Consider the following 144179-nt stretch of genomic DNA (forward strand, 5'->3'; position numbering starts at 1 on the left):
TAAAATACACTCTAATGACATTAGAAACCAATCTCTAACAAAATAATAATAATAATAATAAACAATAAAAAACTTAACAAGTCTAGACCTGTTTTTTTTTTTTTTTTTTTTTGGCAAGTCTGAAAAAGAAAACCACCCTCATTGAGCTCGATTCTCTAAGATGAACCAATTAACACCAAGATCGGTCTTTTTATGTTTGGAATATAGTTTGTCAAACCATTTATCTTTCCTTTCTCTTTTCCGATGACTTTATATCCCATCTCTCAACACTTGATGACTGAAACATTAGAAAATAAAGTTTAGGGTTGGAACATAAAATCATAAAAAAAAAGGACTAAATATATATAAATCAAAACTTCAAAGAACAAATTAAAGATTTCCATGCTTTTGGATTAGTGGAAATGAAAAATAGCTATGTTTTTTTGTGTTAGTTTTTGTTCTTGTTATTTTTATTATTATTTTTAGCTATAATCTAAAATTATATTCTATAATATTGATCTTTAATTTAACATTAGGATATTCTCCAACACTTCACATTATGAGATCATGGAAAGAAAAACAAATCCAAACACATAAAATACGTAGCAAAGAGAACATACTCTTACTGCTAAAACAATATACAAAATATATTGTTTTTTAGTATATTTGCAAATATGACTTGCTATATGAAAGTGGTTATAAGTTAGTGGTTATAAGTTATCGCAAAGAAGGTGTAGTAACTAACAATGTTATTAGACTCTATCTAGCCTAAAGGATCAATCAAAGACATGGCTTGGGCTGGGTTTTTAAAAAAATCAAGTAAGAATTGACCCGATTAAACCCATGCGACCCAAGAGTCCAACTCATGACTTAGTTAACCTAGTTAAAACCTGATTTAACTTTTTTTTAAAAAAAAAAAAAAACATTTTTAAAATGACATTGTTTTAACTTTTTTACAAAATAGAACATCATTTTTACTAATTCAAGTTAACTCACCCAACCTAAAACTCGGGCCTTAAACTGAGTTTAATAACTTTGTTAAAGAGAACTAATAAAGGTTCATTTGTGGATGTCGATATTATGGTTTGATAGTGGTTTTTAGAAGGATTTGATGGTTCGTGGATATAGGTAGATATGGGTAGACGAGGACGAGTTGTGTCCATAGATTAAGGTAGAGATGAGCAGTGAAGAAGGGTGGGTATAAATTGAGTGAGATAAAGATGGACGACAATAAAGAGGAGTGGTAGTTATATAGTGAGGTGGATATGGATTTAATAGGAAATTAATGTTTATTTCTTGATTTGAAGATAGATGTTGTTAAAGGGTAAGATGTGCATAAGGTGTACAATAATAGCAAATTATACAAACAAGGCCAAAGAAAGATGGCTCCCATATCGATAGTGGCAAAAATTGACAAGCAGTTTGCAAGACAGTTTATATAACAACGAATTCATGTTGACCTCAACATTGGCATAATTAATGGGCTATCAAAGCTAAACACAAACATGTTAGTGTTTACAATATAGGTATTTCAGTTACAACAGAATATTAGGTGGTTATAAAGGTTATGAGCATAACTAGTTATAGGAGAACATGGTCAGATCATAGAAGTATGGTTGGACAAACATGGGGCATGACTGGAAATGCTTTTGATACCACTAGGTTTCATTGAGAATTAGAGGCAAATTGCCCAATTAATGTTGGAAATGGAAGGAAGGTTTCCTTTGTAACTTCCACATAGTAACTCTATAAATAAGTTGTAATATTTTGTTATGTATCATGCAAGATTAATGCAAGTTTTGTGCATAACACACACATAAATTTGTGTATATTCTTTTGTTAAGAGTGAATAAAAGGTTGGGAAAGAGTTTTTATAAATATATTTATGCATTTTTTTTTCTTTCTACTTGTATGTTTCTACTATTTTATGACTTATAAGAGTGGGATAAATCTATTGGGTATGGTAAACATTTAGTTGTAGGCAAACATGAGTGAAAAGGTTATGGAAAAGTTGAGTCTAATGAGACTAGGCTACTACATAGAGGATGGGATTTTAAGAGAGAAATATATCCATGTGACAAGTGGCATCAGAGCGTACAACATTTTAGGAAAAATAATGAGTTATTTTGTACAAATTATTTTAGAAAAGCTTGCAAAGCTTGGTGGCTTGACTTCATATAATAACAACTATAGAGATAATTTGTGAGAAACTAACACACCTTGCAAATTTAATAGTATCAATCAAAAAGGATGAAGATCACTCTATTAACAACGGGTTAAAAAAAGCCATCGATAGCATTGAAAGAGCTAAAAGTTTGTACATCGATCTAGTATTATAATGGAGTCAAAGGTTATAATTTATAGAGGAATCTATTGTTATCTTAAGAAAAGCAATGGCAAATACTTCTGTTAGGGCAATCACTTTTAATCCCAAAGTTCTTGAACCAAAATCATTTGATAGAGTAAGGAGTTCTAAGAAGTTAGATAACTTTTCATGAGATATAGAACAATTCTTCAGCATGACCAAGGTCAGTTTAAATGAGCAAGTAAACATCTTGGTGATGTATCATATGGGTGACACAAAGTTATGGTAGTGAACAATGTCTAAGGAAAATTTGAGTGTTGGATGACCCAATGTTAATACATAAAAGTGTCTGAAACATGAATTGAAAGAATAATTATGCATAATAACGCTTCCTGGAGTGCAAGAAGATTTAAAAAATTTAAAGCATGATAGGTTAGTGTGGGAATATGTAAAGAAATTTAGTCATTCGATTCTGAATATAAATTATATATCTGAGGATGATAAATTGTTTAATTTTCTATAAGGACTCCAATCATGAGAACAAATAGAGTTGAAAAGAAAGAAAGTTTCTGACTTATCATCTATAATTATTGTCGTTAATGGACTAATAGATTTTATTGTAGAGGTCAACAAGGGGAATGTTGGAAATTCTAGAGTTTTTTCTAAACCTTAGAAGAAGAAGAAAAAGAAATTTGGTGGAAAAAGGATAGAGATCACGCGCTCCATCTATCTCCTGTCGAACCACTTCGCTGGTCAAAATGGGTCACATTTAGATATCTTTTGGCTACTCCCTCCATTTATGGCCCAGTTGTAACCTTTAAACCCCTCTCTCTTTTGACTTTCTAACAAAAAAAGATCTTTTTCTCAAACCTTTCCATCCACCAAGTGGAAGGAAAAAGGTAAGGGTTCAAAACCAAATTTGCACTACTTTACTTGTAAAGAAAATCACTTTTTAAAGGATTTTCCAAAGAAGGGACAACTCGACACTATCTCAAATAGAGGATGGTGTTGAAGAAACAACATATGCAAATCTAATATTTGTGTTGAGTTGCTAAGTTGAGGGATTTAGTAAAGGATTCAGCCTCATCGAGGGGGATTTGGTTTTGCCTTGGACAAGGCAGAATTGGGAGATTTTTATGCATCTTGGTAAAACGAACATAACTTTGTGAAGAAAACATAATTAGTTGTTATACGATGGACAAGTAAACAACAACGTTGTCTTATTTGCATACTTATAAGTTACATGTCGAGTTTGGAGAGTTGGGTGAATTTATAGGGGTTCATTTGATTTTTAAAAAAATCTTTGTATGGTGTTATTTATAAAGAAAAGGATAGGATCTTAGAATATTTATGGTAAGTGTCTAAATTTAATGAAGTAGACTTATGGTTGAATGGGTTGGCATGTTGAATTGCCAAGAGAATGAGCATTGTTTATGTGTAACCTGGGGAAGTTGCATATGAATTTCTGGAGACAAGGCAGTATGTGACAATGTTACAGCTTTATCTTTGTCCATAAGAGATCATAGGTTTGGTCTCAATAGTTTGGGATGGTATTAAAGTATTTTTGGTTTGACTCTATTGGGAAATAAATAGGACCTAAGAAAAGCATAGTTATAGCTTGCTTTGAAAATAATTTGACGATGTTATTGTCAAAGTTTTTGCTCATCATAAAATCAAGAGGTTGTAAGGAGACAAGGTGTTTCAAAAGATGACATAAATTTGTGACAATGGATAAACATGGTGCAGAGATAATTCATGCCTGGTCCGAGAAAGACTTTCAATTATTTTGATAAAGGAGGTTTGTTAAGGGTCAAGTATACATGAGGAGCACAACAACAAGAAGTTTTCCAAACAAGGCAAGAGATGTTGGTAGTTATATTGACAATGGTAAGAATTGACAGGTAGTTTGTACAACAGTTTGAGCAGTAATAGGTTCATACCATCACAAAAGTGGGTATGGATGATGTGTTGTCCAAGATGGGTAGAAAACACAACAGTTTTGGCAATATAGGTATGGAAGTTATGCAATACTGTTGCGAGTGGCAATTATGATAGAATGGTGAGTGGTTATAGCAATTATGAGCATAACTAGCTATAGGAGAACATGGTTGGACATACATAAAGCATGGTTGGAAATGCTTTTGATGCCACTAAGTTTATGGGGATACGGGGGAAACTGCTCACAAGCTTTCTAAAAAAAAAGACCATTATGTATATAGGAGAGTATCAAAGCAAACTACCCCATGTAATGCTAGAAATAAAGGAAAAGGTTTCTTTTGCAACTTCTATGTAAAAGCTCTATAGATAAAATGCAATGCTCTATTGTGTAGCATGTAAACTTAATACAAGTTTTGTGCATAGTACACATGCATATTTGTGTATATTTCTATGTTAAAAGTTAATAAAAGATTAGAAAATAGTTTCTGCAAATTTGTTTGTGCACTTTGTTTCCTTTCTACTTATAAGTTTTTGCATGCTTACGACTTGTGAGAGTAGAGAAAATTTATTGTGTGGGGGGGATTTAGTTGTAGGTAAACACGAGAAAAAAAAGTTAAGGAAATGATAAATAAGTTGGGATTAGATTGTTGTATAAATGCTAGAATTTCAAGAGAGAAATCCATCCATGTGAAGTGGAGATGATTTAACGGTGATGTTTTTTTTATCTCAAGATAGACATGATAATTATGAATGAGACTAAGGTATTTAATGAGAGGTTTTTTTTTTATTCAAGAATAAGAAGTGCCTTCTAATTAACTTGTGTAATGATAAAATAAATAGATGATTTTAATGTTGCATCCTTTAATATATTTTAATGTGTTCAGAGATTTTTTAAAATGAAATTTAGGTTTCTAGCCCGAATATTTAACCTATAATGTCAATAAATGAAGCATGCTAGAGTGAGATTTAAAAACTAAATAAATAAATGTTAGAAAATTAAAAAAAGGGGCCTCTCTCTCTCTCTCTCTCTCTCTCTCTCATCAAATCATTTTCAATTAGTTTTATTTTATTTATTTTAATATCATTAGAAATGAATAATGTAGAAAATAAAATATGAGAAAATTGTATTGATGGATAAAAATATTCTTATGTATATAAAAAATATATATATAAATTGTTCAGGTAAAATCCAAAAAAAAAAAAGCAGGTTTTCAAATGGGTAATTGATACTACTCTATCTAACTCAAAACTCAACCCATCAATTTTCACTTGACTTCTCAGCCTTCTCTATCAATGACAGTCCATAAACTCCTTTTTACTCTGTTCTTATGTTACTTTTAAAGTGTCTTTTGTATTGGGATCAAAACATTGTTTGCCAAAAAAATATAAATAGTTCAAGTAAAAAAAAAAAAAAAAAAAAAAAAAAAAAAAAAAAGTTTCAAATGGGTAATTGATACTACTCCACCTAACTCAAAACTTGACCCACCAGTTCTCACTTGATTTCTCAATTTTCCCTACCAATGATAGTCCATGGAATCCTCTCTACTCTATTCTTAGGTTATTTTTAGAATGTTTGGCATTGCGGTTAAATATTATATGTTAAAAAATTTAAATTATTTTTCTTATTTTTAGATTGTTTTTATGTACTGATATTAAAAATAATTTAAAAAAAATTTAAAAAAATCATAACTTTAATGTTGAACATGCTTAGGCCTGTTTGGGAGTGGTTGCGGTTGCTTTTCAAAGTGTTTTTCATTTCAAAATGCATCAAAATGATATTTTTTTTATTTTTTTTCAAAAATATACCAAAAAATTTTAATTTTAAAAAAAAAACATGAGTTGACTTGTATTTCCAAACGTTAATGTGATCAACTGCACGGTTAGCACGCTATCAAACAACCTTCGGTCCTCTAACTACACTTCTACCAGGCCACCAGCTCACCATATGCTCCTCGGGTAAAGGTTCAATTTCATAAAGTGAATCTGTCTTGGTTTTGATTTGTGTATAGAAGTTTTTATACTAGATTCAATTCAAATGTTTTGATTTTGATTTTTCGGATCTAGTATATTATTAATGCCACAACTATGATTAAACAAGGTAATCAAAATTTAATGATTTCTGAACGTAATGATGAAAGTTGAAACTTCCTTCCAATGTGAGTTAGCAATATGCTGCTGGCATGTAAATTTCTTGCGGCCAAGTTCTGTGATTTTAGGTGCTAGTTTTCCTTTAAAATAAATTAAGAAAAATGAGAAGATACTAATAAAAAATTGACAATTCTAACAACTTTTTTAAAAAATAAATAATCATTTTTCTATGAAATTAAAACCAGTAAAAGATAATGCAAATCCTCTTATTTAAGAGTTAGGAAAAATAAATAAATAAAGTGTATCATAGACAGAAGCATCTCCATTGCCTAACAAACCAACCAAACCTAATCCATAAGGATCCAACGGTCTGAATTAAGACTACACTGATTTTTTTATCAAAAATCGATATCACAAGGACGACCTCTAGCATCATTAAGCCCTTAAATTGACAAGACATATTCATTATTGAAGAGATGGTGACTAGTTAATCTTAAAAATACACACCCTTGGAGCCCAGTACTAGTTTCCTGGAAAAAGCTTCCAGCATCACCACTCGAGTGAATGCCAAAGTTGAGAATTGTGCTTTATGTAGATTAAATCTATCGCAAGCCTCCAAGGAACCAGATCCCCTCGACAAAAATAAATAAATAAATAAATAAAGCACCCTTAAAATATTTCCAGCATTCAGCTGACCATTCACTGAATATTGTAACATTAACGTGTAGAGATAAAGAAAATGAAAAAAGGTGGGATCATGCTTCGCTCTTATCCTGCTAAAATTTGTGGATACTTCCCCACCCGCTAAACAAGAATTATATATATATATATATAATATATATATATATATATATATGCTAAAGAAGTGCGTGGTCTGGAGGCTTATTTTGTCAGCCATACTGCTTCTGTTGCCAAGAGGAAGGAAATTCACTCACGAGCATAGAATAGTGCATGGATTACAAGGCATGTTTTAGCCTGACCTTTTATAAAAGCTACAAGCCACTGCAATTGTCGCCACCGCTCCAACTACAGCAACTGCTGCAAGAACATCACTTTGCTCCAGTGATCCTATCCACCTTGATAGTTTATCCAGCCCACACTTTCCATGCCCTTCAATGTTCTCCACCAGTTTCTTTTCTTTAATTGTCTCCGAGCTTCCATCTCTGCAGCATGAAACGCCATTAGCACCCTGGCAACAGCTAGCCACATTGTCCTTAGCAGCCTCAGCGCTGTTTTCTTCATGCTTATTGCTCTTGGTCTTATCTTTTCCTTTTCGAAGCTTTTGTTCCCCAATTCTCTCGCCTTCTTCAGCTGATAACCCCATTTGGCCCCTGCATTTCAATTTAAAATTTTATGTTCTATCTTGTACTAATCATGCTCAAGATGTCAGTGAAACAATCAAATTTAGATATAAATAACAAAAAAGAAATATGAATTTCCAGTGAATTGCATGTGACAAGTCAAGATTTCATGCAAAAAGACAAGAGGAACTAAATTCACTAGCTCAAAGGAAGTTTAGCCAACACATTGTGCAGCAGAAAGTTAAGGAAGCAGGTAACCAATAAATGCAATATACACCCTTTCAATCAAAGCCACGTGCAACGAACCACATTACATTTATCACTTTTAATGCCTTAGTCTATTTTCACAACATGACAGGAATAAAAAGCTTTAAAATACAGCTTAAAATTATAGGGAATGATTTCCAGAGAATCGATATCAGGAAGAAAGAAAAAAGATAAAAGAAAATGGATTTTGATTTGATTCAGAGAGGTAAGAACATGCTCTTAAAACCACTTCATCAACTAATGTCTGATAAGAAAGCTAAGGTGTCAACTAATTGTCTATTAATGAACAATTAAGGCCAGGAAACAATGGCCAACAATTTAGATTAAGAGCTGCGAGCACTCACATTGTAAAGTAATCATTGACTTTAGAAACAAAAGACATCTATTTAAAAAGGTTTATAATATGGAACCTGATTAGTTTTAGTAAATAATGGGGTTAATGACAAGTGTGATCCCTGTACTATATTAGTTTTGATTAATTGGATCCCTCTACTGCTACATTGATGCATTGAGTCCATCCTAACTATTCCATTTACATTTGGTGCTCTCCGTTTGAGACACTGTTACTAATGAATGGCTGATATATTGGATAGTTGACATGTGTCCCGGTTGATTCATTTTGACCTAATCTACATTTTCTAATAAAATGAATACAATAATAATAATAATTTTCAAAAACAATTTTACAGTTAAAAAAGGAAGAGTAATAAAAAAAAAAAAAAGATTAAAATTTAATAGTAAATCTCATTCTAAATAGAAAAAAACAAATTTGAAACTTTACAAATAAAAATAAAAAACAGTTACATGAGAATTAAAACCTGATCGCAATTTAAGAACTTGTTTTTTATCATAAAAAGAAAAGGAGCAAATCACGTTGAGAAGCTAGTAAAATGGGGTGGAGAAACTAAAAATCTAAACAACAAATAAGTTAAATGCTTAATAAAATACTGATTTATTAGATTAAAATAGTTGAATTTAACACCTGGATTAAATGGAAAATAGACAAACATGGAGCAATGCAAACCAAGTTAAATAAACATGCAGGTTATTCATTTTCCTTCTAATCAAACACAAAAACAAGAAAACATCAACAATCCAAAGATTTACAGGGGACAACCTTTTTCTACAAAATCTTGTTAGCATGCCAAAGAAGGATAAGATCATTGAGTTCTACACCTACACCAACAATAACAGCAGCAGCAGCTACGTTTTTTCAAGCAAGAACAAGCATATTGAGTTTGTTCCCTCAACAAAGCCATTTTCGCCATGATCTCTCCTTCCATATAAAACCATGTCTCATTTCTTTCCCAGTCTAGTTTCCCATTCCTAGAGTACACATAGCCCTCCTGTCATCTAAATTCTTAACCCAAAACCAAAACCAAAAGTCACCATAAGCATTTAAAGTCAGTGTTCAAACATTATCTACACCTGCATGTCTCTTAGATTTCTAAGTTCAGCTATAAAAATCTTAAATTAAAACAACAAATTAACAATCAAGTACCTATCAAATGTATAAACATTATAATTCATTTCATGTATCTTCACTTTTCCAAAATCAACTCATACACCAGAGATAGAGTTCGCTGAGGTCAAAGGGGGTTCAAAATCGAATGAGACGAAGTCTTCAAGCCCATCAATGGTACGACTAAGGAAATTGATTCAGTAGCTTTTTTGAAAAAATATATATTTTCCTTGGTTAATTTTACTATTTCCTATTTTTATTTTCCTATTCAGTATCATTATCCTTTTCTAGTTTTTTCTTTATAATGGGTAGTAATAGCTTTTTAACCTTTTAACAAGTGAGACATAGATAATAAAAATTGAATATTTTAGTTGTCTCCCAAAGTTATAGTGTCTCTTGGTCTTTGAGGGATTTGACTTGTAACAAAGTCTGTTATCCTTCACTCCCTTCTATGTCAAAAATGGCAGCCATGGCCAATGTTGATGGATGGTGATTGGTGCGAGGATTTGGGTCAACTGAAAAAGGTAAAAATATTCAGCTTTAGGTTTAGTGGTAGAGAAGTTGAGCAGGAACTTTATCTGTGATGGGGATTCTAATCTCAAATGGGTTTGGTTAACTAATATGGTAGGGCATTTAATCTCAATTACTTTTACTGTTTCTTAATTTTAAAATTGTTTTGAAAACTGGATATTTATGTTCATGTCAAAATTTCTTTTTTGAAAACGAATGTTGAATAAAAAGGGGGTATTATAACACCTCTGCCATTCCTAGGTAATGGCATCTTAAATGGAGGGCTCCAATAGTAAATGGAAAAGACAGTAGAGGGACTTAATGCATCAAATTGGTAGTGCAGGGACTTGCTTAATCAAACTAACATAGTATAGGGACCACGCATGTAATTAACCCATAAATAGTGAACACATTGACAGCACCTAGAAAGAAAATAGAGATCAACAATACAAGTATAATGCCAGAAGACAAACCTCCAAATTCGTTCTATAACTATTCCCTTCTCAATATGCTGATCCAATATTTCAGGCACATCTTCAGGAGTAACATAGCCATACCTGTAAGATTCGAGCATTTTAGATATCCTTCAAACTGCACCATGACAAGTCAAGAAGAAACAAGGCAAAAAATTACCAATGACCCATGGTTTTTCCCTCTGAATTCGGACTATAGATTATCAGGTTCCCAGCATATTTATGCCCCCCAACATGAGAACAGGCACTAACAAAAATTTTGTCCTTCAACCCTCGAGACTCAATTCCCTCTTTGAGCTTTTCAATAAGAACTGGTCCACAAACACCACATCTCTTATCACGACTACCATGAGCGCACACAAATACATGTGTACCTGTCAACACCTCCTGCACCCCGGAGGCCCATGGTTTGCCGCTCACGAGTACATCATCAACAAAACCATCGACATCAGAGGCCTTCAAATCCCTTTGATATGAGAAATACAAAATCTTGAAATCAACAAATTTAACATCTAAAGATATAGCAACTTATAATCTTTTCTTATATGATGTTACTTTTCGAGCAAGCATCAGAATCACACCAAGCTAAAAACAAAAACAAAATAAGGCAACATCATCTCAAATACCATTGGTTTTTTGCTAAATTGAGAGTATCAATAATAACTCACTTAAAGCAATAATTTCAGCAAACCAAAACGAGAGCATAACTCAGAAAAGCCTAATCAAATTCCCAGAATTCAAAATAAAAAATTAAGTCATCAAATCTTGTTGGTAAGCCAGCATGCACACAACACAGCTGGAACTCAAGTCTCCAACAAATAGACCAGCGAATCTTTGAAATTCACTGGTGATTCATCATTTCAGCTCATTCTCAGACTAAACACTGAAACATCATTGGATTTTCAAGACAAGTTCTTTCCCCACAATGGAAATATCAAGACATACCCTACTTACTTAATTTTCTATCATTTCTTTTGATCATTTAACAAGAAAACTAGTAACAATCATAGCTGTGATGCTCATAAACTATCACATATCACATAAATCTATCATAATCAGAATTAATCCCAAAAAAAAAGTCAACTCCAGAAGAAGCAGACTGCAAAGTCTTCTACAATAATAAACTTTAAAAAACCTGTAATAACATATCAATCTCAATCTCCATAAAAATTAAATTCTCAAGAGAAATGAAAAGAACATTGACTTACTTGTATTTAATCATGTCAGGAAATATCAAAACATCTCCGTTCTCAAACTCGGTTCCTTCTCCTCCTTCGCAGATCGTCACCTTCGTCTATCAATCAAAATTATTAATAAATAATTAAAAAAAAAAAAACTCTTTAAAAGAAGATGAACTTACCTTGACAGTGATGTCGTCTTTACGAGTTTTCAAAGCGGTGGAGACGAGTTTCGGTAGATCATCTTCCTCAACATGAGGTAGCCACGCATCAGGGTTCTTGAAGCAAAGGAACACGTGTCTGTCATAAGGACCAACAGTTCCAGCGAGGTTGGACTTGTACATCTCCGATCGATTGAACCCGTAATTGGCGTCAGCGTCCTCGGTCGCCGTTGTGGAAACATTCTCCGTCTTCTCCATCGAAAATTGAAAGACACGTCGTCGTGGTCTCTCGGTTGTTTTTGGAGTCAGAGAGTGAAAAGAGAGAGGTTTTGCTGGTGGAGGTGAAGAGAAATCGAGGGTGAAGGATATGAGAGAGCGGGCAGGGTGCGCAATGCGCATATAGGAATGGAGAGGGTGGTTGGTTTTGTTTTAATTTTAATTTTAATTTTAATTTGTCGATGATGACTGGGTAGTGAGGACGAGATTTAGGGCGCGGCGCGGGAGGAGCATGAAGAGCACGCTCGAAGAGAGATAGAGGAAAGATTCAATGTGGACAAATGTATGGGGTTCATTGTTACTTGGCTAATGATAATTGGCCAGTTACAAAAGCAATAGTGCTTTACGTGCTCAAATGAGCTTATTGTATCCTAGTTATAAAATATATAATTGTAAGAAAAAACCGTGCCTAATTCAATCCGGTTGTTTTTTTTAAATGTTTTTTTTATATTAAAATAATATTTTTTTTTATTTTTAAAAAAATTATTTTTAAAATCAGCATATCAAAACAATCCAAAACACATAAATAATTAATTTTAACAAAGATAAAATTAAATTTTTAGAAACGCGATTTACATCGTATTCCCAAACAGTGTAAAATGGTAGCTTCGTGGTTAAAATTTTAAAAAGAATTAGTTTTCAAAAATCATTTTATATTGTGATGTGTTTAATAAATGCTTAGTTAAAATTATAATTGAAAATACTTTTTATAAAATAATAAGTTATAATAATTAGTTTAAAAGGTTAGTTGATGTTAATGATGCATGTTAAATTACCATAAAAAACAATTAATTTATGTATTAATTTGCATTGCATTTAAAACATATATTTACATAAGATAAATTAAAAAGAAGGAAACTTATTATTTATTGTATTTAAATATATATTATCATAAGATAAACTAAAAATAGAATGTGATTGATTTACAAAGGATGAGATATATTTTGTAATGTAAGATAGAATGTGTTATGATTTTAAAATGTTAATTATTTTAAGCTTCAGCTAAATAGTTTTAAAATTTGTTAAGTGAAGTGTGTGTGTGTGTTATGTTCAAAGCTTGGGGTCTCATGTTTAAGTCATTTATTTTATATTCCAATTTCTAATATTTGAGAAGAGAAAGAAAGTCATTAAAAAAAACTAAAAGAAAAGGTGTTCAACCAATCATAATTTGACTACCAAAAAAGTAAATCTTGTTATTAATAAATTTATTTTGGAGAAAAAGGTTCGATGAAGATAGTTTTTTCCTTTAAATATGTTGTGAAAATTATATCGAGACCCGTGAATGTTTTTGATATGGTTAGATTTTGGTATTTTAGAGTAATTATTAGCTTTTTTAGGATTTAAAATGGGTTTTTTGAGGTTTCTATTGTGTTTTTAAATTAAAAAAAAATTGAAATGTTGAGTTATTGGGATTCCAAAGATCGGATCGACCAACTAGAAAATGACACATCATTCACCCATCCAGTCTACATGCTGTCTACTTGATATAAAAAATTAGGTCATCCATAAATTAAAAAAAGAAAAAAGGAAAAAAAAAAAGAAGCATGTGGATGCATTTTAGGTCCCTTAAAGTCTTGAACTTCTTTCTTAGGGTGTGCGTGGCCTTTTACATAGATATCCTTTAATTGTATTTTTATTAATTTTTATACAAGATCTCTTTAAATTAATTTATTAAAATAATATTTAAATATTTTTCCAATTATGTCATTATTTTTAAAAAAACATTATAACTTTTTTTTATAATGATATTATCAATTATTTTATGAATAACTATATATTAATCTGATATGTAAATTTTTTAAAATAATTTGAATATTAATATTGAATGAGAATAATGTGTGTGTGTTACTTTTGTTATTGTATATTTTTTCTATATTTTTTTTAATTTATTGTTCTCATATCTTTTTATATAGATGCCTATAAATAATCAATACATGATTTTTAAAATTCTTTAACTAAAACTGGCTTGATGACCGTAATAAATTTTGATTACAAATAAATAAAAAAGGTAATTTTTTCGAAATAAAAAATAAATACATGAATAGAAAATTTAGGATTTTGATTACAAATATAAGTTTATTTTCCTTTTTATTGCAAATCATTATAGTTTCTATAAAAAGTTTATTTTCTTATTGTTTTTATTTTTATTCAATGAACTACATCACTAATAAAAAAATTATTTTCAAAATAAAAAAAAATAAAATCATTTGGGTTATCATTCATAGATAATTAAAAAAAAAAAACATTCATTCTCTATGAATGATTTATATTATTGTATAATTAAATAAAAATAGATAATGTTTATATAAATATTATTTAAAAATATAATATTTTAATTAAACCACAGGTCATGTGAGGAATTTTAAAATGCCCTGAAAAGTCATAATCGGTCCTCTTGCATGTAGAGACATGATTCATGTGAAAGGAAGGAGAATAGTTTGTGACATACCTAATAATTTATCATAAATGAGAATATTCATGGGAGTCTATGAACAGTATATTCATAAATGAAGTCTATAATAAGTTAAAACAAAAAACATTAAAAATATGAGAAAATTCTCAAAATACTTGATTTTATTTTTTTATATCTTCATTTGTTACAAAACTATTACAACTTTTTATAGAAAACCTTAATAATATTGAATAAAAAAATATTAGCTAAGGAAAATATCTATTTTTCTATACTGATTCACATAGGACAGGCCTAATTACAGGAAAAGGCCCATGGCTTCCTACCGAAAGCAACCTTCTCTTCAAGAACACAGATGAAACAGTAACATCCTCCACAAAGTCAACCTTCTCTTCAAGAACACAGATGAAACAGCAACATCCTCCACAAAGTCAACCTTCTCTTCAAGAACACAGATGAAACAGTAACATCCTCCACAAAGTAGCTTTCCATACTGATTCACAATGATCATTCTCAAGAAAATGAAAAACAAAAGATTCACAATGGCCTGTTCTTTGGTTACAATCCCTTTCTTCTTCCCAGGTATCCTGAGTTCAGAATGAAACAATGCAGAGACAATGCTCTGTCCAGTATTTCTGGATATTGAACCAGCTTCATAGCGACCGAGTTAAAGAAGCACAGGTTTGACAGAAGAGAAAGATAAAGCATTTTCATTCCTCATTCGACTGCACTTGCATTTCCTCAAGAGTTATTTACCGTGCCAGGACTCAATGGGCAGCAGTTACATGTATCATCAAGGGAACAGTGGATTTGTATCCCCTTACAATGGAAAAGGGAACAATGGATTTGTATACCCTTACAATGGAAAATGAACCATCGAGGAAAAATACTAAGATGTGGTGATGGAAACTGGTCCGATGAGAGAAACCAATCACAAAACCTAAAAGAAATCTATCTCTAAATAATTACCAGAAGGCTTCACATCAACACCCGGCACATTCACATCTGTGGGGGGCTTTGGAGAATCAGCTCTCATTAGAAACTCCATTATTGCTTGTTTTGGCACCTCCGGAGGATTTGTACAACGAATGAGTGCCCAATTGATGCTCTGAAAGAATGGATGCTGTTTTATTTCAGTGGCTCCCCGTCTGTAAGCAAGACGATGCTGCGGCTCCTTCACGAGTAAACCTCTGATCAAGTCCCTAGCTGCAAAGCTCACAGTAGGTGATTCTGGAAATCTTAATGGCTGGCCAACCACATTAAATAGTGTAGCTCGATTTCCTGCTCCCTTGAAAGGAGTTTTACCAAACAAAAGCTCATAGAGAAATATCCCAAATGTCCACCAATCTACAGCACTTCCATGGCCCTCACCTTTAATTATTTCAGGGGCCAAGTACTCATGCGTACCCACAAAAGACATTGAACGAGCATTTGTGGGTTCGGCAATGAGCTCAGGCAGAGGGTTTACTTGATGATTCATCTCATTCTTAGACTTGCTCTTTTTACCTTTCTTGGCCTTGGTTGAGAAGAAGCGTGGTCCAAAGCACGCTGGCTGGATGCAATCTGGTTGTATTACACAAGTTGGCTCAATGCAGGCAGGCTGCACACAATATGCCGAATTCTTCGACTCTGAGCTGGAGTTCGATGATTTTACCAGAGTAGGGCAGACAGCACATCTTAGAGAGAGATCAAAATCTGAAAGCATTATATGCCCATCTTCCCTCACCAAAACATTCTCTGGTTTGAGGTCTCTGTAAATGATCCCAAGCATGTGCAAGTATTCCAAAGCAAGGAGCACTTCTGCAACATAAAACCTGCATAAAGTAATGGCATTCAAAGAATGGCATCACAATAATCAACACCAAAGTTTGTCAGGACGAATAGAGTTGTAACAAATGGTATCATAACTCATCACTTTTTTGGGTGATGCATCTGCAGAAAATTCACACATACAAAATATCTCATGAAATTTCCTGGAAAATCCTTGTTTTCTTTTTGTTAGATTATTGGTCCAGGACACCTTCAAACCAGTATGAACTACACAATTCAGGGTACAAAAACTCAACTTTTTCTGGAAAATATATGCGTATAACATCCTTACTAAATTTAGTCAATTAAGACACCAGAAAAAATTAAGCGACATTATACATGAGATTACAAATACAAAACTTGATGCAGAAGGCAAAAGGAAAAAGGAAAAAAAAAAAAGGAAATAAGAAAATTCATGCTTGATTGAAATCATCACAATGGAGGTCTGGGAAAGCAGATTCCAGATTGGTGCCAAAGATGTCCCCGGGAATCAAAGCATGCAATTACAAACTCATGCGAACAACCAAACGAGTTCATAAAAAATCATTGCTCAATTTCACAGCATGGCAAGCTTACTCGATGCAGGTTTTGTCAAGTCCATGAAAAAGAGCCCTGACTAGAAATTTCACAGGGTTCTCGATGATCCCTCAAAGACACCAAAAACTTACAGTTATAAGCTATATATATTTAATTTCAGTATTTATAAAGCATACAGATGGTTAAGGATTACCAATATATAAATACGAAAGCATGAAAAAATAAGATAAAATTCCTAACCTGGCAGCATGCTCTGGAAAGTACTTCCCAGGTTGGCGTTGCCTCAGTGCATGCAAGTCCCCGCCAGGGCAGAACTCCATTAACAAGCAAGAGAACTTCTCTGTTTCAAAATGTGAATATAGCGTGGGTAGAAATGGATGATCCAGAGATTGAAGGATCTCTCGTTCAGTCTGAGCCCTTAAAAGCTTTTTCCGTGCAGCTAGAGCTGCTTTATCCATAACTTTCATTGCAAAACAAGTTCTAGTACCACTCAACTCTGATAGATAAACACTGCCTATATCTCCACATCCTAGTCTCTTCAACAATTTAAAGTGATTGAACCCCAATGTTCCCGAATGAGATCTGACAGCTTGAATTGCTTCCCATCTTACATCATTTGCCTTGTGGGGCTTGTATAATGCACTGCTTAAACTACTGGAACTGCTTTCATCACTAATATCACTATCAGTACTGCCTCTATAGAGGCTCATTTTCCTGCTCTCGTTATCGTAGGAGTTGCTTACTTCACCACTTTCAACAGACTTCTCAACAATGCTTGCTTCTTCACTTACTTCTGTGTTGGTGAAACTCTGTTTGGCCTCTGCATAGAGAGTGGCAGTATAGATGCTGTTTGAAGGACTTGGACAGAAGCTTACAGCTGATTGAGATACCATGTGATTGTTAAGCTGCCCAGCATCTGCTTCGGATGGGCCTGAGACAATACTTTCAGATTCAAGTGAGCCACTGGAATAAGAGCTCTTTGGATCATCCGTGGGATGTTTGATGCAGGAATTGTTCTCCGCTGTTGAAACCTTATTCCCAGGAGAAGATTCTGCTGATTGACTAACAACTTCAGGCGAGCTTGCAAACTCCGATTTGCCCTTATGAGGACTAAAGAAATATTTTGCCGTGCTAAGAAATTCTTCATGGCGGATACCATCACGCGCTGTTTTGTAGGAATTTTTCGGATAGATTACAGAACCATTCGAATGGTGGACAGTCTTGATGACATGATTGGATGAACTTGCATAGCATGCACCGGAAGAAGCCCCTTCATGTCTAGACTGTTTCAGAGTTGGAGGCCGAGAAGGGCGAGACATGACAGATGTGGAAAGCGGGTGGCTGCCTACTTTAGATGCTGAATTCTGAGTCTGTGATGAAGATTCAATCCCATTGACAAACGACTCCATGAAAAATCTCGACAACAGCAATGTTCTGAGATGTAGCTATGAACGGTAAGCAAGCCATTAAACGACAGAATCTTGGAATTAAATTGCTTTTATATCTAAAATATGCTATGCTATGCTATTACAGGTGCTACAAAGACAAAAACAACATAGTATTGCAAATTCAAACAAGAAAATAACACAATTGATTCACGCAATCTCCGCAGAAAATCACAATTAAAGAAACTCCAAATATAACGGGAAAAACAAAGATGCGATAAAGGTGGCCCGTGAATGAAGATATTTTACCGTTATCCACAGTCAAATGAATGTCAAAATCAACCCTTGAAAGCAGTAAGATATCTAAATCCCATTAAGAAAATAAAAGGAAAAGAAAAAAGACAGCAACTTTACATTGTTTTCTTCAATCAAAAACCGTCCTAAGCAATTTGCTCAAGAACCCAGATGGCAAAAATCAAGAAGCCAAATGTTTGACACCAACACAAGCAAATTGGCTAGTTCAAGCAAAGTTAAGTTGTTTCTTTAAAAAGCAAAATAACATAACATGAATTGAGGGACCAAAACAGTCAAGAAAAAGAAAGTGAAAGAGTATAAACCTGATTAAAGAAGAGAGAAGGCAATGCAGAGACAGCAATCTTGCATGACTGTTACAACCAAAACACACACACAAGGACCCCAAAAGGCCAAAAACAGGTCACAAGGAAAGAAAGTAAATTAACTTTGTTATTTGTGTGTGTGTATGTGAGTGAGTGCCTTTCTGTTTCACTGAAGAATACTTCAGAATTGAGATCCGATCCAAACAAGAGAGAGAGAGAGAGATTGAACAATGATAAATGATTGCTTCCTTTTTTTTATTTTTTTTTCTTTTTTGTTGTCGAGAGCTGTTTCTGTTAATGTTTTCGTCGTTTAATGGAGGAGTGAAAGAGGGAGGGAAGGGATTAAAGGTTTTAAAGAGCCAAGGAAACAAAGCCTAAAAGAAAGATGCGCTTTGCGTATTGTTAGTGTCTTTCTTTCAAGAAAGACTCTTTCTCTTTTATCTACGTCCTTTATTGTTCTTGTTTTTGTAAATTGGAGGCCTCCTTCCTCTTGTTGACCGGAAGCGCGGTTGTCATAAAAAAAATTAAAAAAAAAAACAAAAAACAAAAAAAGAGTATATTTTACTAAAAAAAGAATTAAATGTTTTTTTTTAGTTTTTTTTATGATTTTAATATTCTAATATCAAAAATTAAAAAAAAATCTATAAGAAACTTATATAATACATTTTAAAAAAAAATATTAGCGTGTTTGAGAATGTAGTTGTGGTTACTTTTCAAAGTATTTTTACTCATAAATGTGTTAAAATAATATTTTTTTATTTTTAAAAATTATTTTTAACATCAGCGCATTAAAATAATTTAAAAAACACCCAAAAAATATTTATTTAAAATAAAAAATAAAAATAAAATTTAATTTTTTTTCAAAAACACTTTTAAAACGATAAAACAAACAGGGCCTAAATCTTACTAATTAAGCTTGTTTGATATTACAATACATGGTATTTTTTATAAAAAAATTTATACCAGACATCAAAATAATTAAAAAATATAAAAAATATATTAATTTAATATTTTTTTTAAAATAAATATCCTTTTAAAATATACACAAATATAATTAAAAAACTCATCCTCAAACATTACACCTAGTGTGGATGCAAATTGGGACACATCACATCACTCATTATGCATGGGGTGTCTCTATCACTTATTGCTATTAACTATAATCTACCTTGTTGTTTTTCTTTTTTAATGATTAACATTATTGGTTTTTGTCCTCGGCTTTTATTTTCCTTCTTTTATTGTTATTTATTTATTTTTATATGCATGTTAAGGTTAAGAGGATACGGGGAAAGCTATGTTTACTTGTTTTTGTGTCTCCTAACTCATAACTCCATGTAATGATTATTAGGTGACATGACAAAGAGTAATTTCATTTTTTTTAAGCATATAAGTTTTATTTTACTTTATTTTTCCTCAATTTTTTATCGTATTTAATAGGTATATTAAAAAATATAACGAGTAAAAATATTTATTTATTACTGTGTTGTTGTTATTGCCCTTTAATTTTTTTATTTTGTAAATATATTTTTGTTATTAATATTTTTTATATATATAAAAGAAAGAATTTGAGAACTTCCCCTTCTAACGAGTAGAGTATTTTATCTATTAAAAACCTTGTGATGGTTTATTAAGCAAATATCTCTTCTTTTTCTTCATGAGTAAAGGTATTCCTTTTAAAAATAAAAATCTATTATTATTGTTATATCATTGAACTTTATATATATATATATATATATATATATATATATATATATATATATATATTATAAGCCTTTTGCATGATTTTATTTGTCAAAGTCAAACAATCTTAAGCAAATCATATATACATTAAAAAACATGCGAGACCTATTTGATTGGCAATTTTCCACAATCGCGTAGAGTAGAGAAAATCTGAAGTTTATATACTTGCATGCTAAAAACTAAAAAATTGGTGTATTTGAAGTGTGATTCTCCTTTTAGTATGTTGGTTAAACATTTATATGCGTTTAGAAACAGACCCAACCATGTTTTTTTTTTTTAATTTAAAATTATGTTAAAAATTTTATTTTTTTATATTTTTTTAATTCTTTTGATATTCTAATCTTAAAAATAAATTTTTAAAATAAAAAAATATTATTTTAATATATTTTAGCATGAAAAATACTTTAAAAAATAACTGTAACTACATTTTCAAACATGTCTAAATATAGACATTGGTAAATGTTTATTCAAATCAAATCATCAATTTTTTTAAATATTTTTATTTAAATATATTAAAATAATAATTTTTATGTATTTTTTTATAGTTTTAATATATTAAAATGAAAAAAATAAATATTTTTAATTAAAAAAATATTTTTAAAAATTACGATGCACCGTATTATCAGACAGCCACCACCTGGAGTAAAATTCTTCACTCCCTCGTATGTACTTTTTATCGGCAACATTAACATTTTGGTTTCGTATTTCTATGTGAAATGATTTATTGCTGATAGTAAAACAATTCCTTTTTTTCTTTTAATTAACACTAATCACATGGGCTTGAGTAACCGCACCCATGTCATTAAAGAGGGAGGCCTCACATGCGCGCACGTGGACCCCCAACAAAAGCACGTGGCCGGCTGTCATTCCCCTGGCGCATGGCAATCCAATGCGCCCGCGCTTGAGGGCACAACTCCCTCCCAATCACTAATCTTCGGGGCCCATCTTTCTAACTACTAATCTCCTAAGGGATAAAACTGTCTTTTACCCGCGGTGCCTACCCCAACACCTACTAATTTTTAATCAGACAGGTGGGACCCGAACGCCACGCTGACGGGTCCCACCACCAGCCATGAGGGTCTTTTTGGGGAATTGCGGGGCAGACGGTGGGCACCCGGTGGTTGCGTAGGGTCCCTGCCGCGTGTTTAACACCAAAACATTGTTTGTTTAAAATTTAAATTTATTTTTTATATATATTTTTAAATGATTTAAATATATTAATGTTAAAAATAAATTTTTTAAAAAAATATTATTTTAATAAAAAACATTTTAAACCACAACCTTTAACCGGAATCCCGAATATATAACTTAACGGTGAGATTAAGAGATTGTGATGCGTGATGACGTGATTGAGCAGTTTCCACCGTTGATGATAGGAGATAAATTTGAAAGGGTTTAGATTTAGACACGTATAAAAAATGATTAGATGGATACGGAGACAAGGTCTCAATAGTTGTGGGGGCCAGTGTCATAAGCATGTTTGAAACAATGATTTTAAGAGTGCAAAGCACCGCATCATTCTCCTTTTTAAGCCATCAATCATGCTGTAGCACACTACCGAATCCTTTCCTCATGTCCACACATACTTTCTGCCCTAATCCTCTCCTTTCCCATGTTCTGTGATCCTCTATCATCTGTAATTTTTTATTTCATACGGCAAAACCTAGGAATATTTTTTTGAGGAAAAACAATTAATTTCAATTAGCATAAACTGTTTAGCATGTTCTTGAGCCCGGTTCAAATTTTAAAACAATCAACCCGGAGTTAACCCAATAACTCACTTCATAACCTAGTTAAAATCAAAATTGAAATGGAATCATTCAGATTTTTTTAAAAAATAATATATTTGATTAATCTGGGTTAATAACCTTCCCTCTTGACTTGAGCCTTCCACCCGGTCAACCAGGGTTGATTTTGATGCAATAAAGCAATATATATATATATATTGAGTTTGCTCAACAGCAAGTATGCAGATTGCAGAGACTTCAAGATTTTAACAATGATGACCAGAGACAGGAGGACTCTATAAATCTGCTAGAGGAGGACACTGAAGCTCAAGAATCTTCACGAGACAGATGATTGAGAAACTAGAACATGATAGAGGCATTACCGTGTTTAAGATTGAATTTAATGTGTTCATAAAAAATTATCAAGATTGTTCTAGCAAGTTTTCTAAATACAAGTTCAAGATGTATCTCCCTGTCGACAAAACATCAAGTCTCTTCTCGCTAGGCTCGTACTTTCCCTTCCGCAGCTGGTATCGATGTGTCACAGCTGAAATGGTATATGCCTGTCCTTCAATGGTCACGCTTTCTCCGCATTGCAGGTTCTGCTACACCAGGAACAACGTAAATGAACACAAGAAAGAAAACTTTGACACATCAAATTCATCTGATTCTATCCCTGAGGTCGAATAATGACACTAACATGCGACAGGATGGCTACAGACAGACAGATCACTGGAGTTAAGTTTCTGTTTTAGTGTACACAGACCAAAAGGAAATGTCTGCATTTTGGTTTCTTCTATTAGAAATCATATAGGTACGTTTGACATTTACGGCTCATTGTTTCATAACCTGGCCCCATACCGTAACCATCAGTCTTTTCCCGGTTCAGAGGACATACAGAACAAGGGATTTATCCCAATACAAGTAGTTAAAATCAGCGAGGAGAGAACAACAAGTCTTCAGTGATTGAAAAACCAGTACCCTTCAAACAATAATGTGATCTGCAAACAATAATGTCTGTGAGCTTTTTCCCCAGCCTCATCCAACATGCTGTAATGTCTTCAGTTATAAAGACATGTCCTTATGGGGAGCCCCCATTTGTGGAACAGATGATTCCTGGACAGCGTATAAAAATCATAAAAGCTGATCTTTCTTCCTCTTCGTTTTCCTTTAAAAGTAGCTCTTGTATTGGCAAGCAGGTAAAGCGAATCTCAGGGATTTGTACCTTTATCTATGTTGCGACCTCCAACTTTTCTTTGCTCTAGCTTTCCATATATATATCCATTCAAACTTGATGTTGGGTTCTCTTTATCTTTTTTCTTCTATGAAAGACCTAACATAGCCTTTTCGTTTGTAGTGCCATTATAAGGTCATAATCTCGGAGATTTCTGACTATAATTTGATTGCGAGCAAGTAGCGTCAGGGAGCTGGACAGGAGTGAGGACCCCAGGATAAACATCAGAACCTCTTGCCCCCGTTTAATCAACACCAAACCTTCCTCCATGGGACGGATTAGGCAAGAAACCCAGACAGGAAATACCACAAAAACATCATATAATAATAATTCTCAACTGTATTGCATTTGCCTCTATTTTATCAAGTCACGAGAAACCCAGATAGGAAATACCACAAAAACATCATATAATAATAATTCTCAACTGTATTGCATTTGCCTCTATTTTATCAAGTCGCGAGAAACCCAGATAGGAAATACCACAAAAACATCATGTAATAATAATTCTCAACTGTATTGCATTTTCCTCTATTTTATCAAGTCACGAGAAACCCAGATAGGAAATACCATAAAAAAACCAGAAGATAACAGAAACAAAGGGGAAAAAAAACATACAGTGGGAAAGCAACGAATTCCGAGGTTCTTTGGAGGAGGTGTGATTTCAATGACCTTATAAGGGTAGGAATGATCTCTGTCCCTTTCTTTCTTTCTGCATGTTACATGAAGTGCTGGTGTCTGCTGCCAAAATTTAATTAAAGAGTAATTGTTGAAAAATGATGATACATGGGAAAACGTGAATGGATCAAACAAACAAAAAATGAAAAGGAAAACCTCTGTGAATTGGTGATTAAGGTCAGACCTTCTGATATGCACCTAGGTTCCATGACACCATTGCCATTCTTCTGCTCTCTCTCTCTCTCTCTCTCTTTCTCTGCGTTTAGTTTCTTTCTTTTGTTTGTCTGTGATTCAGACTCTCAGGAGTAGATGGAGTGGAAGAAGGTAAGCCAGTAAAATATAAAGATCATTTCATTTTAAAAGAAGAGAAAAGGTAAGCCATTAAAAATATAAAGATCTTTCTTCATTTTGGGAAGGAATTTTTAACTTGAATCCTACTATCCTAGCATATAATTTGTTTTTTTTTTTAAAAAAAAATTAAATTAATTTGCATATAATTTTTTTTCAAATTTCACAAGGTGCGGTTTTTTCAATATTTTCATCAGTTTCAGTGTTTCTTATATTTCTTATAGATTATTTCTATTTTCTATGATTTTTTTAAGTTTTTTATTTTTATGTATTGAAAGATTAATTTTTCTTTATGCAGTCGAAGAGTAGTTTGGATTAAAGGGGTAAGAAAACATGAGAGAAAACACAAACATACGAGGGCATATAGCAGCGAGAATTCTTAATTCTCTCAATCTATACAAGAGTAGATGAATACAATATCCCTTTTTTGAAGATAAATCACAAAGATTCTCTTAAGGTATTTTTATTAAAATTATATTTAATTATTCATAACTAACAAAGCAATTAACTTAATTATAAAATATGTGGCAATATTTTATAATAAATTAAAATTATCTATTTAATAGCTCATAAACACTTACTTGTTACAAATAAATAATATTTATTTTCTCTTCGAAGATAACATTATATTTTATAAATGATAATAGTACAATAACTAGCCGCGTAACTGTGCCATGCTGTGGAATATTTTTTTTTCCTTTAAAAATAATGTTAAGGTAGCTCAGACATGTTTTTTTTAAAAAAAAAAATATGACTTGAATTATAGATTAGACCGAGTTAAATAAGTTGATTTTATTTTTAATTAATTAATAAAAAATATATGTAATGATAACAAGTGGATCAAATTAAAAGAAAAAAAATGATAACAATAACCTAGGGAAAAAAATATTTTTGTAAACGGGGACAAATAATATAGCTCAATTATCATCCCATTCAATATAGAAGAACAAAATTAAATAGATAAAAAAAAAGATAAAAAAAATTGTTAAAGTCAATTTGAGCTACCATGATAAAGTTGTAACTCGAAAAATAAAAAGTAAACTAACATAAGTTAACTCATCAAATTCGCAACCAAAATCATGAGATCGAGATAATTTGGTAGGGAAAAAAATGTAACAAATCACAAAGATAAAAAAACAAAATAAGAAGAAATAATGATGTCAAACCATATTAAATTTCCAAACTCGTGACTTGGTGCATTAAACTAGAAATATCATATCTGAAAAAGCCATGAAAATCAATTCATAACTAATTAAATGTTTAAGTATTAAATTGAAAAAAGAATATCAATTATACAAAATGATCTAAAACAAAGAAAAAATAATAATTGAAAGAATGAGGATTAAAGTTGAAATACAAAATAAACTTTATTTTTTATTAAAGGTTTGGATTAAAAAAAAGAAATTAATTAAACAAAAGGACAAAAAAATCAATCAAAAGAATGAGGATCAAATTTTAAATAAAATATAAATAACTTTTTTATTGAATGGTGAAATTGAGTAGAAAAATCAATTCAACTAAATGCAAAAAAAATAAAATTAAGGACCAAATTGGAAGAAAATAATATATAGCAAATAGAGATAGAAGGATGAAATTAAAAATAAATAAAACTTCTTTAAAGAACCAAGAATAAAAATTAGATATCAAAAGAATAAAGAATGAAATTAAAATACTAGCGACAAAGAGGGTTAAACAGTAATTTTCAGGGGGAGAAAATAAGAAGGAAAAAAAGGTCTACTAGCAACAAATTGAACCACCAAAATTGACACACGTCGCTCTACTAGAAAGAGAACACGAAGGAGTTTTTAATGACATGACAAAAGGGTATTTTTGAACACAGGAGGCACTACACGCATTGGTAAAGGGGATGTCCTCTCATGTACTGCAAATTGTGCCACATGCGCCTAACCTTTTTGTTATATATATATATATCTAAGCTGACTTGATAATAAGAAAAAAAATATATAAAAAGACAAAAGGTCCATTGACTCTAGTTTCAAATTTATTGCTTTTAAGCATATTTTAGTCATTTCATCATGCTTTTTAGTTTTTTTTTTTTTATTTTCTTATGTTTTATTAAATATTAAATTGTTCCTCAGCTAACACTATAATAATGAAAAAACATGTGAAAATATAAAAATACCCTTTGACACCAATTTAATTTTTTTTTCTTTAAATGGTATTTTAGTAATTTTACTGTGCAATTCAAATGAAAAAAAAAAAACTTATTTATCTCCGGTCAATCTAGTAAAGACAAATGAGCCATATAAAAACACTTAAATGCCCTTATAAGCTAGTGTTAAATATTTTTAGGTTGAGTAAAATCATTATTACATTGTTTTTGTGAACATTACAAATGAATCTGAATGAATAGTATTTTTCAAAAGGGGTTTAACTCCTCGGCTAACATTATTAATTTATTTTTGTCTTGTCTTTTTTTTTTTTTTAATTTTGGTCCCTTGATTTTAATTTTTTTGTATTTGTTCCTATAACATTGTGTTTATTTAGGATTATGCTAGGTGGTTGGTTTTGGCTACCAAGGCTAGGGGATCGTGCAATATAAAGAAAAAACATCTTAGCTTGGTTGATGCTTAATTTGTTGATTTTAAATAAAATTGTATCAATTTAAAACAATTAAGTTTATAGAGACAAAATTTGAAGATTGGAAAATGTTAAGCTCCCTTTTTCTTATTGGCATTGGGCTGAATTGGACGAGCGATGAAAAATGTTTATCATATTTTTTTTTATGACTCAATTTTTTTTTTCAATTTAATTCTTTTACATTGATTTTTTTTTTTTTTTGTATTGGAATTGAGGGTTTGTTTCGATAGCCTATATATGGGGATCTTGTGATGTTAAGGAAAAAAATTTAGCATTAAGTTAATGCTTAGTTTTGCAAAATAAAACTCAATTGGATTGATCTAACATAATTAAGGCTCGAGGGATCAAATTTGAAAACAAAACAAGGTCAGGGATGAAATAAAAAGGGCAGGGAAAGAATGGCTAACGCGTGCAATATATGTGCCAACTAATAAGGAGGGACACCACGCCTTAGAGGCACATAGGCCTTTCTCTGACTACCAAATAGGTTGTTTCAGGGTTGCTTTTGAATAAGCTTGGAGAGGAAAATCGTATATAAAAAGTGTGTCAATGTTGGTGTTGTGTTTCTATTGATATTTTTCTTCTCCTCTCTTTTTTCTCTCTCATTCACTTAGTTTTCTACCTTGTTTTGTTAATTTTATTCTACATTAATTTTGTTTATCATTCTTTAAATAGTGATTTTCTTATTTTGTGACCTTTCTAGAATTGTTTTTTTTTTTTTTTAAATCACCCTTCGTAATGCTTATTTGTTTTCTATGGGTTAATCTCGATCTTAAGATCCAAGTTATAAGTTTAAAAGGTTAGCCCGAGTTTGAAAGGTTATTTTATTTTTTGGTTTCATCTATCAACAATTGGTTAGTTTAGAATTGACTTTTGTTTTGTTTTTTGTTGTTGTTTTTGTTTGGTTTCTATATGGTTATCCTGGTTGTATGCCTTGAATCGTGAGTTTTATAGGTTAATTTGGGTTAACTTCGGTCTTTTTTTTGTTGAATTTGTTTTTTTTCCCTTCAACTTGGGCCGGTTGAGAATTAGGCTTCAAAATATTTTTCAATTTGATTTGTATATGGTTATCTCATTCTCATTACCCAGGTCACGGATCTAATAAATTTACCCGGATTAACACAAGTTGTCATTTTTTATTCTTTTTTAAAATTAAATATATTTCTTTTTATTTTCATCATTTGATATTATGTCAGTTTGAAATTGGGTTGCTTAAGGATTGAGTTTTATAATTTTTTTTTATTTTCTTTTTATAGGAAAATCTCTTTGTCATGAACTATGTCACGAGTTTGGAAAATTAACTCGGGTTGATTTGGGTGGTTCCTTTTTTGAGTTTTTTTTTAATTTCATCTTTTAACTTTGAGTTTTTCTTTATTTTTTTCTTGATTTGTTTTTAATTTTATCTTTTAATATTTTATTGATTATGAATTAGGATTTATAATTTGTTTTGATTTAGTTTCTATAGGGTCATGAGCTCAAACAAACCTTCTGGCATTTAATTGGTCCTCAATTTTGTGAGCTTCTATTTTTGTTATTGTTTAATATAATAAAAAATAGTTTCAAAAAACAAAATAAAGTTTTACAGTTTAAACTTGGATCGACTCAAGTTGCTTTTTCATCATTTTTTTCAGGTTGAATTTTTTTTTTTTCAATTTTTTTTTTCAATATTGGGTTGGCTGAGAATTAAGTTTCATAATCTTTTTTTTTTTATAGTTTTTTTTCTATGTGGTTATCTTGTTCTGATTCTGTAGGTTGTGGGTCTTGTAGGTTTACTTGATTTGACTTAAATTGTTTTTTTTAATCATATATTTTTTCATTTCTCTTTTGATATTTGTGGATCGCGAATTGAGTTTATAATTTGATTCAATTTATTTTCTAAAAAATTATTATTATTTCATGATTTAAGTTGAGAGCTTTACAAGTTAGTTGATATTAATTTGGGTTGATTTAATATTTTTAAAAAATATATATCATTAACTTAATAGCTAAAAAATATATAGTCCAATATGCATCGAGTTTTATGTTCGTTCGTGATTCTTTTGTTTTGCTTTAAGAAAACATGTTTATGATGGCTTCATTTGTTTTTCATACATTTAAAAATAATAATTTAATTTATGTATAATGTAGACCAAGTATAAAGTTACTCAAGCTTTTCTAAGTATAATTTTGAGAGACTTTATCCTATTTTTTGAAGGTTTTTTTTTTAACACGATAAAAAAAGAAGAAGAAGAAGAAAATGGAGTACGGTATAAACCCATGCACCTTGTCCGCCATCATTAGATAAATGTATTTTTAAGAATTTATTGTATTGACGGTGGATGCACCTTTAAAAATACCCAGAAAAAAATATTTAATCTTAATTAACACATAAATTAGCTTTAAAAAATACTTAATTAAAAAAATAAATTTCATACTTTTTAAAATAAAAAGCATCTTTAAAACACATTAAAAAAAACCACCGTGTTAAATTTCAATTATTTAATATGCTGATTAACGCAAGGATGCAATAAATATTCTCCTACATAAATTTGCAACAAAATGGATGTTAGATTTTTTCTAAAAAATAAAAATAAAATCATAAAACAAAATGGGCTATTTCCTCAAAGAAATTAGAGGGTCAGGACTCAGGACCACACCAGAGATACATACTAGCTTGAACTGGATAAGAGAACTGGATAAGCTATCTGTTGAACAGAAACAGAAAATAGCCATGGCGAAAGCAGTAGTAGTTTAGCCTCGTCCAATGACTACTCTCACTCTTTCCCCTTCTCTCCCCTGCCCACCCTCCAAAAAACACCTCCCCTTAAGATTCATAGCCCATGCTTCCACACAACTCTCCCCAGCCTCTCTGAAACAGCAACTCTCCCACCAAAAAACCGGAGTCATTGTTATCGGAGCCGGCCTTGCAGGTCTAGCTACCGCAACCAGGCTAAACTCTCAAAACATCCCCTTCCTCCTGCTTGAGGCTTCTGACGCTGTTGGTGGCCGAGTTAGGACTGACGTTGTTGATGGTTTCCTCCTCGACCGAGGCTTCCAAATCTTCATCACTGCATATCCCGAGGCCCAAAGACTTCTTGACTATCAAGCACTGGACCTACGGAAATTCTACTCAGGTGCCCGCATCTACTTTGATGGCCGGTTCCATACGGTGGCTGATCCTTTATGCCACTTTTTCGATTCTGTCAAGTCCTTAACCAACCCCATAGGATCCGTGATCGACAAATTGCTTATCGCGTTGACAAGGATTCAGGTCCTGAGTAAATCGGATGATGAAATCATGCGTGCTGATGAGGTTCCTACTATTGATCTCCTAAAGAAAATTGGGTTTTCGGATTCGATAGTGGAACGCTTTTTCCAGCCTTTCTTTGGTGGCATATTTTTTGATAAAGAGCTCGGAACTACTTCAAGATTGTTCGACTTTATATTCAAGTGTCTCGCTCTCGGCAACAATACCCTTCCTGCCAAAGGAATCGGAGCCATTCCAAATCAATTAGCATCCAAGTTGCCAGCTGATTCCATCTTGTTGAATACAAGAGTTGTTTCTGTTGGTCTAGACAAGGATCAAAACACACCAATGCCCTTTGTTAGACTGGAAAATGGAGATATTCTACAAAGCGAGCTTGGAGTGATTGTGGCTGTTGATGAACCACACGTTAACGAGCTCTTGGCAGAAATTAACAGTATCGAGCCAGTTCAAAGTAAAAAACCTGCTCGCAGTACGGTCTGTTTGTATTTATCGGCAGACAGGGATGATATACCTGTTCGAGACCCAGTTCTGTTCCTTAATGGTTCGGGCAAAGGCATTGTAAATAACATGTTCTTTGCGACCAATGTAGCTCCATCCTATGGTCCACCTGGGAAGGCGTTGGTATCAGTGACTCTGATAGGGTTGTTCGATGATAGATCCGATCATGATCTAGTGGATGAGGTTATTTCGGAGCTATCAGGTTGGTTTGGAGGCTCGATGGTCGGGTCATGGAAGCACTTGAGAACGTATAGGATCAGATATGCACAACCAAATCAATGCCCTCCTACTGATTTGATGAAAAACCCTCAAATTGGGTCAGGTCTCTACTTGTGTGGCGATCACTTGACCTCTGCTACCTTTGATGGAGCATTAGCTTCCGGAAGAAAAGCTGCAGAAGCTTTGTTAAGAGATAGGGCATTCATTAAGGTTTAATTTGTTCATTTTAATTTTCATCTCTGGGAATCGTTGAGCCTTGATGGTACTGGAATTAATTTCTAATAAAATCGAAGGACATTTTCCTTCGATCATAGAGTTGAATCAGAGAAAAGTAGCAGCACAAATTACTTTATTCAGTTTTGAACTGTTACACCAGGAATAAGCATCTGACGAGAGCAGATGAGTGCATCCAGAAATCATTGGAGACAAGCCAAGCCATTGTATTCAATGAGTCATTAGGGCAAGATTTGGTAAAGAAAACGTAGGGAAAAACAAATCCTTCAATGAGATGATGAAGTGGCCTGTTAATGAAAAAGGGCGGAACTGATAAGAAAACAAATATGGTTAGGAAAGGAAAAGTGCAACATCTTTAGGTTTAGGTGTTCTTTCAAGTTTAAATATCAGAGAGAGGGTACATGCTTCTTCACAATTTATAACTTATGGATGTCCATTATAACATAAATGAACAAAATATAAAGTCAGTTTCTTAGATTCCTAGTACAGGTAAACAAGATGCGAAAAATAGATGAATTGGACATCTGGTGGAAAAATACGAAGCCCCTTCCTAACAAAGTAAAACAATCTAGAGGTCAGGCTAATGCAATTGAAAATAACCTCATTGCCCACCAGTGTTCCGAAAAAAATTTCATTTTAGAAGCCTCCTATCTCCCATAAGGATGATACCTACCACTCCCAGCACCACCATATCCCACTCTGCTTCCATACATGGAACCTCCACCATTACCTCCATAGCCACCTCCAAGGCCAGTGTCATAGCTACTTCCATAGCCACTGCCAGAACCACCACCAGCACCACTGCCACCACCATATCCGCCATAATTCTCACCAGGGCCACCATAACCCCCACCACCTAAATCATAACCCCTGCTGTACAGTCCTCCATAACGACCAGCATATCCCAAGGAGGGCTCTCCCCTATAAGCACCGATACCCCCAACTCCGTATCCTCCATAGCCACCAAATTCACCTCCACCATATCCACTATAAGCACCAGCTCTACTTCCGTAGGCCCCTCCAGACCTATAACCACTACCAATGCTACCAAATCCACTGCCTCCAAATCCACCATAAGCATCATCAAACCCACCGCGAAATGCAGGCCTTGAATCATTATAACGCTTTGATGGAGGTGGAGGCGGGTTTGCCTTCTTTGGCTCGGCCTTCTTGATTTCCACCTTCAAGAGAGCATGACAAGTTGGAGAAACAATAGATAATGCATAAAAATCATAAGATCCAATTACTGGAGGCTATGTAAATTAATTATTGCTACACAATGGAAGAAAATGATTTCCTCAACTTTTACTTCCCAGTTCCCGTCCCCAATCCTACCACAAAACTGAACTAGTTATTCGTATACAATCCAATTACACCTACATAACAGCATGTTGAGAAAAAAAGACATCTTTCAACAAGAAAAATAAAATTGCTGACCAAAATATCTTGTCTGGTAAGATAAGAAAACTTACAAGGCACAATTGATTAGAGGCACCGCTATTTTTATCTAGCATCTGCCAGTTTTTCCAGCTTTAGATAAAATGTTTGTGTACTGAAGGGTTCTAGATGATGTTATAAATGTTTCATCCCATTTTCACATGGATGCAGAAGGCTTTCTAATTCTCAATTGAGTAAATTTGCATGCACACATGGAGGTATCAACTATAATGGCAAGAAATAATGATACCAGATATCCATGCTAGCGACGCTTATACTGGTTTTCACAACTGAAAATTTTAAAGAGATCAAGTAAAACCTAACCATAACTGCCCCTTTTAAAGTTGTGTCAACTTTTAATGGTTGCATGCTTTTTTTAAGAATGATGTTAGAGATGCTGGCATTTTAGCTAAACTATTACTAAGCAATTTGTCATTGTCAATGGTCAAATGTTAATTCATTAAAAATGTCATTATCTCTAGCTTTACCCTTTCTTACATATATCTCAAATTGAATCTAGTTGGCCTATAACAATGTACAAGTGGAAGCTCATTGAAAGTAGAACTCCACCAATTCTCCTTCAACTAGGGATTTTATATGGTTTTGGTTGATCAGAAAATGGTTTAAATTCTCGGTAAATACCACATACAATCCTTGTGCAAAATAACAAGCAATGATTATATTAACTATCATGTACGCTAAGATTTGGACATTCTTCAAAGTTTTCTATTCATATTGCTGTGACAAACCCATGGATTCCCTAGTATACTGTGTCCTCGAGTAAGTTTAAGGGGCAGTTCAAGCATTTATAGATATGGATATAGTCTTTAAAAACCCATGAAAAGGGGATGATAAATCAAAATTGATATCAGTTGGTATCTGCCAACCTGAGTTCCAGCCAGCTCGAGTTTATTTCCCCTGGCCAACAGATCATCAACTGCCTGCTCTGTATCAAATGTAATAAATCCAAACCCACGAGAACGATTGGTGGAGTGGTCCCGCATGATCTGATGTTCTGTAACTTCTCCGAATTGTGTAAAGAATTCATTGAACTCATCTGTCCATTACAATAGATAATCAAATGCCCAAACAGTCAAACAATGGCCATTGTAATGGCAGGTAACCATATACAACTGCTTAGATTACCTTCAGTCACAACCGCAGGTATTCCACCAACAAAAATCTTCCTGGTCCTAAAATCCTTAGACCCAACCGCTCCCTTTGGTATTGTTCGCTTGATTTCAACCTAAAGAGTCCAAAAACCACAAGTATCAATAAACCAAACCAAGTCATCAAGTTGCATTTATTGAATTTTCGAAAAATAAAAAGATAAAAGATGGTTTTTCAGCAGTTAAATCCAACATCAGCACCACAGCAAAACCTACTTGTTTGCCATTGATAATATGAGTATCCTGAATGACTTGATCAACAACAGATGGATCTGCATAGGTCACAAAGCCAAATCCACGGGGCTGCCCTGTTTTCCGGTCCTTCATTATCACGGAATCCGTAATTTCACCATATTTACCAAAATGCTTAATGAATTGTGCTGCATTAACAAACATAACCAAAACAACAAGCAATTAAAAAAAAATCAGAATACGGAAGCAAAAAAGACTCCATTAGCAGATTGTCAAGTAACAAAGAAACTAACCAGTAGTTGTCTCTCTTGCTAAACCTCCAATGAAAATTTTTCTGCAACACATGTTGAGTGAAAATCAAACAAACTTCACAACTAAAGGTTTTCCAAAAGGATCATATATAATAGGCACCAAATTCCTAGGTCTAGCAATGGTAGAGAAAGGATTTTTCTTCTTCTTTCGATTCTTGTTACCAATTCATAAAAAAACATCAAGAAAATAAGAAATCACTACACCAATAAGGCTTAATTATTCAGCCAAACCCTACTAGTTTGCCATTAATGATATGAGGTTATATATATATATAAGGGCCTTCTCAATGAAAAGGAAGCAATTAAATAAGAGAAAACCCACCAATACTTTAGAGCAATTGAACTAAGAAAGGAAACCAATTCCCTGTTTGGTTCCCGTGAAAGGCAGATAGAGAATATAAAATTAAAACAACTTAACAAAGAATCCCAAATTTCCTATCTTTCAAATCCCATATACCCAAGAACTAAATAAAGTCCTGAATTACAGTGTTATCAAGCTAAAACTTGAGCGTGTAGAGATTACTTTAAAATTTTCTCAGGAAACAAGCAGATTACCCGGGGCTAGCTCCATCTCCAGAGAGAGGTTGAGGCTTGTCATCTTTTGGGATGTGGGTGGATTTAACGTCGTTAGGTTCACCTTCGTGAATGGGTTCGTTGTGGTGTGGGTCCATTGCTGCTTCAAGCTTCAACAATGGCTTCTCTTCTTGTTTTATTATTTTTTCCCCCAAAAAACAGGCAAAGAAGAAGAAGAAATGCAAGAAAGGAAGCCCTAGATGGATGGGTGGATTGGGTTTATTGTTTCAGACTTGAGTATTATTTTATTCTTATCTTTTACCGTTCAAAGGCCTTGATGACTTTTATTACCATTTTTTTTTCTTTGTGAGAGAACAAGATAGTTTTTCCACGCAATTTTTATATTTTAAAAATATAAAAACTTATTTTAAAATTATTATAAAAATATATTTATTTTATGTTTATATTCTTATATATCTAAGATTAAAAAAAAAAAAAAAAAAAAGGGAGATATGTTTATTGAAAATAGTGTTTAATTCATATCCTACAACAAAAGAGATGAAAATGGTAAACTTTGGTTGAAGAAACAAATATTTCAGATAATTTTTTAGTGAAGTTTTATATTTTTAAAGTAAAATATACAGAGAGAAAATGTTCTCTATAAATATTTTATTTTATTTTAAAAATATTCTTCTAAAAAAAATTTTAATTTTAAAATTATTCAATTAAAACTTATAAAAATAAAATAATTTATTATCATGATTTTAAAACTCGACATGTAACAAGATTTGAATTACAAGTTAAGAGGATCAACAAAAAAAAATCAATAAGATTTTTTACCAAGTCTTATCTCGGATTAATTGAGTTGCAGGTTGACCAGGTTTTTGACGTGATCAAATTGGTAAAGTTTTTTCTCCATTTAGTGGACAAATTCAAGTTTTATAATTAAAATTATTATACTATTTTTAATTTCAACACTCAATATAAACTAAATTAAATAAAAAAAATTATCTAATTATTTTTAAAATATATAAATTTGGCATTAATATATATTAAAAATAAAATAATTTTTTTATATATATTTTTATATCTTATACAAATAAGGTATATAAACCGTCATTATATCTTGTACATTAACACCAAAAACAATTTTGTCTTCATTTTATGTTTTGTCTTGTTTTATGGGTTCTTCTTGTTTTTATTTTTTATGATAAGGACAATAATCAAATATTATTCTAGATATAAAAAGAAATCAAGTACAAAGGATCATAGAAGCAGGACGATGAAAGTTTGCTAAAAAAGAAAATATAGATCGATGAAGATCCCTTTTTCCAGAAGTGACGTAGCTTCTGTTAATCCTTAATAATCTTCTGTTAGACCTAACAAAGAGATCACAATTCACCCACCAGGCCACATGAATGTCCAAATAGTGAAATTGTCTTGATTATTCTTCAACAAGTTTAAGGTTGTTATCGGGAAAAGATTTTTATTTAAAAATATATTAAAATAATTTTAATTTTTTTTTTCAGATATTAACATATCAAAAAAACATCCAAAAGTACTTGGGCCTTGTTATTTTACTAAAACATAGTTCTTGATTTTGAAAAATAGTTTTTAAGAAAAATAAATAATTTTTTTGATGTTTGGTAGTATCGTAAAAAATAAGTTGGAAAATATTTTTTAATGTTTAGTTATCTCACAAAAAATAAGATGAAAAATAATTTATTAATATTTTTTTAAGTTTATTAAAAGAACGAGGAACAAATTTTATAGATAAAAAAGATGGAGGAAGAAATTGAAAAAATATCTAATTTGATAAATTAATTTAAATAAAATAAATAACAATCAAAATAATAAAAATCAAATCTAACAGATAAAAAAATTTAAAAAGATGATGAAATTTAAAAAAAAAATTTCATAAATTATTTCAAATAAAATAAATAGCAATCAAAAGAATGAAGTTCAAATGTGATCGATAAAAATTTTTTAATTAAGTGAAGGATAAGAGAAAAGTAAATAACAACTAAAATAATAAGGATCAAAATTGATACAACAATCAAATTAAATGAAATTATAATGGATGAAATTAAAAAAAAAAATTCAAAATAAAATATATAAAAATTAAAAGATTGATAACTAAATTTGATATAATCAATAAATAAAAAAATATTTTTTTATTTTTTACAATTATTAGAAAGTGTTTTTCATTTAAAAATAAATATTTTTAGAAACTAAACTAAATCTTTTTATTATTATAAAATATTTTTTGTTGATCAATTCTAAGTGGCTAAGGACACTAAATGACATGAAAAGGATAGAAAAGCCAGCAACCACTCCATGAAAAGGATATGTAGAGATAGAATTGAAGCATAGAAGAGAGATGATGGGTTAGTCAAGTTAGAGCGTACGCTAACAAAAGTTCATCCTGTTTTCTCTATCACTGTTACAGCCATGTTTAAAACTTCAAATTGTGCTCTTCTAGCTTGGTATTCCAGAATGGTCCAAGTAGTATCCCTTTCTTCCACACAAGAAGCATTCCTGAATTCAAAAATGATCACGTGATCTTATCCAGCTTGTTAGTTCGAAGTTTGGATTAAGTGAATCTTGCTATTTAAGTATCGTTTGTTTTATATTATGTTAGCAGTTTTTTTTTAAAGTGTTTTATAATTTAAAATATATTAAAATAATTATATTTTTTATTTTTTTAAAATTTATTTTTAACACCAATCTATAAATTAATTTAATAACATACTAGATCCTGCTTCGTTAGAGGTTTGTAACAAATAAAAGGAAATAAAAATAAAAAAATAAATTGTAAGTTTATGCCAAAAATAATAAAGGCAAGACAGTTTTAGGTTGGACCTCCCTCCAATTATTTTCAATTTGAAATTTGTACTTCCTTTAATTTTATTAATTTTATCTTTTTTTAAAATTAATGTAAATATCTGAGTCAATTTTTGCACATATTGATTAATCTCACAAGTCTTAAAATTAATGATTATATAAACCTCCAGTAATTCTAAGATTTATGAGATTTAAACTGATAATTTCTAAAAAACAAATTTAGAATCTAACCAATTAAGTTTCGCTCTAAAATTTTATATATTTTATCTTAATTACGTGTGTGAGCGAGGATAATAAAAGGGTTTCACTTTGTGTGATGGTTGAGAGATGGGATGTTGCTGGTTTCCAATGCTTTCTTTCCTCGTTGCACATCCTTTTAGGTGACTTCTTAGTGGCAGTTTGTGAGTCAGCTATCCCTTTTAACCATTATTTTTAGTTGTTTTATTTGATTTTTATTTTTATTTTAAAAAAACTAGTTTTTAGATATCCAAATAATTTAAAATTATAAAAAATCAATTTAAATTCAAAATCTTATGCAACATCAAACACACACTTTTAAGAGACGTTTAGAATTATAATACCAGCTGTTTTTTTAAATATTTTTTATTAAAAAATATATCAAAATAATATTTTTATTATTATTATTTAAAATTAAAATTTATATTAGCACAATAAAATATCTAAAAACATCAAAAATTAATTAATTTAAAATATAAAAAATTAATTTAAAAAATACTTTTAAAACACAATTTAATATTGCTATGGTTTTTAGGCAAAGCTCTTTTAGCTGCTCTTGATCTAAAAGTAGTATTTGGTTAAAAATATATATATTTATATATATAAAAAGCTTAATAAATAATCATACAAAAGCAAAAACTTGGAAAATTATTTAGAAAAAAACCATGTCTGAACATGACCACATCGTGGATATGCGACAACAATACAGGAGCAGAAGACGTAGCATTGCACAAATACAACAATCTCACCTAAGCTGTGGATCTTGGCAAAAACATATTCATCATCTAGCTTGATCCCATTACCAAAATTGCGATACAATTTCCCAACAGGTAAACAATACCTAACAAGATTTTGATCAACAAATTCCCTGATCCGAATCACCAGAACACACAGGGAGAGAGAGAGGAGTCTAGTAAGTATTCTGTGGATGAGACCTCCTCCTAACATCTCGCTTGTAGTAGGGAGTTTCATCTATTGTCTTCCTTACATAATCTACAAATGGCTGAGGTGTTCGAGGCGACTGTTCAGTCAAGGCAGGACTGCCGCGAGCAGGTGTCTGTGGTGCTGCGCTAGGTGGAGTGGCAGGGGTGGTGGAGGGCACATGTCCGCTGGATATCTCAGAGATAAGCAAGGAACAGCCTAGATAAATTACACAAAGGATCACACATCCAGCTACTAGAAGCCCAATGAAGGTTGCAAAGCTAGTTTTTGCCCCCGTTTTTGCATCAGGTTCATATGTAACGTGTATTTCCATTCTCTGCCCTGTATACAGAAAAACAAGATTACATCATCTTAGCAGCTAAAGACAACCTCCTCTTTTGTGGGTATTCAAAGGCTATGGAGGCTCACCATTGGCTGGGAGAGTGATGGTGATTCTATCTTTCAATCTTTTGGCTCTCAGCACTTGGACCTGGAGATATTGAAACCAGCTAGAATCAACCATTATAATGAACAGTCAAAAAGATTATACACGCTTTTGTGCTCCCCAAATCATTTGAAATCAGTTCATTCTATTCTTCATGGCTTTGAAACATGTCCGAAACTATTCCACAGTTTGGGCACAATCCATTGGAATCTTGGATGATGCAAAGCCTATTTCATTTGCAACTGATAAATACTCACGTACTGAAGCAAAGAAAAAACAGCTCACCTCATATTTTGCACGGCCACCTATCCCGAAATCTTCCTTGTGGACGAGAGCGATCTTCATTGAATCCCGATCAAGCCAGTGGATTTCAACATCTACAATGAGAGAACCAATTTCATCTTTGCAATAAATTTTATTGTGTCAGGTGGACAGTTGAGATGTAATTTAGTTATTCACAAAATCTTAACACATCTACTGCAGCACCACTCCTTTTAACGCTCCAAAATCCTATGTAAGCCGGAAAGAAGCAAACCAGATGGCAGTAATCATATAGCTAATAGCTCAGAAAAGATTCTGTGACCATTTTAGACTTGGGAAAGTGAGGTTGGAGGTGATGACACCTTTGAATGGCACTGTAACTTGGACTGCTGCCAAACATGTGGCAAGTTTGGTGTAAATATTTTATAATCAAACCACTTATACAGCAAGGCAATTATCAGCATATGCTTGCATGAACACCTACTAAAAGGGAATACCATTGGATTACAAGGTATAGAAAGAGACTACCGCCCAACTGAAAGAAGGGTTGATTTTTAGTTCCAAAAGAAAGTGATAGGTTGGGTTTGTGAGCAGTGAGATGGCACTCTATCATCAACTTGGACCATAATAAAAGAAAATCCTAATTAAGACAAGGCTGAGAGAGAAACAGAGGAAGAAGGCTTTTATTTACCTGTATTTCCCAAGATGGTTATAGTAGTCTTGTTGGAATCTGGTGTCAGGTTCAGTTGCATTGAACTCTGTAATGAAAACATTGACAGCATGTACACATTTTATGTATTGTTTTGAAATCATATATATGACCTGATTTTGAGGGATTATATTTTATGGAAGAAAGATTCTCCACTGGTGAAATGCCTAACAAAATCAAGCTTAGTTAAATCTAGAGAAAGAAAGTCTTGTTATAATAGAAATACAAGTAAATGGAACTTAACAAGTGTTGATGATCAGACCTAGCACTATTGCAAACACACCCGGTGAAGAGGAAAAAATACACCCATTGTTTCCCAAATAAACAAATTGCAGATTGCTGTCATTCCCTTCAAGTAGCAAAAAATGTTCAACTAAGACATCAGATCAATTACCTTGTCCATTTCCAGTATTGAAAACCCTCCAATAAAAATTGCTGATGCAGATCCAGAGACATGGCTAGCTTCTCTGAGTGATACGTTTATAGAAATAGATACATACGGTCTCATGTCCTTCAACCTGGGTACAGAATGCACCAAGTGCTCTGGTGAATATGGGAAGAACAGGCAATAGGAATTCCCAGATTCAAGATCCATCCATGGCTTTGCATACCTTCAGTAAATAGAGTGAGCAAATCAAAAGTTGCAAATATCTGTTTATAAGATGAACATAACAAGAAGAGTCAGACACATACCCCACAAAAGGAGGATCAACCTTGCAGTCATATGATACTCCCTTACCGTTTCCGAGAGTTTCAAGCTTGTTGTAAGTATCACTGTTCCAATACAGCACAAATATTAATGCCAACGTCCAGTGGGCTTAAGCAACCCAATATTTATGTGCAAACCAATTATGGAGGCTAAAAAGCAAAAAAAACAAATGTTATTGTAGCTGCAGATGCAAATTAAATTGATTGGTTTTAATGACCAGAGTACGCTGTTAGGATCCCATTTTCTTTATTCCTAAAAAGAAGCTAGAGCAACAGAATATAACAATAGTTTGATTTAAAGAACTTTCTAATAGATTTTATACGATTGCTGACAGTGAAGGTTCACTAATATCACACAATCTAAAAAGCATGTTCCAGAATCTAAATTTTGTCATGAACTACATTCGAACAACAAAATATAATCCAGAAAAAAGTCAAATCAATTACTTACAATCTGTCAGATTTGTAGAGGGATCTGTGATGGTTCTATTTGGAGTTCGTATTAGAGATGTGACCATCAACCGTGGTTTAAATGCATTAAATTTCACAAAACAACATGCATAGCAAATGCATTATCAAAGATTCAAGATGAGAACTAATTCAAAATATTTAAATATCAATTTAAATTCTAAAGCAGTCACTTGAAAAAAAAGAGCAATAATATATCAACTTCAATATAAGATACTCTCGATTACAAACCTTAAGCTCAAAGGGAAGCTATATCCTTTTGCTGGGTAAGGAATGTTTGTTAGGATCTCTTTTGGGGCATGAATAGAAACAATATTTCCTGATAGCACTGTAATTTCTGTTTGCAATTTCATGCTTGGACATTCGAAAAATACTGTTCATAAACAAGAAGTTCCAATTATGAAAAATCATAGCTGTCACATTAAGCAAAACTACAGATTTAACATTATGAAGAGCTATTTCCTTCCATACCATGGGTTGAACCTATTCCACATGCTTCAATTTCTCCAGATCGCGTGTCTACAGAAACAACTCTTTCATCAGCACTATGCCAGAAGCCAGAAACTTGATCATTAATGCCTACCACAGAAAGAAATCGTTAATTTATCACCAAGAGGAGTAAATGATGAAAAGAAGTTTTGCCCTCAAACATAACCATAGATACTTGGAAATGCATTTTCAGAAGGAAAAAAAAAGAAGGAAAATCCAGAGAATGGACTGTAGGCTCACCTATTACACTGAGGTTAAGAGAACTCCCGTGTTGAAGGACAGGGTTTTGGGGATATATGTGAGCACCAACTGAAACCTGACAAATAAAAGATTCAGGTGACTCTACTGCAACAGTAAATCTTGAATAGAGTGGTCACCAGAAATGATAATGGTCCGAAGCTGAGCTAGCTGCTCCAAGGAGTGTATTCACAAAACATTAATTTTTCATCTCCAAATTTGTGGCTGATGTAGGTCCCATAAGGTCATAAGACGCAAAACTAATTATCACCTTTAAGAAAATGCTCCTTTTCACATTAAAAAAAGGGGGGAAAGAGGGGAAGTTTTTTTGCATTAACATATCGTGCTTCACAGAAGAAAGATGAAGGAAAATAGACTGATTCTTTTTTCACAGAAGAATACTTCAGAAAAATCTGTAAAAATAAGCAAGCTATCATGGAAAAGCAAGCGCTTAATGCAAATTCTTTCTCCGTTCCCCAATAAAGACAACAATTTTCAATATTTGATGAATGAAAATAGAACAGCCACAGCTAGATAGCAACCAATTACTTATAGAGTGGAGATGGTTCTGGAGTTGAAAAGGCAGCAAATAGTTACCAGTATATAGTCAAACTTTTGTGTATTACTGTTCATTGATACTCGCACCAGAGCTCTACCAGTTTGCATTGCCTTCAACCAGAAATTAATACAAGAATTGTCATACATAAGGCACTGGCAGGCAGAAATTTAACAGATGCCAAAAGAACGCACATGAAGAGAAAGAATGGTAATCCTACAAGCTTATGGAGTTTGAATGATGAAGAGCATTAATTAACAATTGAAAGCAATAAAAGTCCTAAAAGCCATATTTAGCCCTTGCAGATTGTTGATAGCATAGGAGCAATTAACAATTAACATATATGTTAACTTCGTCAACAGACCTTCAGATGGATAGTCCCATTGCCATTTCTTGTAATTACAACAGAGACAATTTCATGATAGTTGGTTTCAGCACGATAGGAAGTGACATCATATGCTTCATAAAAGGGATTCCCTGGTGAAGAAAAATTACAAGATAAGAAGTTTATATGTAAAATGTTGTCAGTAAAATGTGAGATGTATAATTTGGTCATCAATACCTGAAGCATCAAAATAGCTTATTGGAAGATCAAGGTTGGCACCAATAGCAAGATAAATTACATGGAAAGGGGGGTCCCTATTCATTATTCTTATTTGAGCCACCTAATGAAAATGCCCAGTTTCAACCAGTGTCAGAAACATAGATGCCAAGGTCTTCATATATAAAATGAAAAGTAACTGCAATGCTGAAACAAAGCAATAAACATGGAAGGATTCACCATTCACATTCCATATTTTGCCAACACAACAGAGTCCCGGGACAAAAATTGCTAGCAGCATGTTAAAATTCTCAAAGTCACATTGATCACTGTTAGCAATGCACAAGGATGCATTATAAGAGGTGTTTATTTCTAGTCTGGGTTTCTGTCAAGTACTAAGGAAATATTCAAGACAACTTGATTCTCTCAGCCGCATTGCTGTATCGTGCAAAGTTGTTATACAAATCCAACATCTATGACTGTTTAGTCTACAAAAAGCTACCACTGCTAGAAAATGGTAAGACGATGTTCTCAACAAAGCACCAAAATCATGTTATATGACCTGCCACTTCATTTAATGGTGAAAATTTAGAATACTAGGTGTGGATAAGCAAAATCATATAGACGTTCAAAAAGACCAGATTAAAAAAAGTAATGCTGGAGAAGAAAGACTAATACCTCAGCAACCTTGACACAAGATGCAATCTCAGTTCTTCCAGTGGTTCGATCTTTGGCTTGTATGCATGCAAGATTGTTACTCTCGGTTGTTTTTATTCTATCTCCATCTATAGAAATTGCATTTTTTTTTCCAAACTTCATTCTTTTCACAACTTAATAACGAATAGATAATTGTTCCTCTACGACTCTGAGCATCTTGTTGACCATGCGATTCCAAAGATGAAGGCAAAAGGCTAGATGTAACATAATGAGGAGGAAGAAGCCATGTCATTGGAACTCCAAGAGCAAGAGGGAGAGGAGGCACAACCAATAGTGATAAAGAAGCATCATATAGCCGCGACTGTGAGAACGAAGCGGAAACGAAATCACAAGAGAATGTAACTGTGATATTTGCCTTGCCTGCAGATCTGGAATGCAGCCATAATTGCTCATGAGACAAATTAGATTACTTGGAAGATGAAAATGCACACTTATGGCACTTAATGTTAGAAAGATTCAAAGTACTTACAAGAAAACTAGTTTCACAATTAAAATCAAAATTTTACTATAATTATGCTTTCTAAGGAAGTTTACATTAAATCTTACACCAAATAAGCACTAGACACTTGTGCCTAGGAATCATAAATCATGCCATGATCCCATGAAAGACCAACTCTCTGCGATAACAGAATAATTTGCAGACTCCTAGAACCTGTACTTAATAACCAGATGCAGCGACAAAAAGTAACTTTGCTTAGGGTCAAATTTCACAAAAGATAAAATCAAACAGTGAAGAACTACTTGGTTTTCTCTAATCCAAAGTAGTGATGTAAAACCAAGTTAATTTGTTATAGCCTGACCTCCAAGAACAATCCTTTGCTGAAGAAGGAAGAAAGATGACCAGAAGCAATGAGAAGGACCTGGTCCATCAATTATACTGATAAAGCTGCTTATCACAAGGAACCAAGGGCAAAATATTCCAAAACTTACATCTAGGTCCATCAAGAAATTCAACATGAGGACTGGAGAGAAAAAGAGGCACAATACTTCCTTGAACAAGGGGACGCCTAAAATAGTTTACCTCATCTACTAATTATATTCGAATTTCCCAGTTATCTTTTGGAAGAGATAAATAAAGAGTCTCAAGAACTGTTTCAAGCCTGGTAATGAAAAATGTAAATCCAAAAGAAAAGGGCCATATACAGTCAGAGGACACTGGCTATACAACATTAGAATGGAAATTTTGGATCCATCCATCTTTGGGCCTGAAACACTTTCATCAGATAACAAATCATCAAGAATTAGGTAGATACTTTGATCATCTGATGAAATTTATAAATCTCTATTTTTTTTATTTTTTTTTTGTCCCAAGTAGTAAATTTAATAATCAGGTCAAAGGGAGAGGCCAAGTTCATGTGGAGTATCAAAGATAGACCACAGGGGCAGAAAAGGAAAAAAAAAATAAGAAGAAAGTTTGGTTTAAATTTAAGACATCTGAGAAAAAAATGAAAAGTTATAAATGCATAACAGAAGCCTTGCTTTATTAGTTCATGTCAAAATATATAGGAAAACAAACCTTCCATGCAAGACTTTAATAAAATCAAGTTCCTGCTCATCATCCAACGGGAACCAGTGCTTTTCAACATTTGAGCTTTCTGCCATTTTGAAACTCAACACCTAAATTTAATCAGTAGACAACTAATTACTATCACCAGGCATATGAGAAGAAAAGAAATCTGAAACAGTAATTATGAGAAATATATTCCTCCTAACCTTTTCATCCTCTATGGTCCACTTGTAACTTCTGCAGAGCTCATAAAATGAAAACAAATCACCCTGACAATACAGGTGAGCCAGTCATATTCCAAGAACTGATGCATAAATTAATAAAGAATACTTTTGACTTTAAAATGTCACCTCAGGAAATGATGGATATATCGGCATCTCACGGCCAACATCAAGCTTATCACTTTGTGCATTCAACATTGACAAAGAAGGAACTCCAACATAAATGCTACCATGTGCTTGACATACCACAACACCTCCATTCCCAAACACCGAGGAAAGGATTGTCTGTTCACATAAACAAATGCAAATACATGAAAGCATATTACATAAAGAATAAGGAGACATCATCTTCCTGATTTGGAATGACATTGGACATGAATCATGTGGCTCAATAGGGACCAGGGGAATTAGAACTATCCAACCTGATCTTAGTCCATATGAAATTCAAAATGATAAAAATGCATGTAAAAACTATTATTTTCCAAAAGCTCTAACTGAAGTTATGATAGGAAACAAAAATAGGTAACCATACAGGTGCACATTCTAAACTCAACTTCTCAAAGAATACAAGCAGAGTTCATTGTGTTACTCATTGATATCCTCTGGTAGAAAAATAGTCCTTATGAATTCATTTATTTCAGAACGATTACGGGTCCATGCAAAATAGTGAACCACTTGTCAACTACTATCAACTGTCCACACATGCACACATGAATACATAGCATGACGGGGAAATGACAAGAATTCATTCAGGAGAAACCCAGTCAATCAGGATTCATTTTCATGCAGACATTGAAGATCATATATATGACAAATGATAGAAATTCTACAACACCGAGGACATAAAATAATAGCCTTGCAAGATACTCAACTCATCCAAGTCTTAATTTAATCTATGTTACATTTCAGAGTCAATACATGAAAATTGCTACAAGAGGTTAACAGCTGGGTCTTACAGTGTTTCCAGGAGAAATTGCACAAAGTCGTCCTGAAGATTTGTCCACTGTTGCTATTCCATCATCCATTGAAGCATACTGGATATATACGCCAACTGTTGGGCCCCCTTTCATAGCAAGCTAAGCAATAAAAAGTGTTATAGAATACATGAGAAACATAAAAAAGAACTATAAATCAAAACTCAGATAGGAAATATTTCAATGCATTTTAGGATAGGCACAAGATTGTGGGGGTCATACCATGTAACAAGCACCTGGTACCAGGAAAATATCATCTGGATGAATTCTCAGTGGCGCATATACTTCTATCTTTATTGATTGACTCAATATTTCATGTCCAGATTGCTGTCTAACACTAACCTGATTCCAAGATCTACCCATAAACTTACATAGTTTGAAACTTTGAATCGATAAACACGACAAAATAACAAAGGGAAAAAAGAGAGAGTGTCTGTGTCTCTGACAACGAAACACAGAAAAATGAATAAACATGCATTTGAATATAAAAGGCATGACATCAAGCCGGGAACTCACATAAAGTGTTGTGAATCCAAGATCTTTAGCACTGATCGTAAAGTTTGGAGCATTAACATATCCACCGGCATCACTAGGCATAGCATTCTTGTCAACAAGTTCAACTATAGGATCCTCAATGCGCACATGAATTTTCATGTACGCATACTGCACCAAATGCTCACAAACATCAAGATTTTGAGGATTAAAAAAATTACCACACAAGTGTAACTTGGCATATGCTAGTGTTTGCAGGGCCACACAAACACAGACTGTCCTTTTCAACACAGAATTTTATGATTGAGTAAATAACATAATACAAAATGGAGGTTAAGAGAGCATGAGATGTCCTGCTAAGAAACAAAAAGATCAAACAGGAGAGATGAACTAGGTTACGAAAATTAGTAAAGCAGTCTATCTTTCCAAATGCATGGCCACACAAATATCAAATACATTTACAACTAGGTCCAGTTATAGCAGGGGCCAGAACAGGAATACTATTAGCTCCCCAAATAGCATTAATCAGATCAATCCAAACCTGATGAGAGTCAAAAGCATTCCCATCCTTAATCCCAGCCATTAAATGTATGGGCTGTGACTGTCCTTCCTGAAATTATTAAGATAAGAAATGAATACTACAACAGTACTTGTGTGTGTGTGTGTTTGTGTGTCAAACAGACACCATAAAACGCACCATGAGACTTATTTGTTCTCCTGATACTATTTTAATCCAGTCCACATCAGCCACTTGAACCTGCAATACTTCCATGAAACACTCCATAAGTGAAATAGAAAATAAAATACAAGAATAAAGGCAATATTATTATCACATGTATTTAGCTGAAGGAGAAAAGAAGTGAAAGCAACTGAGAGTTTATAAAGTCCAAGGGATAATTGAACAGTACAAACAAGATATTAGTTAAATTGATGTGCTGATATGGAGCATGTATGACTAAGGGGCATAAAAAAATCCTCAGGGAACAACAATTAATGTTTTTTGAATGATGTAGAAATTAGATTCATATATGCATTACTATCCTTGCATATGAAAAATAGATCCACTGTTTAAAAAACCTATTTTGGAAATAGGGAAGTTAGTCTTATAAAACTGATTATATGCATCTGTGCATCACCATCCTTGCATTTATGTTAGTATTTAACAACTAACATGTATTGGCAGACATTTTGCAATAGCAACACTTCGTAAGGTAAACAGTTACCATTGAAAAAGACCATTGCATTACATCAAAATAACATCTAGATCTAGGCATTTAATCTTATTTAATTGTTGAAAAATAAAAATCAAAGAGAATAACAATGCCATGATAGAGTACTAAGTATGCTTTGAAGAAAAGAATGCACATGCCAGGGGAGAGGATGGATTGATTGATTTTGCTTTGTAGCATAAGAAAATCTCAATTTTTTTGTAAGGAAAGATGGAATTTCTTAACACTTTGCTTAATTTGATGACAGTAGCAATTTCTCAAGTTTCACCAGTATGCTTGAGGAAAAATTCTCTTTCCACCAGAGCCTCTTTTTCTCTAAGAACTTCAGTGATTTGTCTATTGTATGTTTGGCAATGCATTTCCAAAGTGATCTTGGGTTGAAATATCATCAAATTGATGCTTTTTGTTGGTTTGATATGGATAATTCAAAACCATTTTAAAGCACCTGTCTTGGCAAAAACACTACAAATGCACCCCAAACAGACCATTTACATAGTCTACTGCTTTCTGTATCTTTAGAAAATAGAAATTTAATCAATGTCAGTGGCAATTTTGTAAAACTGAGAAATTTCACTTGAATAACTGTATAGTAAGATAATAGATGAAACAAATTACCACAGCAGAAGCTGAAGTAGGAGGAATAAGCCCAATATCAGATATTGACACAAGTGCAGTCCCCAACATTTTAGGAAGGAGCGTCAACTGAAAGCATTGTAAGCCTGGTGGGGGCTGAGCAACTTCTACCACTTGAGAATCATTCACAACAGCTTCCCATAAACAGCTCCCTCCAGCAATTGAAAGATTTACCTAAATAGAAAAAATGCTTGCGTAAGATGTGGAAGCCTGAAATTCATGATTAAGGGATCATATAGCAGCAGCAGCAGCTAAGACTCAAATCCAAACTAGTTGGAGCATGCAATGTTTGTGTCATCTGGCTCGATCATAAACTAAATCCACCTCAATATGGAACCAATACTCAAGTAACATTCTATACCTTAAGCATTTGGAACCAAATCAATGAGATTGAAGTTTGAACATGCCTATTAAAAGCAATAGTTGATGGTAAAAATCTAAAATTCCACAAGTAGTATGGACCAAATCAATGAGATTGAAGTTTGAACATACCTATTAAATGCAATAGTTGATGGTACAAATCAAAAATTGCACAAGTAGTATGGACTCACAAAAGGACATTAAACATCATTTATCCTATCCAAAACAACAGTTATCTCAAATAGCAAAAAAGATTTTTCAAAGAAAATGACTGGAGCAGCACATCAAAGGAGTTTTTGTACAAGAAGCCCTTCGCATTTAGCAAGATCATATTTAATCACGAATGTGCTTTCAATACAACAAACACAATCCACATAAAAGAAAACGATGCAGATAACATTGTTGAGAGAAAAATATTATCTCCCATAATCTGATGAAAAACCAACTCGGTATGCAGAAATTGGGTTTTTAATCAGGGGCGACTCTCTCTTGAAGCTTTTCCAACCATTGTTGCAGATATATGTTAATCAATATGTCAACTTTCATTATGAGAGTTCGATTTTGAATTGTCCTTGATACACAAAATTTGATGTCAAAATGCACAGGTGCAGCTTGACACATACAGCGTGAGGCAAGGAAAAAATTGAAAATGTTATGTTGCAAAGGAGCATTGAGCACTTCATATTGCATAGGAAGATGACTCTTCCTTTCTCCTTTGTTGACTCAGAAAAGTTACAAAAACATCAATCAGCGAGGTTGTGAACTTCTTCATTTCAAGAAACCAAATACCAAGTGTTCTTTGTATGTGATTCAATTTCTCAAGCCATCATTCTCTCTCAGTTTGCAATTAACTAAACACCAATCCTGTGATATAAAGTATCAATAATTCATTTATTTGAGTGACAGTTTTTTATTAGCATGACAAGAATGGAACCTGCAAACAAACAATAAAGTTGTCTGTTTTCAGCTGATGTAAAACTAGCAAAACAGGCAATAAAATGATAAAGATGGCCTGCATGTGCAAAACATGATGACTCCCTCCCTTGGAAGAAGTAGAAATTTCATGAAGTCACACACAAGTCATTAAATGTCATTAAATAAGCTCAAAAGAAATTGGTAGTGCATATTTATTAAAAAAAGCAGGTAACACAAGCAATTATTAGTCTGGCACTGGAATCTACCTTAGCATCGGGATTGAAATACAACAAGTTGAACTCTGGATTCACTCTCAAAGAAGAAACAAGCTGCATATTTGTACAAATTTAGACGAGTCAAACTTAAGACAGCAATAATTGATCAATATGAACAGAAGGTATAGAAAAAACACATGGCAGTATAACATGAACCCAACTTAATAAACTATCATCTGAGCTTTGATGTAAAATAACACGAGCATACCTGCAACTTTACAGCATCTGTAAGAACATTCTCTAGACTTCGCAACAGAGCTGAATAATGACTACCGAGGGCATCATCAAGACCAATAACAGTGGCACGAACAACACACTGAAAAAGAATATTCAACACCTCAGATTAAAATTTTCATAAATAAAAAGGGAACATTGATATTGAATTTTCATTATTTTAGGAGGATGTGTAATTCACATATTTACAGAACTGGCAAATATTGGGAATACTTACTCCTTATGAAACTTACCAGACTATTTGCCTTTCATGCATGTATGAGCATGTGAATATTGAGTGTATGTGGGGTGTTGGGGGTGTGCGTGTGCATATTTGTTCATGAAGATACCTTTGGAATATTCTTATTCAGCAATTGAGTTTCTTTTTTAAATAAAAAAACTCCTTAAATAAATCTCAGAACAATTTAAGAAAAGCAAGGAGGCATATAGCATGTGAAACGAATACATGAAATACAAAAAAAAAAAAAAAAAAAAAAAAGCAAGTTCTGGCAGTACTTGTCCTGATTCATTTTGCAAGACTAAGAACCTCTCCCAGCTGGATTTCGATCTCTGCGACTCATAAGCATCAGCCCACCAATATGCCAGTCCTTCACAGCTGCTCAACTCCCACCTCAGAGAAAGAGAAGATGAGTTTGCAAAAGCTTCTCCGGAAGCACCTATGCCAACTGCAGCCACCCTAATAGTTTGCCCATTTGCCACAGTAACAGGGGTGGTGCGGATTTGCCCTGTGCTTCGATCAGCAAGAGATGCAAACCTTATGGCATCATGTCTGTTAACTGAACAACAACAACCAAGCCTCAATACCAAACTAGTTGGGGATGTCTGTTAACTGAAGAGTGCCACAAATTCAGCCAATTGCATGCAAGGTAAATCAAAATAAAATTATAATTTATTGTCATTCATGTCTGGTATGAAAATTTTAAATATTCACCGGGTTCATCAATGATAAGTGCAATTGAAGATGGAAAGCTGCATGTAAGAGACAAAGCAACTTCTGCTATTGCAGGCAGAGAGTGGTCATCTCCAACCAAATTCCCGCGTTTGAAAACTAAATCCTGAGTCATACCAAACAGACAGAGAAATGTTATGACTTTTGTAGTTAATAGAGCACAATACAAATGCTTTCGACAAAAAGAACTACAATAGTCTGTAGCTCCAAAACACAATATATAACTTACAAATATCCCCAGAGTTTGGCATGAAACTCTGTACATACTCTGATAGCTGCCAGAAATCTGACGTGCATGAATTCTATCTTTACTGGAAGCATGCTTGTCACCCGATATTTCCACATTTTCAAGATAGTCAACATCTTTGTCCCATGGTGCTGGTCCACCAAGAAGCATGATATCTAAACTTGTTCCAGGGACAAGATACAAGTTCTCCAAAGGCTCCAGGTGATTGCTTGCTTCAACATGACCCAAATCAAGCCAATACCCACCAAATTGGCTTCCATCTACTACCTGATGCACTGTAAGTGGTGGATATGCTGCAATACGTGATGATGCCTTCAAAATAATGGACCCATGAAACGATTGATCCAAGTGATGTTCTTTCGACAATGTTGCCTGCAGCATGGTCTGCCCAGGACTGGAAGCATATATATAGGCCCATGAACATGGTGGACCATAAACTGATTCATAGAGGTGAAAAGCCCCCAGTTTTTCGGCAATAAGTGCCTCCTCTGTTGCATTGACAATGACGAAAGACTCGCTTCCAACTTTCCATTTTACGAATAGATGAAAGGCATCACATCTATAATAATAGGAACCTGCAAACATGAAATTGAATTGAACAAAAGAACATGAAAGTGAAAACATTTATAACCAAAAGCACATTCCTGATGATTTTGAGAAAGGGCTTCACCATCTGATGCTTTCATTGTTACGGCAGCTGGCAGATGTGATCTTACAACAGTCTCTACAGGGAAGTTTTGAAGCATAATCATAGATGATGGTACAGAAACCTCAATGACCACCTTTTACAAGAAAAGGATACATTAGTTCATATAGATGAAATTAATCAAGGGAGCAAAAGGAAGCAATCCAGATAACAAGATTTCCAGCGTGAACATTGTTCAACAAAACCCTGCATATCCAGATATTGCTGCATTATTACTGACTTGAAGAGATTGACTAGAGTTTCCATATTGACATGGTCATGACAAGAAAGAGACACAGATTTCAAACAAACACGCAGGTTTTGAGGCTTTGGGAAAGAAATATATAATCTTTAATCCATGTGCCTTTACACCTCTTAAACAGGACAAGATCAATAAATAAAACAATTAAATTAAATTCAAAAGCCAAAGAAAGAAAGAAAAAATGTTGGGAATTCACTAAGACACCTCCAGCCGCATTAATGATAATAAGCAGGTGCCGATGGCCCATGCCAAAGCACTCAAAATAAAATACAAACAAGTGAGAGCGCAGAGGACAGACACTGTATACCGCACCACATATTGAAAATAGAGTTCAAGGCACAGCATTGTACTGATAATAGGAGCAATTCAATGTATATTAAAAAAAAAACTATTTAGATATTGCAAGGCTTCAACTTCACACTATACTTTGAGCAACTAGGAATAAATTGTTGGATGTGCGTGTTAGCTAAGGTAATCCTTGTACATGTACTTCCATGATTAAAGTAGTTCACCACCACAGTTAGCAGATGCACACATGACAAACTCCTCCATTGGAGTTTGTTGAACCATCCTATCTGTTTGCCAGTGGAATGACAAGTTGACTTGTTTTGCCATCCAAGCAGCACAAAGCAAGCATGATGGGACTCACTTAAAAGATTTGCAAGAAAAAAAAATTAGAACTCTGACATGACCTGCTTCTATACAAACATTATAAGAGAAAGCACTTCCTCGTATTTTTATTTAGCTTTTGATTTGGGGTAATCTTTCAAATAGGTCTCATTTTATTTGATCATAAAATAAGAACCAAATTGATTCCTTTTTGTTGCAACTGGAAACACTAGACTTCCATCAGACTTAATACCATCACAGTTCAGTTCCAATTCTACCCTAATCCACTTTTTATATGTTTGATGCTAGTGGTGTCATAGTGTATTTGTGCAGAAGTGCTGAAGCAAGGAAAGCTCATCTTTTGTTGAGCAGCTTGAGTTGTTTGCCTAGTCAAAACCTACCTTCTTTCTTAGAGATTCTAGTATGTGGGGCAAAACTGCTAGATTTCCACAAAACTAAGATAACAGAGAAAGGGCTAAATTTTGAAGGTTGTGACTAACAGCTTGACTTGCCAAAACTTCTCATTGGAATTTCTATAAAGTGCAAGTGATAACAAACATGGTCTTGAATACAAAGTTTGATGCCAGTTACAAAGCGAAAAATGTGACAACTCCTAGCTAAGAAGCCTTCAATGTTGTGCCAAGTGATAGGTGTGCAGCTCATGCAAATGAAGGTTGGTGCATTTTCTATCATTCTCTCCTCTGAGGCAATGAGAGAAAGTCAAGTTAAGGGTATGTTACTTCTTTTCTATTTCTCTTTACATTGTTGCTATTGTGGCTCAGATTTGGTTCTTCCCTCGTCAGTGGGATTCCATTTCTCATCTCTTTCTTAGCTGTTCACTTTCCCTCTACCATGAGAATTTCATTTCTTTTTATTTCTTGCCTGTTGATATTTTTCCCAATGGTTCAAATTTTAATTGGATAAGAAATTGAGAGTATTTTTTGTGATAGTCTTTTAAAAAGGTTCCATTTTATAAAGCCATTAGATGAAGGAGAAGGGTCTGAAATATGACACAAGTTAGCCACATTAATAGCTATTTTTTTGCTGGGTCTTACCATTATTGCCTAGTATTGTTGGTAGGGTAAAATGGGTAACTTGTCATGTCAATCGGCAAATATAAATATTAAGGTATCAGCCTTTGGTGGAGGAGTTTACTATGTGTGCCTTTGTTCTGGACATTGTTGGATGGAAGGACTACATAAATCATCAACATGTACACACAACCATAACACGAACAAAAAGAGAAATGCTGGAGCTACACTAGGATTGGAAAAGAACAAGGGCAAAACATATCATGTACCCTGTGGAAGTGCAAGGAAACTCTAAATCCGCTATCTTTAAAAGCAAAACTCATAATGAAGATTATAAAAATTAAAAACATTGCTTAAGATTTGTGCCCCTCAAGTATATGCCTTAATAAATGAGAGCTATGATATTATTACCTCGTCATGATTAGAAGAATCAAAAATGGACACTACTCTGACAGTCACTTTACCAGGCTTTTTTGCCTGAAGTACCCCAAATGGAGATATTGACACAGTAGACGTGTCTGAAGAAAACCATTTATAATCACTGGATGTTTTTGCACAGCCTACATAAAATAACAGCTTTCATTTACCCTCAAGATATTTGAAAGCAATTAAACACCTTGATAACTGAGACTGAAAGGTAGAAAGTGATTAACCTCCTGTTGCCTTTAGCTCCACCTCCTGGTAAATAGTAGGGGTCCAGGGAAGAAGAATAGTCTGATGTGTACCACTTGCTCCATCCAAACTGAACTTCACTTGATCACATACCATAATTTCTTGCGCAGCATTAAGAACCTATACAAGAGAGCAGAGCTAGATATAAACAGCAGCTCGGTAAAGGCTACAGAACCACACAAAAAGAAATGAAATTTAAGAAAAAGAGTAATATAAAGTCTCACCTTTTTTCTCTCCCGGTGCCCACTAAAATAAGTTAAAGAAGCTGTTAGTTTTCCTTGACCAAGGGAAATTGCTCTCAGAATTCTGGAATTTCGCCAGCCATGTTTGACCACAATATCCTCTGATAACATGGAAATTGTCCAGTATTCAGACTGCTCATGGTGCAACTTAAGGTCATCACTCTGTAAAAGCAGCAAACTTCTCAGGGATGACAATCAAGAAAACAAGGAGAAAGTGCTAGCAGAACATTTGGCCCGCAAAAAAGATGTGCCCAAGAACAAAGAAGTCTGAAGAGACAACCACCAGCAAAATTTCAAGCACAACTAGAAAACTCAAGAATTAACAGGAAAGTGGAAATACAAGAGAATAAGATAAATTCACATAAATTCAAAATCTGGTGAGCATAGAGAGTGAGTAAAAAAAGAACATGAGTTTCAAAAAACATTTCAACATTCTTTTTAGAAGAGTTACTCTAGCATTATGACACTTCTTGTAATTCCAGAAAATACAAAGTAGAAGATTTAAAGGAAGTTATTCTTCTATCACATTAAAAGCAGTTATTTAGGCTGACTTTTAAGGGAGAAATAATCAGCTAAAATACACAGCATGCACTTGTATAATTGATGATACTCACCACCTTAACATTTCAGTATCACATTGCACTTGCAACAATAACGAAGGGGTAACAGCTGTGAACAATCCCACGAAATTGCTTTTCCATATCAACAATGAATTATTCAACTTCTTCCAAGATACTATCAAAACTTAAAATTGGAAAGAAATGGCGTGAAGAATTCACATAAGTTACTGCATATTCTGAGGCCAAAACAAACCAAAATCCATGCTTTGTGGATGCCACCTAGCCTCTAGATAAAGGTCCATCCAAGTAGTGCCAAGTTCCTGGGTTCAAAACATCATCCTTTTTTTTCTTTTAAGTACTTTATGAATACAGTTTCAGCCTGAGATCTATCTTTAGATTCATACAACTACAAGTTCAAATCCAGAATAAGTTCAAAAACCAACCATGATACACAGCCACAATATGGTTCATTTTCTTTTTGGGCAGAGCTGAGGGGAATCGGGTAAGGGAGGTGAGAGGACTCTGCCAGTCACTATCACAGCCAGCCATATTGACCAAGGAGAAAACAGCTATGAAAAGAATTCCAACAAGTTACAAGTATGAACTACATACACCATAACTGATTTAATTTTAAGATCCCAGACGAATGTAGGATTTACCTCTGTAATATAGATTTCTTGCGCATCAGGTCCCCCCAAGAAAACCTTCATTTGAATAATATATTGACGACCAGAAACAACAAACCAACGTGCCAAGGATGGAATGGCTTTCAATCCATCAACAGGATCACCAGAAACAGGCAAGGGCATTATATATAAGCACAAAGTGTCAGGTAGAACCACATTAAGTGATGAAACTTGCATATGGCCAGCAACTCTAGTATCTTCGACAATGACAGATGTTACCCCTAAGCTCAGTGCCTGAGCAAAGCCTGACAAGTGGTCCACTTCAGCAACCGAAGAGTTCAAAACAGACCACCTATGATGTGGAGATGGAAGAGCAACCACTGCAAAATGCCAACAGACATTGAAGTTAGATAATTAAGAGTAAAGCTGATAGTGCAACCAGATGCACATAGCCCATGCAACTCTTAAGAGGCCAACACAGTTCATGGAAGACAACCAACATACCACGCGCCAAGATGCCATTTCTATGCACATAAAACTCAAGAATTGAACAATAGATATCTTGCTCTGACTTGAGACCCAGGAAAAGATTTCCAACTGAAACTAGCCTTCAACAAAACTAGTTTCCACCATTCATCCTCAATATTATTCACCCACGTGCAACTTTCAAACACAATACAAATAATCATCTAATAAAAGACTTAGGTAAAAAAATTGTTTTAGATTATCTCTTAAATCAGTTAAGGAAATCAAGGCAAGGACATCATCCAGTTTACAACCTAAGTAGCAAGAGCTGGTAATCTGAACCGAATAAATTTGATCCATTACTCAAAAGAAGATGCCAAATCCTTACTTGTCTTCTTTCTGATGCAATCTTATATTCAGTTTTAAGCTATAGCAATCATAGAATCAGAAGTGAATACTGGCAAAGAAATTAAGAATTACTTATTGTATGGCCATAATTCTCTCAGGCAGAGTCATCAAACTTGACAATGAACCAAACAAATATTTTGCTGCCAAGTGCAAAAGGAAGGATTCAAGAAAGAAACCTTGCAGAATATTCCCACGAATGACTTTGAGTGTATATCGAAAGGCAGCACCAATGAGGACCAAAACAGGTGAGGGAGGTTCAAGTGACATGGCTTCTGCCACAGTTAGAACAATCTTATCAGCCAAGTGCTTAAATTGTGGCTCAAGCAAATGCACGGAAACATTCTCATGGCCAATTTCGACTCCTTTCACAACATACAAATCCGAGAATACACCCTGCACAGTGAATCATCGAACACAACACTGAGTAACTAAGATGAGACCATGCATTATAATACTCAATCAAATATCTCATTTTACTATGGTACGCAGCAAACAGTAGACATACACTATCTTCAAGTTCTATTTGGATGTTCAAATCACCACATAAACCACCACAATCACTGAGCGGAGAATCCCTGAGAGGAACATGGACAAGGTGGTGCGGCAATCCATCCGTTTCAGGCATCAGCTGCCACATGAATTGTAATCCAGCTAATGACGAAAACACATTATCTGCAACCAACAGAAAACCGAGAACCAACAAACATGGGAGAATAAAGATGAATCACTACCAACTATCATCATCACAATAATAATACACCGGGATGAAGGTACCTTCACGATCGAAGGCGCGAGCTCGGAGAGTAGCAAGACCATCTAAATCAAGTTTAATAGAATTGTGAAATATCTGGATTCTGGAAATATTGTCAATAAAGACCTTGCAGCGAATCACAGTGCCAGTGTGTACATCAGCAGCATAAATAGCTGTCTCCTTCCGACCGGTAAAGGGAGCAATTGATCTCAACCGTGCACTGGTTGAACAGTGGCTGTAGCTTAAATTATACTCAGGTATAACTGATAGAATATCGTGATGATCCCATGACCTGTCAAGATTTACACAATCAAAACAGCTTAGAATAAAATCACTAAAAAATATATATATATATATATATATATATGAATTAGTAATTACCATTTAAAGCAGCCATCACTTCCTTGGAGGCGATACTCGACGGGACGCGTCATTTTAGGAGGCAACAGAATATTGACATCGGTGACGTGAGGTCCGGGGCTCAAATGTGACGTCGTTTTGCCGACGACAATGAGAGTAGTGAAAGCCACCAAAAACGCAGCAAAACGCAGCACCTTCATCCTTCGATTACTGGTCGAGTCAATGCATGGTGGAGGTGGTTTTTTCTTGGAAAGTAATTGCTGAGCAGAAAAGAAAAGGGAAATGAGTTCAGTTCGAGCTAAAGCTGAAAATGGAAGGGAAAAACCTAGAAAGCAGGGTTTTAGCAAACTTTTCAGGAAAGAAAGAGAGAGGGAGAGTAGTGATGCTGCCGTTAAGTTAGAGTGAGGTTAGTGTTGCCCCGAAAACATTTGCCATGTACCTATGAGTTTTAATTAATTAACCATCCCCTTTTTAAAAAAAAAAAATGGTGGGTATTTGTGGTAATTAAAACAAATAATGAAAAGAAATTATTCAAGGATTTAAATTTTTAAGAAAAAAATATTTGGAGGGAAGATTTTTCTTTTTGTCAGCGGCATGGATTTTTTAATTAAAACTTAAAGCAATTAAGATAAAGATTTTAATAATTTAAATTAAGGAGAAAAAATGTATTCCTCTAGTCAAATCTTCTCATTCCTTATCCATTAATTCTTTTTGACGAAATGTATTTTTTTATTAGAAACATAATTTATTAAATAAAAAGTTATATATTTTAATAATAGAAAACAAGTGATTTTTAAGTTTATTTGTTTTTGTGTTTTAAAAATGTTTTTTAAAAAAAATTTAAATTTTTTTTATTTTTTTTATTTTGAATTAGTATTTTTACGGTGTTTAATTATTTTAATATACTAATATTAAAAATAATTTTTAAAAAAATAAAAAATATATTATTTTAATATATTTTTAAATAAAAAACAAACATTTAAAATTGAGAAAAATGTCGAGAGATGGGAAGTTGGCAGGCTTGATTGTGATTAAAACAGGGTTTGAATTTTGAAGCATGAAAGTTATGTTCTGTTTTTTCATTCTCCCGCTTTCATTTTCTCTGTTGATATAATTATTTGCGAGCAACAGAGAACCAGAGATTCAAGTGTGGGATTTTGGTTGCGTAATTATGCTGTGAAATACTTCGGTGGTAAGAGTTAAAAAGAAACTCTACATTCTAGAACCGTGTGGGAAAAACATTACTGATGCACACAGTATTTTTTTTCTATTTTGTCCCTCTCTATACAAAAAATAATGGCCAGCTATGGGGTATTATAGTCTTTTTCCAGGGACGACTCAATTCTTTTTTAAAAAAACATTAAACTTTTGTCATGGGATTTGTGATTATTTTCTTTTTAGATAATCAATAAAAAGATTTGAATTTGTATTTGTGTTGAGAGTTTTTTATTATTTCTAAAAAAATATGGGGACATTTTAGTTTTTTAATAATATAAGATATTAAAGGAAAAAAAAGAGTTGCGGCGACACCATGCATGCTTTTTAAGCGGCTTGTGCGGTGATGAATGACAATCAAATGCTACCTTTCGCAGTGACATTGGAATAATGTCAACATCCTCTTTGAAGCGGTATGGCGCATGATTGTGGAGGATGGATTATTTGTTATTGGTAGTTATTTTTTTTATTTTCTCTCTCTTCCACCTAAAAAATACGTGATGGCCCTTTTTATTTTTCGTATTTCAGTTTTAGTCTTTATTCATTTGATTTCTAACTTTTGTTATTGACCTTTTTATAATAGTTTTGTATATTTTCAATTTAGTTCTTGAATTATAATTTGTTACATATTATTATTTTTAATTTAGTCGTTATTCTTTTTATTTATAGTTTTTTCTTTTATCCTTTTGTAAAACTTTTCTAGGTTTTCTATTTCATCATTTATTCCATATTTTTTGTATTTGATTTAGTCCTTATTCTTTTGATTTTTTTTTTTTTATTAAAGTTATTTTTCTTTTCAATTTAACCCTCTAGTAAAAAAAAAAATTGTTGCCCTCTAATTTATTTTTTATTTAAATTTTCACTCATATTCTTTTTAATTACCATTTTTTATTTAAGTTTCTTTTTTGTAATTGATTTTTTTTTCTTAATTTTATCTTTCAGCATTTTTATTTACTAGGGATTGAGCTTCATGTATAGTGTTTTCAGTCTAATGAACCGAGACATGATTTTGAAAAGTTAACACGGATCAATATCTATTTTTTATTTTCTTTTCTTTTTTGATTTCATCATTTAATATAAGTTTGGATTTTAAGAATAGCTTTGTGATTTTCTTGAATTTTTTTTTTATATTAGATCATTTTAATTTCATGACCTAAGCCACAAGTTTTGCAAGTTAACTTGAGGGTTAGCTCACCCTTATTTACCCATGTTAAATATCTATCACATTATCTCGAGCTGACTTCAGGCTGGGTTTTTTTTTTTCATGTTTTGTCCAATTTCATATTTTCAATATGTTTTTTTTTTAAGTTATTGTGATCTTAAAAAAAAAAAAAAATTTATGCTCACCATCATTACCTATTAATTTATTGTCTAATCAAAATAAAATCAATTTATTAAACTTGATCAGAGGTACCTGAGTGTTTGTTTTTCTTATTTTTTTTAAAATGTGTTTGTGACACCTAGACTATCATTGTCTTTTTCTTATTATTTTTTTTATTACATTATTGGTTTGTATTTTTATTGATACCTTCTTTTAATATGTCTTTTTTTTAAAATAAATTTTTTATTTATATTTTAATCAATATCCCTCCTCTATTATTTTTTATTTTTCCCGTATGACATTTTTTAATAGATGTTTTTTTAATTATTTAATTTTTAAAGATATTATTCTTATTCATCAATGAGTTTTTTATGTTTTATATAGATGAATTTTATTTTAAAAAAAATATTTATTTTTAAATAATATTTATAATATGCGAAGCTTTGCATGATATATTTTTCTTTTTTATTTTATTAAATCAATTTCATGTGTATGCTTGTTTCTATTATTATTCGACAAGTACAAAATTTATTTTAATAAATAAATTAATTAAATACAACAAAGTAAATGGTATATGTTGCGAGATCAAATATTTTGATCCAAATCTATCTCTTATTTTTTTCAATTTTATTTTTATTTATCGACAATGACTTTTTATTTATTTATATAATTATTGATTTATTTAATTAAATATATCTATAAACTTTTTAATTTATATTTAGAATTTTTTATGTAGTAAAACAAGCCAAAAAAAGCCTGCATATTCAATTTTTAAATTAGAACAAAATATATAATTCATAATAGAACGGGAGTCAAATAACTATTAAGAACTAAGAAGCATGACATAAAATGGAAAGTTAAATTAATATATAAAATAGAGTTAATGCATTTAAAGGGCCAATGTTACAATTACAAAGACACTAAAAACTGCTTGAAGTTTCACTATAGACACCAGCTAGAATTACAGTGGATTGTAATTGTGCTATTTTTTTTTTTTACAATTTTATCCTTTTCAAGTTGGATTGATTTATGATTGAATTTGATGGTTTGCTAAAATTATTTTTATATGAGATTCTTGTGCTGTCAAGAAATAAATTCAGTAATCGGTTTAGCAAAATCAAATCAAATTAAATTGATTTAGAATAATTAAAGCTCCAGGGAGTGAATTTAAAACTAAAATAAGTGTTAAAGAACTTGGCTGAGCATGGTTAAATGCCTTGTTCTTGAGCATGGTTCCAGGTATCCTGATATAAAACGACAGGTGGAGAAATGTTTTATCTTGGCATGCAATGCTTCTTTGGAATATGAAAAAAAAAAGAAGTATTCTTCTAGTTAATTTGAATTTAATTGGAATTGATGCTAGATATAAGATATCAAAAACTATGTAGATGCAGTCATGGTTAGTTTTAGAAAGTATTTTTTTTTTTAAAAAAAATTAATATTTTTTTTAAAAATTAAATATTTTTGATATTTTCATATCATTTTAATGTATTAATATCAAAAATAATTTTTAAAAAATAAAAAATTATTTTAATATATTTTTAAAAATATATATTTTAAAATATAATTATTATCACACTTTTAAACTTTATTCAAAGTTAATACTTTTCTTCCATATAAAATAAATAAAGGATTTTTCTACTCAAATATAAAGCAGAAAACATCAACTCAAAATTATAACTTGCATAAATCCCTTTCAATTCTATTCCCCATGCATTTTCTCTTTCAAGTACATTTGATTAACTTAATTTTATTTCTCTGTGCATTTTCTCTTTCAAGTACATTTGCTTAACTTAAATTTCTTTCTCAACTGCAATAAATAAATAAAATAAACAAAATCTTAAAATAATAATTATTTTATTTATTTATTTATTATTTGAGTGTCCTCATTTTTTTTTTTTTAAGAAGTGAGATTAATCTTATTCGGGTTCATAACTATCCTCATTTTAATAAATATACTCCCTAAAAATTAAACTTATATTTTTATTTTTATAAAAATATAACAATATTTTAATCCCTAAAACAACACTTTATTAATAGTTATTTCACTGATCTATCATAAGAAGAATCCAACCCGAATACATAATTTTTATTAAAAGGCTATGATCCACTTCCTGACTACTCCAATTAATCTATTGTGCCATCTAAAGACCCGTTTAGACATCCATTTATGGCCAAAAAGATAAAGAGGTGGTTGCGATTGCGTTTTAATTACGCTATAGTTTTCAGCCGTTTGATAATATAAAAAACATGATTTACTATTCATGAGTCCCGTATTATTTTTGCATCCGAAACGCAGGTAAAGAAAAGTAGGGAATTCCTGCTTTTCGTGCATTGTGCATGCTGCACTGTTCCGATTGGACCAGTTCCGGCCCGACCGGGTTCGGTCCAAAGCTCAACATGCATTGAACCGAGTCCGATCCAGTAAAATAAAAAAATAAAAAATAAATTTTTTAAGTGTGTTTTATTCGAAAATTAGTGTTTAACATTATTCAATACATTATGTAAATTAAACAAAAATCACTTGATGACGTAGCATTTGCAGAATTTCATCACAATTCTAATTTTGTTCCTAATTATATTTTACCTTATGTTGTCGTGCGCTTAAAAAACAAAAAAAAATTGCAGTCTTTGTCAGATATATTTCATACGTGATGAAATTATAGATAGTTTAATAAAATAATAAAAATATTTTATATAAAGTATTATTTATTTCATGATATAATAACAATAGTTAAATCTACAATATTTAAATTAAAAACCATTAATATTAATATATATATATATATATATTTAAAAAATTATTTTATAACCTCAATTTCAAAAGTATTATTAACCAAACACATTAAACTACTTTTTGTTTCAACCTCAATTTTAACCACAACTTTAACCAAACATACATAAATATTAAATCAACTTCAATCAAAAGTGCTTTTTATAAAATAATTTTTTTCAAATCACAATCACAATAGCTACTACAATACAAATACACTCGAATGGTTGAATAATTTTAAAGATGATGAACATATTTGCTATAGAAATATGGATTAACACTGGTATGAATCCAGTAGTAATTTTATTATTTTATCTGATTTAAAAATTAAGTTGATTTAAAATATAAAGGGTAAATAAAACCTAAATTATACGATGTAAAATGTAATTTGTTGTTTTTTTAAAAAATTTATTTTTTTATTTTTAATAAATTTAATTTTATCTGAATTATTATTATTTTGGATTGGCATGATAAAATAAAAAAAAAGCGTGAAGGATTTCTTTCCTTGATTTTAATATTATTATTGTATAAGTGAGAAGTGAACGCTTATATATAATTAAATTTTAAAGTATTTAATTTAGATTTTACTTTCAAATTGATAAGATTTATTTTCTCTAAATTGACACTTCTATTATAGAATAAAAATAACTTAAGTTTTGGACCCCCCCAAAAAAGGAAAGAAAACCCACCTGAACTCTCACCACTACAATACCAAGAGCAGCCTCCTCCTCCTCCACATCACCCCCAGAGCTCCGACACCACGAGAGAGAGAATAGGGAGTATAAGAGAAGTCCTTCACTTTTGCTGCTGTAGTGAGATCGGAGACATTCACCTCAGCAGAAGATGTCGGATGGCGGGTATGATACTAGGAGACGGAGTCCTGCTGTCCTATGGGTGGATTTGGAGTTGGTGATCTAAAGTAAATGAGCTAGGGTTTTATTTATTTTGATTTCGATTGGGTTTGTTTCTCAAAAATCAAATCTACTGAATTGAATTGGTTCAATATGCCAAAGACAGAGACGGAGACACCTAAAATGAAGCCGAGACCAATCGTGCGTCTTGGCATCTTCCTCATCTCTCACAGCCTCCTGGTTAGGTACTACTTGCTAGCTATACCCTCTTTGTTTTTCCTTTCTTTCTTATACAAATTTAACTAATTAATTTTAATTTATGATTTCTAATGTATCAGTGTTGTCTGTTGTACGGCTGGGGTTTTAGCTCTCTTGCTGCTTCCACTTCTCGCCAAGAACACTTACATTTCTGAAAATGCTCTCATGCCTGGTAACTTCACTTTTTTTTTTTTTTATTATTTAAATTTTCTGTGTGACTGAAAATGTATTTGCGATGATGCCAGGTTCTGCAAGCAGTATGATCTCTAATCGTGACATTTCAGAGGCAAATAGGTTGGCGAGTGATTTGAATGGTTTGAATTTCAAACCTCAAGATTCTGCCGCCGTGTATGTGTTGTTTACTTCTTCTCTCTATTCCTGTTTTTTCCCCTTGTTTTTTCAATTGTTTATTATATTTAGTTTTGTGCAATTAGTTGTTAAAAACGTAATTTTGGTTGGTGGATGAGTCCATCCTAGATTAGTACAAAATTATATTTTGAGTTATTCATCAACACGAAACTACTACTGTTCTTTTTTTTTTGTTTAATGTCTTCTGAAATGAAGTGGCTTGGTACAGGTCCGGTGCATTTTTTCACATTGTTTTCTCTTGTAGTTTTTCCATAGTATTCTTCACACTGACCTTGCCAATTATTGAGTAAATTGAGGAAAACAACTTTGAAATTATTCTATCTTTATGTCATTTGTACTTAATAATTGTAGGGAAAGTCGAAGGATCCTTACAAAATACATGTCTGACTTGGGTGCTGAAGTTAGTTATCACAAGTTCCACTATAAGCCAAATCAGTTTCATCCGCTGCATTTCTTCTCTAGTCCTGATTCTACAAGTTCAGTAAAGAATTTAAGTTGTTCGGCACACGGTGTCAATACTGTTGGAATAATTAGAGCTCCTAGCGGTGATGGTAAGGAAGCTATTGTCTTGGTGACACCTTACAAGTTTGGAAAGAGTGGTGCGGCAGAAACTTTATCCTTGAGCATTGCATATACAGTATTTTCCTTGCTCTCTCGAGTTACATGGCTGGCCAAGGACATTATATGGTTCGTTGCTGACTCACAGTATGGAGAATATGCCCCTGTTGAAGCTTGGCTAAGGGATTATCACACGCCTGTATTTACTGGTTTGGGCACCCTAAATGCTGATAGATGCGTCAAAATTGATGATCCTTATGTATTTGAACAGAAATCTATTGCGCAAAGAAAGATATCTGATGGTTTTAGACGTGCCGGGACTATGGCTGCTGCGCTGATATTAAAGGTTGCAGATAGAAATGCAATGTTGGAGGACACTCTTAATATCTATGCTGAGGCGTCCAATGGGCAGATGCCAAACCTGGATCTCATCAATATTGTGAATTATTTAGCTGTACACAGGCAAGGATTGCGTGTAAAGGTTGAGAAAGTTTTGACTCTACTTGATTCGAGATGGCTTGAGATTTTGGGACAAATATTTGAGTTACTAGGAAAAGTAGCCAGAAGCTTAAATCCTGGATGGAAATTTGGTATTTCAGCTGCAGATTATATTGAAGGCAGCGCTACACTTGCAAGTTCATTGTATTACCAGGTGCTCTACTCTTTCACTTGACCATGTGAGATTTGGTTTATCTGTTTTGTGTGACAACACAATTAGAACTAAGTACACGGGATTGCATTTTCTGACTTTCTCTGATCGGTGAGTAAGTAATTTACTTCTTGACATAATCATTTGCTGCTATCAGGCTTTGGGCATTCCCACAGGTCCTCATGGTGCTTTCCGTGATTTCCAAGTTGATGCAATTACTTTGGAGATTTCACCTAAGGTTTCTCCTCATAACAAAGCCAGGCACAATGAGTTTCTTCTAAGAGGAGGCAGGTCAGTGCTTATCTTACATCTCTTTCATTGTCATCGTAACTTGCATTTATACCATAGAAGTACAATGTATCGACATAGTATTTTTAAATGAGTGGTTCCCCTATAGCATGCTATTGTTTAAAAGAGAACTTTTTATCGGCAAGGTTGTGTTGACTTGAGTGGAAGCATTTTTAGTCTGAAGAACTTAATGATCAGTTTTTTTTTTTTAACACAATTGATTTCATTTCAACACATCTTAATCAGCTTTCTGTTAATAAATGTACACCCCTACATGTTTGTGTGTCTGTCTACATGCGTCATTAATAATGACTGAATCCCAGTGGAGGATCTCAATTCTTATCTAATTCAAGCAGCAGCTTTTATTTATTTATTTGATGTGCAATGATATTACTTATCTATCTCTAAACCCTTTAATTACAACTAGGACCACCCTTTGTGGGGTTTGAACCTGCTTGCATTCACAATGTGAGAGCTGCACCACTGCACTAAACAGCAGGTGCTCTGATTTGATTTTTTTCCCTAATGGATTGTTAGCGGTTCAAAATTCCCACTAACACAAAGATAATACTTTGTTAGAATGTATTTAATGTAATGGAGGTATAGAATGATGTTCCACTGTGTCCCTCTTCGTTACATTTTATTGTGTCCTACCAAACTCAACATGAGATATTTAGAATGCTGAAGAGATGGTTTTTGCAAAATTTAAGTCTTGACTTTCATAGAATATTGTCTGCTTTAGATTTAGTTTTATCTGGACAATGCTTTTCCTTGATCTTTTTCTTTATTTTCTTGTTGCATTTTGATTGTGTGAGGATCAGGACTCATTTAGTAATACAGGCCCATGCAAGTAAATTCATAGTTTTTGTTTTGTTTTTTGGCTGAAGATGCTCCTGTTTCTTGATGCAGGTTGGTCGAAGGAGTTATAAGATCAATAAATAATCTCCTTGAGAAGTTTCACCAGTCATTTTTCCTATACATGCTAACATCTCCTAGTAAGTTTGTGTCAGTCGGAGTGTACATGATTGCTTTTGCACTCCTTGTAGCACCACTTCCCCTGGTAGCAGCTTCACTTTATGCTGATGCTAATCAACTGGATCTTGGAGTCAAAAATACCAAATCGACTCCTACAACCACTGCTTCTGACGAGCTTGACATCACTTTCAGATCATGGAAATGGCTCTACGCTGCAAAAGAAGTTTTTCTCATTCATGTATGGGGTGCAGCTGTTTCATTGCTTCCATATTTCATTTGTCAGATACCAAACTGCAGCCCAACGTCCAGCTCTGTTATCTGGGTCTTCCTTTCAATGCTTAGCCTTCTAATCTTGTACTTGATAGTGGGTTCTCCATCTACTCATGTCTATATATCTCAATCCGAGGAGAAAGGCGAATGGGCTATTTTGAAATCAGCGACCATCTCAGCAGTCTTCATTGGTTTGCTTGTCATGTCAGTTGTTAATTTTGCAGCAGCAGAAATTGGTGCGTTACTTTTGGTCCCAATGTGTTTGATGGCTCAACCTCTGAAGCTTGACATGAAAGCTGGGAAGTTAAGGAGTTTCTTGAGGATTATTTGTAATGTGGTTTTGGGTTTTATTGCATTTCCGCCGGCTGCTTTTTTTGTGGTGAAGACTATATTCGAAGGTTTTGACAGCATTAATATGGGTGACTTCTGGAATTGGATGGAGTCCCTCTGGGCATGGAACAGTGCTACTTACATTTATATAGGTATGGTCCATCTGCCATGTTGGGTGTTGTGCTTACACATTTTACTTCATTCTTGTTGACACCTTTTGTCTGTTTTGACTCTCACTGCACCGTTGAACTAAATTTGCAGATCATTAGGTTAATGAAATTTTTGTTTTGATATTGTCGTCTTACTCTAAACTGGTTAGTTTATAATGATTCTGACTAAACCACGCTCTTCCATTTATTTTAACAACCATGAAAGACAGACTTGGCTTCTGTCCTTTACATCAGCTATAACAGCTTCAATCTCTCAAGCCATGGATGTTTCTTGGCCAATCTTAGCTCTAAAAACCACCTGGGAATCTCTTTTGATAGACAAGCCATAGCCTTTCCGTTTTGACGCTTTACATCCCTAGAATCTCGACAAACCCGAACCCTAGGGAAACAAACCTCTTCTAAAAGAGGCATCACAGTTATTGTTTAGAGAACCTTGGTGAGGTTTGAGAACCCGAATGTTGAGGAATTCCAGGTCTCGTGACTGCTGGAAATGTGCAATTCAGGAGCTCTCCATGGACTCTGCCTTGGCATTCTGCACCGTGCCCTTAGGATTTCAAAGACTGCTCCATTTCTAGCTTTCCAAATCATCCAAAACACATAGGCAACCTTACCAATCATACCCCCAAAAGTACTTAATCGAGCCTGTTCAGATTATTCCACCAGGAGAGCAAGCCCACACCACTGCCAAACCAAGCTGCACTAGCTAGCATGCGGGCAGAAAAATGTTAAATGTTAGATACTCTATGGATTCTTGGGACATATTCCTCTATCATAGACTCAGCTTTGTTGGAAGCAGTAGTTCTCCCCAAAAAGAGGAATTGAAATTGTTCTTCTTTTATTTGTTTTTTTTTTTTTGGGGGGGGGGGGGGGTTCAATTGTATTTTACATCATGTATAATTTAATCCCTGATATTTTCTTCGAATCAAGTTCTTATATGTCAAATCATGAACTTTGCCAAAACTCTCAAAATAGATGTATGATGTTATAGAAAATAAAAATTTAATAAAATCACAATAATATCAACTGTAATTATAAAAAAAATAATGACATTCGTGATTGATTAATCTCATGGATTGAGATATTACTTTGAGATACAATTCACACGCACATAAATAGATATTATGAATTTCTTCCCTTTTTTTGGTCTTGACTTTTAGATTACAATCAAGGAATCTTTTTTAAACAAAAGCTAGTAAGATTTTTTGTATCAACTTTATATCCTTTAAACAATTTGGATTTATTGATCATGCTAGTCAAACAACATGTCTTCCATTGAAGGACGCGCTTCTTGACCAAATCATATTATCCCTTAGTATAGAGGTTTAGAATTGTAATAGTAGTTATTTTTTAAAATATTTTTTATTTTAAAATATATTAAAATAATATATTTTTTTATTTTTTAAAAATTATTTTTAATATCAGTATATCAAAATAATTTGAAAATATTAAAAAAATATTAATTTAAAGTAAAAAAAAAAAACAATAAAATTTTAAATTTTTTCAAAAATTTTCAAAATACAATGTCAAACCTACCCTAAGTATCTATTTTAGATATTAGGTTTGTGCTTACACTAAGTCCGTACAATCTCTTGCCTTTTATATTTTTTTAATTATTGTTTTTAATTTTATTTTGGATAAAACATAATTTTTATCTATTTGTTATGTGAACTTGGATTTTGTTGTTGATATATATATATATATATATATAGTATAAATTTTGTTCTGTCATTTTAATAGAGCAATGTTGAAAAAACAATCAACCGATAAGAGGAAATTGTTATTTATTTTCATACAATGGTAATTTGTATCTCTAAAAACAATATTATATAATAAATTCAAATCAAAATTATCTGCACGTAATTCTTTATTTTTTATTAATTATTTTCACATTTACAAGGCAATTATCATTAAAATATATTATTCTCGTCATCTTGTTCATCTATTATATATTTTGTCATTAAATTGATTACTTTTGTATACTTTTAAAGGGCACTAGTCGTGTCTGGTTTACAATGCCTCGACCACCACATATTTTTATGGTAAAATAAGGGGATGATCAGTGCCTCACGATATCTGAGGCTGGAAGGATGGAATGTGACATATTTTACATTATTTGAGACAGACATAATGATTGGCCTCGATGTGATTTTATTGTATTGTGCTTTGCTTCGCTTGCATGTTGTTGGTAGCCTGTAAAATCGATTGGTAGCTAAAATGCTAGCAGGATGCTTCTGCTTGATCCGAATCTTTCAACATGCTAATTATTGCATCAATCTCCATTTTTTCTTTTACTCCAAATTTCAAATTATAATTGTTGTGGTGTCCGTTTTCCATTTCTCATATGCTTGTGTTTTGTTTATTTGCTTAGGAGTGTTTATGGATGTTGCTAGAAATTGTTTTTTAAATTATTTTTTATTTAAAAATATATTAAAATAATATTTTTTTTATATTTTAAAATTTATTTTTAATATCAGCATATTAAACGATTCCAAAAATACTAAAATAATAATTTAAAGCAAATTTTTTTAAAAAAAAATTAAACAAAAAAAATAATATTGATGGTTTTTAAATACAAGTTCTAACTAGCGTGTGTGATATTATATATTCAGAGTCTAAAAAGAAAATAGCTATAATTTCTGAATGGTAGCCATATAAGCCTATTGTACGAGTATGAATCATAAAAAGAACTTAAAAGTAAGCATTCAAATTGGATAAGATTTGTATCAATTGAATACTTAGATAATAAATTATGACATGCTGAAGAAGCAATCTATGTTATCCCTTCCAAGCTATCTTCTCGGCTTTTACTCTCTTCATCTAGTACATGAACTTAGTGACTAGACATTCTAAATTGAACAATGAATTATTTATCAAGTTTTACTTTCTTTAAGGGTTTTTTGGATAATTATAGAAAGCCTTGTATAGTTTGTTCTTTTCTCTCCCTCTTTCTCTTTTTGTTATAACTCAGTTTTTACTCCCTCCAAATTTTCTATTTTTTTTTTAAAATATCTTCAAAATCATTTTAAAAAAAAATCATCAAGGAACAAGGATTTCAAAAATAAAATATAGTGTCGGGTTGCAATCGAGCAAGAATTTAATTTGCATCTAGTCAAAAAGTCATGTAGGCATGCTATTTAGGGTTTAATTGAAGAAAATTGGAAGAAAAGGTTGAAATTGGTTATAATTGCACAAATTAAAAGATCAAGGATCAAAATGAAAAAGTTGGCAAAGTTTAGAAGTCCAATTCATTTAATTAGGAGCCTAATTATGAAGAAAAAATAGAATTAAGAGCAAAATTAACTAGATTTTTGCAAGCTAATGATCAAAATAAAAAAGATGAAAAAGTTTGGAATTCCAATTAATTCAATTAGGGGTGTAATTGAATAAAAGACTGTAATTTAGAGTTAATTTGATCAAAATTGAAAGAATTAAAAAGACCAATGACCAAAATAAAAGAAGAGCTGAAATTTAGGGACCTTATTAATTCAATTAAGAGCTTAATTGAAAAACAAATTGAGATTTGAGGTTAATTTGACCAAAATTACACAAATTGGAAATGTAAGTACTAAAGTGTAAAAGATGTCAATATTGAAGGGTGTTTTTAAATGTTATTAGGGGCTAAATTGAAAGAAATATTGAAAAATAAACCGAAATTAGTTGAATATGATACAATTAAAAGAATGAGAATTAAATTGAAAATAATTTATTTTTGGTAGGTGTAATTATAGTGTTTTGTTAATAAAGTAATCAAAAGGGTGCCTAAACAACGTTGTTTTAATTAAAAAACATGGTTAGCTTCCTCCTTCAAGCATGTATGATTCTTTCTCCCTCTCTTTTTTTCACAGCTATTTTGGCCTGGTTTTGATTACGAATCTCTTTCTCGTGCACATGAATTAATGGCCAAGAGGCACACTTTTCTCTTCCCCTGCACTTGTACTTTATTTTTAGCTAAAGACACACTTTATTGCCTCATATGGGGGCAAAAAACTAGTGCGAAATAAACTAACTCGAGTATGTTATACAAAGTGTACATCAATGGTGGATAACTAGGATTGATTCGAGGAGATCAACAAATGAGATTAGCTCACTTAGAAAGATTCTAGGACCTTTCTCCCTGATTGTATATAGAGGGGCACAAAGAGGAAAAAAATAAAGAGATTAAAAAGAGAAAAAAGACATTAAATTAAAAGAGATAGTGGAAGAAGAAGGTTTAAGCTCAAACCATTTTATCCAAAGGGTAGAGAAGAGTGAGGAGAGAAAGAAAAGAAATAAAAAGAGGGTTAAATCATACCAAAAACCCAAATTGTAAGGGAAAAAAAGAGCTTGGTTATTGGATCACCAAACCGATTCATTTCAAACCAAAGAGTTTTTAGAGAGAGAAAATCACCAAAAGCCTCTCCACCACTGGCCAGCCACCGTGGGAACAACCAAACCTACCTACTTTGCTGGAACCACCCTTGAGGTATATCATCATTCTCTTTCTTCTTTTTTCTTCTTTAGGGTTTATGACATAAATAATGTAAGATGATGCCTTTTGATTTTAAAATATGTTTTAAGTTTAGCTAAGTTCAATATTGATATTGTGTGATTTTATAAAAAACAAATACAAAAAGTATGGTGGATAAATATGTGAAAAAATGCATGGATAAATATTTAAAGTTTGGATTTTTAGGATTTATTTGTGATTGATTTAGGTGTTGCATGCCTTTTATCTCTCTCTCTCTCTCTCTCTATATATATATATATATATATATATATATATATATATAATTAGAATAAATATGATGATTTTGGTTATAAAACAAATGCATGAAAGAAAAATCAAAGCTTTGCGTTTTTAGGTTTACTTGTAACCTAGACTTGAAATAATAAAAGTTAGGGTTTTGAGATATGTTTTTTTTTTTTATTATTATTATTTCATATGTTGCAGGCTTTCTTGATTATGAATGAGAAAAATCAAACATTTTTTTTTGCATGCTTAGATGAATAATATGACTCGAGATCTTTTACTCTTAAGATTAATTTGTTATCTTGGTTTTTATGCTTGTTGTCATCCTATCTTCATGATCATGATAAGAAAAATGTTTTTCATTTCAAACTCCATGTGATTTGGCCAAGCCTATTAAAATAATTTGCATTTCGTTAGTGATCATACAAATTTTGTAATTAATATGTTGTGTCCATGTTCTCATTTCTAAAAAAAATTAAAAAAAATTCATTACATTGCAAATTTTCATAGTGGGTTCTTATAAATTGTTTATAAAATTCATTGAGATTTGACTTGTATTAAAATGTCTATTAGGCCAACATTCTAAATCTTTCAAAACTCATTTCCTTTTCTAATAAAAAAAAATCATGTCCAAAATATTTTATTATTCACTTTTGGTAACTAGGGTAGATGGATTCAACATAGACCATTATAAATTGTTTATAAAATTCATTGAGATTTGACTTGTATTAAAATGTCTATTAGGCCAACATTCTAAATCTTTCAAAACTCATTTCCTTTTCTAATAAAAAAAAATCATGTCCAAAATATTTTATTATTCACTTTTGATATCTAGGGTGGATTGATTCAATATAAACCATTACTTTGGATATTAGAAGGGGTAGCCTATCCTTTTGATTTCAAATTATAAAATAAGTTTTAGAAATATTAAAATTCAATATTCATAAAACAATTGATAGTATTGACCTTTTTAATATTTTTTTCACATATTAATGTTGACAATCAACAACAACAAGAATGATAAAATTTGATGAGTTATTTATTTGTTGTGGATGGACATACATAAATCATAGTACTAATGTGTACTAACATTAATATAGGGAAAAAAGACAACAAAAAATAAAATCTAAAAAGATGATTTTTAGATAGCACACTACATGACGATGAACCCTAAAAAAGTCATTGTCAAAATTAAGTCCAAAGCATTTGTGCCACTAGATCCCACCACTAAGTAGATCAACTCCTAATGGTTACTACTTAGATATTTTAGGATTGGGGTATAAAAATCCTCATCAACAAAAATTACCAGTGAACCCTAGTATTATACAATAAATAAATCAAAACATGTCGTTATCCATTGACCACTTTTACACAAACAAAATGTTTAACAACTCCTCAAAGGATATGAGTTCCATTTAATAAGCCCAACATAAATCCACTGGTAATTCATTGGCATGACTTGACAGCATATTTGTAACAGGTCATGATCAAGAGTCACTGGCTATCGATATGTCAATTCACCAAGTATTATCAAAAGATAGTAACTAAGAGTGGCAAAGATGAACCAAATCTTATAATGGTTAGGATTAAATCAAACACTTAAGGTTTAACTCATTATAGTATACTCATTATTACCCATGCAGATAGACTACTAATGTTAGGCATAACAAACCATTAGATATAAAAGACTAAGTGACAATGCAACTTGCCTGAAGTAAGATATTTTAAGGTGATAATACATTTTCTATAGTATAATCAGACTCTTACCTTATAAATATGAAGATCAATTAGAGTTTCTAATAACAACAATACTGAGTGACGACTCATTTTTAACATAAGACCTTTCCCCATCAACACAAAAACAATCCTTTCCTTTTTTCTACGAAAGAAGGTCTTTAGTGGCCACAATGTCGGATACAACAACCTTTATACTTTTAAAAATTAAACTTTACATTCTTGACCAAAACAAAAATCTAAAAAAGAATAGAATGACTAAATTACCCTTATATATATAAAAGAACCAATGTAAATGACAGATCACACACACTCTCTTATCTCATTTTTTTCTCTTGAAAATAACATAATCTCTCTCATCTTTCCTCATTGATAAAAAAATTGAAATCAAAATCAAATTTTATTTAATAGAGTTGTGTTATAGTCTCTTATGAAGTCTTCTCTCTTCACGTTTGAAACTCAGTAAAGCTGGAATCCCTCTCTACGGAAACTAACAACACTTATAAGGTATGTTACAATTGTTTTCTTTAATCGAGATTTCAAAAATTGGTTTTAGTGCATTTTGCTGATAAGAAATAAGGTTATTTCATTACAATATAGTTTTTTTTACTCAACTGAACAAAAATTCCTTTGATTATTTATTGTTGAAAATTGAGTTATGATATTGGAAGCCCAAAAAAATCCAATGTTGGTTGTTCAATCGATAAAAATCAATTTCCATACATATTTTAACCATTGTTTAACCTAATTAGACATGTTTAATTGAAAATATTGAAAAAAAAAACAAATTTGAATATTAGGGTTACTATTCATATAACGCTTTTTATTTCTTTGCTCATAACATTGTTAATTGGTTGATTGAAGCTTTTTATTAACTTTCTTTAACCATTGTATATCATAATTAGTTAATTAGACATGTTAAGATTGTGTAATTATTGGAGTAGGTGTTGTGTTAATGTGCTTAAGAAAATTTGTAGTGATAAAGGTCATGATAGATTTCATATCGCTAGGTTAGACTTTCTTTTTTCTTGGATCTTATTGCTAAATTTTTCTTCTATTTTTTTTTGGTAAAAATGAATTATTTTCTATAGAAACATGATTACTTCTTCTTCTTCTTCTTCTTATTATTATTATTATTTTAGTACATGGATGGAAAGAGTATAGAAGACATTATAAGGTATGTTGCTAGAGAAACAATCGAAGCCATTGTTGACCTCGTAAAGGTTGCTAACAAAAAGTTTATATGTTTTCTCTTTTTTTTTTTTTGCTATGAATCAATACAAGTAAATTACAGAGTTTGAAGATTTAACCCGTTGAATTTCTTTCATAAATTTTGCTTTCAAGAAATTTTTTCATTATATTTGTTTTAACAAGATTTAAGAAATAAGATTATATGGTAATATAAGTTGTTCGAAGATAAAATTACTTGGGTTTGGTTTTATTGTTATTAGTAAAGATTTCAATCAACATAAAGACTTTTTAATGGTGAAAAGATTGAAATAATGGATTTTTTTGAGGTTTGACATTGGTGGCAATGTTTTAATTTGCTTTTTGCTATATTTATTAGGTTTTCTTTATGTGTTTGCATTTAGAATTGTTTTATGGATGTGCATGTTTATTCATTATTGTTGCTTCTTAGATTGAATAAGACAATGCGAAGTCGAGTTTCTTCTTTTTATGGAGAAGAGTTGCTAGCAAAAGTGTGTTAGTTATAGTTGTTTTTATCTCTATTTATGAGTGATAATTCTATTTGTGATCTAAGTGAACAACATGTAATGTGGGAATTCAAATATCACCTAGTAAATTAATTTTGATAATGTAATGTATCGAATTTGTTGATCAAATTGTTGTTTTTTAAGCTTCATTTGAAGATACTCTCGACTTTAACATGTCTAATGGAGGGAATGCTTGACATGATGGAACCCTATCATCTAAATCCATTTGAATTATATGGTATAGTATTTATGTATACTCAATTTGATTTAGTTTCTTTCTTTGGCCTATTTTCATGATTTGATTAGTGGTATCCAATAACAAAACTATGAGAATTTCAAACCTCACAAATTACAACAAGAAAGAGATGTGTGTATTCTACTTCAATCCTTAAAAGAAGCATGGCTAGACCAATAAAGAATATATGAATGGAATAAGAAAAATGTTAACCTAGTATTGTAACAAAAAGAAATTCCACACTTAGATGTAACATATGCAAGCAATAAGACCACAATTATAGGACACGCCAAAGAAAAAGTGGTGCACATATTTTGGGTAGTGTGTGCATCAATTTTGGTTGTTTGTTTGCTTGAATTTTGGAAATTTTAGGTATGTGCTTGCTTGAATAAAAGGAAGTGTGTTTGATGGTAGTTAGGGTTTGTTTGGTGGAAATTTGGATGAGAAGTTTGCTAGAAACTTTGGGTTGATTGTGGCTGGAAATGGTGATAGGAGAGGAAGATTTCTTATTAAAAACATGTAATTGGTGACATTATTGTAATTATGAAGAACTTCATCAATGACTTGTTTTTTTTTTTAATAAAAACAATTAATTTATGGCATTTTTATAATTTTGAGGTCCAAAGGCTTTTTAGTTATTACATTTAATATAATGACAATCCTTTATATAATTAAATATATTTTTTAATTTTTTTACATGCTAAGCTTGAGGATGTAAACTGTTATTAACATATAAATCTAATGTTTGAAATTTGATGTTTTGAAAATTAAAAAAAATAATTAACATGACCAAAACATAAACTAATAACCATAAAATAAAAAAATGGTTATGAATATTGCATAACCATAGTCACAACCATTATCGATTACATATTAAAATTTTCTACAAAACACGACACGACACAATAAATATGGAGATAATTTTATCATTTTTGACGAGTCATAAATTTTATTTATCAGTTTCTCAAAACAAACCTAAAAGGTAAGATAATAAAACCCCATAAGATTTTCTAAAAGATACGAAAACAATAAATTATTTATTCATTTTTGTTGGCAATTGTGACAGAGCAACGGTTTTCGTTTGCTAGTGGCTATCCTCTTGCATTGAAAAGCACCAAGAATTCCATCGATCCACCACTCGCAGTCCGATACAAGGAGGTTATAATTAGGGAGGAGGAGATCGCCATTGTCGTCATCAGTAAAAACAAAGAGGAAAAGTGGACAGATAACTCAAACTGCTCCCTTCTCTCAAGCAAACCATGAGCAATGGATCCTTGGATCAACAAGCATGCCTTGCCATTGTTCTTCCGCAGCTCAGTCCAAAGATGGGTTTGACTTTGGAGACTTTGACTGAGAAAAAGGCCTCCGTAGGCTGAGGATTGGTACGAGGTTGTCCGAAAGAAGCTTGTCCCGTTGTCCGGTCATGCAGCCACTCATCAGTGGCTGCTTCTTTTTTTGAGACAATAGTTAAGCTTCTACACGTAGTCGAGAACTCACTGGAGTGGCATAATTCGGAGAAGATGAAGAAATGTTTGATGGATCTGTGCTGTAATAACTCGAGGAATCTGATATTTTTTTCAAGTATTTTTTATTTTTTTTTATTTTAACGTATAAAAATAATTCAAAAGAGATGGTTTTAAAAAATAGTTTCGAGCACTGCGTAAAAAAAAAATACAGGAGCAGCCATTCGCCGGTCATTGGTGAGGTGTGGTGCGATGGGCGGCTACCAGCTCCTGTCTGGCCAGCCAATCGGAAGCCCATGGCTGATCTGGCTCCACTAAGCCTGTAGAGGCTTCACATGCATGGGACCTACAGCTGATCAATATTCTCGTTGACTGGCAGCTTCCTCTTTTGGACGGTGGAAATCCAACAGACGTCCTACATCACGCTTGATCCCAGCCGGGTGATGAATCAACGTGGGACCCATTTGTGATATTATTTTCCTTTGTCCGATCCCATCGAAGAGGAAGGCGACGGTACGTGAGTTGTCATGTGACAGGGACACTAATAAGAGATTTCCTTTTGTTTTTATTTTTATTTATAAAAAAAATAAAAAGCCAGGAAGTCTGCCTCTAAAAAAAAAACAACGAAGAGTCATCGTTGTTTTATTGTACACGGATTTAGAATAATTGCTACATTTGTAATGATTTTTTTTTGCTATTTACACATCCAATCATTGAACTCGATAACGAGGGTATCGGTTTTTTTTTTAGTTATTATTAAATTAATCAATGATAAATTAGTATTTTTAATTTTTTAAAGCACAATATGCTTGAACTTAATGATGATTTTTTTTAAGGATAATTTAGTTACCACAATGTGCTTTTAATTCCTTAAGCACAATTTTTTAACCAAGTAGATTAGAGAAATGGTATCAATTCATGAAGGGAAGAGGGTAGAGAAATGGATTTTTGTATCCAATTAGAATTAGAACTATATTGTTGACACGCGTGTGTGGCTTACTAATCTCTTATTTAGCATCAATGGTTTTATTACATCTTTGTGCTTTTTTACATCTTCAATCTAGTATTTTTTTAGTTATAATTAAGTTGATTAATGAACAATTTAATATTTTAATAAATATTAAATATTATTAAAAATCAAAAGTATATGACGCGTGAAACAAACACGCCAACTGAGAGTCTTTGTCTTCTTCGGATGACAAGTGAGACGTATTGTGCTAAACGCTGCCTTTTGCAACAATGTTAAAATTATCTCGACAACCTTTTCTCTCTACACGCCGTGTGTGAATTTAACATCTCTTTAATCCATGTGATCTTCAATCTAGCATTGTTTTAGTTATAATTAAGTTGATTAATGAGATAATAAATTTAAATATTATTAAAAATCAAAAGTATATGATTGAAACAAACACGCCGATGTTGAGATTTGTTTGAGACGTATTGTGATGGCTAAACTTTTGCAACAAATCTCGCAACCTTTTCCTCCCTACACGCCTGTGTTCTAATCTCTTATTTAGCATCAATTATCTCTTTTTTTTTTTGCCCATTCTTTTCTCTCTCCTCATGATTTTATTGTCTAACCCCTAATAAAAAAAATTTGATACATGATTGAAATGATAGACTTTTTTTCAATTCTCAGTTTCTTATCTGTCAGATTTTATTTTTAATTTTTTTATTTGAAGAATTTTTATAGTTTTTGAGTTTATTTAATTATTAATCTTTTTTTTTCATTAAAAATTTTTTCTTGATTTCATTATTCAATATAAAAAAAATGACTTGAGTTAAACTGTCAAACTCGTGACTTAGGTCATGAAATAGAGATAACTTTATAGAAAGTAAACAAAAAATGACTTGAGTCAATCTTGATTAATATGTTAAACTCGTGAACTAGATCATGAAACTGTGATAACTCAACATAGAAAACAAATTAAAACAAAATTATGAAACTTTTATTTTGTTGTGCAGTTTTTTCAATAAACCTATTGTTAAAGGTTTACAATGAAAACAAATCTAATATAAAAATAGAACACAATAAAACAATTCAATGAAAGTCTACCCGAGTTAACCCTAAAACATGTCCTAGTTTAACATAACCCCGCAGCATAACCATATATCATAGAAAACAAACCAAGAATAAGTGGGATTAATGAATGTTTTCTAAAAAACAATATGAAGTCTAATTCATAATCAACTCAATGCTAAATAATGAAGTAAAAAAAATACCAATTAAAAAAAAAAAAAAATCGAGTTAACTAGGTTAACTTGTCAAACTATGTGACTTCGAGTCACAAAACCGAGATAAGTTCATAAAAAATAACTAAAATAGATTATAAAACCTAATTCTCAATGAACCAAATATTAAAAAATATATAAAAAATAAATCAATTAAAAAAAAACTAAAGTCAACTAAGTCAACAAATCAAATTCGTGATATACAAGTTATGAGACCGAACTAACTAAATATAAAACAAACTACTAATAAATTATAAAGTTTAATCTTTAATAAATTAAATATTTAAAAAAAAAACTCTATTAAATACTAAGTCGGTCTCCTATGAAGTTACTAATTTTTTTTAGTACATATACTGTAATAATAATAGAGGACCGAATTGGAGTAGTCATTTCGTGACCTGTAACATCTGGCAGCACTTGCAACTCACCCAGCAGGATTTGAGGACCACGTATCAAATCAAAACCATGCATCATTGTAGGAGGTGTTGCTTCTTTCTTGGCTCTTTTACAATTCAAACTTCAAAAACATTTAAAATTCTCTCTCATATCATCATCATCTCTTGATTCGAATGTCGATAGCAATGCATGTCCTTAACCACAAAATAAAAACTCTTATTATATAAAAGACGGTCCAAGTATCACATTTTTCAACCCCCATATCACCTTATAATATAATATAATATAATATAGTATGATGGGAAGGCAAACAAGATCACCAAAGTAACTTTTCTTGGTTTCAAAACTGTAATTATGAAAAAGAAGACCTGAAGCATACCCCTGGTGTGACCATTAATTAATCTAAAAGGCGAAGCATATCACATAATTTTCTTTTCTTTCTATGCCCCGTGACCCAATCATATTTTTGAAAACTTATTCATTTTTTTTAAATTAAATTTTCTTTTATGTTTTTATTTTTTTATGTTTTGATATTAAAATAGATTTTAAAAAATAAAAAAATACCTATTATTTTAATATATTTTTGAGTAAAAGATATTTTAAAAAAACAATTTCTATTATATATTAGTATAGTTTGCAAATAAATAAAAAAATAAAAAAATATTTATTCCACATTTAAAAGAAATACTCTCTCTCAAGTATTTATAAGTAAGAATTTATACTGTGTAGTAAATTAAGTGAAAAAAATAATAATTAAGCTTTTTAATGCTATTATATGCATGTTTATAATATCAAAAGATGATATTTATCACTTAATTTTTTTTTTGAATTAATTTTTTTAATTTTTGTAATTAATCTTGATATTTATAACAATTGGGAAAAAACTGAATAATAGCTATTGAATTTAACTTAAAATATAATTATTTCATTAACCACCATAATATTAGAAAATATAATATTTTAAATCTAATAAACATGTTATTATACATAGAACACACATAAATAAAAACAAATTTTCTTTTCTTTATCTTGTTTTTTTTTTCTTTTAAAAATTCACGAGTTTAGTTACATCTTGAAAATATCATCTCCATAAAATAGACAAACACCTTAAAAAAAATTATTTTCATGTTTATAAACCATCTTTTTATTTAATCGCATATTAAAAAGATTATTTACACCATGCTCCCAGATATACTTGTAAAAGAAAAGGCAAAACGAAGATGGAGCCGTACCAATTTTATGCTACGAGGGCGGCCATAAAAGCCAACAATTTTTTGTTTGGTCGGTTTGATGAAGACTGTCTTCATGTTGTTTTATGCTACTTTACACGTATGCACCCGTGGCGACCCCAATCTCAATAATCATCATCTACATATAATAATAATAATAAATAAAAAAAAAAATATTAATTATTGCCTGCCCACTTTCTTAGACTTCTGCCACTTGGACGGCTCATTTGGTCATTGAGTCTCATCCAGTAGATTACATCACCTTGTTGTGTCCTTGTCACCATCCACGTCAGCTCTATAATCCACGCCCCCCCCCCCAAAAAAAAAAAAATAGTCTCAAACCCCAAAAAGTCTTTATTTTTTTATTTTTTTACGAGAATTTTTTAAGTTTTTAAAAATAGTCTTTTTATATTTAAAATTAATTAAATAATTTCTAAAGGACAGTTTAACAGATCAATATATTAAATTTATTTTTTTAATAATTACAAGTTCTAATCTTTTCAAACACTAAAAATTTTCATGATTTTTAATTTTAAGAATATGTTGAATTAATAAAATATATGTACAAATTGGTTCAAATATTCATATTAATAAAAAAAAACTAATTAAATAGCCTGCTATTAATAAATTACTTGTAGCTTGATTTTGTATGCCCATTTCATGTTCTTTTCCAAATTATTTTGTGTTTTTTTTTGTTTTTGTTTTATGGAATATAAAACGGAAAAAAAGAGTTGGTGGTATGAAAAAGAAGATATATTCTAAAATAAAACAATATTAAATTAAACATGATCAACACCAGTAAAGAGACTAATTAATTATTTTACAAAAAATACAGGGATTAATCTAAAATTTACTCAATTTTCATTACAGTGAGGGGCTCAAACAACACAACTTTTTGAGTGACAATGACATAAAGCTGTAGTTTTATTATCAAACGCAAGAGCCTAATTGGTTCTTGATTTTGCTTCCTTGTTTTTGCCTCTTGCACGTTCAAACTTCAAAAAGTATATATATTTTTTTATTATTAAAAGTGAGCGTGATTAATAATTAATATCACTAATTATTTTTTAACCATTTTTTTATTATTATAATTAAAATAAATGTTTACTTTACACATATTTTAATTAATTTTATAAATTTAAACTTAACGATGATATAAATTTCTAATTTTTTAATTTAACCAATCACGTTAATTAATCATTTATAATAAAAACAAATAAAAATACATCAAACTCTTAAAATGAATAAAAGAAAATAAAATAAGAATAAAGTAGTTAATGAGAAAAATAAAATACACTTTCTAATAATAGAAATGTTAAATTGAAAAAAAAATAAAGATTATAATCCCATACACTAATCTTAGAAAAATAAATTCCCATTTTTAAAAAAATGAGGATCATAATTTAGAATTTGTGTTCGTAATTATCCAACTTAAATAAAAGATTTTCTCATTACAATTCGCGTGGATTTTCTACAGAAACTGGCATTTCATCTTTTAACTTTTTAAAAAATGTTCATGATCCTTTTTATTGGATAGACATAAATAATGCCTACTTAATTTATAACTACCGGATTCATTCACCGGTTCTTGTTTATTTCCTAGTAGTAAAAATGAAAGGCATATGTGTGGTTGGTATTTGATAAAAGAATCTAAGATTTATGAACATTATCAATTGTTTATCCTATATAATAAATTACATAAAAGATTATTGGAATTATTGATTAGTGTGATTAAATGTTTTCATATAGAATTATATATAAAGTAATAAGAACAAATGAAGCTAGCAATTATACATGTTTAAACACTCCAAAATTTATTTGAAAGAAACAATTATTTGTAAATTACATTACAAACACAATTACATAAAAAAACTGAAGCCGAGAAAAAAACATTATAGCTATATACTCAATGTATTGTGAATTCGCACAATGCATTTATTTTTTTGTTCTTTTAGTGTTTTTCTAATAATGGATTGATCTTTCATGACATGTTGAGGCATACATGCACTTAAAAAAAAGAAGTTTTGCTTCTACTTATTTAATTAGTTCTCTCAGTCATAGTTTGTTTCATTTTATTTAAGAGGAATAATTGAGTCTTGTGTGAAGATATTTTTAAGCTTGTTCGGTCCTATTTAATTAAGCTTGAACCGAGGTATTAAATCGCAACGGCTCTTAGGTTTATTTGGCGCCTTCTAATGTCTTGAGGTTTTATTGCTTCTGCTGTTTATTGGTTCTATTTTTTTTTCAGAAATTGGTTGATTGGTTGTGTGATCTTGATAAATCAGTTCATTATTTTATAAGTTTTTATTTTTATTTTTTAGGTTTCTATATAAATAATAGGTCGATCACTTCTAGTTTTTCTAGAAATTGATCGACCGGTCAACCAGCTATTTGTCTTAACAGTATGTTATTTTCACTTTTGATTTTTTTGTAGCTTTTGTTTTCTTTTCCAGTTGTCTTTGTTCAAGTTGACCTTGGTAACAATCATTTGTATTTCTTAGGGTTTCTCCCCTGTATTTTTGTATAGTTTTTTCTTTTCTATACAATTACTCTTGTTCAAAAAAAAGTTTTTTTACTAGTCATGAACTATTGTTTTTTCAAATTCATTTTTTTATTACCTTAGTTTGAAATTAAAAAAATTTAATGATTTGTTTTAATTTATTTTTTATGAGGTTGTTGTGATGTCTAAAAAGCATCGTAACATTGTGTAGATGTTATATTTTTTTTTTAAATAATTTTGTTGCTTATGAAAAAAAAAGTGGAGATCAAGTTTGCAAAGATGACAACAATGGTAGGTTGTTTTTTAATTAGTTTTTAATTCACTACTTTTTAAATAATTTTTCCAAAGAAATTTTACACTTTTATTTTTATACCTATAGTTTTTGAAATTTTAGTTTTGACCTCAAAATTTATTTTATTTATTTTTTAGTTTTTAATTTTGAAAGAAGAGAAAGTAATTTATTGGGTGAAGAAGAGAGAAAAAGTCAGTTTACCATGTTCTGTTAATAAAAAAAAAAAAAAATTTTAATATCAATACATTACATTTAAAAAAAAAAAGTTTTATTGAGGTGTTATTTAACCTATAAAATATACATAAATTCACTATAAAAATATTTTGACAGATAAATTTATTTTATATCTATATTCTTATTTTTTAATTAAATTCATTTTTATCTCTATTATTTTTATTTTTTCTATCTCAAGTATGCTGTATAAAAAAAAGAAAAAGCAAACAACAATATATATATATATATATATATATATATATATATATATATATATATATATATACATTTCTAAGAATCAACAGCTCCCAGTTGTTTTTTCTTCTTTAAAAATTGAAACATTACTTTATTCTTAAACATTATTTCCTATATTTTTATTAGTAAATGTTCAAATGGTGGGGACCCTCCATATTGGCCAGCAATGACACTGACATTTTACGTTACAGGAGATTCCATAATGATTTATTTTTCCTCGATTAGGCTATAATCAAGTCATTAATATATCATTATCATCCTTATTTTCCATAATTATCTCTGCACTGAGAGTCAAAAACCAACCAGTTACAGCTGCTTTCATTTTCAAAAATTTAATCTACAAAATTCATTGCTTCTGGACCAATTTGAAGCTACTCTTGCTTTCCCTTCCTCCTCCACCAATTCCAAGCGTCATTGGACGTGGATTTTGATTGATACAAGCGGCTGTCCGAACCGGAGTCATGTTTAAGAACCCGGATATTTTTAAAAGCATAATAAAAAGTTGTTTTTTAAAATATTTTTTATTTAAAAAAATATTAAAATAATATTTTTTTCGTTTCTTACAGTTCATCATTAGCATATCAATACAATTCAAAAACACTAAAATAAAATTAATTTTAAGAGCAAAAAATTCAAAATTTTTTCAAGAACACAGTTCAACCGGGTCCCCGGCTAATCCTTTTTGCTTAATCTCACCAACTCAACACAGTTAGAACCAATTTTATCAGCTAAGAAAGATGCCTCGTATAATTAACCGCAATTTCCTTCTCCTGAAACCAAATTTACACTGCAATATTACAGTGATGGACCCATGAGCATGGACATGCTTGAATCATCAAAAGTCTCCCACAGAAAGTAAGATTGTAGCCCTGAGAAAGGCGGAAAGGAACTGTCAGAAAGAGTGGCACGTCTCAATCGAGTCCAAGAACAACCAGTCCATTTGAGCCCTGTGCAGTTTTACTGTATGAATACATGAGTCATTAGGGCATGTGGATGGCCCTTCAGTAGGACCATTTTGTATCTTGCCAACTCACAAAACACATTACCTATATCAAGTTGCATTTTGTCACTTCCTAGCATACTTTAGGAATATATATCTGTCAGCAGACGATTACCAGTACCTAATGATCCACTATATATTCATAGTGTATCAAAACCTCTCCTGGTTACAAGTGTAGTGGCATTCGAACAAGAGATTTCAGTAGAAAAACAGAGAGTGAGAGTTTGGATCAAAGATTCTGAAAAAATCCCAGCTTTTTTCCTGCATATATATATCTGCTTGCATGAAATATATCAGAACCTTTATCTTCAATGGTACGTTCCTCCCCTTTTATTATTCTTCTACTGCATGCCTTTTGCTTTTGCTTTTGCTTGCTTGTAATGATATAAACTGCAGGATGTTGCATGACCAGTTTGCTAGCTATAGATCATTTGACATGTATAGGTTTCATGAACACTTTGAAATAAAAGAATCCAAGCAATGAAATCAATAAATCAAGAAGCTCTTCTTTGATTCATGCTTTCGCTGCAAGACAAGACTGTGATCCTTCTGCTTTTCGACAGATGCCAAGAAAAAGGTTTGCAGCCTTTTCTTGGCTTTGTTTCGTTCCAGGAAACTTGCTCTGCCGCATCTCCTCCTTTTCTTGAAAGAGAGGAGATAAATCATATGAATATTGCGTGCTTTTCTACTTTTCTCTCTAAATATCCTCGTATATTATCCACCATGTTTCTTTTAAGAAAATAAAAATAAAAAACAAGGATCTGATGGCTGCAGAGATCTTCATATGGTAGTAGTTCATTCTCTGCCAGTGCGATCTTTGCCGTCATGCGAAACCATATTTGCCAGATGTCTGATAGGGATGCATATACTTAACATTAACCACAAGTTTTATTAATTAAGGTAGCTATTCATTAGCCTTCTGTAATCGTATAAGTCAATCCATAATTTACTTGTAATAATTAATTAAGCAATTTTAAAATCTTAAATGATATGATAAATAGCTGCGTCCTTCGACACGCCATTAAACCATCCATCTACCACTACCTGTACGCATCATCTCCCATTTCATTTATATTAATTAGTTATTCACGTAGCCAGGAAACAGAAGGGCTTGAAACTGTACATACCAGCCTTGGAGGCAATGCTGTTGTGCCTGAGGGTGGAAGTTTTTTGGAACCACCCTCGATTGCCACGGTTCCAGGAGAAGAAATCTTGAGAAAACTGATGGATCAAGTACCATGCCTGGTAGAAAAGAATGAGAAACAGGCGCACAGAGATGAGGGTTTTGACACTACAGAAGAGGGGGAAACCAAGGAGATTGCGGAAAAGGAAAAACAAGTTGATGATGTTACTGGAACCATTTTACAGATTGATAAGATTGAAGGAGCAAGCGTCAACATTGAAGAAGAGGAGAAAATAGTCAAACATGTTGAAGCAATGGAAGATGGGGAGGCTGACGTTGAAGGAAAACCAAAGAGTATCGAGAAGGAAACTGGCGGCCCAGAGAAATATGAGGAAGGAGAAATGAAGATAGAAGAGAGTGTTGAGCTTGAAACTAGCAATGAAGTTGGCTCATTTGAGCCAGGCTTGAGTCAGGGAAAAGAAGCTCTGAGTCAAACCGCTGATGCGATAGTCAACAACCTGGACAATCCTGAAACAGTCAAAGAAGTTTGCCAGGAGAAAGAAATCAAAGACAGTGGCACAGGTGATGGAACTATAAATGAACAGCGGATAGGAGAAGAAAGAAAAGAAGAAGAGAAATCAGGGATTTGCTCTAGTTTCTTGGATGACAAGGGTACTGATGTGGTCAAAGCCATTGAAACGACAGAAAAGGAGAAAGAGGGCACCACCTGCGATACAATTGGAGGGGGAACCTATATAGTAGAAGCAGGCATAGACATTCAGAAAGAAAAAGAAACAACACCTGGAACTGGAGAAGGTATGCAGGACAAACGGAATACAGAAGACATCGCGACTGCCACTCATAAAACACAAGAGACAGAAGAAATGTACTCTCAGCAAGTAGACAAGCCTGACGTATGCATGGTCTCAGAATCTGAATCAGAGGAAATTGTCAATAAGAGTCCACAAGGAGAAGGTCAAAATCTTATCCTTGAGAAAACAGCTGAAGTTGACAGCAGTGAAGGTGAAAATATTAAGGATGGGATGGATCCTGAACAAAAGCCTGATGGTTTGTTTGTGAAACATGAGGAGAACAAGCAAAGCATGCATCAGGATCTGGCTATGGCAGAAGAATCAACAGAGGAAAACAGAGACATGGAGACTCCTACTGTGATAGCAGCTGAAAACAACACAAGTGATACGGTACCTATTCCCATTACTACTGCTCAGGATCATTCTGTGATAGAAGATGACAAAATCATGGATGTAGTAGCCAATGCTGTTCCAGAGGATAGCAAAGAGGAGATGTCGAAATACGAGGATAAGATCAAGGAAACTTTTGCACAGCAAGATGAAGCAGTAAGTGAGAAGAGTGAAAATTCCTTGGCATTGATATCTGGGGAGATAGATACAGCGACTTCAAGTGAATGCTCTGAAGCAATTGGATCTGCTAAAGAGGAGACACCCATCAAGATCCCAGGAGAAAGCTTTGAGGATAAGAAGGAAGAGAAACCAATTGATGCCGATGCTGTCGCTCCAATAGAAAAGGTTAAAACTATACATGACTCATGATTATTTGTATTTCAATTCTCCAACAACATGAAAATTCAACATCAATAATGACAACAGAATCACCAACTTTTCTATTCTTCTTGCAGAGTCTTCTACCAACGGACTTGAATGAGAAGATTGAAGACGCAGGACTTGAGCTTCAGTACAAGAATTCCAGTGAGGTGCCCATATGTCATTCGTTGGAACAAGAAACAATACCAGTACAAGACGAAAAACAGCCAAAAGTATCTGATTTTGAACCTCAAGAACAAGATCATGAAGAAAATGGACCATCTAAAGACTTGGAAAAACATGCTGAAGATGACTTTGAAGCATGTGAAAGCATGCAGAACACCAATTTAGAGAATCCGTCTGCCGAAGGGGCAAAAACAACAGAAGTGAACTCAAAAGCAAATGAAATGGCTGTTGAGAAAGAGGAAAAGATCCATGAATTGGAATCGGAGGAAAAGTTAGCGATCGATGATGCTGGGACTAACTTAGAAGAGGAGAAGCAAAAGAAGGAAGAAGCCCATGATGAACAGACATATCAAATGGCAACAAGTAAGTTCTTTAAATTTCCAAACCTTCTCTCTCTCAAATTGAAGCAGAAATCTTTTAATATCACAATGATATCTAATCACGAAATACATATAAATGAAGAGGACAAGCGTATGAGTTTATTAGGTAATGACGGCCCTCGAACATCCATTGCAGGTGATAGAATTGAAGAAGTAACCTCAGATGAAGTTTGCAGTAGAGAATTTGTTGACAAAAAAATAGAGCGTAGTGTTCAAGCAGCAGGTTTTCAGGAGGCAGAAACACCATTAAAAAACGGAGTTGGAGAGAATTACGAAATGAGTAGCATAGTAAACGAAGAGGTACTCCAACACACATTGATTAACACCGAATCTCATTTTCTTCATGTCTTTAAATTCTTTTGTATGATGGTGTTTGTTAGTACAGGTGATTGATGAACCTAAGATCACAGACATTGGAGAGGTCATTGATGAAGAGAGAATTAAAGATAATGCAACACACCCTTCATCAGAACTAGTCTTTGATGAAAAGTTAGTTGAGAGCTCCCAAGACAATGAAACAGAGGCAGAGATGTCAAAAGGAGATGGCGTTGAAGAACAGATGATGAAGGACGACAATGCTAAGGTCATCTTACAAGAATCTATTCAAGAAGCCTCAGTTAATGACTTCCAAAATGATTTGAAGGATGCTGAAAAGTCCGGCAGAGAGGTCAGCATGAAAGTGAACACAACTTAGTCTTCATAACATCTTAGCTCTAAATCTTTTTAATCTAAAAAGTCAATTTATTGTGATCTTATCCAGATGTCTGAAGTGTCCGAGGCGGAAAAAAAGGATGAGACAAACAATAATGATGAAAGCCCCGACTCAACTCTACAGGCTTCACTGCTAAAAGAACAGGAAAGTTTGCAAACTGAAAATCTAACTGCAGAAACAGAGGAAAAAGATGAAGACGGATCTTCTATCAGAAAGGATGAAGATAAGGACAATGATAATGGGCTAAAAGAGTTTAAGGAGTGCAGTGAGAAAGAGACATTGAAAGGTGAAGAAGATGTAGAACAAATATCGCCGAAGAATGAGCTAGGAGAAAATCTTGAAAGTTCGGCTAGCATGATATTTGCAGAAACCGAGGAAGTTGCTTTGAATAAAACGACTCAAGAAACTGAGGAAGAGATGGATGAGGGTGTTGAAGGTGTAAAAAAGGAGATAGAAACTGGAAAAGAAGATGGCGAGGAACAAGTCATTGAAGAGAACGATGCTAAAAGCATCCCAATAGAATCTATCAAGGAAGTTATAGTTAGCAAACTGCTGGATGATGAAAATAATGCCGAGGAGTTCATAAGAGAGGTGAGTGTAAACTTTGTCTCTATTAATATATTCCATACTCTTGTTTGTTAATTGAAAAGTTTTTGTTTGTTAAGCAGATTTCTGAGGAATCTGTTGCAGCTGGAACAAATGAGAGTATTACAGATGCGACGTATCAGAATGATGGATCAACCCCCGATGCAGCCCTTGAAACTTCGACAGCAAAAGAGACATTGAAAGATGAAGAAGATGTAGAACAAATACCGCCAAAGAATGAGCCAGGAGAAAATCTTGAACGTTCAGCTAGCATGTTACCTGCAGAAACCGAGGAAGTTGCTTTGAATAAAACGACTTGGAAAACTGAGGAAGAGATGGATGATGGTGTTGAAGGCGTCAAGAAGGAGGCAGAAACTAGAAAAGAAGATGGCGAGGAACAGGTCATTGACGAGAACAATGCTAAAAGCATCCCAGTGGAATCTATCAAGGAAGTTCCAGTTAGCAAATTGCTGAATGATGAAAATAATGCCGAGGAGTTCAAAAAAGAGGTGAGTGTAAACTTTGTCATTAAAATATTTCATACTCTTGTTTGTTGACTGAAAAGTTTATGTTTGTTAAGCAGATTTATGAGGAATCTGTGGCAGCTGGAACAAATGAGAATATTACAGATGCGACGTGTCAGAATGATGGAACAACCCCCGATGCAACTCCTGAAACTTCGACAGTGAAAGAGACATTGAAAGATGAAGAGGATGTAGAACAAATACCGCCAGAGAATGAGCCAGGAGAAAATCTTGAACGTTCAGCTAGCATGATACCTGCAGAAACCGAGGAAGTTGCTTTGAATAAAACAACTCGGAAAACTGAGGAAGAGATAGATGAGGGTGTTGAAGGCATCAAGAAGGAGGCAGAAACTGGAAAAGAAGATGGCAAGGAACAGGTCATTGACGAGAACAATGCTAAAAGCATCCCAGTAGAATCCATCAAGGAAGTTCCAGTTAGCAAATTGTTGAATGATGAAAATAATGCTGAGGAGTTCAAAAAAGAGGTGAGTGTAAACTTTGTCTCTATTAAAATATTCCATACTCTTGTATGTTGACTGAAATTTTTTTATTTCTTAAGCAGATTTATGAGGAATCTGTGGTAGCTGGAACAAATGAGAATATTACAGATGCGACGTATCAGAATGATGGAACAACCCCTGATGCAGCTCCTGAAACTTCAACAACGAAAGAGACATTGAAAGATGAAGAGGATGTAGAGCAAATATCACCAAAGAATGAGCCAGGAGAAAATCTTGAAAGTTTAGCTGGTATGATACCTGCAAAAACCGAGGAAGTTACTTTGAATAAAACAACTCAAAAAACGGAGGAAGAGATAGAGGAGGGTGTTGAAAGCATCAAGAAAGAGGCAGAAACTGGAAAAGAAGATGGCGAGGATCAGGTCATTGATGAGAACGATGCTAAAAGCATCCTAGTAGAATCTATCAAGGATGTTCCAGTTAGCAAACTATTAAATGATGAAAATAATGCTGAGGCGTTTAAAAGAGAGGTGAGTGTAAACTTTGTCTCTATTAATTTATTCTATACTCTTGTTTGTTGACTGAAAAGTTTTTGTTTGTTAAACAGATTTTTGAGGAATCTGTGGCAGCTGGAACAAATGATAGTATTACAGATGAGACGAATAAGAATGATGGAACCCCCAACGCAGCGCTTGAAACTTCAACAGTGAAACAAGTGGAAATTGTGCAGGGTGAGGGTAAGGACACAATTCCAGCAGAAGCTTCGCCAAAAGAGGAGGAAGAACATGATCGGGCTAGAGGGTTTAAAAGGGTTGGAGATAATTCCAGCGAAATCAGGCTGGAGGAGGATCTAGAGAAGAGTGAAGAGGAAACATCCAAAAAAATTGATGCTGTTGCACATGAGACAAATCAGCACATTGAATTCCCTAGCTCGACTCTGGAAACTTCACCAGTACAAGAACAGGCAAGCGTGCAAAGAGATAACCTAACTCCAGAAGAAACTTCACCAGAAGAGAAAATATATGAGGATGGATCTTCCAACAAAAAGGATGAAGACAAGGAGAAGAACACTGGGCTAGCTGAAGAGACACGGAATGCCGGGGAAACATTGAAGGCTGAAGAAAGTTTAGAGCAAATTTTGCAGAATGATAATTTGATTGAAAATCCCAAACAATCAATCAACATGATATGTGCAGAAACTGAGGCAGATGCTTTCAGTAAAATGGTTGATAACCATGAAGAAGCAATAGTTGAGATTCCTCAAGGAAATGCAGAGGCAGAATTGCTTAAAGAAGAAAATATCGAGGTTCATGTCGTAGAAGAGAGCAATATCAATAGCCTCTCACAAGAATCCGCTGAAGAAAGTCCAATTAAGGACTTCCAGAATGCTGCAAAGAATTCTGAGAAGTCCACCGAGGAGGTAAGTCTGCACTTGAAACAATATTTGACTTTGTCACTTCACAGTCTTGCATGTTGAACAAAGACTTGGTATCTTATGCAGATGTTAGAGTCTCAAATAGCTGGAGGTGATGAAACAAATACGAATGATGAAGACTGCAACTCAAGTCTTCCCATTTCCGTGGATAAAATAGATGAAAGTTTCGAGGGTGAGGATAAGAACATCACTACAGCTGAGGCTTCAACACATGATGAAAAAGAAGAGCATGGATCTTTGGACAGAGCTGATGATGGAAATGATAGCAATCGTGACCTAACTGTGACTAACCAGGACAGCGCAAGGGAAGCGTTGAAGGTCCAAGAAGATTTTGAAAAAGAATTGCAGAGAATTGAACTAGGAGAACCTGAAGAGTCATCAACTGTTATGGCTGCTGAAACCGAGGCAGGCACTTTGAGTGACAAGATTGATGATGTTACAAGCCAGGAAGAAGTTGTCACCATCCAAAACATTGAAGAAACCGTAGAGAAAGAAAAGAAAGAAGAGCATGGATCTTTGGAAAAAGCAGGTGAAGGAAATGATAGCAATCCTGACCTAACTGTGACTAACCAGGACAGCGCAAGGGAAGCATCGAAGGTCCAAGAAGATTCTCAACAAGAATTGCTGAGAATTGAACCAGGAGAACTTGAAGAGTCATCAACTGTTATGGCTGCTGAAACTGAGGCAGGCACTTTGAGTGACAAGATTGATGATGTTACAAGCCAGGAAGAAGTTGTCACAGTCCCAAACATTGAAGAAACCGTAGAGAAAGAAAAGAAAGAAGAGCATGGATCTTTGGACAAAGCAGGTGAAGGTAATGATAGCAATCCTGACCTAACTGTTACCAACCAGGACAGCGCAAGGGAAGCATCTAAGGTCCAAGAAGATTCTGAACAAGAATTGCAGAGAATTGAACCAGGAGAACCTGAAGAGTCATCAACTGTTATGGCTGCTGAAACCGAGGCAGGCACTTTGAGTGACAAGATTGATGATGTTACAAGCCAGGAAGAAGTTGTCACCATCCAAAACATTGAAGAAACCGTAGAAAAAGAAAAGAAAGAAGAGCATGGACCTTTGGACAGAGCAGATGATGGAAATGATAGCAATCCTGACCTAACCGTGACTAACCAGGACAGTGCAAGGGAAGCATCGAAGGTCCAAGAAGATTCTGAACAAGAATTGCAGAGAATTGAACCAGGAGAACCTGAAGAGTCATCAACTGTTATGGCCGCTGAAACTGAGGCGGGCACTTTGAGTGACAAGATTGATGATATTACAAGCCAGGAACAAGTTGTCACCATCCAAAACATTGAAGAGACCATTGAGAAAGAAAAGAAAGAAGAGCATGGACCTTTGGACAAAGCAGGTGAAGGTAATGATAGCAATCCTGACCTAACTGTTACTAACCAGGACAGCGCAAGGGAAGCATCGAAGGTCCAAGAAGATTCTCAACAAGAATTGCAGAGAATTGAACCAGGAGAACCTGAAGAGTCATCAACTGTTATGGCTGCTGAAACTAAGGCAGGCACTTTGAGTGACAAGATTGATGATGTTACAAGCCAGGAAGAAGTTGCCACCATCCAAAACATTGAAGAAACCGTAGAGAAAGAAAAGAAAGAAGAGCATGGACCTTTGGACAGAGCAGATGATGGAAACGATAGCAATCCTGACCTAACTGTGACTAACCTGGACAGCGCAAGGGAAGCATCGAAGGTCCAAGAAGATTCTGAACAGGAATTGCCGAGAATCGAACCAGGAGAACTTGAAGAGTCATCAACTGTAAGGGCTGCTCAAACTGAGACGGGCACTTTGAGTGACAAGATTGATGATGTTACAAGCCAGGAAGAAGTTGTCACAGTCCCGAACATTGAAGAAACCGAAGAGAAAGAAAAGAAAGAAGAGCATGGATCTTTGGACAAAGCAGGTGAAGGTAATGATAGCAATCCTGACCTAACTGTTACCAACCAGGACAGCGTAAGGGAAGCATCTAAGGTCCAAGAAGATTCTGAACAAGAACTGCAGAGAATTGAACCAGGAGAACTTGAAGAGTCATCAACTGTTATGGCTGCTGAAACCGAGGCAGGCACTTTGAGTGACAAGATTGATGATGTTACGAGCCAGGAAGAAGTTGTCACCATCGAAAACATTGAAGAAACCGTAGAGAAAGAAAAGAAAGAAGAGCATGGACCTTTGGACAGAGCAGATGATGGAAACGATAGCAATCCTGACCTAACCGTGACTGACCTGGACAGCGCAAGGGAAGCATCGAAGGTCCAAGAAGATTCTGAACAAGAACTGCAGAGAATTGAACCAGGAGAACCTGCGGAGTCATCAACTGTTATGGCTGCTGAAACTGAGGCGGGCGCTTTGAGTGACAAGATTGATGATGTTACAAGCCAGGAAGAAGTTGTCACAGTCCCAAACATTGAAGAAACCATTGAGAAAGAAAAGAAAGAAGGAAGTGAAGATATAGATGTGACCAAAGTTAAAAGAGCTGTAATGGAAGAGGTAATAGTCGAAATGACCTTACATAATGGTTTTTTCCTCTTGATTTCATTCACTAATGTGATTGGCTGTATCTCAAAAAAAGCTACGCTATTGACATTGTGATTTAACTGTGACGCAGGATCTCAAATTAGTTGCAGAAGCATCTGATGCAAACAAAAGCGTGGAGAATGATGCGGAGGATGAAAATATTATATCAGGTGGAAAAGAAGTTGAAACAGTCGAAAAGAAATTTGAATTGGACTCCATACAGAAGCTGGAGGTTGAAGAGAAGAGGGAGAATAAAGAAGAGGAGGCAAAGAATGAAGACATCAAAGAGGTCCGGCTAAATACATTAATCTTCACTTAATCTCAAACCATTTACTCTTTTTCCCACTTCTGATTGTTTACCTTGTGTGAGCCTCTTTTGCATGCAGGTATGTGGAGATACTAAGCCTGCCAGCTTGAGTGTGGACGCTGAAGAACACGTCACAACTGAAGAACACACCAATACAGATATCTCACCACAAACCACTGGAGAAACAACAGCTGAGGAAAAAGCAGAAACTGTAAAGGAGGTTGGCTTGAGAAGTTAATTTATTTATGTTTCTGTTGCATGTTAACGTCCCTCTAATTCATATTCAACATCTACTGTACAGATGGAAGAATCAGTGATAACCAGTGTAGATGAGGACGCTGAGAAAAAGGTTCCAGAGGAGGAAAGTGCTATTAATGACCAGTCTAGGATTATATACAAAGGTGACGAATCAGGAATGTTGGTAGAACAAGAGGTAAATTGAACATTACTGCTCCAGCGCTCAATATCGAACTTTTATCCCATCTTCTCTTATTTCTATGTCTCGTATATTCTCATTCAGTTCTAAATCAATCAATACCACATCATTTACCTAGGTACATGAGATTATTCAAACAGCTGAGGAGTATGGGGATATTGGAAAACAAGGCAGTGTTATTAAGGACAGCTATGAGGCACCTCTAAGCAGCACAGATGAAGAGATTCCTCTACACAAGGAAACAGAAGATGAAAGTGATAAAGTAAAGCCAAACGAAGAGGTCTGCTTCTGAATGGGACCCTGCATTCCTGTTTTGCCATTTTTTCTAGCTGCTTAATTATAGTTTCGTGTGTTTACAGGTTAAGGACTCAAAATCTGAATTCACTGAACCGTGTGAAGCCAGAGGTTCAGTGGACAGACAAGAATTTGAGACCTTAAGGGGCGAACAAGGACCAAATAGTGACATCTGCCTTGTAAAAGCATCTGAAGGAGTTTCAGAAAAAGAAAGCAATAAAAGCCCCGTTGAAATCTCCTACTTAGAGTCTGAGAGTAAAGGAGAAATCTTGGAAGAAGTTCAGCCTGATGTTAATGATTCTAGCTCAGCACTTACAACAGGAATTGCAAGAGAAACGAGCTTTAAGGAAGCTGAACCAGAAGATAAAAGGCAAATAGAGAGTTTCGAACCTGCTCCTCAAGAGAAGGGACCAGTGACAGAGAGCACGGAAAGAACTACACTGGAAAGTGTGGATATTGATGCCAAACCGGAGGATTCCAACTTTATTGAGAATGAGGACCATGGGATTCCAGCTGCCAGTGAAGCAGAAGAGCTAAAGAATGAAATGCATGAGGAAACTCCAATAACAGGAAGCGAAGATTACAAAGAGGAGACCACTAATGAGACATCTCTAGATAATGTTTTAGATGATAAGCAGGTGGAGTGCTCTACAATTCTACCTAAAGAACCTGAGCTCATGGCCAATGAAGGAAACAAGGCAACAGATGAGAATTCAACAACATATGAAAACATAGAAACTCCCCAGACTCCACAGGAAATAGAAATCATGTTAAAGGAAGATATGGCCATCAATGCAAGAGATGCCTCTAAATCAGTGGATCCTAGAATCGAAAGTATAAAGGAAGAAGTTGGGTCTTACCAATTCGACAATCTGAACGAGCATCGTGAGCTAGACAATGAAAAACAAGAAGGCATAGATATCTCAAAATCATCAGAAGTAAGAGACCTAGCCAATCAGGGAGAGATTTGCAAGCTGATGAGTTTGGAAGATGAGTATTCATCAAATGTAGGAGATGAGGCCTTAAAGTGTTTTGAAGTAACTAGTGCAGAAAGAAAAGAGGCTGTCCTGGAAGAAGATAACTCTACCAAGAAATATGAAGATAGCTTAACAGATAATGTTGAAGCAAACAAAGCAGCATTTGAGCTCGAAGAGGGAACCAACAACCAAGAGCAGGCTATTGGCACCAAAGACTATGGAGTTCTAGCAGAAGAGGTTAGAGCAATCTAATTTTCTTTTTTCTCTTCTGCATTTCCTAACAATAAAATAAGTAATAAGCTTATATGAATTTGTTTTCCTCCATCCCTAATGATGAAAACGAGACACTGCAGATGGATCCTTTAAAAGGGCATTAAATGTAGCAAAAATGTGAGCGGTCCTATTGTATTTACCAATAAAATTCGAGCCAAACTATCTCACCCTCAAATATTCCTATGTTAACAAACAAATTGAGTTATATGTCGTGTCAAAGAGCTTAAAACTTGCAACATAACTTTTTTATATATCAACCTCGCTCTTCTTGTTTCTGTTTTCTATGATCACATGCAACCTTATACTAATAATCAGATTGTAACAGAATTTTGAAGTATCTGAATCTGGGAAGAAGCTTGAAGGTGTCTCTGAATCTGAGACAGGAGATCAAAGCAGCCAAAAGATCCCTGAGACAGATCCAGGTAAAGTTGAGAACATTACTGAAATTCAGGATAGGAGTTTGAAATCTGCAGAACAAAGTTCCCTAGAATCCCAAGAAGTTCGAGAGGAGACAGGTGAGAAAACAGAGCCGAGATTTGAGACTGAAGGTGATGTAAAGGAAACGCAAAACACAGATGAGACTGTAAAGGATGTCTTGTTAACTGAGGAGGTCAGATACAAACCCTTTGTTAAGCATGATTAGCTTCTAAATTCTGCTGATTTACTCTATCTCCTAGGCTCAGTTTCTTGACACTATCTCTTTATCAGGTGGACCAAAAAGTTGACAAAGCTGGTAGTGAAACTCCCAAATGCACGGAAAAGGATGTAAATGACACCCTGGAACTTTGTGCTAAATCCACTGAAGATGAAAGGGTTCATGAGGTCAGCTTAACAATAGTACTATTTGATATAATTTTTATATGTTATGTATTTATTTCCACCATGAACATTTTTTTGAAGCATCATTACTCATCAGGTAAAACAATCCAGCCTTATAGCTGAGGAATGTCAGGAAGCAACAGAATCAAATGAACAGACAGCAATTATGAGCTCAGACCTTCAAGAGGCACCAACCATGGAGGAGATGTCACTTGCAAAAGCAATAAATGATGAAGATAATGAGATGCCTGCTGTTCTCTCCACCACCAAAACAGCTGAAGAGTCAGATGAAATGATAAAGATTATAAAGGAAGAAGATAGTTGTTGTGACAAGATCAAGGCAACAACTATGGTAGAGATAGCAAAGACTAGCTTGGAAGAAGCTCAGCTGGATGAAAAGCCGGTACAAGTATCTAATATTACCTCAAATGATGCCGTTTCTCTTGAAATTGAAGCTGAAGCATGCCAACAAGAAAAAATCAAAGATAACGTGGGACTTGAGCTACCCTCAAACTTGGCATCTCCAAATCCAATTGATGATCACGAAAACATAATGAGGGAGCAGGTAGCTAAAGAAAACGCAGATGCAGATGATGTTCAGGAAAATGAAAGAGCTTCTGATGTAGTTTATGAATCCAAAGATCACGGTATTGAAGAGCTGGTCACAAGCAAAATTAAAGAGGAAAATGAGAAATCCTCAGAAATTGAATCTCTAGGTGTTGAAGCAGCAGCAAATGAGATTGCTATTGACCAGAATCCCCCAGAAGTTTTATCAAAAGAAGAGCAAGGAATTTCAGCAACAACTGAAAGAAGGGAAGAAAACGTGAAGGATGTGGAGTTGCTTGAAGATGATTTGAGAAAAACAGAAGAGGTGCCCTTGCAAATGGATGATTGTAGGGAACGTGACATCTCTCAATTAGAGCTTCAATCCAATAAAGATACACAGAATCAGAGTCCAAAGGAGGTACTAGAAGAAGAATGTGGAACTCCTGATGAAACTAAAGAAGAAATCAAGGAAGGTCCAAAATTAGTATCCATGACTAGTTCTCAAGGTTTTGAAGCACTTAAAGAAGATGAGAGCACTTCAGGTCGGACTGTCCCGGAAGAAAAATTAGAAGAGCAAAATCAGACGCCAGCAGCGGCATTGCTTTCTAAGGAAGAGGATTGTGGGACTGAAAGGATTATTGAGAATATTGAGGAGTGTGTGCAAGTGGAAATACCAACCGATCCACGAAATGATTCTCCAAAAAAGATAACAGAAGATACACGCTTGCACAAGGAAGAGACCAATGAGCTTGAAGTCTCAGGATTTGGGTTTGAACTCAACACAGGAATGCAGAAGGATAGTCTGAATGAAGTCCAAGTAGAAGAAAGCAAGAGCCCGGATGATGCCTCTAAATTACAGACTCCAGACTATGAAACAAGCAAAGAGGCTTTTGAATCTATGTCAGAAGCTCATGGCCACAAAGGCTTCACTGCATCACAAGAAACTGAGATCGAAGAAAAGCATCCAGAGGTAGCAATAACTGATTTGACAGCAGGAGAGGATCGGAGTGAGAAAATAATTGATCCAGCTGAAATCATACATGATGAGGTAATAGAAGAAGGAACATTTGAAAGAACCTCCAATCTCAGGACTGAGTTAAGCAAAGAGGCATTCAAATCCATTTCAGAAGTTCATGGACATGAAGCTCTCGCTGAATCAGAAGATACTGAAATCAAAGAAAAGCATCCTGAGGTAACAGTAACTGATATGGCTGCAGAGGAAAATCAGAGTGAGAGAACGATTGACGCTACTGAAATCATACACGATAAACTCAAAAGTGAAGAGGTCAGTTAGAGAATAGTCATAACTTTTAGCTTCCCGTACATTTTTCTGTCATAAATTTTAGCTTCTCGTACATTTTTCTGTTTTTTTTCCCTTTGCTTTGTTTTCTGCAAGTACTAAAATATTTGATAATAGCTAACCAAGAGGGAAAACCAACAGATCATGGAGGAAAAGGAAGGTGCCAAAAATGGTGACCCAGGAAACCTTGGTGAAGAAACAACTAAAGAGTGTCAGGAAGAGTATGAGCTGAAGGCTGAGGAAGGTCTAGGAGATGAGGGAACACAAAAGGACATTCAAAATGAAGAGGTTAGACTATAAATACAGACATTACTTTTACCTAACTTCTCCAATTGCTATAAATTAAGAAGTTTTTATCTTGCAAATAGTTATACAAGGAAGCTGAAAAGGCTGATGGAATTGAAAAGCAGATGGATACTGAAAGAATCATCGAGCACCTTCACCTAGCTGCTGCTGAGAATGAGACTATGAAGGAGTCCTTTCTGGATGAAGCAGGATCCGAGTTGCACCTTGAAAATCAGATCTGTGAGATAGCTTCTGGAAATGATGGCAGAACAGAAGCTGCAAATGTAAAAGAAGAGGTGAGGCTGCGCTCAACTCCCTCCCCAAACACACAATCACATGCATAAACCATACACTGGAAACCTAATAGCCTTCCAGCTTAAAAGGGGAAAAAGAAAACTACACTTTAATTGAGAACCCCAACTCTTTCTAAGATTCATGCAGACAAGATCTGTGAGATGCCAAACAATGTTGCACATATTTTCAAGTAATGACTTCTTGAAAATAATGATGCTTCTTACATAACAGGTTTGGTGGTGATCCAAATCACTAAACCTAGCTTCAAGCTTTGGTGACAGCCAAAATCACTTCTTGAAAATGAAACAAGGATCTAGATAACTTGGAATTATGTAATGAGCAAGAACATGCTTTACTTCAACCATTTTTGGATCTAGGACAGAAAAAACTTAAAGAGTCTGTTTTTCAAAACTCTAAATTTTCCTTGACATTTCTTATTCTTTTGAAGAACAAATGAAGCATAAAGATCTGACTGGATTAAAAAAACTTGCTTACTAATTTCAACAAACCTTTCTTATCAGGAAATGGATGTAGAGATATCACAAAAAGAAGTCCCCACGGATCTTGTAGAAGCCAATGAAGCCACCCGAGACATTCATGAGGAAGAGGAAACCTCTAAAACCACTACCGAGCACATTGAAGAGCATGTTAAAGAAGTGGTAATAGAAGCTGATGAACATCCTTCTGCACCAAAGACAACAGAAAGCACATGCTCGCAAAAAGAAGAGACTAAAGACCAGGAAGTATGTGGTTCGGGAGTTGAATGCAGCACAGACATGCAGAAGAACGGTTCAAACGAATTCGATGAGGAAGAAGGCAGAACACCAGATGAAGATTCGACACTACAGCCTCAAGGATACGAAAACAAGATAAAAGATAAAGAATATCTACCAGAAAGTAACAAAATGACAGAAATAACAGAAACAGGAGCATTTGAAAAAACCTCCGATCTCAGGGCTGAGACAGGTGAAGAGGCTTTCAAATCTGTGTCAGAAGTTCATGAACACGAAGTTCTCGCTGAGTCAGAACATCCTGAAATAAAAAAAGAAAAGCATACAGAGGTTGCAGTAACTGATTTGGTGGCAGGGGAAAATCAGAATAAGAAAACAATTGCCGCAACTGAAGTCGTGCATGATGAACTCACAAATGAAGATGAAGAGGTAAGAAAGAGAACTAGACTCAACTTTCTGCTTCTCGTGAATTTTTTTATCTGTTCTTCTTCATCTTTCTTTTTCTGCAAGTATTAAAATTTGATAACAGCTGACCAAGCAGGACAAACAACAGTTCAAGGAGGAAAAGGAAGATACCAAGAATTGTAATCCAATACACCTTGGTGAAGAAACAACTAAAGAAAGCCGCCAAATACATGATCTGAAGGCAGAAGAAAGTCAGGAAGATAAGATGGAAACTGAAATTCAGAATGAAGAGGTCAGTCAGGTTATAAATACCGAAGAACCATTAAATTTTAGTTTTTTACCTAACCACTCAATTGATATAAAATTAAAGCTTCTGTTTTGACATGGTTACATAATCTGACCTCCAAGGCCTTTTCTGTTTTCATGGAAATGACCTTGAACGATACGTTAGATCTCATTGGTGATTATAATACAATTTAAAGGCCCCATAAATACTTTTGCAATAAGAATTGCTAACTAGATCAACTTGTGTTTGGGATGATAAATAAGTTCATAAATAATACGAGGACTGTAGAAACTGATGCAATTTAAAAACAGGTAAGCAACGAGAGTGGCGAATACCATCACCTAACTGCTGTCGAGAATGAGACCATCAACGAGAGCTTTCCAGATGAAGCATTGGTAGAGAATGCTGAGGATATGGGAACTAAGCTGCAGGTTGAAAAACATAGCGATGAGAAAACTTCTGGATATGACAGAACAGAAGCCATAACAAACGAGGTTAGGCTGCATTTCTCTTTCCCTCTGTATTGGAAGCCTGTCATATACACTTTTCTGACAAAATTGAACATCAGACCCCAAGAAAAACGTTCAGTGTTTTTTTAAAAGCTCCAACTCTTTCTGTGACTCGTGCAGACATGACAAACTTTTTCAATGAGGAGTCATATAATGTCATGGATTTTCTTCTAGCTATTAGTTCAAGAAAAAGAAAGAAGCTTCGGCATGTTTTTTAATGAGATTTTATTAACAGCAACAATACATGTGATTTGAACCCCCACTAGGATCTTGGAAAAGAAAAGAAGAACAAAAACATTAAGAAAACAATCTGCTTCTATGTATCCTTGAGCGTTTTCTTAGCATTTCTCATTCTTACCTGCAGCTTGATTTTTTTTTTTCTTATCAGGAATTTGGCACAGAGATATCAGAAAAAGAAAGCCTCCAAGCTCCTGCAGAAGCCAATGAAACCTCACAAGACATTCATCAGGGAGAGAGAGACTCTGATTCAACTTCTGAAAAGCCAATTCCAATTGAAGCAGAACCCCAAGAAACCACAGAGAGGAAGAAAGATGCTCCACAAGTGCTGCTGCAGGAGCCGATTGTTGAAGCCACGCAGGGTGCTGGAGTAGGAGAATCGGAACCTGGAAAAGCTACAGGAATTGCTGATGTACAAGGATTCGAGCACAAAGCAGAGAGAAGTATTGATGAGGAGAATATAAGAGGGAATGATGAGAGTATGTCAGCAAAGACTTCTTTATTTGACATGATGCAGAGCTCCACAAGAGAAAGGCAAGTGGGGGGAGACGTGACAGAAGAAACAAGAGTTGAAGGAGAGAAGGCAAAATCAGACGAAGAAAAGGAAGACGAGGAGGAGGAGGAGGAGGAAGGAGAGGAACACAAAAAGACAGACTCGGGCTCCGATGCTCCAGTCATGGTAGAAGCATCTAGGGATATAGTAGATGTGAAGGTTGCAAGCAAAAAGCACTATAATATACTATCAGGTGTTGGATCAAAAGTGAAGAACTCGATTTCTAAGGTGAAGAAAGCCATTACAGGCAAGTCTTCTCATCCAAAACAACATTCACCAAAATGAAGCACAGGCAAGACATAGCATGGTTTACTTTCGGAAATATGTTCAAGGTTCAGGTGTGGGAGCTTTTGTATATACAGGAGTTTATGTTTTCAGATTCTGGATTCTGGGAATTTTAATGTTGTGAGCTTTTGAGATACAACTTGAATGTTTGTGGTAAAAGTATATAAAAATCTCTGGTTTGATGCCACTACTTGTTTGAAGTCGTAATATGGTATCATGGATTCCAAGCTAAATAGAGAAAGAAGAAGAAGAAGAAGAAGAAGAAGAAGAAAGCATTTCTGGAATTTAACCCTTTACTTCACACCAATAATAACACCCATAACAAACCTTTCACAGCTACGTGTGAAATGGAAAAGAAATCACTGAGAGTGGAGACTCTTAAGCTAATGGAAGGCATTGGTGTTCTTGAGAGTAAATGTAATATAATTATTTTATTAAAAAAAAATAAAACACGTGGTAAAAGTACTTGAACATGTATTTATACATGTCTTGTGACCGTGAATAGAAAGCACTTAAAACTGCAATCAACTGCTTTTAATAAAATAAAATCATTTGAGGGTATGATATCATTGTTATTTTATAGTATTCTTGTAATAATAATTTAGTGATTTTTTTATGGTATTTTTCATTTTTTGCTACAATGTAATGACTCTTTTGCTCTTGATATTTTAGCTTTCAAAAACTTAATTAGAAGGCTTATTCTTTATTTTATAATTTTTTTTCATGACAATTTCTAGGTCTTTAAGACAACATAGTATTTTAAAAAATATATATCAAAAGGTTGATAACGTGTGCAACCTCTTCGGGTTGTTGATGAGGGTTATTGTTCCACTGCATCATTTAATTCGTTTTGGACCTTCTTTTCTCCTGTGCTACACTTGTGATGTCTTTTTTTTTGATTCTTTTTTTTCTTTTATCTTTCCTTCTAGAAATCCACGTCTAACCCTTTATATTTATAGATCAAGCCTTCAGGTTATTTTTATTTTGATTTTGTCCCTTTTTTCTGTTTGTTTTATTTTAATTAATTTCTTGAATCTCATTTTATTTTTAATTTCATCTTTTTTAATTTTTTGAATATTAGATTTAACCTCATTCTTTTTATTTTTAATTTTTTTTATTTAAGATAGTTTTTTAATTTGTTTTTTTCATTTTCAATTTCAACCTCTTCATTTTTTTTCTTCTTTCATATTTGATGCTTATTTTTTTTATTGCTTATTTTTTTTTTTTTGGTGAGATTTTTAATTTGTTTTTTTTTTTTTTTCAGTTTCATCATTCAATATTAAATTGTTGAGAAATTGAACTTTTAAATTGAGCTCGTGTCTACAATTTCATGGAATGTAAATTGAGAATATTAACCTAGGATTTAGAAGATTTACTCGAATTAATTAACGTGGATTGAAACAATAAATTTATTGCCTTTTCCTTACAATACCTTTTCATACTAGCCTCCTTCAATTATTGTGGATTAGCTATTTTTTAATTGATCAAAAGTGTCCTGTTACTTCTTTTTGCAGAGTTGAATACTAGGAATACCCAATTCAAAACAAACAACACTTAGCTTGAGTTTAAGGTTTTTTTTTTTTTTCTTAAAAGTTTCACTTTTAAAGCTTGATTTTTAGGGGCTTTATCGTGATCTTAGAGGTAATTTGGTTTTTTTAATTAAATATTAATGATAATTAAAAAAAAAATTATTTTATTTTTTTTAATTTCATCTTTTGATGTTGAATTGTTTGAGAAATAGACTTTATGGGTGGTTTTTTCCTGCTTTGTTTAAGGTTTTCATGGTCTCAATACAAACGTCCATTTTAGATTTATGCTCAAAATTACAAGTATTTATTTTAAATATTTATATTATAGAGCAAGGGGAATTTAAATATGTACTGGAATTTATTTGAAACTATTCTCGAAACTGGATTGAATTTCCATTAGCATCCATGAAAATTTCAATTGAAAATACCAAAATCTGAATTTTTTAAGAGGATTAACAATCAAAAAGAAAAGAAAAGAGGAAGCAAAATTTTAAAAAATATGATAATGATAATTCAAACTTCAAGATATAATTAACTGTACAACTCTTAATTTACATTAACTATAATTATTAAATCCAATCTAAAAATGACTAAACTAAAAGACTGGATTTCGGGTCATATATGTTAATCCAAGTAAATTTAGCATGTATTTTTATTATGGTTTTTTTAAACCAGGTCGCACCTGCGTTACAATAGATTTCAAATTGACTTGAAAAGTTATTTGAATATTGACCGAGTTAATTGTAAGTCTGAGTTTGCTCATTTAAAATTCGGTTAAGGTCCCGGGTCAACCGAATTCCTGTTTAATTTACTGGGCCGGGACCGGGTTTTAATAACCTCAATGGGTCACTAAACCGTATATTTGGGGGATATAAGCAGCGGTGGAAAGAGGGAAAAGAAAAATTTTGAGCTTCCCGCGTGGTTTTGAAACGACAACTATCCCGCTGGCGCCAATCCAAATTAGTTTCGATAAAACAATTTCTTCAACAAAAACACACGCTATTCCTCCCACCCCCCTCTCTCTGAGTCTAATCTGCTGAAATACTCGTAAAAATATTGTTTGTTTGATTGACTGTAAATGGAGAGGTCTAGCAGATCTAAATCATTGTTTCGAGACATGAGGTCAAGAGAGCTGGGTGGTTTTAGAAAACGGCGCTTTATTACCCAAATGGGATCCGATTTCACTGAAATGGGATCGGTGACGGTCGAACATAACGGCGAGGAAACGCCACCACTGTCTGTCTCTTTTTGCAAGACAAGTAAATATTCACATATTTTGGCGGTGTCGGACGAGGATGGCTATGTGAGCTTGTTTGATACTCGTACCGAATTCCCTTCTGGTCAGTTAGTTTTTCTTTTCTCTATGCTATTGATTTCACGAATATTAATTAATTAATTAATTAATTACGTGGTTTATTTACAGAGAAAGCAAGAATCAGTGACTGGGTAGCTCACCAGAACGCTATCTTTGATGTTTGTTGGATTAAGGTAAGGCCAATTTTCACTTCATTTGATTTATTATATTTTTCTAGCTATCATAGAAAGAGAAATTTGGAATAAATTAGGCCCCCTTTTACCTTTTTCTTATATTAAAGAAAGAAAAGAGTTATGAGCTGTTGGATTGTGGGATTTTGTTTCAGGAAGATACCAACATACTCACAGCTTCAGGCGATCAAACTGTAAGTATAGTATATTATTTTATTATATTTCCCATCACATCATAACGTTGGCTGGTTGCTGTTGTAGCATCTTCAATATTTGTCCATGTGCTGTCCCTTTTATTGAGTATTGATTATGTTCTTCAGAATGTATTTGTATCTTACTGTAACTCTTAGTTGATGACGTGAATTTACTTTTATTGAAAATACTACCTAGTGGCAGCATAGTCAAAGAAATCACACAACTGAAATTTGTTTTACAGATAAAGGTATGGGATGCACAAGAGAAGAAATGTACTGGAATATTGATGGGGCATACAGGAAGTGTTAAATCTCTGTCTCCCCATCCAACAAATTCTGGTACCTGTCTTGCATTGCCCTCTGTTGACCGGAACGGCTAATTTCTTAATCCTTTGTTATAAATTTATACTCTAAGTTGTTCCGCAGATCTTCTTATCTCGGCTTCCAGAGACGGGTCATTTGCTATCTGGGATTTGAGATGCAAGACAACTTCCAAAACTAGATGCAGTGAAGCGCATGTCACGTGAGTTCATTACACCTTTTATTCATGTGGTTTGCAACGTTCTGATTTTTTTCCTGTGAAGTTATTGTTGATAATGGGTTTTTCTTTGCTCTATCTTGGTTAATGAATCGCATTGTGATCAATACTGTGTTTTTCCCTCATCCAGTCCAGCTGCCATGGTCCAAGGAGCTCATCTTTCTTCTCGAGCAAAGCGGGTCAGGCGTGGCAAGGTTTGTTTGTCTGTGCAAGTTTCTTTTCAATTTGAGTCCATGTATCTTGTTTTCTTTTAACACTATAGTTCTTTCAGGCTGCTTCGATGAGCATTACATCAGTTCTTTATCTTAAAGACGAGGTATCCATTGCCACTGCTGGAGCAGCAGACAGGTTAGTGAAAGCCATTAGCAGGATTTCATGAGTAAAAGTTTTGATTCTTCGGCAGAAATAGTATCATACTGACTTTTATTTCAACTATTGGTCATATTTCAGCATTGTTAAATTCTGGGATACTAGAAATCTAAAGGTTCAGGTCACTCAGGCATCCCCTAATATCAAGTCATCAACTGAGAAGGTCAGTGCGGCCAAATGATGATTTCTAACTGATATGCCTCATCTCGTCTGTATTCTATAGAGATAATATTCCATAATTCTAAATTTCAAGTTAACTTCAAATTTGTGATATGTTAATCATTTATCAGCCTAAGTTATATTTTATTATCCTTGTTCCAGGAAAGAAGATTACATGGCATATCTAGTCTGTCCCAGGATTTAAATGGCGTGTTTCTTACAGCTACATGCATGGACAATAGGTATTTTCAAGTTTTCAACTACTTTTCCTTTCAAATAAATAATAGATGCACGCAGCGTATCTCTGAAAGCTATATTTTTCTCTTTTCCTCTGCAGAATATACTTGTATAATGTACTTCAGCTTGATAAGGGTCCCATGCGGTCATTTTCTGGATGTCGGATAGAATCATTCTATGTAAAGGTACGCACCTTTTCTGATTCCCTGGGAACCCTAAAACACTGCTTCCTTTAGAAGCTCTTGCATCAAGTTCTCTGTTGCCAAATGATGCTTTGTAGCAATCCATGCTGATGTGAACTGTACAATTGCAGTCAACAATCAGTCCTGACGCAGCTCACATACTCAGTGGCTCTAGTGATGGAAACGCCTACATATGGCAGGTTTGATTCCTTCTTTGAAGAAGGGTTTTTTGATTTATCTTTAGTGATGGAAATGCCTTCATATGGAAACGCCTGTATAATTTTTTTAGCTCGCTGAACCAGGTGAACAAGCCCGATGTGGATCCCATCACATTGAAAACTCATGATGGAGAGGTTACAGCAGTAGATTGGTAATTATTTTCCCAAAGCATATACTATTTTCATTAGTGGACTTAACATATTTACCAATCATTTATCACATCCGTTGCAGGTGTCCATCTGAGGTTGGGAAGATAGCAACTTCTTCAGATGATTTTACAGTAAGCTAAACACTCCTAACAAAGTCAATTGGTGTATCCTGGAAATTAAATTTCTTTTCATTTTCTTACCATGCTTTGTTGCTTCCTAGTATCCGTGCCTATTTCCGTCATCTCATTTTCTCTGCGACTCTATTTGTTAGGTTCGCATCTGGAACATTAATAGCAGTTATTGTTCAAGCACAACAAGATCTCCATCTGCCATTCGAAGGAGGGTAATGGCAATCCCAAGAGAGGAATGTAGAGAACTTTTGATGAATGATGAACGAATTGATCCAACAAAGGTTCCTGACAATCTGCTTCCTTCAGATGAAGTGTTCAACCAAAACAACCCACCTATTCCTATAACAATGCCCACAATTAGTACCCCTGAAGCCCATAAGAAAAAGTTTTCACTAGATTCTGATTCTAAAGAAACTTTTGAGAAAACCCCTGAAGCAGCGATGAAGAGCCCCTCTTCTGTATTGAACCCTCCTTCTTCTTTAAAAAGAACTATCAGAGATTACTTTCTAGCAGCTTAATTTTCCAGGAAAGAGTAAAATATTTCCTACATGTTAATTATTCCTTGTGGATGGTGCATCAGTTCTTTCCACATTTATGGTAAGTTCTGTTTTCCTAATCTTATCTCTTTGCTTGCGCTTCTTTGATAGAGTTGCACCTTGCACACATTAATGCTGAGCTTGGCAGGGTTGGCTTTTCACTTTGCAGGGATGAATTTGAAACGTAAAGCAAGAAAAAGGAGGATGGATTGGGTAACATCTGCCATCAATTTAATCTGACCCTAGGTTTTTCTTTTTTCAAGTGTAGATCTTAGATTGCTTGTAGGATAAACTTCAAATACGTTTATATAAATGTAGCTTACACTGATTTTGTCTAGCATGTCTAGTGATGCAACTCTTTGACAAACAGAGTAGACCCTGTTAAAAGCTATCAGGGATGGAATATACACTGCATTCAACTGCTTGTATCCATCCCTGTTTGAAACTGCAATTTTTGTGTCCTTAATACAGTGTACTTGTTTTTGTAAAGTATTACAATGATATTTTTTTAGATCTTTTTTTTTTAGTTTTTGATATCAACACATTAAAAACACAAAAAAAAACATTTTAAAAATTATTATTTTGATGTCTTTACAATAAAAACAAGGTAACAGTTGAAAATCAGGTACCAAATATGCTTCCAAGTTCTATACAAAAGGAATTGTAGGTTATTTTACACACGGGTTCTTTTAGAGCATATCAGAACCATTTCAACTAAAGGTCATAAGAATTTTTTTCTTTAATTGAAAACTTTAGATTTTTGTTTTGACCATGCATGGAATCGATTTATGGAAACTGCTCTCCAGCCTGGTGCGGTGATGTAGCTACATGCTTCTTCTGGTTAAAATGCCTGAGGTTGCACCATCAGTTTCTACTCCGGCATTGAAAAGTAGCTATTGGGAATTAACTAATTGATGAAAATTATCTTGGCCATACAAGCATGATATCATTTATCAAGGAAAGTAAATGAAAAAGATACCATTGCACCTAACAGGAAAATCTGTAAGCAATCGGATTAAGTTGCATTTATAACCTGTTTGATCATAAAATGTGCTCATACATGGCCGGAGTGGAGCAGATAAGTCAGTAACCTGGGAGCTCTTGCAGATGAAGAAGAGATGGTTTCATATCTGTCACGAATGGAGTTTTAAGTTACAGCTATAAGGTACAAGAGTAGCTTAGTGCCTGTGCAACAAGGTAACTGGAGGAACATAGAGCACGAATACTATGATTACATCTGTAAAGACAACAATAATGTAAAGCTCTTGTTTAGCTATGAAGTAAACAATACTCGTCAGTTATTGTCCTGAAATATATAGAGCTCTTGTTTAGCTATGAAGTAACGCCCGATCGCATTTCCAGGCTCCATGATAAACTGTTCCTTAAATGTACCCATTCGCTTGCTGGGGATGTCGATAGAGAGATCCTTAAAATTTGGCAATCCCTCGCATTGCACACCATCTCCACATATGAGAAACTGATTTCCAATTACAAAGGATCCTGAGACGCGGATTGCAACTGCATCTTCACCATGAGCGCGGCACTGTAATTTTTCCACAACATGAACAAGTCTTTCAGGAGGCCAGTCACCCGCTAATGTACTCCGTATGTTGGTCAAGGTTGCAAAAATATCATTTGAACCGACAGATTGTTTCCCGGAGAAACTAGAAAGCACAAGAAACGTATCTTAGGCCACATAAATGTCAAGAACATATCATGCTGACCTGCAATTCCAAAGTAAAAATACGAAATAAAAGCTAAAAATATCAAATTTCAGTCCAGCATCCTCTGTTTGCCATCTCTACCCCAAGCCACAATAAACTGTCACAGCAACGATCACCACCACTCTTAATAAAAAAGAAGTACTAAATGAAGAGTTTCAGAAATTTGGTTTCTCTGGATATTCACTTGACCTGATCAATGCTAACTATCATAGATAATTTTATTGAAAAAATGATATTTGACCACCAAACTCTACTGATTTTGATTGCTGAACTCCCTTTCCAGAACAACAAAATTCCTCATTTCATGGAAAAGATAGGAGACAATGCCATGGCATAATTCAGTACCTAAATATCGAGCCTTCATTATAGAAGGCCTTTGTGTGCTGCCAAAGTTCTTCAGGCCCATCAAAAAGTAAGTAATAGTGTATTGTCAGCATCTGGTCAATATAAAAAAAAAGAACACATTAGTATCCACTCAGAATTATCACCAGGGGACCGTGCAGCTCCAACTGCTTCAGGCATTCATTTTTCCAACATAAGATGTATGCTTGACTTTTTACTGACAAAAATGCACAGAAGATCAAAACTAGAAAGAAAAACACTTGAGAGTCCAACTCCAACTTAAGATCAAATCAGAATATAGACAATTTCTTAAGTAGTTCTATCAAGTGCCGGGTCTATGCTGCTACAAATAAGCATATAATGCATGAGTCATTTAAGATGCTCTTGGGTTGGTGTCTCCAAAATTGAATTTCTTACATTTCATATCCACAGCCTACAAATTTAGCTTGCTCCAGGCACTAATATGTGTAAAAGCACAATGCGATACAAATGCACACGTGCACATTTTTATCATGTTTCTATGGATTGACATCCCAGCCAGGTTGCAATTGAGGCTTAGTAGAGCATAATTGAATCAGGTTCATGTACATTGATCCAGACACATTCACATATATGCTGGATGTTGTATACTTACATCAGCCAAATCCTTCATCCTCTGAGTTGGATCAAACACACTCTGGACAAATGCTGCTAGGTCAACATCAGTGTGCGCATACTTTGTAATAAATGGGTATGAAAGAAGCTGCATTCAGAAAAAAAACAGCAAATAAACAATGACAAGATTGAAGAACCATATGCATTTACTAACCCCAAAATTTCGAGTTTCAAATAACTTCTGACATACTGATAAAGAAATGGTCTTTTGCCACAAACTTGAAATACTCAGAAGGTATTGTTATTTTTTCCCACAGGTATATTCCTAAGTATATCTCTACAAGTTCAGTTACATGTTACAAATCCCGCCTGTCATTTTGTTCACCTGCTCTGCTGTTGGTCTAGTATCTGGATCCTTCTGCAGGCAAGCATCAATAAATGAGCAGAACTCTGGAGAAAAATTGTTTTTGGATGGTGATGGTGAAGGGTCTTCCAGGATCTTCCATGAAGAATAATAATGTTAGTTGGAAATAGCAAAAAATGGCATGCTCAGATTTTTTTTTTAAGGGAAACATAATTAAAAAAGAACGGTTTTAACATATCATTTTACCTGCAACATAAGATGGACAGGTCCTTCATTAGCTGTGTATGGGAATTCCCCTGTTCCACACTCAAAGAGAGCAAGACCTAGGCTCCAAATATCAGCTGGATAAGAATAGCTATCATTCCGAATCCGCTCAGGTGACATGTATGTTACAGTTCCAACAAAAGTAGCACACTGACATGACACATTGAAGTCAGGAACAAGTAAGCAGCAACTCTCGGACATTCAGAATATTTATTTGACCCAGTTCAAATTAACATTCACTAAAGGAACAGCTAAAAAACATGAAAGATATCACAGATTAAGTAGTATCTGTCACCAACCATTGCCACGGAATTTTCTAGGCCAGCGCTTATCCCAAAATCTGTTATTTTTGGTTCCCCTTTGAGATTCACGAGCAGATTTGCTGGTTTGATATCTCTGTGAACTAAGTGCCTAACCCCATGCAAGTAGCTTAGTCCCTTTAAGGAGGATATAACATGAAAAAAGATATTAGCAGACATAGAACAGCTGTAACGAGAAGAAACTAACACCAAACATAATTTCCTTACAATTAGAAGCTTTTGAAACATATGTGAAAGCACTGGTTCTGGTATTCTTTTCTGCAATCGTAAAATATCAGCCAGCGATCCTCCATCCATGTATTCTAAAGCTATGCTTATTTGCCCAGAATCAGGAGTATAAAATGCTCCATGGAATTCCACAAGACCTTCATAACAAGGTGCCTCACAAAGCGTCCGTATTTCAGTAAGAAGTTGTTGTCTTTTCTCCTAAGAAGCAAGTTAAGATAATGCATAAGTTGAATAAACTAAATGACACCTTTTAACTGTGGAATTTTAAAATGGAACATCCACCATCAATCATATTTTTGCTGGCACTGCATACCATTAAAGTATATGTCATATTCATGACAGCTTAATTTAGAACTGTCAGTACAATAATAATAATAGTAAAACTTTAGAACTGTCAGTATTGAAGAGGAAAAGATGCTTAATTTGGTTGTAGAGTAACTAAAGAAGATGAAGCAAGAATGCTCGTAATGATTATATACTTGATTGTATGTCAATGTTGCTACAGCTACAGCAGTTCCATTCCAATAGACTAGCACTCTGTGTAGATGGGTTGATTTGTGGGTAAAAGGGAAAATAACAAAGAATGAACAATTTGCATTGTTTGGGAGCCTTTTTTGAGGGAAAATAATGGGAATTGGAGGGGATTAGATAGGATTGGAAGGTTTTCCCCAGTCCCCACCAAAAAGCAAAAACCCCAACACCCTAAACTGGGGAGTCAAGGACAGGAAGGAATAGGATTTATAATTTAGTCCCTTGTTCTTTTAAAGTCAACCTTAAGTTCCCTAGAATGTCTGGTAAGATATAATAAATGTGCCTTTACCGCCACACACTCCTTTCTATATTAAAAAAAGATGAGGAAGCTATTTCTCCCCCTTCCATATACTGAAACAAAGGGATCACCCCACCTTTGCTTGCCCTCCCCATCTATTTATTTAAAGCATGGTGCATGTCGAGGGACACCTCTCAGTATCAGCATCTAGAAATTGTATTCTTCTGACCGGTTAACAAAATTCACAGGCAAATGTTCAAGCATGATATCCACAGCATTCTACAGAATAATTTCCCTATAGTCAAGCATATGTTTTCACCAAATGGGAATTATTTAGCAGAACTTGAATTTTTTAAAGTGAATTGAAAACAGATAATAGTATGCCAACACAACTACCATCCATCCAAGCAAAAGCTAGAGCATAAGAAGCAATAATCCAACTCCTTGCATCAAGACAATAATATAAATTATGAGCAAGAAGTACCATGCTGACCTTTTCAAAAATATTAATTTTCTTCAAGGCGAGAATTCTGTGCATAGGAATATGGAGAGCTCTCTGAACAACACTGCTAGCACCACTGCCTATTGCTCCAAAAATCCTCATTTCACGAGAGGCACATCGATATGTCTTTTCGCTATGGTCTGTTTCATCTTCAGGTGAAGTAGTGCATTTTTGCAATCCCAGCTCATTTATGTTGTACACTCCATATGATCTGCTTAGTAAGTTTACGGTTCCACCATCTGAAAGCTTCGCAAACCCAGCAGAATTTTAGCAAAAAGTACTTGAACTAGAATACTCAATTCTCTTTATATGGGATACTCACCACATAAGAATCACTAGGGTCCAAGGTTGAATCGGATGAGAAGCCTTTTTCAGAATCAAACAATGGTGTAAGCTTCTTTTTTAACTCCTCCAACCCAGCCATGATAATTTATTATGACACCAATAACAGAATCATCAAGTCATCGATGCCTTCCCACTAGCTCTATCCATCCATGCACCAAAAAACTCATTGTTATTCTTTAAAGAAGCCGAACAATATTTTAACAAATTAAAGACTGAAACAAAATTCAGCAAAGACTCATATTCCTCAAGTTCATCCTCTGATCTCTCCGCATATACAAATTAGTATTTGATAATACATTGTTAAAAAAAAAAAACTAAAAGTATCCCCACAGCATCCAGACTAGATTTCATGCAAATATGAAAAGAACACAGAGAGATTGAAAGAAACCTAATTTTATTCCATTACCATCAAAGCAAATTCTTAATGACTGTCACCCTCACACTCCCCTAATTGAAGTTAAGATCAAGATTGGCCAGAAAGACACAAACTTTTGTTAAGGTTCAAGCAAGTAACTTGCTGCAAGTTGATTGATTCCAGTATACCTCGCTCAAAATAAATATGCCTGAGCAACAAATCGCAAACTTCAAATACATATCCTGAATATCATTAAACAGCCTCATGCAAGAATAATCACGATCCATCTCAACAGTTCATGATCAATACAATTCTACTTTGGGAAATAATCAAAACCCAGAAAAGAATGCATTAAAAAAATGCGAAAAAAAAAAGCAATCAAGACACAGATCAGAATAAATAAAACACTGCTTCCATTTCACAGGTAATTTATGGTTATCACAAGGAAGAAATAAAAAATTAGGAGTTAAATTATACTTACTTGCAGTGCACAGATTTAATCCATCTTATTACAACTCAATGAATGAATGTGATTTTGTTAGTTGCTTCAGAGATGAAGATTGAAGACACCACCGCTCGTCGCCAACCAACGTTGCACTAGTCAGATGTCAAACACGCCATTGAAACATTTGGGTCTCTTGTTTGGATTAAAATCAAATTGGGCTTTGAAACTTGCCATGCTTAATAATCCCACCACTTTTATTAACATTAACATCAATCAACGGGCTTTCACTGTAGCATTTTGTCCCCCCCTCCCTTTTTCCCCCCTTCAAGCTGCAAATTCTTTTGATTTATCCTTCAAAAATTCTTTTGTTTTTATCATAGGTTTTTCTCTTTGATTTCATGTTTACACGTTTCCTAGATGTCGGAAATTATTTCGTGGGCTTCGTGACATGACTATTTTACATATAAAAATTTTAAATTTTTGAAAAAGAAAATTAAAAAAATAAATACTAAATTTAATATTACCAATAATTGTTAAAAAAGTATGTATATCTATATTTAGTCCCTTAATTTTTATTTTTTTTGCTATAATTCAATCTCTTGTAGTTTAAAATTTTTGTTTTGATCCCAAATTTTATTTGTCTTATGTTTCAATCTTGGGAGAGGAAAAAGAAAGTTACCAAAAAAAATTGGAGGAAAAAGAAAGTTTTTAAGTAATTAGATTCTGTCATCTAATAACTTTAATTTTTAGTGTTTATGGATTTTTCTTTAAGACATAAACTTCATGAAGGTGGTTTTCATATTTAATGATGCTGAAAAAAATAGATCTGAGCTCTAATTTTTTTTTTATTTGATATGATTCTAAGTTTTTAGGTTGATTAGAATGCATTTTGTTGTTAAAAATTAGTTTATAAAGGTTTATGAGATTTTATTTTTTATATTATTAAGGTGATAAAGTGTTGAAATATAGGTTTTTGGGATTCAAAACTTTAAAAAATTTTCGGTCAATAAAGGCATTTTTGGTTACAGGAAAAGATGATAGGCAAACTATATATCATACATCAATTTTTTTTATCAAGAAAATAAATGAGATAGACAACATGAAGATAAAAAAAATAGAATAGAAACTAGGTACATGAGCCTTAGTTTATTGGTCTAAATGTGTCTGGGTTTCATGTGGGTTAGGCATGCATATCAAGCCCATGCATGCTTGTCCCTTCATTTTTTCTCATTTGTTTTGTATTTTCATGTTTTTTAATTGAATTAATTTTTAATAAACTTATTTAAATGATATTTAGATATTAACAATTCTTTCTAAATGGTTATTTACGAACTACTATACATAATGTATTTAAATGTATTTTTTTGTATAATATTTTTCAACATTATTATTGCTATATTTTTTTTTTATACATTCACGTAAAAATTATCAATTCATTATTTTATTTTTTTGTTTTATTAAAATCTCCTTCTAGGATTATGATAAGCTTTTGTTTAAAAAATAAAGCTTCTAATAAAAAAATATTTGGTTAAAAAAAAGAACATATTAATAAGAGAAAGAGGTTTTAATAAAAGAAATATTTTTTTTCTAGTTTTATTTTAGATCGTTATATGTTTTTATCTTGATTTTAATTTTTTATAGTTTTCATGCAATAAAAAAATAGCTAAAAAAAGATATGTTTTTTTGTTAAGAAAAAAAATTAATAAAAGAATTAAGGATTTATGCTAACAATTAATTTTTTTCTACAAAACTTAAATTGTACATTTGTGATAAAAATCTAATAATTAAATTAAAAAATATATTATGCATCATGAGGTAAGATATCATCATATACATTGATTGTCTAGCTTCATGTTTTAGTGTTTAGGTAGCGTTAACCACTATTTTTACAATTTATTAGCTCATATAATTTTTATTTTATTTCATTAAATACACACATCGACTTTCCAATTTCCAATTTAATTTTTTTATGTTACAAGAAAATACATTCACGATACCAAAACATTCTCTCTTGCGTTAAAAAAACAATTTGGAATCCCATTTGCAGTGTAGCGTGAGTGGCTGGTCTAACCTAAACGTGTGTAGTATTTGGTTTAAACTAAAAAACCAAATCTAACCACTTCAATTCAATTCATTTAGTTTGCTTTTTCAGTTTGTTCACTCTGGTTGTTTGGTCTTAATTTGGCCTAGTTTGAAAATGATGCTAATCAAAAAACTAATCTTCATTTGTTTTTCAAAAAAACATTAAAAAATGAAAAACCAAAAAACAAAAAGTTTAAATTTTGAAACATTTCCCTTGAAAATAATTGATAATTGAAAAGTCCAACCAAAATATATTGATTTACAAAATTTGGTTTTTATGATTATGATTCAATAATAAACATAAAACTAAACTAAACAAACCATTTACATGCATGTCTTTTGAAACTTTCCACAAAACATTATAATAACTTTCGGTTAACATTAAGAAATATACTTTTGGTCCGGTAATGAGCTCTTTGTACTTATAAGAAGTCACATATTCAAAACCTCGCACCTTTAAATTTGAGATTTAAAAAAAAAGAAATCCTTCACGAGGCTGAAATATCTCCTCATCTTTGTAATGGTGGCAAGGATAGCAATGACAACCATCCATCAAACATCCTATGTCATCCATGGTTATATCAAACATCCATAACTGTAGATTTGTAGTTTAGACTTTATTTTTTGATTTTCTTGATTCATTGATGGAAATGTAGTTTATTTTTTAAACTTATTTTTTATTTTTGTAAAATTGATTTGAAAAAAAAAAGAGATAAGATTGGGTACCTAGTAGGTACCTTCTAGGAGGAGAAAGTCCTTCACCCAACTCAATTTGACTGAGCAGAAGATGAAGGGGCGTGGTGAGTTTGAATATTTTAGGTCAGAGATGGATGTAGCAAAATCCAACCCTGATCCATTGCCATCTTTAAGTGGTAGTTAATACGATTCCCCTCCATCATTAACCATTAACTACTAATTACTAACATCAATTCCCTAATTGTCTAACCATTGATTATGGGTTATAAAGTTTTATCTATGAAAGAAAAACTTTTGATATATATATATATATAGTTAGCTTATAATCAAGATAATTGACTTGGATATACTTATTTTATTAATTGAATCATATTTGATACAAACTTTGTGGATATAAAGATCCCAAAACTCATAGTCAAATCGACCATTCCCAATAAAGCTAAATTTAGGTTTGTAATTGAGGTCGACACAATGATAACTAATACTGAGATACCAAGACTATAAAAACTAGATCCCCACTCATTGTCTATGAAGAGAAGCGAATAAGTAGTATGAAAGATATCATGAAGTTTGATTAATTCTTTGATAAGTCAAAGTAGTTTAATAAAAAAACCAAACTAAAAGAATCCTCTCACAATACACATAAGATAAGTGTTAATAATCTACTATCCAACTTTAAAAAAGTCTTAGAATAGTATTTATACTTGGAAAAACTAAGCCTTATATGACCTATTGGATCTAGCATAAACACAAATTAAAATGAACCCTAAAGTATCTTAAATCATACTCAAAACATGAAAAATAATAAAAATATAATTCTAAAAAATATTGCTTAGTTGCTGCACATATTATGAATAAAAAAAAATAATTTTTGAATGAAATCCTTGCTAAAAAAGAACCCTTGGTTGAATAGAATGTGGTATCGCCTCTTGGGATCCAAAACAAACAAGGAGATAATTCTTTCTTAGCTTCATATGTTTCCACACATAATAAGAAACCCTTTCATAGTTTGAAATTCATAAAACACATGGAAACACATAACCCTATAATTGCCGAATGCTCCCTTTATGGATAACCCATAATGCCAAAATTAATTAAGCCAAGGAAGTAGATGGATTGGGTCTATTTTGTACATATATTAAGTTGACTATGGTTTGCTCATCACTAGTTGAAGTTGTAGCCTCCTTAACATTTATTTTGGCCTAAATACTTTAAATAAGCCCATTGAATGCATAGTTGAGCTTTTTTTCCCTTTGATCTTGTAATTGGACCAACTGGGACTTCTAATAAATCTTTTGGTGTGGTTTGGATCACATCATCCCCTATTTTCTTAAAAGAATTTGACTTTGAATCATCACCTACATTAAACAAAGAGAGACTAGAAACATTAAAAGTATCACTAATACTATACTCACCTAGCAAATATACTTTGTAGGCATTATCATTAATTCTTTCAAGGATTTGGAATGAACTATCTCCTCTCGACATCAGTTTAGATCTCTTATATTCAAGAAGCCTGTCTTAACAGAGAAATTGGGCTTTAGATTATATTTTTTGGTTTCATTTATATGAACTTTTAGTTAAGGTTTATTAATTTGGTTTTATTTGTTGGGTTTGATTTAATTATTGTTAGATATTTTATTTAGTGGATCATAAGCCCGAACACTTGTTCTAGTTAGGGTTTTAGTATTTATATCCTACTTTTCTAAATATTAGACAGTTTTGATGATTAATAAAAATATTATAGACTTTGCATATCTCTAATCCCCTTTCTTATATTCTTTAGCTTTTTTTTTTCTTTAAAACTTCTTTCTTTTCTTGTTTTAATTCTTATTATTTATTGTCCCGCATCAAATTTGGTATCAGAGCCAAGGTTTCAATTGTTCTTACAATTGAATGATCCACATGTTTATGCTAAAACCTAGATCTGGTTTGATCTAAAAAAAATAAAAATAAAAATAAAAATAAAAATAAAAATCCTATTGTTCTAAAAAAAAAAGGAAACATTGTTCATTTTCTCCACCAGCAAACAACCGCCACAATTAACATTGGTCACTGTTCATCATCAAAACTCAACAAATTAGGAAAATGCCGATCAATGTGCATCAACGATGATAAGAAATTTTGTATCAATGCCGGTCACACTAAGACCCATGATGACATATTTCTCTTACAGAAGGGCACTCCTCACGCCACCGACAGATCACACAAAATCATCTTCAGTGGTGCCTCCACAGCAGACCTTCTACTTCAGCAACCAAATCAGCATCATAAACCATTAAACGCGACTACCCACAGAACCCATCACAACCAACATCGATTCGTGATTCATAGTAGAAAAGGCAGGTAATGCAACAAATCATCATCTGCCACTGTCCACAATGCCATTGCCTTCAGCAACAACAACAGATCCATGCATCAACAGGGCCACCATCTAACAACGACATCTTATACATTACAACCCTTTCCTCACACTATCGATCCCAAGCAGAATCACAAATCCACTTCTCTGGCGCCGTCCTCTTCAGCAAGGGAAAAAAATTAAAGAAGGAAAGGAAGCAAGGAAAACAAAAGCTCTTAAGGAAAAATAATTAACCATGCCACGTCATCAACCTAGTCAATGCAAAGTAAGCAAATATTGTCATGTAATTAGCCACGCTATAGCCACCACAGACTCAGTCTAACACATCCCCTCCAACGCAACAATGCCTCAATCATGCCATGCCATGCTATCAAATAGTTCATCGGATCAAACAAGTAGCCATATCAGATTGTCTTCACCTGCCATATCAGAATGTCTTCTCCAGCAGCCAAATTCAAAACAACAACAATCATTAATCCAGACAGCCATGTTATGCCACTCTCTGTGGCCACCAGCTTCATTACCACGAGATTATGTCCTGTTATTGAGTTGTCACAAAAACCCAAATCACGGGCTTAAGAATTTATTTGTTTATTCATTAATTTATTATTATTGTTATTTTCTCTTTCTTTGGTTGAATTTGTATTTTTTTTATATTGATTTATAAAAAAAATTGAAAAAAAAAGGAGTGAAAAGAGACAGTAAACCAAAAAAAAAAGGGAGAGAAAAAAAAAGAGAAAAAAGTGAAAGCAGTAAAAGTAAGTCATTCATGAAATCACAACGACCTCAACAAATTGCATGATCCAAAGAGGTCATATCTGTGATCGAATTCAACAATTTGAATCTTGGTCGGTAAATTACTCTACTTTTTGATAATTGATTTTACTATTTTGGTATTGCACTTGGTATTCAAAGTTGTTGATATTACTTTTGTGCCTAGAAAAAAAAATATCCCAACTTGCATTTGTTATTTGTTAGCTCCTGCTTATCAACCTCTTTCTTCATTGGTATTTAGCAACTAGTTGTTGAGCTTGCTGAAACTATTAAAAATTTGTGATCATTATTTGATTAATCATTTACACTTAAAAGGTCTAGCATTACATGCTTATAATTTTCCTAGCATAATCTGTTCTTGATTAATATTCACATAAAAAACTAGATTAATTTTATTTTTGTATTGTGATTTTACTTACAAGAACCATTTGTGATCTCAATTTCATTTCTAAATGAGTGTTGCATGATTTTGTGTCATGATTCCTAACAAAATAGATGCCCCCACTTTTGACGGTCGTCATGACTTTTAGATATTTGATATGTGGATTCGTGATATGAATTGATTCTTTGTATAGAGCAACTGCTGATCCATCACACTATCATAATTTTGCGGTGTGTTACCCTTTAAAGTCTATTCAGTTTGTTTAATAGCTGAGGTGTCAGTACAAACTTCAAAATTTCTTACTGTTAACATAATATAGTTTTTCTAAGTTATAGGTAACAATATGTCAACAAAATTGGTAAATGAATTAGGTTGTCAATTGCCATATAAGAATCTTTTGAGGGGTTCTTGAAATTCTATTGCTGTATTAATATAAGGACAAGACTCTCTTACCTAGGTGTCTACTGTATTAGAATTGGTATTACTGGACCTATCATCAACTATGATTAACTCTTTGATATCATCTCGATAAAGGAAAGATGAAAAATATTCCATGAAATACAAAATATATTCCAATTTTGGATAATGTTGTGAGTCAATTTCAACAACATCAATTAAGTAATCTAAACCATCTAACTGCATCAAAGTTTTAAACTTTATGGGCTTAAGTAATGCAATGCCAATGAGGATACATAGAGTGTTCAATATCATAAAATAAATAGACACCTTATCATATCCTATTATCATGCCAATTGAGCTTAGAATCATTGAGATACATGAGACTGTCCATCTATAAGCTAGAAGAGATGCATCTTTAGATAATGTAATCCAAACAAATCTGTAAAGAGATGCATATGTTGACCTCTATTGGTGCAATGCATTAAAATATATAGCCCAATCATTTGTCTTTGCTTCAAAAATTTCCATCATAATGTTATAATCCTAAAAGGTAACAATAGCCTAAGATGCTCTTAAGAACCTGAGACTAATTAGGTTAACCCTAGCCTTTAGCAAGCCTTTCATGAGCTTATGGTAATCGACTCCCTTCGACACTTTGTCCATGAAAGACTATTTTAACCATTTTTTTATCCTTATCTATGGTAATATGTATGACCCTAACTATTTTCTTTTTTAATGTCTCACTATGTCCATGACTATTACCTTGCATCTGGCCTTGTGAAGGAGTTACTGTTTTCAACCCCTTACTACATCTATAACTGCTTCCCTTTTCAAGCAGGACTGGTTTAGACTTAATGTTTGAGTTTTCAACCATAATAATAAAGGTTCTAGTATCTTGAATTTGTATTAATGGACGAGCCTTGGCCACTGTTATAGATTTTTGCCTAAGGCATTATAATCCATAACTAATCGATCATATTGAATATGGTTAACTCGCAGCTTATATGTATCAAACCATATTTCATTTAGCTTACCAAGGAGCAAATCATGCCTCAGGCTAGACTTGATGGATGAGAAACCAAAACGGTGATTAATGCATGTTGAATTGAAAAGGATACAATTGGATTTCTTTTAACATTTAGGGGAACTTTGAGAGTTCATTGTCAAGGCAAACAATGACTTATATTGATTAGTATCCATAAAAAAAAAAGAAGCAATGGAAAAAGAGACAAAAAGGGAGAGAAGGAAATAAATTTTGTTATTTCATATCTGCATGATTTTCTAAAGTCTGTTACAGTCCTATATATAAGTAAATTCCCTATCTAAACAACCTCCTAAGCTTAAGGAAATCACATAGACATCCTATTACAAAAGAAATGTTTAAAGAAATTGAAAAAAAAAGCATGTGGAATAAAAGTGAAACTGTGCATAAATGGTTATTTTTCTTTAGTCATCCATTTTTGAGAAATAAAGATGCGTAACAATTCTCCCCCTTTAACCACACCCTTGTCCTCGGGGGTGAATTCTAAAATCCCTTAACTTCCATATTTGCTTGCGCTTCCTTAACCATTTTAGGTGTTGTATTTTCTCACACTCTTTCTTGTCATGATAGGGAACAAATAATGATGCACTAGGAGGGCTAGAAAGATAAAAACTATAGAGCCAATGGCATTTCCCTTCTCAATAGCAAGTGTTATGTTTCAAATAGTATTAAGGTCATAAAGTCTTTCTTGAATTCTAGGGCTCATGTATGTCATCTCAGCAATAGGAAAAGGAAGATAAAGTTGTTCCAGAGAGGGATGAGCATGTACCTATTCCAAACAGAGGCGAATGAGCGGATGATGATGATGTAGTTGTGCTAAACATGAAGGAACTTGTGTTTGATGTATAATAAGAGCCAAAAATGGAATTGCTAGAAGAAAAAATTGTATTCCTAGTCAATGTAAAAAGTGTTGATGCAGTTGAATAAGATTGCATTGGCATGGTCTGTGTTGTAGTTCTTAGAGCAATTCCAGTTGAAAGAACTTGAGCACTTCCATCATTATTCAAATAAGTGGTGCCTTTAGCAGCCACAAGAGCCTTTGTAGGGGTAGTGATCTTCTTCCAACTTTTGCAACATAGATCTAGTTTGATCTATCATTCCACTAAGAAGATCTTTAATCTCCTCAAACGTGTCTTGAGGCCCGAGTTCGAAGACCGATCACTCTGATACTATTTGTTGCATGTTGAATTGAAAAAGATCTCACTGGGATTTCTTTCAAGCATTTGGTGAACTTTAAGAGTTTATTGTGAAGGCCAACAATGGCTTGTATTGATTAGTATCCATAGAAGAAGATGAAGCAATAGAGAGAGAGAGAGAGAGAGAGGGGGGGGGGGGGAGAGAGAGAGAGAGAGAAAAGGAAACAAAACTTGTTATTTCATATTTGTATGATTTTTCAAAGTCGGTTACAGTCCTATATATAAGAAAATTCCTTCTCTAAACAACCTCCTATGCTTAAGAAAACAACAACACGTAGACATCTCATTACAAAAAAAGAAAAAGATTTAAAGAAACTAAAATAAAAAAGGCATGTGGAATAAAAGTGAAATGGTGCATAAATGGTTCTTCTTTTTTAGTCATCCCTTTCTATGAAATAAAAGATGTGTAACAACGATGCATTTGATTCTTCTTCTTCTTGGAAATGTTAAGATTTATTACATCATCATATTTCATGAAAACGAGTTTTAATTTACAATACTATAACCAGTCAGTGAACTTTATAAAATAAATGTATCAAAATAATTTTTTTTAAATATTTTTGATATTAACACATTAAAACAACTCAAAAACAAAAAAAAATTGATCTTAAAATAAAATATTTTAATTTTTTTAAAAACACCAGACCAACCTCTGAAACAAACACAATTATATTCAAACAACTCAAAATATCAAGGGAAATCCAAAACTAGGGCTAGCATAGGGGAGATATACCTACGCATACATGCATTTATTGGATCAAACCTACACCTGAACATCTTAACCCCTTGTCCAATCAAGCAACAAGACTTACTGAAATCACATAACAACAAGGGCATGGTTCTCATGTAAGAAAAAAATGACAGAAACATGGTCCTCGTTCATTATCAAGCCATGCCAAAAACAAAGCAAACTTAAACTTAGAAGTCTGGAAATTGAGCCCCCATCCACCCAAAACCCAATGCATACCTCGTCTCTTATTAATTAACTAACAGCTAATGTTTCAACTAGCGTCCAAACCAAAGGACATTGACAAGGAAACAGCCAGCAAAAGCAAGTTTCCACCACAATATCCGACACATGGATACCTCGAGTTTTGGCTTGCCACTACACAAGGACACTCACTGATGTTATTCCCTTCGTATTTCTGCGTTTCATGCTCATCCTAGACAAAGCCAAGCTAGCTGCACAGCAACTCGAGATACGGGAAACGAACTAGCCCTCACGGCCGCACCCATCACCGACTTACAAGTCCCATTTCTTAGCGACCTGAACGGCCTTCTTCGTACTTAAGGTCAACTTGAACCGAGCAAAGCCTATTATCTGGACTTTAACAAGGCATCCATTCTCTTTATTCTTCTTCGCACGAAAAAAAAGAAGTTGAAATTATAATCTTCAATCAACCATTGAACCCGTCACGTGAGGTTTTAACAGGTACGAAGTAAGCAGGATAAACACAACGTGATTTCTACTATATATATCTAGATTAAATTCTCAATGCAAAAGAAAAGGAAAACAACAGAACTGTGCACCGACTCTTTATGATGAACAAAGAAAGGGCATGGATAGTGTACCTGAGTGAAGCTTGGCCTGACCGATTAGAAAACCCTGGCAGCGTTCCGAATATATAGCACAAGCTCAGAAGGTGTTCTTCTTTTTCTCTCTGAACGACAGTAAGAATGTATAACTACTGCACTTCTCCTTCTCACACTCCCTCAAGCAGTCTCTCCCTCTTTTTGGAAACTTTGAAACCCAGAGCCAAAATACTCCAGAGCGTTTCCTCTCCAAAAAAAAAAAAAAAAAAAAGAAAGAAAAAACTCTCCTTTCTAACTCTCTGGCTAAATGTCGGTCCTTTATTTTGCCCATTTAATGTTAGATGTCTCTGTACTGTTTTTGGAGCAAGAATAGCGGCTGTGGAGATGTGTGTATTATAATGGTGGACAACGTTTTTCAAGGCTTGAGAGGGTGTTTTTGGCAGCTTTGCAGCAGGTTATGTGAGTTAGTTCATTTCTTTTTAGGGATATTGGGGAAAACAATGCAGGAAAAACCTGTGTCTTGGCTGATTTGAGGAGATAGAAGAGCACGAGAGAGGAGAAAAGTAGCTGTCGTGTTTGTTTGAAACAACAACATGCAGGGAGCAGAGGAAGAAAGGCAAGGCTACACATAAACGTGAATAATATTTCAATTTTTTTAAAAAACTGGATTAAAAATAAAAAAACTAAAACTTTCAGTAGAAATATAATATTTCTTCACACGAAAACCAATTTTTTGTGTTGAATTTGAAAAACACATTTAAAAGTTATTCATAATTGTTTTACAAGTCTTCCATTGTTTTTCAAATAAATAAAAGACATAAACAATCTAATTTGTTTTCTATTATATATAAACACTTTTTAACAATATATATATTTTTTATTTTTATTATAAATCTAACATATTCTAGAGATCTCAGATTTTTTGATAAAGTTTTAATACTCAGGGATCAGAATTGAATTATAACAATTTCTTTAATTAAAATTAAAAATTGCCACCAACTTTTGCATAACATATTTTGAAACTTGATCAATTTTAAAAGACTTTTGTGAATGCATTTATCATTATATCTCTTCCTCCTAGGGAAACCATCGATCGAATACCAAATAATACTTTCAAGCAAATATCTATTAACTTCAAATTAATAATAAATAAAAAAAATGGAATCATTAAAATAAGTTGGTAAATCTTCACGTAAGCAAATGCCAATTTTTTTTTTCCAGGAAAAACAATGTTTGAAACTAAATATAAAGTATGAACACCTTTTACAAGCATGCAATCTTCTTGCATGTAAATGAAAAGCTTTGTGGGTTTAATGGGTGGCTCCATCTCGAATAAATGACATCCATATTCCATCATTGATCATGCTATGCCTACCTCTTGAAGTCTTGACAATTCTCAACATTGTGTCTTTTAGCCATAGCAAGAAATTCGCACTTTTTACCACTTAGGAAGGACGTGGTGGTTGGATAGCCTCGATCAATGCAGGTTTTATTTGACGAGCTCTTAGAAGAAGATGATAGATATCATTGCAGGAGTGAGGTGACTGAGGTAATTAAAGATCCTCGTTTCTTTTAGAGTACTTTAGTCTCCAACATATTAAGGATTGGTGTTGATATTGTTGTGTCTTCCATTACTTTCTTCAAAATCTATTATCCCCAACCTCACAGTTCAAGGCTCGATGCTTGTATTTCTTAATAGAACCTTGAATTCCATAATGGTACTCTTATTATATACTTGGATCGTACTAGTTAGGGTATAGTAGCTAGGTGTGTAGGATTCGCTGAAGTAGGTGCAATTAGTTAAGCGAGCAAGAGGCATTGGTATACTACATTATATGGAAGAGGGATTCCAATCCTTGAGGATGACTTATGTGGAGAGAGGGGTGCCATTTTTATTATTACTTATAGGGCCTTATAGCCACATCCTTGATCAACCTCATACCTATACCATATTCTATCCTTTTGGCCATAGTGACGAGTTCTTCGAAAGAAAATGCGCGATGGTCCATTAGACACTCATGGGATCTAAAAGTGTTGATGAATATGTAAACAAGCTCCTTCCCGGCGGCAGTACTTGGGCAACTATTTTATGCTATCCCTTACCAATACTAGTTTTAATCCTAAAAAATATAATTTAATTAGTGAAGTTATAAATTTACTTTTTAGAAAATTGATTCGATACCACGTTAATAATAATTAAAAAAAAACTCACCACTCCCCTTCCTCATGCCTCCTAGGTCTAATTTTTTAGGGTAGACATTATAGGAGGATGCTAGAACCGCAAAAAGAAGATTGTGGAGTTGTCCTATGTGTTTATTGTAGGACATGAAACGGGCACTTCAATAGTAAGTTGTGTAGAAGAGTTGACCCTTCTATACATGTCCCTTCAATATCCAACTGTCCTGTTCAGAGTGCCTAGCAAGAAAACTAACTAATCCTTAATATGTTATGATAGAGTTCTTTCCTTGTTTTCCATGATTCTATGAACCTTTAGCATTTCGATCATCAGTGGGCTCGATTTGCTTAATTAGACTGGCAATTCCTATGATTGTTTGATCAACATTTTGGTTTTTGGCCAACAATAGGCTCATGACCAACTATTTCAACTAGCATTGATCACAATATGAGTCTATTTAGAATTTCACCCAATGGGACGCTTCCAACTAACTCTTACTTTCTTAAATTAGTAATGAGTTTATTAGGTACTTTTACACTAACGTCGTAATGGGTTGATGCCTCATTAATCATCTTAGAAAGTATAAGTAATTTGCAAAAATCAAACTGATCATGTATGAAATCCTTATTTAGTATTTTGATTGAGGTGGTCTTAGCGGCCATGATACTGACTTATGATAAGATCACAAAATGTTGTTATGATCAGTACTTTGTTTATAAATTAAAAAGATAAAGTATGCCTCCGTCCTACAAGATAACCTAGTGTAGCTAGGTTGTCTGATTTAACTAAAGTTGAAGATAAAGTTTAACGTCTAGTCCTAATTTATCCTCCATTATACAGTCCCCATCGCTAGTTTGAATTCGAACTATAGCAGATGGTTTCGGAGCCTTGCTTCCCATATTTGGAAGGTCGCTAGCTTTCCTTTCGTGGATCTATTATGGAAGCAAGTGTCGACGGGAGTAGAAATGGCCACTCCACATACTCTAAGATCGAAATCCCAAAGCGTTGAGGCCCTCGCCAATCTAATCTTAGGTTATAGTTTGAAATGGTGTGCTTAACTCATACAGTGTAGTGTTGTGTGTGAATAGGATTCACATTGGGCATACAATTATCGATACATACATATAAAATTCACAAATGTAAAGAAATAAGCTAGTGTAACCCATAAGTTTCTAGAAGAGTTGGCATTATGTTACATGGATTGTTGCACCTGACATTGCGGCGATCTTTAATGTTTTTAGAAAAAAAAAAAAAAATATCTGACATTTTGTTCTTAGATGAGAAAAAGATCTGGTTTACGGAGTCGTTACCTAATATTATAGTTACTAGGAATCCTAACTGATCAATAAAGATTCTATGGTACGAGACTGATTACGCAAAAAAAAAGAAGATATTATTACCTCTTAAGCATCCTACTCGAGGTAGACTCATTGCTAGTTTTGTTTTAAATTGCTAAGGATTTGTTGTATTACGCTTTTGATGGTCTACTTATAATATTCCTAACTCTGACGCCAATAAATATTTAACTACAAATACTTATAACTCTGGTATTGATAAATATTATGTGAAAAAAAAAATATTCCTTGACGTTAGTAAATATTAGAGTTGATATTTTTTACTCGGGCATCGATAAATATCAGAGTTGATATTTTTGACTTTGGAGTCACTACATAGTATTATAGTCACTATGAACCCTAACTGTTCAACAAAGATTCTATGATAAGAGACTAATTACGCAAAAAAAGAAGATACTATCACCTTTCAAGTGTCCTAGCTAAGGTAGGTTTATTGCTAGTTTTATTTTAAATTGCTAAGGATTTGTTGTATTATGCTTTTGATGGTCTGCCTAAAATATTCCTAACTGTGGCGCCAATAAATATTTAACTACAAATACTTCTAACTTTGGTATTAATAAATATTACATGAAAAAATATATATGATATTCCTGACTTTGGCGGTGAATATTGGAGTTGATATTTTTTACTCCGACATCAATAAATATCAGAGTTGATATTTCTGACTTTAACGTTAGTGAATATTAGGATTGATATTTGTCATGAATCCATTTAACTTGAACACTTTTGGATTGAGTTTTTTAAAATGATTATCACAACCTCAATTTTTCAATTTTTTTTTTTTAAAAAAATGAGAGAATGAAAAATAATTTGAGAATTGGGTCAAGACAACACAAATTGAAAGTTTGAGGACTAATAAAGATGAAATTATAAATTTGAAAGTCAATTTAGCCAAAAATTAGAAGAATTGATAAATTTAGGGACTTAATTAAACTTTGATTTAATTAATTAATACAATCAGGGGCTTAATTGAAGAAATATCAAAGTTCATGGTCAGTTTGGGTCAAAATTGAAAGAAATTAAATTCCAGGGACCAAAGTGAATAGGCGTTGATATTTCAGGGAAAAATTGAAAAATAACAGTCCTAGCCTAAAACGACGTCGTTCGAAACACCATGTATTTCAGAGGAAAATTGAAAAATAACAGTTCTAGCCTAAAACGGCGTCATTCCAAACACTGTGTATTCTCCACTTCCTTTGGAAGCAAAGGAAATCCAGTCGACCAGCCACAGAAATGGCTTTGGCCAAACCCCAATTCCCCACCAAATTCAGACCAAACTAGATCTGTTTCAATGTCCAAGACTTCCATCACCGATCTGGGTAGTTGGTTTTGTTTTCTGAAGATGATGAGGGATATGGTGCAGGTTAAACTATTGTGCTAAGGGTTCTTGGAACAATATCAAAAGATGGCATGCCTTGTATGGTGTGGGGTATATCTGGTGGAAAGGTTAGGGAAAAGAAAATAAAAGTGTGTGTTTTCGCAACCAAGAGAAAAAAAATAAAGCTATTATTATCTTGATGATCCTTTTAAACTGAAGATTAGGAGAGAATGGAAAAAACACATTATACTCAATTTTCCCACAAGTTAATATATCATACCTTTAACCAAAATCAATCCCTGATATTTTAATTTCAAATTTTAATCCCTTTAAAATTAAATTAAAAGCAAATGGATCACAATTGAGTTATAAGATGGATGGTGATATTTAGGCGATAAAAAAATCACTTCTAATAAAAGAGTGGCCATATAATTTTTCTTGAATGTGATAACTAAGAAAAACTTAACATTTATTCTAAAAGTTTCTAGCCAGGGAGTTGTTTTCATAACTAAGAGTACAATCACTTTAATATATCATCGTAATGGGATTACTATTCAATTCTAACTTAAGGGGATTTCTTATGCAAGTTAAATTATATGTCCACATCTCAAGCCTAGTTTAGAGTTGATTATTGAGCTTTTTCTAATCAATCATAGCTAAGGTGATTTGAAGAGTGAAACATAGTCTAATCTCTCATTTAAATTGATACTGGCCAATAGAGTTTATTTAGGAAGGAAAAGGTTTAAGATTGAACCTTGTTTACTAGTTAGAAAACCTAAGCCAAAATAAATAAAAATAAAATAGAATATAATAAAAATAAATAAATTTAGACCTTAGGCCCAAATTCATATGTCAAATCATAAAAATAAAAACAAAGTACATATCTAATTTTGAAAGATCCAAAATATCAATGACTTGGTTTTTATTCTTATATCAACCTTCCACATAACATAAATAATATTCATCCAAATATTAAATGAGTCTAAATAATTTAACATGAACTTTGGAGTTCCCAAAAAAATTATCATTTCCATTGCATGCAAAACTTTTAAGAAACCCAACATTCCTAGTATGCTCCAATAGCTCCTAAAGGTTTCTTTTTGTTTGTCTCCTACATGCTAACTTGATCTTTATTAATTTTTATATATGGAAATTTTCTTGTGTGAATTTGGATGTTTATTCGTGGACACGCTTTAATTTACTTGTAGATGTGTTGATTTAAAGTACATATGTTAATTTTTGTGTGGATGTGAGTTTCAAACATTTTCAATGATTTTTTTTTTAAATATAAGGTACGGATATTTTAATAAAAAATAAACTCAATGGTAGTACAATCTTTAAAATTTTTTTTCGTTCAGATGTTGATATTTTGTTAATAATAATAATAATAATAATGCTTGTGTTATAATAAATATATTCTATTTTTTCTAATATAAAATATCATTTTTTTTATGAATATGAATTTGTAGGGGTACATTTTATCAATAATACCCTTTTAACTCATTTTTTCCATATAAAGTAAACCACAATCCTACCTATGGAGTTACTTTAAAGGTGACTACATCTTTTTTTTTTTTTATCTAAAAAAATAATTATATATCTATATGTATTTCATGTAAATTTTATTTTGGTTTTTTTTTTTTTTTTGTAAATATATTCTTATATGAATGATAATTTTGTATAATTTAAGGTTTATGTGCATATTAATTCTGTAATACTGCATCATTATGAGTTGATTTCGGCTGGGTCAATGTGACACCACTGAGGCCCATCGAGTGTGAGTGGATGTCTTCATGCCTACTTTGGATATAATCAAGGAAAACGGGTTTGAGTCCCAAGTTACCATTAACAATCCTGTCGGTTCTAATACCCAAAAGTGAGGATTGTGCTTTATTGGCAGACATATATTCCCAATCATTATCTTAGGTTTTAGTAATCTTTTATAATAAAGATGCATATATACCAGTTTAGAAAAATTTTAGTAATGACATAATAGGTACCTTTATCATCAAGGATAAGCAACAATGCAACTTAGGTAGAATGTATATGGTAGTAGTCAATTTTCCTATTATGTAACCATTCTCTTACCTAGCACTCTGAAGACTAATTACGGTTTCTAGTTACTATAAAAACTAGGTGATGACTTCTATTTTATATTTTTACCCTCATTTCACTAAGATGTCATATGCGATAAAATATCGACTCCATTAGGGGACCTTGTTTTAGAGCTAAGCTTTTTTTGCTTGATTTTTATGATAACATGTATTCTATGCTTTGATGTGTTCTTTAAAGGACTTTACCCTACCATTTTTTTTTCCTGAACTAACCAATATATGTTGTTGTGTTGTTTTAATATTTTTTATATGTTTATTTTATGTACCTTATTTCATGTATTTCTCTATTATGTCGAGATCGGATATGGATCCATTCCTTTGCACACACTATACAACATTTATTCTGTATGCGTATTGCTTTAAGTTATCATAAAGAATTAATGGTGTCTTGATATGGCTTTGACTTGGGCTAGCACATATGAACCCTTAGACTCTCATCAAAATTTTGCATGGTCATGATTAGTAGCTCATGTGGATTTTCCTAGTCCATACTCTTTGAACCTTATTGGCATCAAATCAATATTTAAAGTTTTGTGATCCAAATGATGTGGGACATTTTAAGACCAATAGGCTAACTAGCCTACCCACATAATGTCTAGAACCTTCAATTAGGGTGTTTCCTTGTAAAAATCACATTGGGTAGGCTTGATATGCATGGGTGACAAGATGTCCAAGTATTGAATTCTATATAAGAAGAGTTCCAATATAAGTCTAATTATCAATGAAATCTCTATCCATGGAAAAGTCACAATACTGTATCCTAGTCATCGATGGAAGTAAGTCCCCTTATAAATCAAGAGTGTTAAAGTGGTTATCAAATATTTTTTTTTATCATTATTAGAAGATTCCATAACTCTTTTAACATATCACAAAGGTTTACTTTGTATCCAATTATTTATTTCAAGATATTATTTTTGTGAAATTTTGTATTTATGTGAGTTATTTTTTTTTTTAGTTTTTATAAAAGGGAAAACAAATACAAATTTTCCTCAAAAGCCCATATTAAACTAAGTCATGAGAGGTACAAAAAGATAGCGCAAACCGAGAAGAATCACTCAGATAAGATCAAGTCTTCAATGGGTGAAAGCAATCAATGAACTAAAATATTAGGCCTAAACGGCTATAAAAAGAGGACAAGCAACTAAACCCAGGAGATCAGGTCAACACACTTTGCCTAATAGAAAGAAGACCAAGTGATTGGGCTTGCAAATTTTTAGTTTAAGGTTTGATGTCATGTTGCCCACACTATTTTAAAAATAAAAATAAATGGACAACACGTTCTTCATATTTGCAAATGTCGCATATCTACTAGTTTAGATACTTGCCACCTCCGGTTTTGGAAAGTCGGGGTCTAAGTTTTAGGACCCTAAAAACCTAGTTTTCAACTTTTTTTTTTTTTCACCTGAAAAACCCTAATAAATAACATAATACCACATTGAATTAAAAGATTTTTTTCTCTCTCAAAGTTTGATATACTTTTTTTTTGGCAAGATAAAAGTTCCAAACCATATAATAGAACTCCTCTCAACAAGATGAACCAATTGACACTAAGATTGACTTTTTTGTTGTCAAAATATGGCAATCCAACCACTGTCTCTCTCATTCCTTTTTTTTTTTTCCCAACAGCTTTCTCTCAAAATCAGGGATTAAAGTGTTAAATAAATAAATTTTATGATCAAAATACATATTACAAAAACCAAAGGGATCAAATATTAGAGGTGGTTTTGGACTTAATTTTCTTAATACATAGTTTATGCTAACAAGCATAACTTTTGATCCTGCCGTTGGGTCAGACTGAAATTTTTCCAAAATATTACAAGACCTTATTTTCTATAAAATTAAACATAACTTTTGATCCTGCCGGTTGATCAGACATCTATAAAGTCTTACGATAAAGTTCAGAAGCTACCATGTAAGATTTATATTATTATCCTAGTTGGTTTAAGATTCTTTTTCTATGTGGATAAGTACTTTTTTATTATTTTTCTAGATTTGTTTAGGATATTTTTACCTAGTACAAATAGGGTTATTTAACTTGTATTTATGTTTTTTTTGGAGAAACTTGGTTTATTTTGGAACAATATTATATGTGTGCGAGGTTGCACATACTCTCGGTTCTTCATTGAACTCTTTTGGGCTTATCAAAAATTAATTGTCATTATGACGATCTTCCTTGTACCTTTAGCTCTTAATTTGTTATAATCAAAGGGCTAGGGTTTTTTTTCATCTAATAACATGACTGGTTTGATTCAATTAATCATTTTATCAAGTTCTTTATTATAATATAATTTTAGCTTACTTGGGTTGTTATTTCTTGCATGTGGGTTTAAAGGTTCTTACCTTTTGGGTTTGCTTCGGTTGATAATAGAGCAAGGCTCTAAAATTAAGGTCTATCTTTTTATCTTTAAATTTTTTGTGTTATTTTTTGGTTGTTCTTCCATCTTGATTTTTGTGGCAATAGTATATAAAAAACTTTTCTATTAAAAAAGACTACTACTAAATCAATATATTAAAAAAAGAAGAAGAAAAGTTAAAATCACAAGTTTTTGTTACTCTTGCAAAATCAAAACTTACAATTCTTGAATTTGGAACTTGAGAAAAATACAAATCAGTATCTATTGAATTGATTTTTATCATCAATAAATTATTTTGTTTGTTGCTATTAGTTTTGGGTTGGTTTATCTTAATTATGGTTTCGGGTTTAATAATATTTATTGCATTCATCTTCACTTTCATATTCATTTTTGTGTACGTTATCGTATTCATTGTTGTTTTTTTATTTCACTCTCATTTTCATTTTGTAATTCATTTCATTATTTTTTTTATTTTTCTTGTTTGTCTATGTCTTGAAAATATTTGGTTGGATGTTACGAAGCTGTGATTTTTTATTGTTTGTGATTAGTTCCCTAAAGAATTGAAAAGAAAAGCACGAGAGGTAATGTGTGAGTATATTATCGTGAAAAGCAATAATTGAGTAAAACACGAGTGGAGTGATATCATATATATTGAGTGTAAACACATGAGGGAGTGTGTGAGGATATGCTTTTTTTTTTCCTACTAACATAAAATTTTAGATTTTGATGATGTCTTTCAAAGATGGATCATTACTTATAAAGTAAATGGAAAACTAGTTCTTTATATTACATGATATGTGGTAGCAATTTGAGAGGATGGATGTGAGGTTTGGTGTGGTTTTTGAATGATTCAAACTATGAGATAACGAATGTGGTGAAAATGTAGAACTATGTGGAGTTAGAAAAAATGATGCAATTGACTACAAAGGTGAAAATAAAACTTAAAAGAAAAGGAAAGAAGGGGTTGCCCAAAATGAGCATATTGTGGGAGCTAAAACCAAACAACCTAATGAAAAAAAAAAAAAAAACGGTCTCCACTGATACTAGAAGTAAATCTGATACTAAAAAAACCCTTACTCTTGATTTCAAATGGTTTTTATGTTTGAAAATAAATTACATAACATCTTAATATCCTATATTATTATATGATTATGAGGAGATTGAATATGAAAAAGATAACAATGATGATGAAATGCCACCACTCAAAGATGCTAGTAATAATAATGTAAAGTATCTAGTTGATGATGAATCACTTATGATTAAGCTACCATTAAGTGTTTAGATAAAAATACAAAAAAAAGAGAAAGAGAGGGTGATTTAAAGCAACAAAGAGTGAATAACTTCTATACAATTACAAAATACATCTTTTCCTACTCATTTCAAATGTTCGAGACTTGTAAAAAAACCTTTATTTTTATTGTCAATGCCTTTTATTTGAAAACATGCTCCTTGTAAAAAATCTATGACGTTGTTTTCTAAGATAACTAGGACTTTTCTATGATGATATTGATAATTGCTTTATGGATAATTATATATCTGCTTGATATACATAATTTTTATGCTAATTTTCTCATTAATATTGAATGAGAATAAAATATTTTTATTTTTATTTTTTCATTATAAATTTTTTCATATAATCTTTTCAAATTTATTGTTTATATATATATATATATATATATATATATATATATATATATATATATATATATAGTTGAAAAGAGATAGTCAATTTATGATTTTTTAGAAAAATTGAAGATTGCTTTCATGATCATAAAGAGTTTTTATTTAAGAAACAATACTCCTAAAAATATATGTTTTTGACAAAAGAAAAATGCATTAATAGGAAAAATTAGTTTTTTTTAATTAAAAAGACACACCTTTTCTTTTTATTTAAAATTGATGTAATTTCTTTAAACTTTTTTTATTGTTGCTGATTGGACTCAATGAACTGTGTTGCTAATAAAAAACCAAGTTTTATAGCAATATAAATGAATACATTAATGAAAAAAATTATATATAAAAAAAATATATTTTTTTATCAGTAATTTTACTCGTTGTCTTTCCTGTAAATATATATTTTTAAAATTATTTAATTTAATAAAAAAAATAGTTCTAGAAAGCAAGGTTATTAAACCTAGCTATGGTCATGACTTAGAGCACGAGTTTGATGGCTTTACTCAGTTTAATTAGGATAATAAAAATGTATCATTTTGATATTTTTTTAATAAAAAAACATTAAATCAACATTTTTTTTTAAAAATAATTTTTTTTTTAAGCTGAGTTTCTACCTGGTTGATCAATTTGTAGGTGTAATCATCAAGTCAACTAAGTCATACTTGATTAGCTCTTATAAGATTTGCTGTAAAACTCAACTTGATCTAGCGAACGAAGAGTTGATGGGTGACCATGATGACTCATTAGACTTGATTTTATTTAATAATATCATCGAAAAGTTCCTCGTGATATTGCATTCATTTGACTAGTTCACACTAAAAGCAACTTATAATCCTACTCCATACTCTTATAAAATGACTAAGTTAGGTTTCATTTTAACTAACTCTTCTTTAAAATAAACAAAAAAAATATTTAATTTCAAAAAATATTTAATTATAACGACTGGAAAATTAACAAATTCAATACCAATTGTTAGTATTATAAAGTTTTAATATTTTCATAATTTATAAACAAATAATATTTGAACGATAATTAAACATACAAAATTATGTTTATCATACAAAAATTATTTCCATAAAAAATTACATGTAAATAACTAATATATTAAAGTGCATTGTGATATTGTTGATATGATAAATAATCTTCATGATAAATCTTTATAAACTATTTATCAATCGTTTATATCATAATCAATATACTATATGCCTTTTTTGTTTCTTCTGTCTAATGGGAAGAAACTACATTTAATCTTGAGTGGATGTAGAAGGCAACTTTAGAAATTAAACAAAACGTAAGGTCCTTAACTTTGCTTTAACATGTTAAGGCTTTGTTTGTTTTTGTGTTTCAAAAGCACTTTTAAAAAGATTTGATTTTTTTTTATGTTTTTTATTTAAATTAATATTTTTTTGGTATTTTCAAATCATTTTAATGTGCTGATGTCAAAAATAATTTTTTAAAAATAAAAAAAATTTTATTTTGATGTATTTCCGAATAAAAAATACTTTGAAAAATAACTGCAACTTATAAGAAAAGAAAGGTGATGTTAAAAATCAAATAAGATAAAACCACAAGAAAGTGATAATGAAGTAAAGGAAAAAGTGTAAATAAAAGCAGAGAATAGAAAAGCAATAAATTATGATATGAAAGATGAATCACAGAAAAAAAAAGTAATGAAATTTATAGGTAGAGTTGGTAATTGTTTTTAGTATTTGGATGATCTTTTTATATTATTACAAAGATGAAACATTACATGAATTGTAATTCCTATCTGTAGACAAATTATTTATAGCAAATTAAAAACTCATTATATGAATTCTAATATAATTTATATTCCTCTACAACCATATATTTTTTTAACTAATTTGTAATATTTGTCAATACAATATATTAAAGACTTGTATTTAGAATAAAAATTGGTGTTCTAGTCAATTAGACTAACACTTTTCTCATTGGTTGATAAAAGACATGCTCAACTAGTAGAAGCATTCATGCCCAAGAGTCTAATAAAGATCATAAAATTCAATTCACTTGTTAACTTCAAAAAGACAAGTTGCAAGTACATAGAGGAAGTGTTGGTAAACAATATATAATAACATAAAATAAGTAAATAAAAGAATACGAATACATAGAGTTAATAATAAACCACCCATCACAAGACTTAGATTTTTTAAATAATATAAATATTCAACTTTCAAGCTTAATAATATAGAGTTAAAAAAAGAGAGAGCACCGAACACCATTAATTTGGTTTACTCAGTAGTGAACTGGGAGAATACCCTGTGAGGATGAGCCCAGATTTTGGAGAGGCAAAGAGATAGATTGATACCTTGTGGTCACCAACTCATGAAATAGTATTATTTTTAGAAGCGAAAGGCAACAGAAACCTGAAGTTACATTATTTTGCATTTCATCATCAAATAATTGCATCTCTAATCATTAGGACCATGCCTGAGTCGACTTAAAAATATTCCTCTTCTATCTCTTTTCCAATCTTTCATCGATGGGCCAAACACAAACTTAATCAAAAGATTGGCACTCGGAAAATAAAATAAACCCCTGAAGGAGGATCGATCCCCATTTCCCAGAAAAAAATAATATAAACAGTACGTATGGATACAAAATAGCCAAAAATTAAGATATTCAATCATAGATTTGGTGTAAGCAAGACCCTATCCTGCTTAAGTTGTGATTTGAGTATTGAAGATATAGTAGGTAAAGTATCTCCATGTTTCTTTTCCTGATGACTTTTAAGCTCCCATGGCATCAAATGATTAAGAAATGGAGAGGGTGGACATCGCTTGATTTGATCCCTTCGCATAACTTTCTCTTAAAAAAAGAGAGAAAAGTGTGGGCATATTTGTTCTTATGCACGCGTCTGTATATGATATTAGACTACAAAAAAGCAGATTCATGAACCCCATTTAATGCAAAAAAAAAATAAAAAAAAAATAAAATTACCATCACTTCATTCCTAGCAAGTATTCTCTTATGATGCAGCCGACAACATGTACGCATGCTTCCGTTTTATTTATTTTTTACTTTTTGGAAGGAACTGAAAATTAATAACAAATTATTTTTGTAGATTGTTTTAGGCTTAGAATTTCCAAACTCTCAATGCATTATTTTATTTGATGAGGTGCCATTTTCTTATATATATATATATATATATATATATATATATATATAAAATGCTGGGGCTGGGTGTTATGGACAAATAGTGTTCGTATCAAACACACTATTGTATATCTTAGTGATTGGTGATGCCCTAAAAGCAAGTCAAATCAATTAAAGGTAAAACAAGTACTTGTAGAAAATGAAAATGTAAATCAGTTCTCTAAATCCCCAGCCACCCTTTATCTTTCATAGGAGCCACTCATTCACCGGGTATGATATATCTTCAGCATCAATGGCAGCGTTCTCAAAAATTAAAAATAAAAATAATTTATAGCAGCTCGTCGTATGTTTTATACTCAAATATTCCAATACTAATTTTTTGGGAAACTTTACCGAAGATTTGGTTTAATTACACTAGTTTTATACATAAAACACAATGCCTACTCTTGTTAGTTTATAGTATATACAATCGTGTTTCAAATATCTGCTAAATCCACAGTTTAGGGTTTAGGGAAGTTTTAAAATCAAGAAAGGTAGTTAAATTACAGTAAGTCTTGGCTTGGTAGTTAAGGCGTCCACTTTATCTTTCCTTTTTTAGATAATTTTAGTTGAAATTGTTTTCAATAATGAAAGTAGAACTATAATATTTGCTCTTAATTATTGTTTTCACAATTGGGAGATGGAAGCAAAAATTTTATTGTTTGACTTTTCATAGTTGTCAAAAACATTTCATATAACTCTAAAGACTAGACCGGTGGGTCAAAGAGGTTTACTGTTTTTTTTTTATATATATATATATATGACTGGATCAATATCTAAAGTAATTTTATTCTTTGAATGAACCACTTAATATAAAAAAATATATATGCAAAATTGTCGGTTGATTCAACTAGTCCATTTGCTCGCATTACACCACAAGTTAGAGTAATTGTTTTTTTTTTAAAAAAAAAGTTTTGGTATTGGTTATGTATCTTTTTAAAAAACATTTAACTATGTATTGAACGATATTTTTATAAAAAACATTTCATCTATCTAAATTAACCTGGGTTGACCGGTTAAATTCACAGAGATAATTTAAAAAAAACAAATTGAAAATCTCAATTCCAAATTAACTTAATGTTGAAGAATTAAGTTGATAAAAAATCTCATTTAATTAAAAAAAAATGAACTTAAATCAATCAAACAAACTTGCAATGCAAGTTATGCACATCTTTGGATTCAATACATTTTTTAATCCCAAAGATTATTTTTCATTTATTATACGATAATAAAACGCATGATAATTTTTTTGTATGAAATATTTTTTATAAAGTAAAAAACCATGGTTTTGAAATAGTAAAAGTAAATGATTGATAATAAATGGTGAAATTGCATTCTTTTAGGTTTGAGTTAAATAAAAAAACAGATTATCAATAGTAAATGATGAATTGTATTTTTTTTTTAAATTGAGGGGCAGACAAAGCATTAAACAATAAATAAATAAATAATAACCCGAATGTTGTATATTAACCCAAACATAAAATAGCAAAAAAATAAAAAATAAAAGAAGCCCAGGCGTGTGGTTCTAGTTGGCATTAAAAAAACAACCCGTGCACTTGGGTCTTTAGCACATCCCGCACGCCTTGGTCTATTTTTTTTTTTTAACAATGTTTTAAAGGGATAAACAAGATGTCAGCTGGCCTAATTTTCTTTAAAAAAAAGACAGCAAATGAAGCACCCTTTTTGACAACAAATTATGTCTCAGTTTTCTAAACTTAAAGAGTCATTTTGAACCATTTTTTACCCTAAACACCTTAATAAACCTATCCATTGCCTAAACAAACAAAAACAAAAGCTTAAAAAACTAAAATAAACCCAAACCCAATAACATTCCTGCTATCAGATTTGTCTCATTGGGCAAAAAAAGGGAAGGAAACTCATAAGTGAAACAACCTTAATGAAATGGAACTCATTGACATTGATTTCAACTATTTTTGTGGTTGAAATCTTCATCAATGATAATTTTTTTTTCTACACCGGAATTTGGTGGTACTCTCTTTCTTCTCATGAAAAATTACTGGAAAATATGAAAAATAAACTTTAATACCAAAATAGAATTTCTGAAAACTAAAGGGACCGATCACCTATAAACTAAAAAAGATAGGGGATTAAAATAAACTTTTTAAATGAAATCCAATGTTGCCATCAATTTTACCTGTCATTTTTAATTTTATCTTCTAACTTTAAACTCAACCATTTCTTAAAAAATATATGCAATTGTTTGCTAATTTAAGTTAAAAAGGGTTCAATTGTGCATAAAAAATATATTCAAGGATCAAATTGAAAATTTAGAAAAAAATCATTATTCTAATCCATAATGATCAGTAGGAGAGTCAAAAGTAAAAATTGCTAAAATGGTTTCTCCACACCACCTGGTTTCTTTTAATAAATACATAAATTGATCAAAGCATCCCCCACCTTTCTTTTTTAAGCCTTTTAGGTTGATCAAAAGATATTCCTCACCATATAACAAGGCTTGTTCTAAAATGATCAATATTCGAACTAGATAATTTACAATACAAAAATACTATTGTGGATGGACAATTAATGTTTGCCGAATACTCGGTGGAAAAAATCGTGGATAAATCATAAATGTGTACGAGAATAAAGTTCTTAATTTAGGTGCAAATTGTTTTAAGTAAAGCAACTTGGTAGCCGAAGATCATGAAATAAATAAATAATGTATGAATCTAATATTTCTAGGTCCAAAATACTTTGGATTTTACAATGAAAAATAATTCTTTCCAAATAAATATATATTTCCTTCTAGATAAAACAAATAGCTAGAGCAAATTTGTGCCAAAATACATAAAACTAGCACTCATACAGCAATGTTAATTAAGGTCTTGTA

The 144179-nt window shown here is 32.8% G+C and overlaps 11 protein-coding genes across 20 annotated transcripts; 5 read left to right on the top strand and 6 right to left on the bottom strand.

The window, feature by feature from the left end:
- Positions 1-6957: 6957 nt before the first annotated feature.
- LOC118050382 (altered inheritance of mitochondria protein 32) lies at positions 6958-12155 on the bottom strand. Its single transcript, XM_035060725.2, has 5 exons — positions 11684-12155; positions 11532-11617; positions 10484-10789; positions 10324-10407; positions 6958-7641 (listed from the first exon to the last, which is right to left on the bottom strand). Exons 1-5 carry the CDS (start codon positions 12059-12061, stop codon positions 7281-7283), a joined length of 1215 nt encoding a protein of 404 aa, XP_034916616.1. The 5' UTR covers positions 12062-12155; the 3' UTR covers positions 6958-7280.
- Positions 12156-15030: 2875 nt separating this feature from the next.
- LOC118050369 (protein kinase PVPK-1) lies at positions 15031-19114 on the bottom strand. 2 transcript variants are annotated; one of them, XM_035060714.2, is made up of 3 exons: positions 18697-19114; positions 16935-18139; positions 15031-16162 (listed from the first exon to the last, which is right to left on the bottom strand). In XM_035060714.2, the coding sequence occupies exons 2-3, from the start codon at positions 18101-18103 to the stop codon at positions 15289-15291; spliced, it is 2043 nt and encodes a 680-aa protein (XP_034916605.1). In that variant the 5' UTR covers positions 18104-18139; positions 18697-19114; the 3' UTR covers positions 15031-15288. The 2 variants fall into 2 exon arrangements, with proteins under 2 accessions (XP_034916605.1, XP_034916597.1); XM_035060706.2 differs by having other exon boundaries at positions 16935-18128; positions 18697-19113.
- A 3376-nt stretch (positions 19115-22490) lies between these two features.
- On the bottom strand, positions 22491-24448 carry LOC118050338 (uncharacterized). 2 transcript variants are annotated; one of them, XM_035060673.2, is made up of 3 exons: positions 24257-24448; positions 24013-24135; positions 22491-22765 (listed from the first exon to the last, which is right to left on the bottom strand). In XM_035060673.2, the coding sequence occupies exons 1-3, from the start codon at positions 24293-24295 to the stop codon at positions 22586-22588; spliced, it is 342 nt and encodes a 113-aa protein (XP_034916564.1). In that variant the 5' UTR covers positions 24296-24448; the 3' UTR covers positions 22491-22585. The 2 variants fall into 2 exon arrangements, with proteins under 2 accessions (XP_034916564.1, XP_034916579.1); XM_035060688.2 differs by having other exon boundaries at positions 24013-24132; positions 24257-24443.
- Positions 24449-29637: 5189 nt separating this feature from the next.
- On the top strand, positions 29638-31337 carry LOC118050321 (15-cis-phytoene desaturase, chloroplastic/chromoplastic). The gene has a single exon (XM_035060645.2). The coding sequence runs from the start codon at positions 29765-29767 to the stop codon at positions 31199-31201; it is 1437 nt and encodes a 478-aa protein (XP_034916536.1). The 5' UTR covers positions 29638-29764; the 3' UTR covers positions 31202-31337.
- A 287-nt stretch (positions 31338-31624) lies between these two features.
- Positions 31625-35142, bottom strand: LOC118050331 (uncharacterized). The gene is made up of 6 exons (XM_035060657.2): positions 34884-35142; positions 34311-34351; positions 34042-34205; positions 33803-33902; positions 33544-33713; positions 31625-32400 (listed from the first exon to the last, which is right to left on the bottom strand). The coding sequence occupies exons 1-6, from the start codon at positions 34997-34999 to the stop codon at positions 31867-31869; spliced, it is 1125 nt and encodes a 374-aa protein (XP_034916548.1). The 5' UTR covers positions 35000-35142; the 3' UTR covers positions 31625-31866.
- A 3408-nt stretch (positions 35143-38550) lies between these two features.
- On the bottom strand, positions 38551-59108 carry LOC118050311 (nuclear pore complex protein GP210). Its single transcript, XM_035060634.1, is given in 37 exon segments — positions 38551-39185; positions 39273-39333; positions 39574-39665; positions 40241-40307; positions 40653-40869; positions 40952-41032; positions 41666-41807; positions 41906-42013; positions 42164-42239; positions 42758-42829; positions 43081-43193; positions 43279-43381; positions 43936-44083; positions 44085-44342; positions 45491-45591; positions 45688-45750; positions 45832-45987; positions 46659-46778; positions 46899-47018; positions 47193-47339; positions 47710-47778; positions 47866-47925; positions 49013-49204; positions 50572-50634; positions 50789-50896; positions 51310-51590; positions 51746-51869; positions 51993-52585; positions 52681-52792; positions 55009-55157; positions 55251-55389; positions 55494-55673; positions 56731-57077; positions 57747-57963; positions 58076-58242; positions 58345-58613; positions 58703-59108. Coding segments are annotated over 37 exon segments (5847 nt in total). The 5' UTR covers positions 58882-59108; the 3' UTR covers positions 38551-38832.
- A 5528-nt stretch (positions 59109-64636) lies between these two features.
- LOC118050293 (uncharacterized) lies at positions 64637-68831 on the top strand. Its single transcript, XM_035060610.2, has 6 exons — positions 64637-65086; positions 65180-65271; positions 65345-65447; positions 65820-66678; positions 66833-66966; positions 67873-68831. The coding sequence occupies exons 1-6, from the start codon at positions 64995-64997 to the stop codon at positions 68747-68749; spliced, it is 2157 nt and encodes a 718-aa protein (XP_034916501.1). The 5' UTR covers positions 64637-64994; the 3' UTR covers positions 68750-68831.
- Positions 68832-86801: 17970 nt separating this feature from the next.
- On the top strand, positions 86802-89410 carry LOC140954702 (uncharacterized). Its single transcript, XM_073405207.1, has 2 exons — positions 86802-87015; positions 87800-89410. Exons 1-2 carry the CDS (start codon positions 87013-87015, stop codon positions 89393-89395), a joined length of 1599 nt encoding a protein of 532 aa, XP_073261308.1. The 5' UTR covers positions 86802-87012; the 3' UTR covers positions 89396-89410.
- Positions 89411-89427: 17 nt separating this feature from the next.
- Positions 89428-104925, top strand: LOC118051512 (uncharacterized). 7 transcript variants are annotated; one of them, XM_035062188.2, is made up of 23 exons: positions 89428-89935; positions 90089-90252; positions 90338-90619; positions 90713-91255; positions 91333-91758; positions 91833-92258; positions 92333-92761; positions 92839-93651; positions 93733-96174; positions 96293-96490; positions 96588-96728; positions 96810-96941; positions 97063-97224; positions 97304-98452; positions 98814-99098; positions 99197-99310; positions 99405-101138; positions 101271-101441; positions 101522-101734; positions 102254-102892; positions 102993-103160; positions 103466-103648; positions 104052-104925. In XM_035062188.2, the coding sequence occupies exons 1-23, from the start codon at positions 89443-89445 to the stop codon at positions 104736-104738; spliced, it is 11994 nt and encodes a 3997-aa protein (XP_034918079.2). In that variant the 5' UTR covers positions 89428-89442; the 3' UTR covers positions 104739-104925. The 7 variants fall into 7 exon arrangements, with proteins under 7 accessions (XP_034918079.2, XP_034918089.2, XP_073261306.1 ...); XM_035062198.2 differs by having other exon boundaries at positions 103005-103160; XM_073405205.1 differs by having other exon boundaries at positions 102254-102884; positions 102991-103160.
- A 2275-nt stretch (positions 104926-107200) lies between these two features.
- On the top strand, positions 107201-110980 carry LOC118051497 (uncharacterized). 2 transcript variants are annotated; one of them, XM_035062176.2, is made up of 15 exons: positions 107201-107607; positions 107691-107755; positions 107908-107946; positions 108189-108285; positions 108373-108469; positions 108615-108678; positions 108756-108832; positions 108935-109016; positions 109175-109254; positions 109350-109434; positions 109563-109631; positions 109734-109801; positions 109882-109930; positions 110071-110527; positions 110615-110980. In XM_035062176.2, the coding sequence occupies exons 1-14, from the start codon at positions 107346-107348 to the stop codon at positions 110446-110448; spliced, it is 1512 nt and encodes a 503-aa protein (XP_034918067.1). In that variant the 5' UTR covers positions 107201-107345; the 3' UTR covers positions 110449-110527; positions 110615-110980. The 2 variants fall into 2 exon arrangements, with proteins under 2 accessions (XP_034918067.1, XP_034918060.1); XM_035062169.2 differs by having other exon boundaries at positions 110636-110980.
- Positions 110981-111574: 594 nt separating this feature from the next.
- On the bottom strand, positions 111575-117027 carry LOC118051490 (mitogen-activated protein kinase kinase 3). The gene is made up of 10 exons (XM_035062158.2): positions 116755-117027; positions 115896-116057; positions 115565-115819; positions 114282-114500; positions 114054-114191; positions 113737-113904; positions 113512-113625; positions 113167-113274; positions 112536-112627; positions 111575-112130 (listed from the first exon to the last, which is right to left on the bottom strand). Exons 2-10 carry the CDS (start codon positions 115995-115997, stop codon positions 111761-111763), a joined length of 1566 nt encoding a protein of 521 aa, XP_034918049.1. The 5' UTR covers positions 115998-116057; positions 116755-117027; the 3' UTR covers positions 111575-111760.
- Positions 117028-144179: the final 27152 nt, after the last annotated feature.

This window comes from Populus alba, chromosome 16 (genome assembly GCF_005239225.2).
Source record: "Populus alba chromosome 16, ASM523922v2, whole genome shotgun sequence".
In the NCBI taxonomy this organism is placed as follows: domain Eukaryota; kingdom Viridiplantae; phylum Streptophyta; class Magnoliopsida; order Malpighiales; family Salicaceae; genus Populus; species Populus alba.

Coding starts and splice junctions, on each gene's coding strand:
- LOC118050382 (XM_035060725.2), bottom strand. CDS start 12,061: ATGCGCATTGCGCACCCTGCCCGCTCTCTCATATCCTTCACCCTCGAT. Junction 11,618..11,683: donor AAGACGACATCACTGTCAAG/GTAAGTTCATCT, acceptor TTTGATTGATAG/ACGAAGGTGACGATCTGCGA. Junction 10,790..11,531: donor CCTGACATGATTAAATACAA/GTAAGTCAATGT, acceptor CTCATATCAAAG/GGATTTGAAGGCCTCTGATG.
- LOC118050369 (XM_035060714.2), bottom strand. CDS start 18,103: ATGGAGTCGTTTGTCAATGGGATTGAATCTTCATCACAGACTCAGAAT. Junction 16,163..16,934: donor TTTCCAGAGCATGCTGCCAG/GTTAGGAATTTT, acceptor TACTTTATGCAG/GTTTTATGTTGCAGAAGTGC.
- LOC118050338 (XM_035060673.2), bottom strand. CDS start 24,295: ATGGCAATGGTGTCATGGAACCTAGGTGCATATCAGAAG. Junction 24,136..24,256: donor ACCTAGGTGCATATCAGAAG/GTCTGACCTTAA, acceptor AAATTTTGGCAG/CAGACACCAGCACTTCATGT. Junction 22,766..24,012: donor GAATTCGTTGCTTTCCCACT/GTATGTTTTTTT, acceptor CTGGTGTAGCAG/AACCTGCAATGCGGAGAAAG.
- LOC118050321 (XM_035060645.2), top strand. CDS start 29,765: ATGACTACTCTCACTCTTTCCCCTTCTCTCCCCTGCCCACCCTCCAAA.
- LOC118050331 (XM_035060657.2), bottom strand. CDS start 34,999: ATGGACCCACACCACAACGAACCCATTCACGAAGGTGAACCTAACGAC. Junction 34,352..34,883: donor GGAGATGGAGCTAGCCCCGG/GTAATCTGCTTG, acceptor CATGTGTTGCAG/AAAAATTTTCATTGGAGGTT. Junction 34,206..34,310: donor AGCAAGAGAGACAACTACTG/GTTAGTTTCTTT, acceptor TTGTTAATGCAG/CACAATTCATTAAGCATTTT.
- LOC118050293 (XM_035060610.2), top strand. CDS start 64,995: ATGCCAAAGACAGAGACGGAGACACCTAAAATGAAGCCGAGACCAATC. Junction 66,679..66,832: donor CAAGTTCATTGTATTACCAG/GTGCTCTACTCT, acceptor TGCTGCTATCAG/GCTTTGGGCATTCCCACAGG. Junction 66,967..67,872: donor TTTCTTCTAAGAGGAGGCAG/GTCAGTGCTTAT, acceptor TTCTTGATGCAG/GTTGGTCGAAGGAGTTATAA.
- LOC118051512 (XM_035062188.2), top strand. CDS start 89,443: ATGACAACAGAATCACCAACTTTTCTATTCTTCTTGCAGAGTCTTCTA. Junction 96,942..97,062: donor GAATGTTGGTAGAACAAGAG/GTAAATTGAACA, acceptor TCATTTACCTAG/GTACATGAGATTATTCAAAC. Junction 102,893..102,992: donor TCACAAATGAAGATGAAGAG/GTAAGAAAGAGA, acceptor ATTTGATAACAG/CTGACCAAGCAGGACAAACA.
- LOC118051497 (XM_035062176.2), top strand. CDS start 107,346: ATGGAGAGGTCTAGCAGATCTAAATCATTGTTTCGAGACATGAGGTCA. Junction 107,608..107,690: donor TCGTACCGAATTCCCTTCTG/GTCAGTTAGTTT, acceptor GTTTATTTACAG/AGAAAGCAAGAATCAGTGAC. Junction 108,679..108,755: donor AGCGGGTCAGGCGTGGCAAG/GTTTGTTTGTCT, acceptor TAGTTCTTTCAG/GCTGCTTCGATGAGCATTAC.
- LOC118051490 (XM_035062158.2), bottom strand. CDS start 115,997: ATGGCTGGGTTGGAGGAGTTAAAAAAGAAGCTTACACCATTGTTTGAT. Junction 114,501..115,564: donor AAATTAATATTTTTGAAAAG/GTCAGCATGGTA, acceptor CTTGCTTCTTAG/GAGAAAAGACAACAACTTCT. Junction 113,626..113,736: donor CTGTCCATCTTATGTTGCAG/GTAAAATGATAT, acceptor TCTTCATGGAAG/ATCCTGGAAGACCCTTCACC.